The sequence below is a fragment of the Dermacentor variabilis genome, chromosome 6, assembly GCF_050947875.1.
Source record: "Dermacentor variabilis isolate Ectoservices chromosome 6, ASM5094787v1, whole genome shotgun sequence".
In the NCBI taxonomy this organism is placed as follows: domain Eukaryota; kingdom Metazoa; phylum Arthropoda; class Arachnida; order Ixodida; family Ixodidae; genus Dermacentor; species Dermacentor variabilis.
The window spans coordinates 125,980,167-126,085,450 of NC_134573.1; the positions used below are offsets into that span (position 1 = coordinate 125,980,167).

General features: G+C 45.9%; 1 protein-coding gene and 1 long non-coding RNA gene across 3 annotated transcripts; one reads left to right on the forward strand and one right to left on the reverse strand.

The window, feature by feature from the left end:
- Positions 1-33,523: 33,523 nt before the first annotated feature.
- Positions 33,524-72,207, reverse strand: LOC142584359 (uncharacterized). Of its 2 annotated transcripts, none has more exons than XM_075694514.1 (4): positions 72,032-72,207; positions 38,137-38,180; positions 34,611-35,660; positions 33,524-33,760 (listed from the first exon to the last, which is right to left on the reverse strand). In XM_075694514.1, exons 3-4 carry the CDS (start codon positions 35,649-35,651, stop codon positions 33,626-33,628), a joined length of 1,176 nt encoding a protein of 391 aa, XP_075550629.1. In that variant the 5' UTR covers positions 35,652-35,660; positions 38,137-38,180; positions 72,032-72,207; the 3' UTR covers positions 33,524-33,625. The 2 variants fall into 2 exon arrangements, with proteins under 2 accessions (XP_075550629.1, XP_075550627.1); XM_075694512.1 differs by lacking the exon at positions 72,032-72,207 and adding an exon at positions 63,385-64,175.
- On the forward strand, positions 48,789-54,124 carry LOC142585169 (uncharacterized). The gene is made up of 3 exons (XR_012829049.1): positions 48,789-49,164; positions 49,921-50,034; positions 52,410-54,124. It is a non-coding gene; the product is annotated as an uncharacterized LOC142585169 (long non-coding RNA).
- Positions 72,208-105,284: the final 33,077 nt, after the last annotated feature.

Consider the following 105,284-nt stretch of genomic DNA (forward strand, 5'->3'; position numbering starts at 1 on the left):
GATTTCGCCTGCACAATACGCACTGCCACTTCTCCTCAGAGACCATAGTTCTGCATACTGCAGTCGTCACTACTAGCTGTCAGTATAAGGGACACCTGTTTCCGTGAGTTTAATGCGTCGCAGAAGCAGAGTTCGTCGTGTTGCATAAAAATTTCGACATCAATGCTTTCACAGAGTTTACCGAGGAAGCTATACGAGGGAAAGGTACATTACACAATTGCAGAAGTTTCGTCATGATTCCACCTGCTCCATTACCGCGTTCTCAGTAATGATGACGGAATACACGTTAGTTGCGAATGAACTAATAACTGTAATGCAGCGACAACTGCATGTATGATAGCTCAGATCAAGAAAAAAGAAAAAGCAAGCACGTCTTATTGTCTAGTCTGTGGGCGATAGAGCCTCTGATACACATGACCGCGTATGCGTCAGAGTTGCGTGACAAAGCTCAGTATGTATAGCATTGTACGCGGGCGACTGGTTTCACACCATCATCCTGGACCGTGTGCAGTCCCCGCAGCGTGGCAAATTGAGTCATCTTGTAGGTGTTCATCTTTACCCTCAATGTTTAAACACGAGACAGGCCGACACCTTGATAAAGTCGCACATATATAATTACGAAGTCGACCTTGGCGGGCAGAGGGCTGCACCGCCCCTTCACACTAACGATGCCGCTGCGCTTAAATAACTATCCTCGATGAACCCAGCCCTATAATTTTAGTCAGACACTCCTAGCGCCTACAAGGTAGTGGAGGGGTATTTATCACGTCGCTCATCAGCTCGAGAATAGCCGTTAAACGTTGTAGCAACGTATATACTGTGTAATTCACATAATTCGGTCTCTGGGTGACGAAGACCTTCATTATGTGGCAGTCGGCTTAGTTCAAGAAGAGTGCCGGGTCGAGACAAGCTCGCGGATTCAGTGATAAGCAGTACCTGCCGGTGTGCGGGCTTCTTAGACTTTTATAGAAGAAAACGGTGTCTAAATCCCCATTAGTAATGTAACATAGTAGCTGTTAAGTCTTGCTTTCAAGAGTTTCAATTCACAGGTTCCGAAGACGACCTCGATGTTACAGTACTGTTCAGTAAGGCCCCTCCAGCGTACTCCCTGGGAGCACGCGAGAGCAGTGCACACGGAAGTGCACTAGGGCCATCTGACATGAGCGCTAGCGCTCGGAAATGCATCGTGCCACTGCCTCTAAACGAATCGTTGAATTCTGATGAAACGCAGCGGAACACTAAGATGTGGACACAAGAAGGAACGACAGACAGGCAGTGTCGATGTCCTCGTGTGGAGCTATAGACTTCACGTTCGTTCAGTATGACGGCCCAAGTCCCCATTGCCACCCTCGTCGACACTAGTAGCTTGGAGCATGCGCTTCCAAGTGAACTGTTTACAGCTGCTCGTGTACATTACTCTGGAGTAGGCTTTGACGGCTGTCATAGATCAACGACTCTGCCCAAGAAGAAGGCGAGAATTAGACCACGTCACAGCCACAAAGCGGTGCTGTCTTATCTCATCGCACAGGTTATGCAACGTCGGGACCAGTGAGGAGCGAACACTTTGCCTCTTCGTCCACGCTGCAAAAAGGCAAGTCAAAAGTTCGACATAGGGTGGCCTAAAACCTCGGTGACCACTGTGGTTACTTCATCGACCACTCAGAGATCTCGTGTGCGGTGATTCAATCATAGTCTTCTTGGGTAAAAACCAGAAAATAAGCTAGACTGTTTACAGTGACTCGAATTATATTCAGCAACCACAAGCCCTTATCCTTCAATCGCTCCGGTAAGGACGACACCACTTTTCCGCTGCCTTTATATGTTTCAGTGCAAAACAGCTTACCTGTTGAAACGGCTCAGTCCTTTATGAGTCTCGGCGCGAATCAATCAGCGCTGGCGAAAGTGTTTAGTCCCCCTAATCTTGGCGTTCAAATAAAAACAGCAGAAGATTTGGAAAGCGCTGTACTAATGGAACCTATAACCAATAGAATGAAGGAAGAATCGGGCTGTAGCTGGTGTTCCATGCTTTAGCACAAAAAAGTGCGCTGGAATTCCTGTAAACTACGGGATTCAAAACTCGTCCGTATGCTTATACTCCGTGTGCGTTGTGGCGGGTTGTGGTGTGCTTTTCTCTTCTTTCTCCCATTTTTTTAAAGTGAAGTTTTTTTTTTTTACCACGACACATCAACACTATGAACAATAAAGGGACCCGCAAACAGTATAAAGCTTGTTGCATTTTTCGTTAACATGCATGCACTTATATTGCAGCAGCAGTTTCGAGCTCGGAGATTTGATCATGCCCCCCGCATCATTCCACCGCATCTCTCCACTGCTCCACCGTGCCCAAGTCAAGGCTTCGCGACGACTGCTTTCTTTGGCAGTGTTTATATCCTCTCGTCCTTCTCCACTTCAATAGGGAAAGGAGAATAAGTGGTCGCGTAGAGCCAGGTGGCATTCCGCCGAGTTGCTTTTACGCAAGGTAACAATTTTCTTTTGTCGCAAGGGAGTAGTAACCTTTTGTTGCACAAGCCATGTCGTTGCACAGAGACCCACTCCAAACCTCGAGAGTGTGTAGCGGATTATAAACAGAGATTGATACCTATAGAACCGATGTTCCACCACTATTGGGCGTCACCACCGCACGCACGGTATGTTACACCAATACTACAGCCGTAGTATGCGTGCGTGCGTGTAGTATGCACGCGTGTGTGTGTTCGCGTACGTATGTCCCACATTAAAGTGCGGCTCTAGGATGCTATGGGGAAGTGTCGCCGGCCTGCGGACACTACACCGCGTATCATATGGTCTCTCTATAGACCTAATACCTGTGTCACACATGCATCCGTGAACTCCTTTTAAGAACTCATTTGTATCGAAATGCTTTAGCTAAATTGGGTGGCTTACTTTCAAGTAGCGCGTTTGGGAGAAGTAAAGATAACACCGAAACAACAATAACAACAAAAAAAACAGCTCCAGAATTCATAAAGTGCCTTATACGCAAAAACGGTGCATAAGAACAAGCTCCGGAGAGTAGTCGTAGCAAGCAGTATTACAACGATAGCTCCGGTCAGTGCCAAGTGTTTCTTACCAATGAGAAACGACAGTTACGTTAATTCAACTCCGTAATATGCACGGCTCCCTTTCAACTGGACTTCACCAGCCTCGCGTTACCATCGCCAGGATCAGCGAAATGGAAGCCTAAAGAAGTGAATATCCTCCATCGCCATAGGCATGAACTTGCAGGCTGGTATGTGTGACCAAAGCCAAGCGCTGCTGGAGGTTACAAAAGCCAGGAACCTTTCGAATGTGCGTGTTACGTTAGAGCGATTGTACGGAACTACTGACCAATGTGGCTGATGCGCGCTGTGTGACTACCATTCGTGATCGCCACACAACAAGATACTTGTGCATATATCGACAAGGGGGTGCGAAATTTACGCTCACCGTGGTCTCCTGGGACAAAAGCGGCCTTGTTTCATCTGTACAACAACAACAACAACAACAACAACAACAACAACAACAACAACAACAACAAAACTAGAGAGATTTCCAAGGATATGCGATGTTCTTGGACGTGAAAAGCGCATGCGACAATGTAACTCATGAAGCTATACTGGAAGACATTGGGTGTGCTGCATTAAGAGGCTTCGCTTTCCGATTGTTACGTCTAAACACCACGAAGGCAACAAGGCGTATATATCGAACCATCATGTTCTAAATTACGCTGACCGTTGGCGTATTCCTAATTCCAGTAATGCTTTACGAGGTGGCACGTCAATAATTAATATGAGAAAGCATACCTCATACACCCGCTCAATTACGATTCTTGATTTGGTAAATAATTCTGGAAGAAAGCGGCATTTCACCGTATTTACCGGCCAGTGGCAGAGCGTCCCACAGTAATAAAGAAAGTTGAGTTTCGACGTTGTCCTATATAGCCTTGCCAGCGTTCATTTGCCACATATGCTCCAAGAGCGGCCATTATACACAGCAGTGCACCCTTATACTATATTTGCGCAAGACTTTTGTAGATAAGCAAGAACGGCAGTATCTTAGTAACGGCGTTCGAACGTTTTCCATCGATCAGTACTTCCTCGGGCCAATGGCGACCCAGGCACAAAGGGGCTCAGCATACTGTCGCATTTTCGTTAATACTAATAGGAATCGATCTACTGCTGGCGAGCAGCCTGGAGATTCGCCACGTGCCGAGGCCTTGCTTGACCCGGGAAGCAGCAGTAACACTAGCGCGTTGTTCTTAAAGCGTAAGCCTATGTAAAACTATATATATATATATATATATATATATATATATATATATATATATATATATATATATATATATATATATATATATATATATATATATATATATATATATATATATATATATATATATATATATATATAATACATATTTCTGCATGTGACCATGAATTCGAGAAATCCGTGCACATGTAGAAGTGATATGCAGTACTTTACATTAAATGAGCGTTCGATATCTATGATGTACCTAAGGCACCGGCGCTGGCCTGGAAAGCCCACTCATTGGTGTAACGTCTTGCCCACCTGAAGTAACCCTCATGGTAGCAAAGCAGCACTAGACTCCCGTTCGTAGTACCAGAGTCCTTTAAGGTGATGAGCAAAACGAGAACAAGGTAAAAGCGGGAGCCAACGTTTCGACAAGTGGACTTGTCTTTTTCAACTCCACTTGGCTCCCGCTTTTACCTTGCTCTCATTTTGATCATCGCCTTGAATTACCATCTCCCGCATTCCCCTTTTTTTCCCCAGAGTCCTTTAACACGTTTATTAAAAGGCTCTGGTAATAGGCAGGACAGGCATGAAAAACGAAACAACGCAAGATCACTTCATAAACATTATAGCTCATCGCTGCCAAAAAAAAAAAAAAAAAATGCCTGACCAACCGACCGCAGACGAAACGTGAGAAAATTTTTTTTGAGTACTTACGTGTCATAAGTGAGTCTGACACGCCATGTTCATGTACCATTGTAGACCTCACATATCTATACCACATAACAATTAATCTCAGAAAGAGCCAAACCGTTATTAGTGGCCTATATAGCCTGGATTTAAAACTACCATATTACATACTCGTCAGCAGGTTACGTTGGGGTGCGCAGTGAACTCTAAACATATCTCGATCATCGGACTAATTAAAGAAGACAGAAGACGATATTTCTCTTCTTTCGGATACTAGAGGTTTGAATAATCCAACTTCGAATACTTTGTGCTCTAAGGCCAAGTTGGAAAGAAGTGTTACTTAATATTGTCACGTGGTCGTGACGTCAAAGAACACAGTAGCAATACTGTGAACGACAAAACTAACTTTTATTGGGCGAACCTGTGCCCACAAAACAGGCTACACTTATAGCACAACGATAGCGGCGAACACGCTCGGCGATCGTCGAAAATCTGATCAGCGGGTCAAGCGCGTCGGCTTTTATACAGTAGTCATCGAATTTTCCAGATTAATCGTCGGGACCCGCATGCCTTCTACAAAGTTCTACACCATTCGCGTCAAGCGATGAAATCAGATAACCCAAGGTTCGGCGACAACAGACTGCGGATAGAAGCATCGATAACTTTCCAGAAACTTCGGATACATGCAGGCGCGTACCGCGCTGTGCGATAACATTTGTTAGGCGGCAAAACGTGTCGCCCGATAAAGACAAGTACACGTGTCAATATTTGTATATCCATGGCAAGAAATAAAGCAAATAATTAGGCTTTCTTTCATAATATTTCGAATAATATCATCAAGTGATGAATCCTTAGCAGTGCACTGTACTACATCCCACCTGATTGATTCTAGTCTGTCTATGACAGCCTGTTTCCGTAGACTACGCAAACAGCCTTGCATCGTGTCACCCACATCCTCGAAACTTGTTACTCTATTTCATGAAATTATATTGCACTGTAGTAGGTGGCATAGTGATGAAGGCTCGTTATGTTATACCGAGATACTGAGCAGTGCTTAAGAGTCAAGGATGGCTAAGAGAATGAAAACACATTAGCGCACTTTGTTGTAATTCCTATGTCCGTTCTTGTCTCTTTAGCACTATGCAGTTTTCCAGCGTGGAAAACCAACAAGCCCGAATTACTTCATCGCATTGTGTCCTGGCTAAGTGCTTATACAGCCGTCGCTTATAGATTGCCCCCTTCAAAGCCCCCTTCGAGCTTAACTTTCATTCACAGTCATATTCAGAATGATCGATATTCAGTGGATCTTCATCTACGCCCTGCTACGGGTGGTTCTACTGCCGGTGCTGTTGCTTTTCTTGAAAACACGCAAGAATAGCATTCAGAAAAACTGCCTTTTAGATTGCGCGCGTTGCAATTAATTCAAGATACACAACGAAAGCTCTCTCTCTCTCTCTCTCTCTCTCTCTCTCTCTCTCTCTCTCTCTCTCTCTCTCTCTCTCTCTCTCTCTCTTTCTCTATCTCTCTAATTGATGAATCGGAGGTGTCAACATGCCCAACCTTAGTAACTGTTATAATTAGCGTAGCCCGTACGGCGTGAGCCATCGGAGACGTCTAGGTATATTCGGTGACCCCAAGAATGTAGTGGCAAATACACTTCTGAAAGACTCGTAAAGATATAGATGTGCCAACCGATTACGTTTGCTCTTTTTTCGTGACGTCCCGGCAAAGACGCAATTTTTTTCAATATAGGCGTTTCTTAGGAACTAGGTTTTAGAGTGAGAAGGCCCTGAAGCAATGAGCAGTGCGAGGTTCTGAGTCGGGGCTTGTGCTGAATTCCTCGAAAGTCATGCTAAGACACAACCTTATGAAGCGCCATGACTGCGTCTATCAAGGAGCAATGGTGCCTTTCGCCCCTACGGAGCCAGAAAGGAGCGTTTAGGTAACAACTGGCTCGCGCAATAGGAGGCGTGATGTCTGTTTGCGTGATGCTCTTGTCTGTTCTTGTCTGTTCGCGTGATGACGCAAACAGGCAAGCAGGCCGGCAGGCAATGCCTGTGTTGCATTGTTTCTGGCCTCTCGAAGAAAAAAAAATCAAGTTTGTGATGGCGGGATAGAACCTCGGCCACGCGGCACAATAGCCCGATTCTCTAACCATTAGACTGCAGCCGAATTTTTTTTTTCTATTCCATGGCATTCATTACAGTAACATGCCCAACAACTGATTACTGAACCGAAATTGATTTGCCAACCAGTGACGCGAGTGACTAACACAGTAACGCAATAAAATAATCACTGTATGTTCATACATGTGAATGACGGGCAGAGCGACTGTCACACACACAGAAGCAGCACAGAATATTGAAAATCAGTTCTGCAGAAGCCCGCAAAAAGAAGGAATGTTGATTGAAAGGAGAATTACAATCCACCTGAGTGTTGCACGACGTTACAATGGAAACTCAATGCGAATTGCTCAGAAAGAAAGCTTGGCGATTGAAGAAAAATTCACCCAAGTCTGGGGACAATCATACGCACTCTTCATACTTGCAGAGGAAATTATTTTATTAAAAATGCACACTTCACTCTATAAGCGTGGCATAAGGATAAGCACTTCCGATCAAGCTCGGATACTATAGTCCGGTAGAAAGTCACCTTCATCGTAAATATGATTTAGGTGTGCAACTTGTTACGTTTCGCCTACGACGCGCGGTTTAGCCGGCGCGGCTGCAACAAAGCGGCAGACATTTTGGCCCGTTCGGCGCCGCCGCTACGCCTCCCCGCCAAGCGCGTCCAGGCATGTTCCGATGCCACGTGTCTTCATGTGCGTGTGTGAGTGTATGTGCATATTGGTGCCCACGCTTGTCGAAGCGCGGCAGCCGGGGAGAGGAGCTCCCAACAACTGTGAAGCGAGGGGGTCTGACAGGCGCCGACACGACAGTGTGAGCCACCTTCTCCTCCCCATTGTGCCCGACTGGCGCCGACACGACAGTATGAGCCACCTTCTCCTCCCCATTGTGCCCGAACGGCGCCGGCACGACGGCTGCGTCACCTTATCCCATTGTGCCCGAGCGACACAGTCACGTGCTCGTCTATGGAGGGGTTCCTTCTTGCCCTCAACTGCGAGAGTATAAAAGCAGCTGCCCCCGGACGCCAAAGGAGGGCTCCGATTTCTTCTGTTGAGTAAAGTGCACTCCCGTCTCTCTACTTCGGTCAACCTGACTGCCAACTCTTTGCGATGTTAGAATAAACAAGTTGTTTTGTTGTTACCAGTCGACTCATGCTTTGCCGGGACCTTCGGATGCTTCCAGTTGTACCCCAGGCCGCCAGGCCAACGCTACCCTTGGGGCTTGCGACCCAGGTGCAACAACGGGCGTCAGCGCCGAGTTCCCAACAACTCGTGCCAGCGGCGCGATTACAACAAACTGTAAAGCCGGCCTTCCTGTTTTCGGATGTCTTGCCCAATGAACTTTGAATAAAAAAATAATTTTGCAGAAGCCATCGACGAAGATTGTAAACTCTAAGCTAATAGAAGAACGCTCCTTATTCACTTTATTAAAAAGAATGATACGCTCGAAGGCGTGCAATTGTTACAGCGAGTTTATTCTGGCAGCGTTCGTTGCTTCATTGTGCAATTCCATGGTGACCAGAGTCGTTAACCAGCGCGTTCGCAGCGGTATAGTATAGGTGGGTATGACATATATATAAGCCGGTTCTTCACACGTGTGAGCGCCGCAGTGGAAGGCTACGGCCGTTGCCCTTTCCCGCCGCCGGAGCCTTCTGCCCCAGTCGCCACATGGACAGAGAGATAGAGTGGCCAGAGGGCTGTTCTTTCCAGGGTGCTCAATCACAGCACCTAAACCTTCAGGCGCCCCAGAGCTCTCGTGCGACACCACGTATACGCCTCAAATAGTTGTAATAGTTGGCGTTCGGCGACGTATGCGCTACACAACGCGGTTGCGCAGTATCACGTGCCGTGTGCGTCGGCGGTAAAACTCCGACCTCCAGCCACGAAGACGGGTGAAGGAGCCAACGATAGAAATTCAGTTTAAAAACTTCAACGTCACATCTTCATGCTGCGCGACGTCTGCTGCAAACCTATGATGATAATGTGCCGTCCCACGTTTTTTCTTTTTTTTTCCTGGTAGGAATGCGCGGTTTGTGGAAAACGTGAACGATGGACTGCAACGCCGAACCCGGATCGTTTCATCGTGGTTGCATTTCATTAAATTTAGGGCTACGACCCCGCGCATACTTCTCTCGTGCCAACGGTAAATATAGATCTTTGATACAACTGGAGCGTGCGGCACCGCTTCTCACTAGGTTACTAACGAAAAAAAGAAAAAGAAAATAACAGTCCAACCTTACCACTGTCTTTCACCGGCGTCGCCACGCCATCGCCGTCATAAATAGCTCGCCGTCTATAGCATCGTCATTGTCATCTCGCTGTTACCCGCTATACATTTTTTTGTCTTTACTCGTCCAAAAAGCCGTACCACTACTGTATCATGCTCTGTAATCGAAACATTATCAAAGTCTGAAGCGTGCCATCTTCAGTGTTTTGCCGGTATGTCCTGCGCATTTCAGTGAGTCACAAAGCTGAACGGATAATTCAGAAGCTCCAGAAAGTTATTCGCTTACTTAAATGATTATCTTCGTCGGCACTGGCATATTCTTTTTCCAAGCGCGGTTTGCATTTGGAGCGTTAGAATGTCAAAGTTAAGACACCCTGCATGCCTTTGTTGTCTGGTAGGTGCTGGTTGAGTCGAGGTGTGCTCGTGTCATTTGTCCCGGTAGCTTAGCGACTGGGCCGTTGTTCTGCTAAGCACGGCGCAGCGGTTTCAATTCCCGGCCACAGTGGCCTCATTTCCATGAAGTCGAAATGTAGTAACGCTCGTGAAATGTGCATTGCGTGCACTTTACGAAACCCCACGTGGTCAAAATTGACCTGGAGCCTCCCCAATACGGAGGTGGTTCATAATCAGATCGTGATTTTGGCAGGCAAAACCACAGGATCTCATTAAAAAAAATGTTAGGTGCGTTTGTGGGCCCGACATTGCGTGTGTAAGATCTTTCCCCAAGGGGGAAGCTCTTCGGTTTTCATGGACTAAGACAGTGGTAGAGGGAAAACAAAGTAAGATATGGATGCTAACCAAGGCTTTCTTGCGTCGTTCTGCTTGTGTGTACACACTTGTAACTGACAAGAGCTCGGTGTATATAGGTTGTCTATAAACAAACGGAAATAGCGTGGTGCAATAGTGCCACTGTTTTCTTTACCTTATTTGATATACTTGTGATGCTCTCAAAATACACTCAAGCGAATTACAGAGCAGAGCGGCTGATTCAAACATAGAATATTTGGCACATATCTTTTTTTCTATACAAATATATGCAGAAACCATCTACGATGGTTGTCAATGTAAGCGACTAGAACGAACGAACGAACGAACGAACGAACGAACGAACGAACGAACGAACGAACGAACGAACGAACGAACGAACGAACGAACGAACGAACGAACGAACGAACGAACGAACGAACGAACGAACGAACGAGCGAGCGAACGAACGAACGTCCTTGCCGAGCGCTCCCCTACCGCATCTAAATCTCCAGACACATCAAAGCTCACGCGCAGTAGCACGCGCGCATCAAAAATCTATAAAGTTGGCGTTCAAAGGCGAACGTTCGCCGCCAGAAAGCACGCGACCTTCGCACTTGCCCGTTGTCACCATTCCGACCACCGATCATTGGCCACCGACCAACAACGGCTGACCACCGCCAGCCACGAAAAGTGGGCTAGAGATGCAAATAAAGTTATTTACTTTAAAAACAGGGCGTAATTACGACTGCATGGCCGGACGATTTCACCTTCTCGACATAGACCACAGCGCGCTCGGTGAGGACGACCAAGGACGCGCTGTAGTTTCACATGGACTAGCGACTGCGTGCCCCGCTCACTGTGTGCATAATAGCACCACGTCGAGATGAAAAAAAATTTAAATAAAGTGGCGAGCACGCCCTATTGCCGCATCTGTTGGCGATAAATCCCATATGTCAGGCGAACACGTGTACGGCAGCAATTTCACAAGACAGTGTTGAATAGGTATTGTAACCGTGTGCACCGTCTCTCGCACCGGCCGCCGTCCCGCACAGGCATTGTGCAAAAAGAATGCGTGACTTGCCACCTTATATGTCTCAGTCTCTGTAGCCTCCACGTGTAGACACGTCGCTGGACGACGTCTTAATTGAGATTCCGCATTAACTTGTAATTAAGCAACTCGAGCTTTCCGTCATTACAGCGCCTCTCTATTGACGATGCCACAGCACCTAAATGAATGTTCCTCAGCGACCCCGGAGCTACATTTGCAATCAGACACTCCCAACGCCTACCTGAAGGCCATGAACCGGACAGGTGTTTATCATGGCCATTTCTCGACTCGGAAAACGCCGGTGGGCGATGTTGAAGCTCTATCACTATAGCTCAGTGTATGGTGGCGTGGCCCTTCATTCTAAGTAACCGGCTCAATTCAAGGCGAATAGCTTTGAGCATGCGCTGTAAAGGGAACTGGCTACATAGGATACATTGAAGGCTGCTGTAAATAAACAGCTCAGCCCACGACTAAGCGCATGTAACCATTGTCAAAGCTACGAAGCACCCGCTGTGGTAGGTTAGGGGCTATGGCGTTGTGCTTATGAGCTCGGCGGCCGCATTTCGGTGATGGCGACATGCAAAACACGCTAGATGTGATAAGATTGAGGTGGACGTTAACGGGTAACTCCGTTGTTTTTTGACCATATTAGGATGTCATATTCGAATGGCATTGACAGTCCTATCACCGTAGGGTGGTTCAATTTGCTTAGAAATTCACCAATAATTTTAAATAACGAATAAACAAGATATCGAAACCGAAACGGGTAGCTGCTTCGTGTGACGTTACGATGAGTCGATGACGTCAGATTCTACACCATCATCATCAGCAGCAGCCTAGTTACGCCCACTGCAGGGCAAATGCCTCTCCCATACTTCTCCAACTACCCCGGTCATGTACTAATTGTGGCCATGTTGTCCCTGCAAACGTCTTAATGTCATCCGCCCATCTAACTTTCTGCCGCCCCCTGCTACGCTTCCCTTCCCTTGGAATCCAGTCCGTAACCCTTAATGACCATCGGTTATCTTCCCTCCTCATTACATGTCCGGCCCATGCCCATTTCTTTTTCTTGATTTCAACTAAGATGTCATTTACCCGCGTTTGTTGCCTCACCCAATCTGCTCTTTTCTTATCCCTTAACGTTACACCCATCATTCTTCTTTCCATAGCTCGTTGCGTCGTCCTCAATTTCAGCAGAACCCTTTTCGTAAGCCTCCAGGTTTCTGCCCCATATGTGAATACTGGTAACACACAGCTGTTATACACTTTCCTTTTGAGGGATAATGGCAACCTGCTGTTCATGATTTGAGAATGCCTGCCAAACGCACCCCACCCCATTCTTCTGGTTATTTCAGTCTCATGATCCGGATCCGTGGTCACTACCTGCCCTAAGTAGATCCCTTACCACTTCCAGTGCCTCGCTACCTATCGTAAACTGCTGTTCTCTTCCGAGACTGTTAAACATTACTTTAGTTTTCTGCAGATTAATTTTCAGACCCACCCTTCTGCTTTGCCTCTCCAGGTCAGTGAGCATGCATTGCAATTGGTCCCCTGAGTTACTAAGCAAGGCAATATCATCAGCGAATCGCAAGTTGCTAAGGTATTCTCCATGAACTTTTATCCCCAATTCTTCCCACTCCAGGTCTCTGAACACCTCCTGTAAACATGCTGTGAATAGCATTGGAGAGATCGTATCTCCCTGTCTGACACCTTTCTTTATTGTGATTTTGTTGCTTTCTTTGTGGAGGACTAATGTGGCTGTGGAGCCGCTATAGATATCTTCAGTATTTTTACATATCGCTCATCTACACCCTGATTCCGTAATGCCTCCATGACTGCTGAGGTTTCGACTGAATCAAACGCTTTCTCGTAATCAATGAAAGCTATATATAGGGGTTGGTTATATTCTGCACATTTCTCTATCACTTGTTTGATAGTGTGAATATGGTCTATTGTTGAATAGCCTTTACGGAATCCTGCCTGGTCCTTTGGTTGACAGAAGTCTAAGGTGTTCCTGATTCTATTTGCGATTACCTTAGTAAATACTTTGTAGGCAACGGACAGTAAGCTGATCGGTCTATAATTTTTCAAGTCTTTGGCGTCCCCTTTCTTATGGATTAGGATTATGTTAGCGTTCTTCCAAGATTCCGGTACGCTCGAGGTTATGAGGCATTGCGTATACAGGGTGGCCAGTTTCTCTAGAACAATCTGACCACCATCCTTCAACAAATCTGCTGTTACCTGATCCTCCCCAGCTGCCTTCCCCCTTTGCATAGCTCCTAAGGCTTTCTTTACTTCTTCTGGCGTTACCTGCGAGATTTCGAATTCCTCTAGGCTATTCTCTCTTCCACTATCGTCGTGGGTGCCACTGGTACTGTATAAATCTCTATAGAACTCCTCAGCCACTTGAACTATCTCATCCATATTAGTAACGATATTGCCGGCTTTGTCTCTTAACGCACACATCTGATTCTTGCCTATTCCTAGTTTCTTCTTCACTGTTTTTAGGCTTCCTCCGTTCCTGAGAGCCTGTTCAATTCTATCCATATTATACTTCCTGATGTCCGCTGTCTTACGCTTGTTGATTAACTTAGAAAGTTCTGCCATTTCTATTCTAGCTGTAGGGTTAGAGGCTTTCATACATTGGCGTTTCTTGATCAGATCTTTCGTCTCCTGCGATAGCTTACTGGTTTCCTGTCTAACGGCGTTACGACGGACTTCTATTGCGCACTCCTTAATGATGCCCATGAGATTGTCGTTCATTGCTTCAACACTAAGGTCATCTTCCTGAGTTAAAGCCGAATACCTGTTCTGTAGCTTGATGCGGAATTCCTCTATTTTCCCTCTTACCGCTAACTCACTGATCGGCTTCTTATGTACTAGTTTGTTCCGTTCCCTCCTCAAGTCTAGGCTCATTTGAGATCTTACCATCCTATTGTCACTGCAGCGTACCTTGCCGAGCACGTCTACATATTGTATGATGCCAGGGCTCGCGCAGAGTATGAAGTCGATTTCATTTCTAGTCTCACCATTCGGGCTCCTCCACGTCCACTTTCGGCTAACCCGCTTGCGGAAAAAGGTATTCATTATCCGCATACTATTCTGTTCTGCAAACTCTACTAATAACTCTCCACTGCTATTCCTAGAGCCTATGCCATATTCCCCCACTGACTTGTCTCCAGCCTGCTTCTTGCCTACCCTGGCATTGAAGTCGCCCATCAGTATAGTGTATTTTGTTTTGACTTTACCCATGGCCGATTCCACGTCTTCATAAAAGCTTTCGACTTCCTGGTCATCATGACTGCATGTAGGGGCATAGAATTGTACCACCTTCAATTTGTACCTCTTATTAAGTTTCACAACAAGACCTGCCACCCTCTCGTTAATGCTATAGAATTTCTGTATGTTACCAGCTATTTCCTTATTAATCAGGAATCCGACTCCTAGTTCTCGTCTCTCCGCTAAGCCCCGGTAGCACAGTACGTGCCCGCTTTTTAGCACTGTATATGCTTCTTTTTTCCTCCTAACCTCACTGAGCCCTATTACATCCCATTTACTACCCTCTAATTCCTCCAATAACACTGCTAGACTCGCCTCACTAGATAACGTTCTAACGTTAAACGTTGCCAGGTTCAGATTCCAATGGCGGCCTGTCCGGAGCCAGGTATTCTTAGCACCCTCTGCTGCGTCACAGATCTGACCGCCGCCGTGGTCAGTTGCTTCGCAGCTACTGGGGACTGAGGGCCGCGGTTTGATTGTTGTATTCATATAGGAACACGCAGAACACGTGCAAAACACGCAGTACACGCGACGCTAACACCAATGAAGCGAAGATGATGTCTCCTGAAAACACATGGACCTTTTACACATATTTACAACTAGATAGTGGCGATTTCAGCGACAGTAGCGGTGCAGTCTCTAACGTCACAAACACAAGGTGGCCAGTAAAAAGTCATGAGTCGGGAACATGCAATCAACCTTTAAAATTCAATTTCAGGAAAACTAAACGACTCGCAGCCATATTATTTGGCCCACATAATCCGAGTGCAAGCGAACATGCGGTGGGCGAACGAACACGCAGCGCGCGCTGCACACAGACAGACACTGTATTATACAGCACTGACACGGTAGCCGATAGCCAAATGCCGCAGTTAACAGTAAAACAAAAGGGTGTGGGTGGGGAGGGTGGCTCACATCATTGAGTGCGCCACTACAACGGAAGAGCAATGACGTGAAACCAAAGCCGTACGCGCTCGTTTAGCACTGATGGCTAGCAGACGATGGATACCTTACACTAAGCTAATAAGAAAGCGTGACAACATGTCCTTGCGTCCAGATGGCTTTTCCTTTGAGTTTCCAAGTTTCCTGCACAACCACCATCTTGTTTAGACAGAAAAGCAGCCTGCGTCGTTTTTGACTTCGATGCTGTCTTCGCGAATGATTCTTTGACGGCTTCTGGAACGAGACTTTAGATGACCGCTGTCCTCTCAAGCCGTCTACATTGCCCTTTACGCCGAGTATTGGAGTACAAATATTTTCGTGCCCACGTAAGTAGCACAATGACATTTCATCTTGAATAGAGTCGAGGCCTTGCTAGTGGCTCCACAGCCTGAAGTTAATAACTGCAATACCCCAGGCACTCGTCAGGAGCATCTTTGCGGTTCGCCGCGCATTCTCAACGCACCTCCAGGCCTGCGTCTCAGCTCTCAGATCACATTCTAGTTCTTGCCTCTCAGAACTCGGAAACCGAGATCTGAGAGGCGCCATATAGAAGGTTTGAATACAGCCGAGTGCCTCTGCAATGAACGCACCTACAATGAAGTGGCCTGTATAAAAAGAAGGAATAATTCTGTCCCGGTTCTATTGTGAGTTGTGCGGGGCGCGACCTTTATAACGAGGTTACCTGTTTAACGAATTATTTCAGTGGCTCTTAAGCAGCCCGTTATAAAGGCTTTCGACTGCATAATCCCAATTCGAATAGGTTGGGCTTTGAGACTAAATCGCAAATGAGATTTTAGTAATATAGAGAGGCCAGTGAACATAGCCGGTTATCTAGTTTACTTGAAGATAACTTTCAGTAAAATCACGAAGGGGCCAGGCATTCAATATCATCGTACTCTACTTCATATTCGATTTAACTTCGTCTATGGCAGCCTGTTTCTGCAAACCATATGGATAGCCTGCTACGTATACTCCCCATCTCCATTCTTCCCCTCCTTTTCTAGAAATACTTGATATCATAAAACCCAAAGAGAGGAGAGATTGCACTGGATTCGATGGTATATTGAAGAGGGTTAGGAATGTTGCATATTGTGCTGTGTTCCGTCCCCTTTCTCGCCATCAAAGCGCTCAATCTTCAGACCAAGTCGTTTGCATACTGCCCAGCAACCTGTTCATTGCTGGATAAACAGCCATTGCTGATGTTGGGCGGTACTTAGTGATACAGGCTTTCGCAAAGACGTTAAAAATGTCGTTTTAACAAGAAAGAAACTGTTAACTAGGGCTCTTTCAAAATGCCTTCAAGGCACATGTAGCAAGTCAACCACAGTCCTGCTTCATTTTTAGTTTTTAATAAAGCGACAGCGCACATTTATCGAGATTTAACTACCATTAGGGGAGGGAGGTGGCGAGAGTAGCTAACACGACAAGAAAAGGGCGGGAGATGAAACTGCTTCTTCTTTTTTTTTTCTAAGAAACGTCAAGGATTAATAAAACGTCCGTCCCGCCTGCACAACATCGTGGAGTACGCTCAGCCTCAGGAAGACATGTGGAGATGATGGTTCTTATTACACTTAGGCAAAATTTGTCGAAGCCTCTGCCTGAGAAGATTTCAACGCAAAAGCACCAAAATCAGACAACCCAAGCTCCTCTTCGAGAGAGTTACGCCCTTTCCCAGCAGCAATAAATTATCGCCGCGTTGCTCTCGAACCATATGGAGCGGGCAGGAACACTTCCCCGGGACAACAGTGACATAAGCTTTATCGTTCATAGTAATCTGTGCCGCTGGCGCCTCTCTCGGCCAGCCAAAGTGCATCGCGCGCACTTAATAGTCGTGTAACGTCGCCTCGTTCTCGTTACACGTTATGGTTAGCAATGTTGTTCAAGCAGCGGCGCAGCATGATATGGTTGTTGCTTTTCTTTTTCTTTCTTTCTTTTTTTAAGGACGCCTGCGGAAATGAAGCAGCGCCTGCAACGCTGACAACGGCACGGTATATACCGCAGGGGTCACGACCCCGTACTCACTCGCGGGCACTGGAACGCTGCGATGGCCAATCTCATCTTCTTCGAGGGAGAGGGAGGAAGCGCGGACGGTGGAGATTATAGAGACCCGTCGCTTCGTTCCGTGCCGGAAGCAGGGGTCACGTGGCCCGCTGCGGCACTTCCGAGAGGCGGCCGCCTAATCCGCTTCTGTCAAGCCGGGACTGGTCAGAGCCGGGCGCCGTCAGAGGCCGGGCCGCGTAAACGAAAAGAGAACAAAAGGATAAAAAACAATGGAGGGTGGCTTTAAAGTTGCCTGCAGCAGCGCCTTCGAGTCAGTGTGTCCGCAGTGCCAGCCGAGAATAGATGAACCCGGAAAGAACGCGAGAGGCTCTTAGCGTATAGAGCGAGAGTGTGTGCGTGTGTGTGTGTTTGGCGTCCTCGCGTGCGAGATTGCGAAGGGCGCTGTTTAGAGAGAGTGGGCATTTCACTTCCGCGAATCTAGATTGTAGTGCAGCGCCTATGGCAATCTTAACGAGGAAATACTGGTTTGCGCTTCGATCCGACGCCGGCGGTCCGTGGCAGGCGCGCCAGCGGGGAAAGGGTTTTGTTCTCAGCATCACTTCTGAGAGAAGGAAAAGAAAAAGAAAATAACGCGCCCAACTTCAAGCGTCGCCAGCGTTGCAGTTACGCAGGTCGTTGCACCCTCTATGCGTGCACTAAGAGCGTAGGGATTCATCTTACGTTGCCTTTGTACTAATGGTTTCGTTTCCTCGATGCGGCGGTAATCTGCATAAACGAAGCCGCTTATAAATAGTTTGCGAGGGGAAAAAACCGACTGACTAATTGCCCTGTCTACTGGTTACTGCAGTCAAGCGTTACGTATCTCGAGCGCGATGTGAAGCGAGCGTGGATTCGAAACGGCAGGCGCTGTTTTCTTCGATTGAAAAGTTATAAGCCTGCATTTGAAAGGAGCTCGAAAAAAAAAAAATCGCCAGACGCGGAGTCCTTGTATGTGGGGCGTTTGCAAGGGTTCCTATAGTAGCCGATCACGCGCCGGCAAATGAGGAAACCTTGCCTGACATACCTTCTATACTGCCTTCGAAGTGCGAAAATAATCACACACGTGGCGCGCCAGTGTTGAACGACGAGGAAAACGTGTGGTGGAACGTAGCAAGCGAGACGAGGTGTAGCTTAATAAAAGACATACAATAAAGAAAGTTCGCGATTGGTGAGCTCTTTTTATAATCTTGATGTTTTCGAACTGAAAAAATAGCTGCAAATATTATTGCTGCTCAAGCTGTCTTCAAATGCTAACCTAGTGTGATGTCCTCATATGGTTCATTTTGAACGGAACTTTACTTAATTGCAATAAAAGAAACAATGAACCGCTTACGGCGTTCACTGTACAGGAGAAGGACGGAGGGGATTATAGACATAGGAAAATAAAGGAGGTAAACATGACGTGGCATGGGTTTACATATGTAACTATTTAGAGCGTACTCAATTATATGCGCACACTGAACGCACGCACATACGTCACCCGATAAGAGGAGAAACGCAAACAAGATTTACACATTCAGCACAAGTTGATTAAGAAACACAGCGTAAGCCAAGTGTAAAAAAGATGTAAAGGAAAGAAAGAACTACGGTTTCAGTGTTACAAATTGTGACGTCAAATGAAACTGGTGTGTTATACAGAGATGAGAAAGAAAAAGTAGAACAAAAAAAATTGGGCTCCAATCTGCGCTGTGAAGGTGGTTGGCCAGCGAAGCTGTGGTATCACCTGATCGGATAGACCACTGTGACGTAGCCTTGAATGATTGCACAATGCACTACATGAAGTGGTTGACAGCAAGACAATTAAATGCACTGTACCAAAACTCCCTGTTCCCTTCGTCGCTCATCGTATTCGCGCTGCTCTTCATGCGCGTCCTAATTTTGCGTGGCTTGCTTTGGGCAGGAGCTGCTGCGTCCTGCCAAGCCTGAGCCCGACGCCGTTGTGCATACTGACGTTGCTGTTCCCATCGCCGCTCATCGTGTTCACGCTGCTATTCGGGAGTCCCAACAATACGTGGCCTTCCCATGGCAGTATCACAACACAAATGAAATCAGTTGCTAGGTGGGTTCTTTTACATATGAAAGTGGGTAGTGACGTCGCCCCATGCTTTGTGTGCTACAGTTACCGCTTTCCGGCAACTGCAGCTTATGCAACCGTAATCTTCAACGAGAAACGCCTGCGGTGAACCCTACGTGCTTCGCATTGTTCGAACGCGCCTTTTCTATAATGTGGGTCTGACACTTTTTTTGTGCTTTTCTTCATTGCATGCGTAATTCCAATGGAGATGGGCCCTTGCCCCTTTTTCGCTTCAAATTGTGGAATGGTTTTCTGTCGACTGTTCTGTCGACGCAGACGAATAAATCCCGGGATCCGAGTCATATGCAGCTTGCTATAAAACGAGATAATGACACAAGTGGGAAGCGGCTAAGATTTCGCGCGCTTAGTATCGTGTCACGGGAGAGCATGGATGGAGTTCAAAGAAATAAAAAGAAATGGCAGTTTCACCCGCAATGCAAAGCACTGACTGCGATAGTAAGATTCTGGTATTTATACAGGCGACACTTGCACATTGCCTGTAAAGAGCGGAACCAGTAAAATTGCATCACTTTCAGGTTTGGGCATTGAACAGTGTTTGGAACTTTTCATATTTAATAATCTGAGAATAGCTAGGATAAAAGGCATGCGCTGTGAACGTTATGTTTCACGTCATTTGTTTGTGAGCTGCCATTCTCACAATTCCGAGGAATAAATTAGTCAAGAACGTAATATCAGGAGATGGGGAGGTTGGTGGGGGTGGAGTGTTTTTTGTAAGTGTCAGTGTCGTGGACATGCCTGTTTCGTCTGCTGCTGAAGTCCTGATCGGTTGGGATGGGGCACGCGTCAAAAGGAGGCAGGAGCCCCTAGCCAATCAGCTCTTCATCAGCAGACTAAATGGATATATCCACTTGGTGGAGGCTTACAAAATTCTCCCCCAACTCCCTGGTACATGAGCAACTTAAGAGATTTAACAGTGTAGCAATATAACAATGATATATGGCAAGGATAAGCGTATAGCATACATATATCTAAATATATGCGAAGCCCCATGGCGACGTTGACGGCGAAAAATCGTTTGGAGCGCCCATATAAATTTTATAACAGTAAAGCGATTTTTCAGAAGAAGTCATAACCAATTATGAAGGTAATTTATCTTACTGCAGTATTGCTCACGGAAAAAATGAGTTAGCAAAAGTGGTTGTCCAACATTTGAACTCTCGGATTTCATGTTGATGATCAAATCATAAGAAGCCAAGGAACAGTGACACCAAGGACAACATAAGGGAAATTACTTGTGCTTGATAAATGAAATAAAGAAATGATAAATTCATGGAAATTAAAGCGGATGAAAAAACTTGTGGGACCATTCCCCACCTGCGGCAAGCTGTTTTTTTCATCGACTTTCATTTCCATTAATTCATTGTTTCTTTATTTCATTTATTAAGCACAAGTGATTTTCCCTATGTTGTCATTGGTGTCAATGTTCATTGACTTCTTATGATATGACTAATAAAAGTCGGGCCCCTCGGTTAACCCCCTTTCTTCATGTTGGTGATCAAGTCGTTCAGGAGAATAAAAAGGAGGAGCACTGTATTGTGCTCGTTTGGATACCGGTTTGTGATGCATAAATAATATTTAGACGTAGATTAGCGCTTTGATGTTCGAGTTGTTCCCCATTATAATATTTTCCTTTAAATATTACGTGCTCACCTCCTATCCACTAATTTTCTTACGAAGGACGTGCCGGACCTCCATGTTTTGCGCAGGGTCCCATACTGTGGAGGCATATTCCAATATCAGTCGTACGTGTGATTTGTAAAAGAGTTCACGAGTGTGCTGCGGAAAGTTGTGTGTGTTTCGGCGCAAGAATCTTAGTGATCTGGGAGCCCTTGATATGATATAATCAACGTGCCTTGTGCTGAGTACTTATACTCAGTTGCTCTAGTAATGCCGTACTAGACACTGTATAACATGAATTAGTTTCGATTATTTTCCTGGAATACATGCTGTTTTTTTGTGAAACACACTGTCTTTGTGTGAAGATTTCGTTTAATACCACGTTTTATAAACCTTCACTCTATGGCATCCAGGTCGTTCTGAAGATTACGACAGTGATAATCATTGCATATTTGTCTATATAAAATACAATCATCCGCAATCATTCTTACGCATGACGTTACCTGAGTACTGATGTCGTTGATGTACGTAAGGAATAATAATGTCCCGAGGTTCGATCCTTGTGGTACTCCTGATGTACTCATCATGGTACTCCATAAACACTACCTGATTGAGCCCCCTCATCAACAACAACATACTGCTGTCTCTGATGCAGGTACGCGGAAATTCAAGAGACAACCAGAGGCTGAACATTGTAATTAGACATCTTTTGCTACTAATAAAGTGTGAGGCACTACATCGAAATATATCTTAAAATCAAGACAAATACAATCAATAGAGGTACGACTGCCTAATGCAAAAACCAAATCATGATCGGATTCTGTTAGCTGTGTAACGCAGGAAAATTTTCGCCGACAGCCTCGTTGACTTGAGCAGAACAGGGAATGGAGAGCGATATGCTGCATAAGTGATGTGTATAAAACATACTCTAGGATCTTCCAACAAACACATATTAGAGATACAGGACGATAGATGCTATGTTCCACGGACCTAATTTATGAATAGGCATGATGGAAAGCTTTTTTTTTTTTTGCCATCATATGTAAGAGGCCCACCATTTAATAACTTCTCGAATTTAATCCTTAGATATGGTGATGCCAACGTTGAACAAGATTTCAGGAGTGCATTCGGTAAACCGCCAGGACCGGTAGCTTTTGACCTACCTGATCAAGCCATTGGCCATCAACAAAAATTTCCGGCATGACTGGAACTTCACGCAGAGTAGGCTTGTCCGGTATGGTGTTGAATAGTGGCGGTGAAAATAATAATTCAAAGCATGCATTAAAACAGTCAGCTTTTTGCGCTGGCTCAGTAATGGTAACATTATGTGTAACCATAGCCTGAATGCGCAGTTTCCTTTTTTATTCTCCTCAGCAATTTTCCAAAGCTCTTCTGAATTTTGTCGCACCCTGGAAGGAAATAACTAAAGAAAAAGAAATTTAGAATTTGCAGCTGTAAGTTTTACTTCACCAGTTACTGTTTTTAGTTTATTAAGCCTTGCTATGAACGAGTTAGTTTTGAACGCTTGATATAGTCTGTTTTTCCGCTGCGTCAGCCTACACAGCTCATTCTTTTGTAAACCCTGGCATACTCCGACTGCGTTTTCTCGTCATTAAACAGGATGGGACAAAATGACTTCCGAGATCAACTACTTTATACCTAAACAATGTCAAAAGCTCGTCAACATTACAAGATTCTGCGTGAGTTTCAAATGTTACAAAATGTGCATCCAAAGCCGCATTTATCTCCTATATATTGCCTTTGCTATAACTATAAGTCTGTCGCATTGCACTTCTATTAACTTTTGCATACCCAAAGTTAATTTCAGTATTTACACAATTTCGATCACTAATTCCCATAATGGCTTAAGTTGAGAGCACGAGAACCGGTTTATCCGTCAGAGAGAGATCGACAATACGGTTTTCTAGGGTGGGTTTAGAAACAGTAGGTGACAGCCAAACCAAATTCATAAAAAAAATGTTGTTTGAGCATTCAAGACACTGACTGAAACGGAAAAGGGAGGCTTCCAGTTGAAATGAGGGACGTTCACAAAGCCTCCAAGAACGATGCAATTGGTATCAATTGCTTCCGTTGCACTTATAAGCTCTGAAAAAAACGTAACTGAAACTTGATGGTGGTCGATAAAAGAGAGCATACTGACTGCTTTTTTTCCATTGCGAAGTTTCAGCTGGAATCATGCCGCCTCACGTGAACTGTGCGATATCTCAATTTCATCTGAAGCTATGCCATGGTCAACAAGAATACCCCCCCCCCCCCCCGCCCTGCGTACTTATTTCGATCCCTTCTATAACAGATAAAGGTGCCGGGAAACACTTCGTTATTTGCGACATCATTTTTTAACCATGACTCTGTACCGCGGTAACGACAGACGGTTTAAACATGCCAATAAGACTGTCAGAGTGACCTATTTTGTTTTTATACTTCGGCAATTAACAATAAGAAGAAAGAGAGTATCCTGCGACGGTATCATTCTGTCACTTCACCTGCACTGCTTGACTACAACGGAATCGCCATACATATATTTGACATAGTTTACGTACGAGACATTAATTCGAAGACGAACTCAGGTGCTGTCGTCTTTCCGACCCGTGGCGAAATTTTACATATGCTTTCTTTTTCGTTCAATGCTTTCTGAAATATCTTCTGACAAACTGATGCCTGATCCGCTCAGTTTTATTGCATTGTTCAAGACAGCCAGCCTTTCTTTAAATGAAGCAAATTTTACTATTAAAGGTCTGCTTCTACATGGCTGAAATTCGTCAATTTGGTGTGCTCTATAAATTGATTTGGGACAGACGCCAAGTTTTGTTGTACAAAGGTCAGACGCCAGCTTTTCAGATACAGACCATGGTTTATGCGCGTCAGAATATGTTACTCCGTAAAAAACAAAACTGGAGCGTCGGCTACGGTTTGCTAGGTCTTCACGCCTCGACTGTACGGAATAAATGACTTTGTGCTGCCTATCGCTAACTCCGCTACACTCGTTCACTGCTTCCTCTAACCTTAATAACGCCGTAAATATACATTATAGAATGGACAAGCGCGTTCTTAGATTAACAGTGGCAAAGCTTCGTGTGGCTCGATTGCTCTCTATAATATCACGTTTCTTTCAAGTAACATTTTCAAGTAGCATTCTGCCGATGCAAAATCATCTGAAGCACCTTGTAATCAAGACCCGCGCTCATCTCCACGTCCCCGCGTTACAAGAGCAGTATAAGAAATAGAACGAAATCTGTCGTAATAGAACAAAGCGGCCTCGCGTACGACGCTGACCTGTTGAATTCAGTCGAACGCAGTTATACAGTAGTCGGGATGGAGCCGGCAAAATGAACGCACTAAGCATCTCACGGGTAAGGTTACTGACCTGCGTAAGTAGCAAATAATGCCTGAGCGGTGCGTCCATCGCCGCGCCGTCTGCACGCCCAAAAACACGTGACGGCCGCATTTTGTGGCTCGAAGACTGACGCAGAAACAGAACCAATGTTCGTAGATTGGCACCTTGGCATTGTCCAAATTCAGTCGCGTCATTTTTCTCGAAGTTGTCGGTGCTTTTCAGTGGTCCACGGTGGTCGAGCGTATGTAGCTTCTGTAGGTGCAATCAGTGTAGCTGTCGATGTGCCCCTCCAAACGTCGCGTCGACGAAAAACGGTGGCCCAGGCAGTGAAAGAACCATACGAGTAGTAGTTTGGAATATGAAGCAAATAGCTCTGCCTGTTAGATTCGTATAAAATTCAAGTGTCTGTTACTCGGTCGTTCTCGACTATTCAATTCTTCCGAATATGAGCGCAGTAAATTTACTTACAAATGACGAATGCCATAGTGGCATGCTCAACTTCTATCTATTTGCTGTTAAGACAAATGAGAAAGAAATAACGATTCCTATACCTCCTAGAGAAAGAGCAAGCTGTTTGTCGAAATACAGAAAAATCTGTATATCTGCTGCTGCCTCTCCTCTACATGAAATCTTATGCTCCTAATGAAAGAGCTGTCATTGGACAAAGTCAAAGGTTACCAACAGAGCACGCGCAGAAGTTCGTTTCTGGCACGATCATTTAGTACTGATCTACCGAAAGATGTCATTATATTCAAGCGTCTGCAAATTTCTTACGTAAAAGAAATAAAGGCGAAGCTCACTGGGGTTTTCTCACTGAAATTCGTAATTGTTGCATGACAAACGTGATCCTGCAGTGTTGCGAAGCAGCGATTATTTGTTTTCTTTTAAGATAATACTAGTATACGTAGCTGGTGTATTCTATCATTTTTCATTGCCGCGGTCATAAAAATTGCGGCCGATATTTCGCTTATCTCCCATTCACACACAGCACAGTTTAGCCTACGTTGATTCACATAAGCCTAGAAGCTGCATTATATGTTCTGACGGATCCTCTTTTCCTCTTTGCCAATTTCATGATTCGGGGTCCACATGGAAAAGATAATTGAGGCTGATTCAATATTCAAAGCAAATTTTGTTTAAAGAAATAAAAAATAAATTATGAGGTTTTACGTTCCAAAACCACGATCTGATTATGAGGTACACTGTAATGGGGGACTACAGATTAATTTCGACCACCTGGGGTTCTTTAACGTGCGCCTAAATCTAAGTACCCACGGCTGTTCTTGCATTTCACCCCTATCTAGATGCGGCCGCTGTGGCCGGAATTTGATCCCGCGACCTCGTGCTTAGGAGCTCCACACCAAAGCCACTAAGCAACTACGGCGCGTCGACAGGTTCAGACAGGTGCACCATGTCATGTGCGGTATTCCACTCAGCTAACGAGAGTTTGCGTGCTAGAATGCGGAGTTGTCTTGCAGCGACTGTCCTTGAGAGAGGAATAGAGATGCAGCGGTCTTCTTGTTTTGACGTCCGAGCTGCCTTACCTGCGTCATCATTTCCAATGATACCGCAATGTCCTGGTATCCATTTAAAATAGATATTGTTACGGGAACGTTGCGAGTATATAAAAACTATATTTACAATATATATACAGGAGGAGTCAGAATAGCTGACCACCAACAACACGCAGCAGCCAGCGTCTCCGATCTTCTTCTTTCTCTCTCTTTTTCATCTTTCCGCAACAATATCATGGCCCTTTTTCTCTAAAGTGATGGATAAGTTCCACAATTTCGCACGTCAGTTGATCGTGAGTTCCATGTTGGAGAAACGACTGCAAACATCGTAAGGCCAGCCTTGAATCACAGAAGACTACCCATATTCCAGGACTCTGTAACAATCGCATGAAGCGCACCACGGAAAGCCGCGAGCTCTGCAGCTGTAGACATAGTGATATGGGAAGTATTGAACAGTTGGGGTATTACCTTTGTTGGTACAACTACAGTGCCAGAACGTTTGGTTTGTAGATTATGGTAGCCTACCATAAGCTGAGGGAAGGGAGAAGGGGAATAGAAAGAACGGAGAGAAAGAGAGGGAAAGAGACGTGCTAGGACAGCACGGCGAAATCAAAGGCACTCGCACAAACCCGACGTTCTGGCACCAACAAAGGTAATATCCCAACCTTTATATAGATATATAAAGAACTCGGTTAAGCCGTATTTTTGCATGTAACGAACATGGGATTCCTTGTTTGGTTTTAAATAGACTCAATGCAAAAAAATACGCTTAGACGAACCGCCTCAGACGTGCTCTATGGTAAAGACGAACATTCGGAGTGGCCGCCGCCGCTACCGCCCATGGATGCTACATGGTGCCCTGATGCGCCGCGCCTGAGGGCGCGCATCAAGGCACCCTAGCCTCCAGAGACGGTAGCGGTAGCGGTCACTCCGAATGTTCGTCTTGCGCGCATCAAGGCACCCTACTGGAGACCTGCGGCGCACGTCCCCCGTGGACGGAGGTGATAGCAAGAGGAGGAAACAAAAAGAGACAGTGACGTTTCACTTCGCGAACGCAGGTGAAGTGCAAGTGTATGGGTGCTATAGCGCATACGAAACTATCGGCCCTTGGTGTGCCTAGACTGTCCGCATCGCAGATCGTATTCATGACAGGGCTCGCGCAGCCGCGCCATACGCAGTAGCTGCCGGAGTTGAACGCCTCCTTGTAAACATTCGCTTACTAATTAAATTAACAAGCATGGTGTCAGCGCGCACAAGCAAACGTGAACACATCACACTCGATGATCGCGAACACTCGGTGTCAAAACGCTGGAGTGAGGAATTGCGGCAGCAGCAGCGAGCGAAGTGGCCTTCGCAATGTCTATCACTTCAACGCAAACTGAGCGGTGAGAACACAGCGCACGCAAAGCTACGAGCCATCAGCCTACCAAGACTGTGCCCCCAAAGCAGATCGCATTCATGAGAACGCCCGCGCGACCGTTCGCGGCCGAAGTACAACGCCTTCCTCCCTCCTCTCACCGGTGCCATGCGCACGGCGTAATACGACGGCGCGCCTTCTCGCTCCTCCCCTCCCCCCCCTGCTTGCCTCCTTTTCGCACGCGAGATTGAGCCGACGCGCGCTTTCACTCACACACACAGCGCACGGCGCCCGAGGGTGTATCATGAGACGAACCCGGTACGTCCTTATCGCAAACGAAACCTGCAGCAACTGCCAGAGGAGGTCAACCCAGCGCGCCTCCACCTACCTTCCTCCTCCGCGACGCTTCCCCTCGTTTCTTCTTCCGCGCTTCGCTCAACGTCACCTAGATTTTCCTCAAGGTTACGTTACTTTGCCGCGCGCTCAACGTGCTCCTTCTTACTTTCGCTAGCTCGGAGCCTGCACCGATGACCTGTGAGGCGGTAAATGCCTGCATTACCTCCCTGGTGGACTTTTTCCAGCAGCACGAAGGCATAGAAGGATTTTTAAGGTCATTAGGTGAGATGACATCGTTTGTGGCTGCTCCCCGATTCACACATAAGCACCAAACATCCATCACGGACTGAATGAAACCGAGCAAGAGAACCACATGAAAACAGTTTTCTATCAAGTTCAGCTAAATAAATGTTTTTATGTTATTTTTCCCTGAAATGAAGTCTATTTCATTTACTGTTTCGAGCAAGATATTTGGATGTACCTGGTCATGTGGCCAATTATTCTTCTGATAATACGAACAAATTTTCAAGGTCCCTTCGAGTTCGTCTTAAAGAGAGTCTACTGTATATATCACTGAAGCATAGAATCACAGGATCCGGTAAAGAAATTGTTCGAAGAATAGAAACACGTAGGGAAAATAACAGTATTTTACTGAGGTTTCGGCCGGGGTCCGGCCTTCATCAAGAGTGCGATATATATATATATATATATATGGAGACCCATATAACATGTTCTCATATATGGTATGAAATTATTGTATGTTGTAGTTATGGTGCACATGCGCTTTTTTTTTCTTCGATAGATAAGGTAAACAAAGGTCTGTCTTACGGCGGTTTCCTTTACGGTGAATTCCTTCCATCTGCAAGAATTCTACCGGTATTTTTTAAAGGAAAACTTTGCTAAGGGTGTCAACCAGCCCATGTTCTCTGCATATAGGTGTGAGATTGCAATGTGCGGGAGATGACCACGCCGCCTATCGCATAATGACTGCCGCCAGGAAATTTCGGCGTGCACTTGCTAAGCCAGACCTGGCTCCAATATAACTGGCAATAAGACAACTATAACGCCGAACGCTTTTTGATGACAATAGGAAGGCTCACGTCACGAGTTGCGCTTTCAAGTAAAGGGCTTTCTACTATAAGCGCTGACGAATATTCATTATTGCACGTGAGAATGCGCATTCGGCATCATCGGTGGGAGTTCAGACGTTCTGCACATTGGCGACACCCAAGGCCCCCTACTTTCATTACAGGTGGACGAGTTGCCTCACCCCATTTGTTGAATTCCGTTTCGGTGTTAGGAAACACTTCAATTCAAACACCGTCTGTTCGCCATCCCATAGAAACGTTTTCTACGCTACGAGATTTTCATGCGTGTGTAGGAGAAATGTCAAAATGTCTCGTAAATGTGGAACGTAGGGCAGAATTCTGTAGCCTAGTCTGCAAATGTCGTCTGCTTCTTCGCAGACTAGGGCGACGCATTGTCGTGGAGCGAAGGAGAGCGCTTTCCGCGATCTTCCCTCTGCTTTCTTTCTGCATTGGCAGCAATTTCATTCAGAGTTCGCGGTGGCGTTATTTTCCTCTGACACGTTGGCCTTTGCGGCCAAAATATGTCAGCAGAACAATGCGGCAGAACCAGAACGCGTCGAGCGCGACCTTTCGCGACGCCGGCGCCGACATGCATGAACTATTTTTGGTGCTGGTCGGAGCTCGCGTGCTGCCACCAGCGCTTGCTCGGTGATTTCGTCTGGATCACAATGGTGGAGCCAGGACCTGTTCGTGGCGATAAAGTGGTCGAAAAAGTCATCACTGTCATCGTCCCGCACAAATGCAACAATTCCGCGACAGACTGCTTCCGCGAGTACTTTTTTACAAGCGTATGTTTCCGCTAAACGAAGTACTGTCTATAACTTCGTCATATGCGCCGTTCACTGTGTTGTAAACTAACGTAGCGCGTTCAACATTCTTGCGCTCGCGCTTAGGGCAAGCTGCACTATCACTTCGATAGCTGCGGTGATCTCCGGGAATGAGCTTGACTTGTAGTCGCGCAGTTTAATTTGAAGCTGCACGGATATGACTGTAAATGGTCCCCGAAAACTGCCTGTATCTAGACTGTAGACCGCGGCAGTGCTGGCGTTCCTGACAGTGAAGGCAACTCGCACGAGAAATGATCCAAGTGTGTTCGCTTCGGAAAAAAACGTGACTGGAACACACGAGCTAAAGCGGAGAACCTTCCCGGCATCAGGCGCGAAAACTACGACGACACAAAGACGACACACCGACAAGCCGTCACTTTCAAGCAACATGCCCAAGTTTCCGTCCGAATGCAGAGGAGGGGTTGGCTTGGATCTCCGCTCACTTGAGCCATTGTCACATGTACAGTTGACTGGATGAGACTTAGCGTCACAAAGCTACGCATGGGCTACAGACATACGAAGGTTTATCGGCCTTTGATGCATGTTGCAGGGATTCGCGAAGTACTGCATAACGAATGTCCCGAGTAACCACACAGAAGTCGGGCTCCTTCTTGTTAGTTGCATGGACCACGTCACGTAACCAAGATTCAAGCAAACGACGGGCAACTGTAGCGAGAATCGGACGAAAAGTCGGTCAGGTAATTGTGCTGCGCAAAGCATGTTCACTATTTTGGATGTGTCTACGAATACAGTTTCTGAAGAATGACAAAGACGACAGGGTTTTATTATCCGCAGGCGTTGAGTTCCACATCTTTCTTCCACGAGAGGCGATGTAATAGGAAAGGGCGAGGAAAGGAGAAGGGAAGGCACATGATAAATTTGGTGCCTATAAATTTCTTTATTATGCGCTAATTGTAGAACAACAGCTCCATAAACCCTTATTGTTCGACAAGAGTTGATGATTTCAAGTCTCCATATTCTTGTGAACCTCTGTCTTGTTCGAACTTATTGTGTTTTAATCTTAGCTCAAAGGAATTTCTTAATTTGCATTCTGCCTTCATCGGAGTGAAATAAAAAAAAGAAGTAAGACCTCACGCTTTATCAGCCGCTGATTCGAGCGACCGGCTTGCACATATTGTCCTCACTAAACCCTGCCGTGTCTATACGGCTAACTAGCTTTTAGCCATCAGCCAAAAAATAAAATAAATAAAAGAGGTCATGATTCACGAAGCTCTTGAAACATAAAGGCGGCTCACAATTTGCCGGCTCCCGATCACTCGACACTCGAGGAGCTTGCTATACGATAGTCAAATAATCGGCTATTCTTACACGCGAGCAGCTTTGTGAATGCGCTCCTCTGATTGGCTGACGACAGCGCTATCTCCCACAGTGCTGCACACATTTAGAGACGTGCCGCACAGGCGGGTTGCCTATTCCTGTGAGGAACAAATTAATGTTCTCCAAGTTCGACTACTAAGGTTGTGTATATATAGCACGATAGGTGCGACATTGCAAAATAAGCCTGCAGCAGTCTCTGGAATACGTGAATACATTTTATCACCAATTTTGCTAAAGCTCTTTAATGTAGGTATTGAACTGAAGGGGGTTGCGTGTTCCATTGCGCAATCTCTGCGCTAGCATGCTGCGCTTGAAACTCCCAGAGGATAAAGCCCACCGGCGAAACGTACCCACTATGGCGCGTGAGACAATATAGGTTATTTTGTGCGAATATGTCAGTTCGTATGCTTGTGCACCGAGAGTACTGAGAACCTCGTTTCCTAATTTCTTGAAGTATACCTTACACTGCATTGTGAGGACATTGAACTCAGCGTCCTTTCGTGGCTGTTAGTTCTACTAAGCACGTTACAGGATGATTGAATTCATGGTGCTCCGTTACTATATTCGCGAGAATGAGAATGTATCGAGCATTACTTTAAAAGGTGTGAGACCCTGTATACAAAAGCTCTGGACGTTGTCAAAACTGCTGAGGATATACTGTCATTAGAAGCTGGGCAAATTGCAGTCATTCGGCTGTCTACGTGCATCCAAGTTACAGGATGATTGAATTCATGGTGCTCCGTTACTATATTCGCGAGAAGGAGAATGTATCGAGCATTACTTTAAAAGGTGTGAGACCCTGTATACAAAAGCTCCGGACGTTGTCAAAACTGCTGAGGATATACTGTCATTAGAATCTTGGCAAATTGCAGTCATTCGGCTGTCTACGCGCATGCAAGTGCTTTAAATATTTAACGTATATGCGTGTGTCGCCCAGATATTGATCGCTCTGTTCTGGGTGGGCTATAACAATGCTGGTCTTCGACTCGGAGCGAACAAACGAATGAGCACTCACACAGACGGTAGCCCTTATCTGACCTTGCAATCCGATACGCTCTGTGACGCGCGTGGGTTTTGTGCGCGAGGTCGTGGTGGCTTCTATATGGTTTCGAAGAGATCTGCGGCGTGCTCTGTCACTTAGACCATTGCGGCCTTGCTTTCACTGGTTGGCATCGGGGCTTACTGCATTGACACCGTAATTCCTACAAAGAGTTCCTTTGTGTGTGAACTGCCATGTGCTTCCGTTTCGTTGCGACGACGTATACGTCGTTGCAACGGCTGTCTGCTTACTGGCTGCTTACTGTCTGCTTACTGGCTGTCTGCCGACAGCCAGTAAGCATGTCGTATAGTTTTGTAATGAAAGAGGGTTGTGAGCAGGCTTAGTAAAGTGTTAGGGAGAATACACCGCCTGCTCAGCGAGAACCATGCTAGCGATTAGACTGTTGTCGCTGACTGAAATACCATGTCTCACTGTTCCTATTTGTGGATAAGCCGGTCACTTACGAGCGTCCTACGCGTTCTTTCTTCAATGTCACCCTAGTGGAGGTACTTGAAGATGCCAGACACCCATGGGCACTTAACGGACGTGTTGTTTACGAGACAGTTAGAATGGCGTCCAAAAGGATGCAGGACGCCTGCAGACATACGACGCCGTTTTGTTTCTAAATGCCTCGTGAACGACGCATCGGACACGGAAACTCCAACTTGTACTCCCTTCTGGTCTGCGGCACGATTTTAATTGCGAACAAACGCCATGGTACTCGAGTGTTCTGTGCATAACAATAGCGGGAAGTTTATCCACTGAACGCGGTCTAGAAGCCCAGGCGACGGTGCCATAGGAAGTCAAACTCATGACTCTGTCACCGCGTAGGGAATGCATCAGGCTGAAATATTTATCCACCTGCAGAAAAGGGGACACTAAAGTGAACAGCTAAGTCAAGTTGTGTCGTCAATTATTGTGGTTGTCACTCTTAACGTGAGAAGGCTCGAAGAGTGGTGACCGCGGGCATTGTCGCATCCGCTTTCCGTGAGGTCATGGATTTCGGAAGTTCTTACTCAGGTCTAAATAATTCCTGTTTCTTTTAAAGAAGGACTGCACTTCATTCTAAAGGAAGGTGGATTTCGGAAGTGCTTACTCAGGTCCAATTAATTTGTGTTTCTGGTGAAGAAGGACTACAGTTCATTCTAAAGGAACAGAAGACTCAACCTAGCTATTGTGTCTCTATTGTTGTATCTAGCCAAGCATCCAAAGCCAGCTGGCAACTATGTAGCGTGAATGATGTCGCATACCTGCTCTGGATAACAGAATCTGTGTGCGCATTTGGCGACTATGTACGCACAAAAAATGTCGAATTAAAGCAGTGTCTGTTCCAATCGTGTCCGACATTATCCAGTCAATCGTTACATTTCAAGACAGAACACTAGCCATCTTTGAAAACACGAGAAAGTACTTCGAAATCCACGACGCCACACCTACTTACCAACGCCTATAGGTTTCAGCGCGAAAGTTGGCCTCCCTCCCTCTGTTAAATTATCGAAAGTACAGTTCGAAACACAGTTCAACACTCTAAACTGATTCAGCGTTGCTCTTTAGTGCATGTGTACGTGTCCACTGGGGTAAGTCGAAGGACGGTCAAACACACACACGAAGTGAATAATAAAAAAGAAAAGAGGAATGATTTATTGCTCTGGCTGTACATTAGGTGCAAAGGACGGGAGGGTGGGATGGGTGGGATGTATCACAGGAACACAGCTAGCTGCTCATGAGCATGCGCAAAACGGTGTTGGCTGCCCGAATGGTCGCCATTGGGCTCAGGTCATCGTCGTCTTCTTCGTCCGGCGCGTAGTTGACGCCGAGGCGCTCCATAGTCGTAATTCGCCGGGTTGCCTGCGCAGGAAACGAATAGGAGTAAGGTAGCGGCCAAGCTAGAATGGTCATATCTCATGAGAATTGCGGCTAGTGAAGCCATTGCAGGCATAACTAACTGACGTGTATACCGCAACAGACGGTTGTCATTATCTCCCCGCGAAGCCAGAAGACAAGGCTAGCAGCGTATGTTGAAATAACGGTTAACGCTAAACACTTTGAACAATTGGTGAGTCATGGAGCCAAAGTGGACACGACAGCAGTCGCAAATTGGCGCTCTATAGATTACTTGTAGAATCGCACCAAGTTTCAACGACCGGCCTGTTTTAAGTAAGGGGTTAAAAGAAATATTAAAAGACAGAAGATGAAATGCAGTCTCCGAGGAAGTGCCTTGCTCAACTAACCTTCCGAGAATGACTGGAGATGCTCATCAAAGATAGCTTTTCCATTCGCACCACTCATCATTGCCACGGCCTTACAACGCGCCCGCATTTCGATCAACACCATGGTACGCCTATCCTGCAGAAGCTTATTTTATAATGTCGTGATATTTTACCGTTATCATAAGGGGAATAGATTTCTTCCTTATCTAAGCAAGGCCACATAGCTCAATTATGCAATTTAGTCATTGGTTCGCGTATCTTCGCACTCTCAATCACACTGTTTATGGCCACCATGAACGCACGAGCTTACCATAGCCACTATTCTTCTTTTCCTGTCCGCGTAAGCAGCATCAGTAAACCAAAACTATCCATCCCAGTTTGCTTGTACTTACAGCTTTCATTGTCATATCAACGCTACCCGTACTAAAAATGCGCCAGAGGCAACAAAGCAAACGTGTGTCAATGCTGCCGACCAAGGTGAGACTCACTGCAGGTGGTGGCGTTGGAGGAGTCGGCTGAGGAGGTTGAGCGGGTTTCTCGCGCGGACTCTCACGCTGTGGTTCGGGTCGTTCGGCGAACAGTACCGCGACCGGCACCACGACCACCGGTCCAACCCGCGGCCTGGCCATATGACCGTACATCATCGCGGCGGGAGACGGCATCATGTGAGGACCGTGCATCATCGGAGCGCCGGGCATCATCTGGGGACCGTGCATCATAAACGGAGGACCGTGCATCATCGGTGGAGCGGGCATGAATGCGTGGAATGGCACCATCATGGAAGGACTGTGCATCATCTGGGGGCCGTGCGACATCGGCGGACCGCGCATCATCATCGGAGAGTCGGGGTGCATCATGTGGGGCGGGGGCATCATGGAGTGGCTACCGTGCATCATCGGATGATGGGGAGGCGGAGGGGGAGGAGGTCCGGAGAACAGAGCGGGACCGGGCAGGAACGCGGGCCGCATCATGGGTCCGAAATCCCCTCGGTTCATGGAAGGCGCGGGCATCACAGTGTTGACGATGTACGGCTCCTGCACGATGGCGAAGTGCACGCCCTGCCCGTTGTCGCGCGGCGGGCCGTTGGCTCGGTTGGCGGCGACAAGTGGAGCGTGGGTTCGGGGAGGGTGCGACGATGGCGGAGCGGGCATCTGGACCTGAGCGGGGGCGACTGGTGGGGCGGGAACCATGCCGTACGGGCTCATGCCGGGGTGAGGACCGGCGGGTGGCCCCTGCAGGAAGCCGGGCGGTGGGCCGGACATGGGAGGGCCCGCGCGGAACGGCGCAGGCACGGCGGGTCTCGGAGCATGCACCACGAGGAGCAGCAGCGGGGGCTTCTGGTCGGGTGGTGGCATGCGTTGCATCGGAGGCGGCAGAGGCTGCGGAGGCTGCTGCTGGCGCTGCCTCATTCTGGTGGCCGCTTTGTAGGCACCCAGCACCTGGCGGAGGTCCTCGGCCTTGGACGACTCGACGACCACGGTTTCGACGCGGCCGCCGGACGGCTTGGGCTCTTCCATGGGGAAGGCCATCACGTAGCCCTGCGGAAAGTGCATTCACGTAAATGTGCGCGCGCTCTTGATGTCGCAGGCCCTGCTGATCGATGTGAAAACAACGATGAAAGCGAAGGAGATCACAAGGCTGAAGGACCTGAAAGACCATTCCCTTCCCAGTGTACTTGCTCCCTGGTCTAGCAGTATTGTTGCTACAAAAAAGGAACACGCCATTTTGTCATCACTCTGGCATATTGTAAGCGTGGAGCAAGTATTCACCATCCGTTCATACCTCCTGTGTTTTCTTTTTCGCGGGCATTTTCTACATCAATATTTTCCGAAGTAGTCGTAATAAAAGAAAGTTCTTTCTTGGCTTGCCAAAGTAGAGTATAGCTTTGTTCTTCCTCATAACTGTACAAAATATTACATTACTTTCAGCATTTTCATTCGTGTTAAATACGATCTGTGACTCTCCTTCCCATACTTTCATCGCACGCAACTACAGAATGTCTCGAAGAGATATAAATTGGCGAGACGGTAAAGCTACATGCATTCCAGTGAGAAAAGGACAATATGCCCAGAATAAAAGAACTCTTCAGCTGCAATCGTATTATGTCTGCGTCTAAGCGGCAGCCTTATGAAACCACGTATCATATTCGGAGACAAATAAATGTAATTGTAATGTTCTGCACCATAAAAGAAAGTAGACATTTGAGATTCGTACATGACTAATATGAGCTTAGCCTGGGTCCTTAATTCTGAAAAAAACTGACGAAGGAGCCCCTTTATTCTCGGAGCGCTGTCGAAAAACTGAATATTCTAGTAGTCGAGCGAAGTGATCACAGATGCACCAGCATCTGTTATCTGCAAACCCAATCTCTCCCTCTATCATGGATGTTGACGTCTACAACAAGATACATTTCAAACAAAGAGTTTACTCCCATTACCTACTAATGTTCCGGTCACCAGCAATAGATCAGGTTTAGCAAAGGGGCAGAGCGAACCGGTTTATCAGCTGCGGGCCTAACCCTTTCCTAATATGGGCCACACTGGTGTCTCTATAGATTCATCGAGTTGCCACGAAAGTCATCTTGATTTCCGCCGAGAAACATTTTGACAGAGATCAAGGAACTCAAGCGATTCCTGTTTTCGAGCGCATTAAAGCGCACGACCGCAAGAAGAAAATGCAAGCGCACCAGGTGCTTGTGTTCGGTGCCGCGTGTGCAGGAACCATTCTAAAGCAATGTGATGATGCCTTAATGAAGCTCCCATTTATACGAAATTCATTAGGATGGCTTCACTGAATGATGCAGCGCTGGTCATATTGTTGATGATTAAGCCATAGAAACCTCGTACGTTTTCCAGGACATTCTTTCCCCCTCGGAAAGCGGCAACCTTTCTTCATACGGCTTCCAGTAGACTGAGGTGACCCCTGGTGACACGGGCGCGTACATTTAAGCACTCTCTATTGCGCATCACCCACAATGCGCCTTCGCAAAACGAAGAGGGCAGCGCAGTAACTGTGCAGTTGAAGCGCTGAAACCATGGGGCTGAATGCGGTCACGCACAAATTGCGCCAGGCAGTCCGCGCATCTGGCCGGAGGCGCAGTAGCTTAATGGACGTATGCACCGATGTTGCATCACGGCACGCGACGTATACAGAAACGAAACGAGCCACTGAAAGCGAAGTGGTGCAATCGCTTCGGCCGCGAAGAAAGCACGACGCGGCATCTCGTCTCGCGATCGGGCCGTGCCATCCCCACGTACAAAGGAACCTGTTCCACCACGTTACAGGTCATGGAGATCCCGTCGCCAGACACTCTGTTCTGAGCTTTATTTTGCCACGTTCCCTTTTACTCGGACGTAGCCTTATGACTACGACTCTTTCGCCAGCTGTTCACTCTGCAACCTCCTTAGCCGCAGTATAGTGTAAGGTGAATTATTCCTCATTTTATTTTCCTATTTCTATGGCTCGACGTACGCCCTTGAAGTAATTTTGTTGTTGTTGTTGTTTTTGTTTCAGGTAACGCTGCTAAATTCTTTTCGCCCGCTATATTATCCCTTGAGTTTCATTGATTATAAGCTTGCTTGTTTTCTTTCTCTCTCTTCTTCTTTACATTATATCTCACTTTAAGCCCTTCGCTAGAACGGGCCTCTTCTCCTTCTTCATTTTGTGTACCTTTCATCTTCTCTTACTTTGAGAAGGTCAATACCGCCAAGTCAAAAAAGCACATCGTCCTGGCATTGGCACCGTCTGTTGATGCGCATGCGCGGCGCCTTGTTATTATACAGACCTTCTTATATGAGGAGTGTTTAACAGCGAAAGCAGACACTTCATTCGCTAATGCAAATGAGTTTAGCTTGCTCGATTTTTATATACACAACGATGAAGGCTCTTCGGGTTTGCTTCTCGCGTTTGGATACTTCCTTCAAAGGTAACCGTTTGGTATTGCTCACGCGTTCATAAATTTCCGCGCACTTCAGCATGTCTTTACAGGTATAGAAAGTGTTGAAGTGAACTCACCAGTCCTTCCTTGTCTTTCTCATCCTCTGCCCAGGCGGTAGCACCTGAAACGAGTCCAAAATTTTCCCATCCATTGTAATGAGGCCTCAGCTACGAATTTCTGTATGCTGACCAGTCCGAAGTTGTGGGCTGGAGTTTCGGTAGTATCGTTATCGAGTCCTTTAAACGCGGGCACTGATGCGACGATGACACCTCGAGGTAGCACTGGTTATTATAAGGTTTCCTACAAAAATTAAGAGAGAATACTCTGGCTGTCTGATCTCACAGCTATCACGGGAATGATAAGAAGTACATGCGTTTGTTTAATCTTCGTGACTGTGGCTTCAGACCTTCTTTTTTTTTTTTTTTTGTTCTGGCGTTATTAGAGTTACGCTTTATCTTACTGAATTTCCAAGCAATCCTTTCTTTTTTCTAAAGGAAATACCGCAATATATATTTCTGCGTACACCCACAATGATTACAAGTCTTAGCGACTCAAAACACGGTATTTTTCTCAAAATGATGGGCATGCAACGTCACATATTCAGTTGAAGCTAAAGGACAAAGTTTCGTCATATCCACGCGCTACCAAACACGCACGCTGGCTTGAGTCATCGTATTTGCAGCCCCCGTATATAGACACTAGCATCAGAGCTCCCTCTGGTGATGTTTTGTAGGAAACTCCATGCCGGCTACAACTCGCACCCTAATAAGCGCTACAGCGCAAGTTATATCACCGTGAACTGAGACGCGAGCACGATGACGTGAACCAGAACAAGACTTGTGCCTGGCTGCTTATAACAGATGCTGTATCACTGTCTAGATTCGATCGACGGACATGCTACCGAATGTCAGCGTAGGAGTATCAATCACGTCGGTATTCCAATATTACGAACACGCACTTGGCTTCGTTCGTGTCAGAGCATAAATCACGCCGATATCCGAGGATCACGCACACTGCGCAAGAAGAAAGTGTAATTAAAAGAGAACAGACCAAAAAATGTATAGTGTATTTGACGACGTTTCGGTTTCCGCACCTTATCCACAATTTCGAGTCGCATGTTGAAGGCGTTGCGTCAGGAAATCGATAGTGCGATGCCTTTCCTGATCGACGTTTCTTTCCGCGTTTCTGCTCAACATTTATCTTCCCTCCAGACAGGTGCCTTCACTTCATTGTGTTGTCGTCTTCATTTTTTTTTTTTTCGTCTGTCACAATCACTGGAGAACACAGATACGTAACGACACATTCTTGTCAGTCTCCGACTTTCTCGCGTCTTTATTTGTGCCGGCAGTGAATATGAACAAAGAGACATCAGAAAAAAAATATGCGTTCAGTAATAAGCAGTTGCAGCGACGAATTTAAGTCCATGAACATTGTGGATAACAGAAACGTCCTGTACGCCGAGGCGGAACAAGTAATAAAATATAATGTGGCTAGCATAGTGCGTCCAGTAACAACAGAGAATTATAGGAGCATGGTAGGAACTTACAACTACTGTAATGATTCGCTTGAGACGGGTGGCGTCCGTAAAACATCCTTACGTTGCAGATATACTGGCCTTATTCTTAAGCTGGGAGCGGCAGCGACCATGGTTCAGAGGTATGCTTTGGTACGCTGGATAACCACGTTTTTCAGATGATGGCGCAGCTCGAGCCCCGTTCACTGTGGTTATACGTATTCAACCACATTTGACTCAAAATCATTGTCGACAAAAAATATTTTAAAAATTGTGTTTCAGGTGGCTTTGTTCTGGTTTTACGCCGCGAACAAAGTAGTGAGCATCGACCATGGTCTCTTGTGCTGGTGTTCTTTTTTTTTTTCTGCATCACACTTATAAATTCCATCAGCTGCTGTGCAACTACATTTTAAAGCAACATTTCTATTCGTGCTTAATTTATACAAAGGTACCGGTTATTTCGTTCTACAGTTATGAAATTTATACTCTATGCAGCGAAATGTGAGAACCACTGTCATAATATTCGTACATTGTTTAAGTGAATTCAAATTTAATGAAAGCATTTATACTTTCTTTAAAAAAAGACGGGGGAATCACTTAGAACGACAGAAAGCTGAGCTAGTTGGTAAGGATTCATTATGCAAAAATGAAGTGAGGCGTTCGTGTTGTCCACTTCTCTACTCTTTCCAGGCCGCCATCCGGATCAAGAGATCGGAGTCAACAGGCTGCATCGAAACCCGGGGAAGGAAGCAACGGATACACGTGGGCCGACAAAGTCAAGGGAACAGCCATAGCGGACAAGACGCCTCCTCACCGGGACATCAATAAGACAAGACTTATCTGGGCCGACGACGCGCGTACCGATCCGGTAAGTGCCATGCTTTGTGACCCACCCCCAGAGCAAAGTAAGGATCGTGAAATAGAAAGACTCAAGAAAGAGAATGCAGAACTAAAGGAAATGAATCAGAACATGATTAGAGCACAAGCAGTTACACTTAGGCAATTACAAACAGAGTCTTATTATTCACCTGCACAAATAAAGGAATGGTATGACATTGCAGACATGAATATTATATGCAAAGCATGCAAAAAGGAGATATGCACGCTTGAACATATGCTCTGGGAGTGTGGGTCGCTCGGCCCTGGCATTTCCCGGAATCGGTTTTTAGGAATGATAAGATCTCCAGATCATATCCCTCAAGTCCTGGCTGTCCAGTACGCCCGTGATAGGGCTAGGAGGCTTGACCTCCCGGTCCCAACATGGGACTAGCCAGGCGGGTGGCAACACCTTGTACAGGACAAGAATAAAGTTTTTTCCTCCTCCTCCTCCTCCTCCTACTCTTGAGTCTTGTCTGCACGCCTGACTTCCTTTTTGCATAATGAATCACTTAAAAGGCACTTTGACAAGCAGCTTGGTGAGGCGTCTGTCTCTATATATTAGCAACAACAAGAGGCCTATCAAGAAATCAATGCGCATGCACATACGAGGTCAATCACCTAACTTTTTTCATTCAAATCTTGAAATTGGATTCTGGGGTTCTTACGTACCAAAACCACGATTTCATTTGAAAACCACGAACCGTGACATAAAGGACGCCAGTAGTATGTAGCATCTATCCATTATTTAAGCATGCGTAATATTCGTCAGAGGCTTTCACGAACATGATTATTCAAATTTTTATTTAAGTGATGGACAGGGTCGCCAACATTTAGGGGAATTAAGCAAGCTAACTCATTATGGTATGCTCGCCTAAATTTGTCGTTGAACCCAGCAGATTAATGTCTTATTAACAGATATGCGCATTACTCTTTGTATGAGGCACACTATTTTTGCCCGCGAAGTATAGAAAAAAATGCTGAAGTTATTATTTTTTTTAGACGCTTGAATATTATTGGGGCTTTCCCCTAAAAGTGAAGCGACACTGTACATTGTATACCGGATAGTCGCATTCATTTAGAAATGAAGGTGCTAACCAAACGACTAGGGATATTCTTTATGTGCGGCGAGGGATGCGGCACGCGCATTAGCTCAATACAAGGAGCCGACCGCCGCAGCCCAAATCAGCCTTGAAAGGCGGTAACCCCCATTGTCGATAGCCATTCGCCACCTGACATGTTCCCCCCGAAAATCGGCACAAACAACACACTCCTGACCCACTGTTCGAAATACACTGAGTGCCACATGGACGTTTTTTTTTTTTTTACAACGCAAACCGTCGCCAGTCGCCTCACGCCCATGAATCCCTAACACAGCGCAGCCGATTTTAAATGCCCCGTTTGCTTGTATTTTCCGCGCCCAGGCCGTTCCTTTAACGCTCCGCATTCGACCGCTCCGCTCTCGCTCGCCGGCCCACCGCCGCTTTCGGGTTTGTTTGCTTGTTTGTTTTTTTGTTTCTTTCCTCCTCCGATACGGATCATTCGTCGCAAACTAGTAAAACGGGACACGCCGAGGAACGCGAGCGTTCGTACCGTCGGCTCGGACGGGTCGGGAAAAGTACCGCGCGGCCGGCGTCGTCGCCGCCGCCGCCGTACTTTCGGCCGCCGTCTCCTCTCGGCCGCGTAGCGAAACGTCCCGCGCCATTGAGAACGGGGCCGGCGACCTTATTTTTTTTTTTCGCTCAGCGCACCCAAACGCCGCCGCATGCACGACGAAAGACTGCGGCGGAGACGTCAGGGCGGCCGCGCATCTTCGCCGGCCGGCCAGCCGGATCGGGCCGAGGCCGCGGAGGCGCTCTCGCCGAAGCGGTTTCGAGAAAAGTGCACCAATCATCCGGCGACGCGCCGCGGAACCATCATGGCCGCCGGCTGCTCCTGGAGCGAAGTGAAAGCGCCGCTGACGTGGCCGTGCGCGCTTTTCCTTCTGCGGGACCGTGCACCCTAGGACCACGCAGGGGGGGGGGGGGGGGGGGGGGTCCCGAACGCCGTCGAAATTCCGCCACGTTGTCGAATTCGTCGTCCTTGTCCAACTCGGTGATTAGCATCGCAGGATCTAAATTTAGACGGAGGATGCCGCTGCCTGGCGTATAGGAGGTTCCACAGACAGGCACTTGCGCGAACCTACGCATGTTTGCATCGCATGCACCCCACAGCCTACAGGGACGAGTGCCCGTGGTGCGGGGCCACGCCAACCCTGTACCACATTACGTGGGAGTGCACGCTACACAACATAGAACGCCACGCGGGAGCAGTCGGAGGCACTGCTGTCCAGCTCGGCCCTCGTCGACAACCAGCTCGAGTTGATCCAGAGAGCTGAGAAGATGGCAGGAGCCAGCGGAGCCCTGGACTAGGGGTCCCGACCATTAGCGATTCTTCTGATTATTCTTTTAATAAAGTTTATCTATCTATCTATCTATCTATCTATCTATCTATCTATCTATCTATCTATCTATCTATCTATCTATCTATCTATCTATCTATCTATCTATCTATCTATCTATCTAATAGAAACGTTTAAACGGCCTCCCTGGTTTGCTCGAAGAACGCCGACATGTCGGGATTTGGGGTGGATTCAAGGTGCTATCCTTGGACTTTGTCAGATTCCGCCATGCATTGTAATCTCACGTGATGGCGGCATTTTTAACCCGTCAGAGAGGCCCAGAGGGCTGCTGTGGCATTCTGATTGGCTCAAGAAGCTGACTTTAAAAAAGATAGCGATATGGTAGAATTTGACAACTTCCTGACCAACACCGCAGTAACTCGCCCCCCCCCCCTTACTCCTATCGTCGTCGTCGTCGTCTCTGTTGTTGCCGCTGCCGCTATTGACGTGAAGCAAAAATGTGGCTCATATCCACTATGGGAGATTTGCTAAAAATGACGTCTGTTATGTCTATAGTTAATATCAGAAATAAATTTTTAAGACTGTTATAGACCGAATGCTGTTGAAAGGCGCAATCCCGTGTTAAAATTAGTGTCCACCGTCGCAGAGATTGGCCTTCATTCTTCTTCAGAAATTAAGATAGGAACGCTATCTTAAATATCGCTTATGAAAATGACTGGCATACGCGCTATTATATGTTAAGCGTTTAATACTCATTTTGTCGGCCACCAGTTTTAGAGAAATGTTGTGTTTGAGACGTACTACTGCTTCATCAGTGACGAGGAAAAAAGAATGAACGCGTAGTACATTTCAAGTGCCACCAGAGGACGCAGCGATCTCTAATGAAAAGTGAAGGCAATGAGCCGCATTGTGACAAATGTAGCTATGCGCTTTCTATGTGTTTAGGCGGAACAAAAAACACGTTTTTGTCTGAACAAACTGGATAAATGCACTCTTTGTTCACATACGTGAAGGAGCTCATTTGAATAGGCACCAGCGTGCCATTTAGCAATGCAATGATTTCGGGAGGTTCTTAAAGCACGATTTGTTCATATATAAGCACTTACCATAAAAGGTATTGCTTCACTATGATTTGGTTGGGGCATGGTAACTTTTATTTAAAGGTGCACATTTTCACGTTTCCGTCGGTTAGCAGAGCTCTTTATCTTGAATAACTGAAGGAGCCGAGCAGGGTTGGCTGTTTCGGCTATCGTTCGGTAGGCCTGAAGGTTGTACCGATTTTATCAAAACTACATCAGTTTGAATTAAAATTCACCGCCGGTCACCCTGTTAAACATACTGTAACGTGACTCATGCCACGGCGATTACATTGTGCTGGCTTCTGCAACTCTTACTCAAGATTAGTCAGCTTTAGGCGTCGCTTTGCTTTAGACGTCGCATTAGCACTATATGCGGCAAATTACTCTAGTTTAACACATTACTATTATTTAGAGCAGACAGTGGCGTTTACCTATGAAAACGTGAGAACGTGTATATTTTGTAAGAGTTATAAAGGTAACAGTTATAAAATTTACAAATGTTTTAGCAAAGTTTCCGTGCATATAGTGCGTAGAGGGTTGAACAGCACACAGAAAATGGCTCTGCAAGGGGCCGCCATTTTGTAACGACTTCCTTAATCGTCCTCTTTGGAAGAGATTTGGATATAACGACAAACCAATTTGAAACGTGCGTCTTGTGAAGCGGTGACTCATTTATTGCCCATTCGTTAATGGAAGAAGCATGTCGGCGTAAAAACCCCGAGTAAGAGCACCCTACTGCGCTGTCATCTCAATAAATCAGTAACACGACATACCAAACGAGTAAAACAGTGGCTAAGTAAACAGTAACGATATCTCAAAGCTCTACAGGTCTCTCTTGTGGACGATGGCTTGATCTTTTCTGAAGTGCAGTGCAAGTGTTCTACTGTCTCGTTCTCTCTCTCGATGCATTTGGCAAGATAGGCGTCTTTGGCGTGTTTGTGTATGCGTTTTTTTTTTCTTCCTTATTTTATGAGATATGAGACTTGCCTACACGCAGGAAATGGTTTCCAGCAGGAAACACAGACATGAACAGCGGGGAAGAACACACATGACGCATGCCGTGCTGTCCTGGTCAGTGTTTTCTGCAGGAAGCCTTTTCTTGCAATGTGCGACCAACGAACTCTGGCAAATACTTTTCCCAAGTTTGCTGACACATGTTTTTGTGCTCGTGTACACTTTTCACCGCACCCTTATGAAAATGGATTTAGAGTTCCTTTAGAACTCCTAATGAGTTCCTATGGAGTCAAAAGGGACTCTATAGGAACTCGCGATCTATAGAGTCGTCTGCATAGAATCTCTATAAGAAGTCTATAGAAACCTTTCTATAGAAACAAGTCATTTCACACACAATAGATGTGCAATAGAGGGTGTATTGACGTCCTATGTACTGAATTCTATAAAGTAATTTTTATAGAATGTCTTTAAAACTTCTAACGCGACCTGTCTATAGAATGGCTCTCCATTCGTTCTCTATAAATGTTCTATAGAGAGTGTATTGATATCATATGTACTAAATTCTATAAAATAATGTCTATAGAAAGTTTTTAACACTTCTAATGCGGCTTTTCTATAGACTGACTCTCCATTCACGCTCTATAAGCAGTCTATAGAGGGTTTATTGTCATCATATGTACAATATTCTATAAAATAATGTCTATAGAAAGTTTTTAACACTTCTAATGCGGCTTGTCTATAGACTGACTCTCCATTCACCCTCCATAAATGTTCTATAGAGGTCGTATTGACATTTTATGTACCAAATTCTATAGAAAAATGTTTATTGAACGTTTTCAGAAATGTTCTATAGAGGTCGTATTAACATCTTATGTGCCAAATTCTACAGAAAAAATGTTTATAGAACCTTTTCAGAACTTCTAATGCGGCCTGTCTATAGAATGGCTCTACATCCCCCATAATAATTCTATAGAGGTCGTGTTGACATCTTATGCACCAAATTCTATAGAAAAATTTATAGAACGTTTTCGGAACTTCTAATGCGGCCTGTCTCTAGACTGGCTCTCCATTCCCGTTCTAAAAATGTGCCATCATATGGCATGTGTACTGAGTTCTATAAATGAACGTTTATAGGACATTAAAGAAGCTAAAGTGCGGCCTGTCTAAGAACGGCTCTATATTTTCACTCTATAAACAGTACCCAGTATCCAGTGCATCGCCGGATTATGGGTCCAGTGCCGCGCGCTGGATGCATGGGGCGCTGGGCAAGCGCGGCGTACTGGGAGGCGCTGGTTACTGGTGCGAAAAACAGCTCTAGCGCGTTAAATACGCGGTGCCTAGACACCGTATGTATTTTTTGAATAGAGAAAGCAACAGAGAGCGTTTTAGTGAAATGAAAAACGAAAAAAAGAACATGTAAAAACAGAAGTGCTCTAACCAGAATTCGATCGTCGCACCTGCAGATCCCCAGCCCGGATCACTACCGCTACGCCACGCCAGCATACGAACACAGGCGGATAATTTAGCATACCAAAATCGAGAAGCACTTTTAGTTTCACAGAGAGAAGTCTTGCACAGACGTGGTAGATGCGTTATCGCCCAGCAACTAAAACTCACGCCTGTACCACAAAGAAAAATTTGCTTTCCGTATTCAGTAGTGTGCTCGGAAGTGCCATAACATCGACTTTCACTTGCGATTGGTATTTTAACTTCGAAAAAAGTCCTAAATGAACCACCGACCCGGGACGCTGCATGAATGGACTGTTACTGCCGATTTCGATAGCCGTTTCTTGTTCTTCACGCGAGGGGTATGCTATGTTTTCTTAGTTCAGTGATGTCTTTCAGTCTACACGTCTGTCTAGTCATATATATTTGTCAGAGAAGCGCAGGCTAGTGCTGGGAGCCTTCGGCGACAGCACATATACCTGCGTTTATGACGCGTCACATCGGCGCTCCTCACTTCTTGTGCTGGCACTGTAGACATGAAAAAATTGTTTATTTAAAAGCACAGATGCGAAATCTGAAATATGAAGTAATTTATCCTTGTTAGACTCCTTGATTCTTGAGGTTAGACGCGCCGATAGCGTGCAGACGGACTCGGCGGATACGCTATGCCTAAGCTTCGGTGGGGACTGATCTCGGCGCGGGTAGCTGGCGAAAGCTAAAATGTGTGCATTTGAGCCTCAGAACTCTTTTTAGTACAATAGGGAAAGTGGAAGCGCACGAATCGCCTCAGCCTTGTTATCGGTGCGATAATATCAAGCAGCGGTAGGCTTCGAACTCGGGGTCTGTTCGAGCGCGTCTGAACGACTTCTGGATTTCATGTCCACTCCACAACACTGCGACAATGGCGATAACTCCCAATCATATGTTACGTGCGAACTACTAAAAAAGCGGCGTCCTCTGCGTTTGCATGGTTTCGTTCAAGAATTTAGCTATCCGCCTTGTCAAAAGGCAAAATGCAAAAAAAAACGAAAGTGATTTTCATTGTCACATGTGCAGGAATAAACAAGGCAGCTCACGCACCTTTATTCCATGCTGCGACACGAAATAGTTCTATGACCCTAAGATATAGCGTTATTTAGGACAAGAGACTAGTATGAAGTGATGAAATTGTATAAAGCATTTAATATTCAGCAGCGCTCGTCCTTGCGTACTGGAGCCAGCGCGGCACAAACACAACCAGCGCAGTTTCCAATGCGACTGTCTCTTCCAGTGTGACCCAGCATTGCCCAGCTCTTATCCAGCGTTCTCACTGGTCTCGAGTGAGTTCCAGCGAGCGCCAGCGTACCCAGTGCGATCCAGTGCTTAAAAAAAAAAATAACAACGCGCTGATTTCACACTGGAAGGCACTGGAAGACGCTGGTTCTTGCAATCGGCATTTCCGAGGTTTTTTACTATGAAGTAAGAGCATCGTTAAAAAGACACTCATTGACGAAGGCAAACATCACACTAATCGAAATTAGGAAAACCAAAGAAATATAACGGAAGCGCGCATTGTGGTTTATATCGCATATGCAGGTAAATCACAAAGATGTATACCAAGAAACACTAAGCAAAACTGCGCCTTAGCAATCGCGTCATATCTATTTGCTGGCATGCAGTGACTGCAGCACTTGGGGCGGAAACACATCGAACGCCGCCGCACATTTCTGGCACACACCACTCAAATGCGACAAATGCACGCTGCAGAAACGATTTTTTTTTCAAGGAATCTTGAAAGTCACGGACCACATGAGCGCGATCCGCGCATGATAAGCACATCGCCACGAAAGCAAGATAGGGAACACATAAGCGTAACCTGTGCCTCACGGGTAAAATTAAAAATCATCGTATATAAATTATGTTGCTGTGCGACGGACACAAGCGCACGGAAACATCACACACTGCACATGTGTACCTCCGAGGTTGTGTGGACAATTTCTGGGCTACATTTAAACGACAGCAGGAAGTTACTTCAATGAGAAACGAAGTGAGGGCGCATGTAGTGCAGGTAACGGCTGCGCATAAAGTCAGTTAGGGTTTTAAGGCCAGTGACCGAGGTTGAAATCGTTAAAATCACACCCCAGCAATAGCTTACGCAGGGTAAATTGTCCGGATCTTGAAGGCCATGCTTTTTGCTGACTACATGTGGCATAAGCGATTCAAAAGCAAGAATACTGCATGTAATTTATTTCTGCCCTAAACTATAGCACACAATATGAGCATGTCAATGTTTCTTCTTGTCTAGTAACATATGTATGTAGTTCGGCCCAAAACGGCACAAAACCTGCTGTAGTGGGTATTATTGTAGGAATCACGGAGGCCACAACACCCGCACTATTATACAGGCGGCGCTGGCAGCGCCGGTATTTTCGTATTCAACGCGACATGTAGAATACGAAGATACGGCGTGTTGTGATTGCTCCGTCTTCAACGGTTGTTGTGCGAGCTGCATCGATGTGTTTGTTTGATCGTGTGTTATTAGGTTTGCTGTAATGAAATGAGACGTAGTTCGCGAGCACGAAAGTGCCAGAAGATGGCTTGAGTCTCGCTGTAAGCACGCCGTATGCGTGGCGCGCCAGCTAAATGTGGACCAACGATTTTCATGCCGTGGAGTGCGTTCCCTTTGTCTCCGCTGGTTGTCGTGGAAAGCTTGGTGGACGGCGCAAAGAAGTAATGCGTATTATTAGCGTACCTCAGCTCGTCCACTACCCAGCGGCTTGTTTGCTGCAAGTAACATCGCAGACGCATCACTGGAAACTTGGAGAGCGCCTTTCGACCTCGCCGTACTGTTGAAACGGTAAGCAATTGTGCTCGCCAACTACACGTGCGTTCATCCGTGTTGTGTGTGCTTCCCGTGTGTGTATAGAGTGCCTTACGAACGTAGCAAGTGGAACACCCACGTCAAAAGTGAACCCTGTGCTGATACTTGCTACGCGCTGGTTGTAAAAATTGTGTACGCAACTCTATTGCCACAGTGCGGAATTGATAATCCTGATAAGCGTTTGCTTCCGCTGAGAAAAGTTTCGGAAATCGTGTTCACCTTGTGCAGCTGTGCGTGAGCTCCCCCCTGTCTGCTAAAGTTGCATAGTAACGACCCGTCTACCTCTTCATCGATTCTTTCTTCAATGACGTTTCCTCACTTATAAATGCTTCGACGTTGTGCACAATCTCTGCTTACGAGGTTTTTGCCTAACGAACAGTTCTAGAGAAAAAATGTAAGCCAATCACAGCTTGCTACTAGTACAGCTTTATTTCCAAGACGATGTGTTGACATAACTGACTTAACTAAACATGACAGGGGAACGTTGCCTATACTAAGTAATGGAAAAAACATTAAGATTAGATTGTAATCTGCTGCTGCGGCGCGTCCAAAACTTTATTTGATGTAGAGGTCCCTATTGTCATGACATTCGATAATTTCAAGCATTTGCTCTCTTTCCACATTAGTGCAGACATTGTTTTCATGACCCTTTTAGGTGCTGATTGCATGTTTTCACGATATCACAGCTTTATTGTGCCACTGCTATAAGCTAACATAGACCTCATTTTGTAGTGGCGAGGCCGTGACCCACAACATAAACTACAAGATCGAGGAGCCCCCAGAAATGCAGACCCTGTGGATATATGGCTGCAGCAGCATGGCGTGTGATCTGGATGGTCATGTCAGGTGTGTATGAAATGTATGTGTTCCAAAAAGGGGGCTTGGTGTCATTCATGGTGAATTTTGTCAACACATTCCATACTGCAGCTTACTAAAGAGACTTGATATTTATGCAACCTTATTGAACTTGCTACCTATTTGTGTGCATAGCCATTATGCCCACATTATTGTGTTCTGTATAAAACTATACCTAACCTTTCCTGATGTTTAGTATTTCTTTTGCGTAAGTTGCTTACCTGCAAGTTAAATATAATTTTTGCTTTGTACGTAGTGTATTTATGACTTTTTATTGTGGTTTTATTCTTTGAAAACTATTTCCTATGCTATACCCCTTATTTGCATAATTTTTTTTCTGTTTGTGCTACAATCTCGTGCAGCTTTCTGTGCATGTAAGAATTCGAAGTGTAGTGGACTAAATATGTCACAGGTCTAAGCACGTAGTGTGCACACTTTTGTTTATCATTGATATCTTTACAGTTACTTCTCTGTTCCCTTAGTAACAGCCACTGCGAAATACACATTTGGTGAGCTTTAATTTCTTGAAAATTAATATGATGGTCAGTATTTCCTATGCTGCATTTACTTCAGTAGTACATAGGCACAGACTGATATGGATACCTTGTGACCTACACAGGATGCCTTTTTTGTTTGTTGCATTAAAAATGGCGGCTCACCCACATGTCTTACTATATATGTGGTATGCCTCATTGATTTCACTTGTCAATTTTTACAGTGGATGAAAACAGATGAATGATTGTAATCCAACATGAAGCCCCGTTGTGGAAATGTACGGCCAAGTTGGATGACCATACTGGTCTTTTGAATGAAATATGGTGGTCTCTTATACACATACGATACCGGCCAGTTTGCCCTATGTACACTTAACCACATGTGAAAGGGATACAGTACGCTGCCTGTGACACACACGCCAATTTTGGTGGTATCTTTCACCGAGCAAGCCTCCCTTGCCTGCTTGCCTTTCTCAATTCTCTTGCACACTGCTGTGCATATAGGCACCCCGACAAGAAAGGCTTGCTTAGATACCACTAAATTTGTCTTGTGTCTGTCAGAGGTAGTGTAGTCTATTCTTGTGATCATGTGTATATTTGGTCAAATGTACATGCAGCAGATTGGCCGGTGCCTCAACACGTGCCTAAGACAGCACCATAATTCACTCCCCGGATCAGTATGTTCGTCCCACTTGACCATGCACCGATGGGACTGGGGCTGCACGCCAGATTTAGACTGTTCATCTGTTTTGTTCAGCTGCGGCAACCAATTGACCAACAAATTCGCTGAGGAATGCCACATAAAAAGACTGGGTCACAATCTGTTTACTGAATTGTCTGCAACCTTCGTAGGAACAAATTTGTTTGTTGCAACTAGCTTTAGGCACGTTATTTCTTGTTAAATTTTCTGCTTGACCTACAGAGCAGTTATGCAATCAATTTTCAAAGAGACATGATTAGTATAATTTTTGTTTTCTGTTTTTCACATGCCATGTTGCAAGAAGGACCCTTTTTAATTAAAACTGAATTAACTTTTCAATTGCAATTGGGAAGTCTTATCATTGCGTTTAGGATGCATATCAGTGTACATACCTGTACTAGATTAGAAACTAATTGTTTCAATAACTGAAAAAGCACGAATATACTGTGTCCATTGTATCTGACAGTGACACTGCGACTGTGTTCCAAATACCACTAATTGGCAGTTATCCATCATAATTTGCAAAAACAACTTAAAACATTATTGTTCCCCATACAATGGATACTTACATGCATCATCATGATTGCTCAAGCTCCATGTGAGAAATTTATTATTGGCATATTAAGCATAGTACATACCAACTATGGCTAACAGCGGATGGAATATTAATTTTGTCTACCGTCAGCAATAGAAGCCAGTAGGTCATTCCCTTCTTTTCAAAAAATTTGTTTCCTATGCACAGTGTGACATCTGTATAGGACTCTTAGCTCATGGGTGTTCCTGCTTGCTTATCTTATAAATGGGGAATGTGTTGTCATTGCAAGATGAGATTAAGGTGTGACTAGGCTGTTGTCGTTTGGAGATGCTTTTTGTCATCAGCAATGATATTCTACTGCCAGGCACATTGGCCCAGTGCTGATGTCACAGTATCTTGGGAAAGTAAAGATATTGTCAAAAATGATTCTCAAAAGAACTGCCGCTGTTTGGCAGAGTGGTGGGGAGGTGGGGTGTTCTGCCACTTTTCTGTTATAATTTTTTTCTGAAATACTGAAATGAAACTTAGCATAATGCTACAACTATATAGATATTTGTGGCATGTTTGTGCCTGCTAATACATTATGGCTGAATGTTCATTACACCTTTTGAAAATTAATTTCAATTGTATTTTCCAGGCTCCAGCGTCGCCGTTACTAGACGGACCAAATGAGGCCAAAAACTAGCCTTTCCTCGCTCCTTTCCTGGGAAGTGAAATAGCAGGTGATCATGTAAGAATGAACTTGCAACATGTGAGCAGTAGCCAAAGCTCCATACAGGTCATGCTGGTGGTGGAATGATAAGACAAACCGCAATATTTATTTGTTTACTTATTCACTTAATATTTATTTATTCATATCTCGTGAATACTGTGCAGTTTTTCAGCAAGGAATCAGATAAAATAAAGAAATATTATTGCATCAAAGTAAACATGTTATTTCAAAAAGCATAATTCACGTAGCACAGTACCATGATAAAACATTTTCAGGCAACTAGTCTGCTTTTGATACGAATTCATGAAAACTGCAAATTTTGAAGAAACAGAGCAGTAAGGTTAACAAATCTTACTCATAACTAAAAAATTAGATAACATTTCTGTTGGACCTAATTCCATAATTTAATCTGGCAAATTAGAGATACCATATGCTGCTCTAATATACAATCACTAATTTATGAGTAGATGTGCGAAACTCTCAAACATTGCAACAATTTCATGTAAGCTGTAAATTCATATATAAAGTTTGTTGACTTTAGACATAGCAGATGGAGTCTGCAGAACTGTGATATCTCTTTCTGGCACAGAGACGGGGATTAGTAAGCTTCGTGGTGTTATTTTTCTTAAACCTGCCAAATAGTTCTTACTGCAACAAGTTGAATTCTCAAATGCCACAAACTTCAAATTAGTGCTGTGGTTGTCTCAAAAGTATTTTTGTATTTTGGATGTATTTGAGTAGGAAAATTTACAGAATTAACGAACTTGTGCTAGTTCTTTATTTTTTTACAGTTGCAAACTAAGTCCTTTTCCTTCAAGTTTTGCTATTTGCAGCAAATTTTAATAAATATTGATGGTTTTAATGTAAAACTATGATTTAAACATTTTTAAATGTATCAAACCTCATCAAATTTGATTCCATAGTTGCCCAGAAAAGCTATTTTACTGTTTATGTGCATTACATAGGAGCTCCTGAGCTAAATCTCTTTTTTAGTCATTGCGTGTGTCGGTCTGGTTTGTATTTCTCACCCTAATTAGAATATTGGCTCTGATCTCAAAATTGTTTCCCTTACAACGAAATACAAGCTTTTAAACTTTGTACGATATATGCTGTACTGCTCTATGAAAACCACTGTTTGCCACATTTTTGCAGGGCCTGCCAGTGCTAATTTTACACATAAACATAGACTAATATGCTGTGTGGTTTCGGTATATGGTGTACTTATCTGTGAAAGCCATTATTTGCCACATTTTCGCAGCCACTGCCAGTGTTATTTTTGCACTTAAACAAACTAAAATGCTGTGTCGTTTCGTCAGGCTGACACAACATTGCAGTGCACATTCATATCAGTCTATTTTCAGGCTTTAGTATCCAACCGTTCAATGTGCACTGCTGGAACAGGCACTCCTTTTGCAGTTTTAATGGTATGGTTTCTTGTCCTAGTCAAGCTTGTTATTGCCAGGTGTCAACTGTAATCAAGTCTGCCACTGATTCTTTTACCTCATGTTTGGCGTGTTTGCACCACCAGCTTGACCTGAGAAGCATGTTGGCAGCTACAGTTTGTGTGTTGCAAGTTCTAGTCTGAAGCATGTATGTCACATATATGAAGTATGTATCTAGTCTGAAGCGCAATAAACATTTCAAACTGAATACGTTGTGGTTGTAGCACCAATTATTTTGCCACTGCATTTACTGTAGTCCTTATTGCCTACAGTAGAACTTTGGTAAATTGCAAGTTCTTTACACATATCGGCCTAGCTTTTATAGGCATTTGCTTGTAGGTACTCGAAAGCAACTGCATAGAAATATTCTATAGAATTTTGTCTTTAGCATCTCTAAAGCAACTCGATAGAAATATTCTATAGAAATTTGCCTTTAGCATCTCTAAAGCAACTCGATAGAAATATTCTATAGAAATTTGCCTTTAGCATCTCTAAAAAAACTCTATAGAAATATTCTATAGAAATTTGTCTTTAGCATCTCTAAAGAAACTCGATAGAAATATTCTATAGAAATTTGTCTTTAGCATCTCTAAAGAAACTCGATAGAAATATTCTATAGAAATTTGTCTTTAGCATCTTTAAAGCAACTCGATAGAAATGTTCTATAGAAATGCGTCTTTAGAGTTCCTATAAGAATGCGGTGGCCAAATAACTTTTGAAACTCTATAGGAAAATTCTATAGGCAATCAAAATAAACACAATAGAGTTCTATAGAGAACATTCAAAAGACTTTCTAAAAAAACACATTAAAAATTTTTGTAAGGGCATGCGCAGAACATTATCTATATTTACATTTTGAGTCGTGTTTGAGTGTTTGCATTTTATATATTAGCGCATGCATAATTTTTCTCACTATTTTTCTTCATTTCGGCTTTTATTGCTCTATACAGACTAGTTTAGGTAGTGTCGCCTTGCCACCTAATCCACAAAGAGGTATCCGTCTTTCTTATGTCGTTATCCTATCCTGGCTAGAAATTTCAAATTTGCGGCTGTTTAGTGACCCTGACTTTCCGTTATTTGCGGCTAATAAACAACAAGAATATACTGGATGAAAACACGGGACAAAAACTCAAAGCTTCGCGACATGCAACAATGCCGCCCTCTGGCGATCGATAGGGTCGCCTCCTTGTGTCACTTTATTTCGTCTGGATTTCTGCTGCGAAGACAAAAAGGCACGATGCTCCCGGAGGGATGAGTCAGCAAATCGTTTATTAAGAGGATGGCACTTCGGCCTGATTCGATCAAAGGGGAGACGGAAGCGCAAGTTCAAGCCTAATGGGGAACCCCACCGTTAGCGGACTGACAGCGCTGGTAAGCCCTGCGTCATCAGCTATTACTCGTCACTCAGTCGAGGCTTCCAAGCAGCGGGGAAGTAACGGTGCCGTGATAACGGACCGCTGCGCTTCGTCGTCTGTTCTATCACATCGCGTTCTGGAGAAAAGTATGGCAGCGGTCGTTGCCTGCAAGAGAGGTTGACTGTTGAACAGAATGTTCGGAAACAGCAAACATCCAGCATCTCTCTCTCTCTCTCTCTCTCTCTCTCTCTCTCTCTCTCTCTCTCTCTCTCTTTAATTCTGGGATTTTACGTGCCAAAACGACGACAAGATTGAAGCACACTGCCGCTGGGGAACGCGGATTAATTTTGACTAAGTGAGGCTTCTTTAACGTGCACCCAATGTACGGTTCACGGGCGATTGATTCTGTTTGATATGATTCTGTGGTTCCTGACAGAATACTTGTGCCGCAGTTTCGAAACGCGCACAGTATTTGTAACACTGGCAAAGCTATTCTTTGTCGGCGTACGCCTTTTAACTTACGTCGGCCGCGTACAATACTTGTACAAGAACTACAAGAGAGACTCGTACATAAAATTTTTTTACAAAGAATTTTTGTGAGTTAAGTACTTGTGGCCGGTTGCTGTTTCAGCCTCTGAATATAAGTACTGTAAAAATAAATGTGCATGAACCTTTCCGCTGAAGCCCACCCTGTTTCTTGAGCGTGATATTACGAGCAGCTTTACGACAAAAAAAAAACAAGAAAAAAGTGAGTAACAGCCTTGAAATCGAGTGGTACTTGGCCCAATATTTGATCACGGTTGTTTGCTTCTGTTTGCTCGTATTTACGAACAATATGAATTCAACAAACGCGCGCAGTGTAGTCGTGCAAAAGCCATTAACACTATCAGTGTTTCTTCTTTCTGCAAACCTTCTAACGAACAACACGCTCCAGGTGGGTTGTATACATTGTGATATGACCCGCGTGCGGCGCGTGTATTACATGCAGCCGGGTTACATCTACACGCGTGGCCGGTAAGAAGTTTACGTGCAGGGTAGCGAGTCTTTGTCGGCGGGAGGCTCGCGGGCACGACGACTCCGACTGGATGGCGGTTACTGGCTTTATTTCCTTTCTTTTAAACAGGCTACACTCGAGAATGGTTACCACTAACCTGCATATATCACGCAGGACCCTGTTGTTGTTGTTGTTGTTGTTGTTTTTTCACACCCACTGCAGCGTGCGTGAGACGACGTGGAATAAGAGCGGGGCGCTCAGCCGGTGAGCCAAATGAAGACAAATTCGAACGGGTCGTCTCCGCCCGCAGCAGCATTCAGACGCCCACCTAACGCACGCCATACACGCACACATGCAACGCGTGCGCAAACCACGTGCGCTCGCACAATCGTGCAAATGGCGAAATGAAAAAAAAAAAAAACAACGACGCGTTTCTTGGGAAGCACTTTCAGCGCCGGCAGACAAGGACAAGAGGAAGACGTGTAACCACCCACAGTGCGCTAACTTCGGCACGTTTATTCTCGGGAAATCGAAGCGCTTTATGATACCACGTATTCCTACGCCCACCGCTTCTGCGCCAGTTGAATTTAGCGCATCGTGCTTGTCTATATATGCCTTCCTCCTTGTCCCTGTCTTCCGGCGCTGAAGTACTTTCCAAGTGTGCACTTTACCAACACGGCCAACAAGCACAACTATTCTGCTTATACGAAGACGTTTCGCCGAAAGAAGGGAACTCGCAGTTCTCACGCTGAACTGGTTTCTTTAAACGGACGCGTAGACAGGCGGGATAAACGTCTGTTCCCGTGTCCGCCGACGAACCTCAACTCCAAACTCTCGATTGACTCCTCTGAGTGGAAAAACAACTGATACAAAACTAAGCAAGATGAAAGTCAACGAACGAGAAGGAATAGACCGGACAGGGCGCTTGTTTCCTTTCTTTCTTTTTCTGTCTGTATCCTTTTACTGCCCTTATTCCTCTTTCGAAAATACACCACTTAGCCCTAACGTATTCATCAACTATGAGACACAGCGCCGCCTCTCGAATGAATGAGACACGGAGCTTCAATTCCTTACTCCTGGCAGTTGCTGTCTCCGTGGAGCGTCAATGAAACGCAGCGACCGCTCCAGTCGTTGTTAAGTACGGGGGCTATGGTCACGGCGGTACAATGTCAGTCAGAGCTTCTGCCTCGCCAGCTGTGGTGCATGTCCACATCAGTCACGTAGTATGCTAGACTACTGAGGTATGCGTCGAAGTTCCGCCGTTTTATTCCAAGACATTGCAGACTCTCCATCAAGTAATGGGTGTAGGATGATGTTTTGCGTGTTTTCTAGAGAGTGCTCGAAACTATAGATTAATCAAATATCGTTGCGCAATACCGCTTAGCCGAAGGCCAATTGGTGGTGTGCAAGCAGCACTCAGCGCATTAAAGTCAAATCAAGCCACGTCGAACGGGCAAGGAGCTGCAGCTTAGCCGACGCTCAATTTGCGTGGTTTTCAATTTGCCTAGTGACCATGGAGGCGATTCAAGCGAGTTGCCTTGCACTACGTTCACGTGGTATAACATGGAAGAACTGCCGAGGGTGGCTTCGTACTCAAGTACGTGTTTTTTTTTTTAACGAATAAACGAAGCACGGGAAAGTTGCTTGCTATCGCGAACAAAGTTCCTCACAGTGGTTGTCACGAACAACGACTGCAGGTAACTGTTTCAAACGAAGACTCTCGAGAATCAGACCCCCGGGTCGAGCGCAGTACACTCTCTACTTTAAGGAAGTTACACGTTAGTATTTCTTTTCTGTCAGTTCTCCCAAAACGTTAGATTAAAAGTAAGTTCCATTTGTTAGCCTCCACCGAGCAAATAAAAGGACAAGTACAATGTTACGCGGACATTCGCGGCGTTACTTGTATTTTCGTCGTTGAAGTTTAAGTCTTATACCGCGGCGTCACACGGCCACTTTCGAACGCGATCAAGCTCGATTTGGATCGAAATCCTCGACCGTTATTGGCTTCCTACCGCAGCCTTGAGCAAATGAGCTAATCGCGACCGAGAAATTCGATCCGGATCTGGCTAGATCGCGATCAAAAGCGTGTCGTATGACACCCTTATATACACAGAACAGGAATGTGGGGTTTTGTTGTACTAATAAATTATTCCTCTGAAATAGCGAAGAAAAAGAACAGCTGCTTTTGGCGTCATTGGAGGATCGGCAATCCTGGAAGGACTCCAGAACGAAAGACGGATAGCGTCGTGGTCCTAAAATACCCGCACCAGCTCTCCCAATGACGTCATGAATTCATACAGTGTCTGTACACTCTGGTGCAGTTAGTTGTTTGTGGGTGCAGAAGCACTGCATTCCCTTCCAGATGAACCAAACAGTGAAACTACCAAGTTTATAGAACACTCCCTGCACCAAAACAACCCAAATACGACAAGAAAAAAAAAAGAAAGACTTCAAAATTCGTGACGTCATAGTGACTTACCGGCAATGAGGTTCAAGAAAATTCAAGAAATTCAAGAAAAGGACGTTTGGTCTTCGTTTGTAAAAAAAAAAATTTCCGCTAATTGAATATTACGTTTGAAAGAAAATTATTTTGCCAATCTAAAGTGATTTGCTGTTTATCTACAGCGTCTCTTTTATGGACCCGCATGTTGTAACACGAATGTCGCCCTACGCTGGGCATACAATGTACGTGGTGCAACCTCGCCAACGCTTAAATCAGAAGAGTCCGAGTCACGGAAGCGAACGCTTTGCCAGGCTGCCTAGTAGAATATGACTGGGATAGTTGGGTGAACAAACTAAAGAAAAGGGCAGTATATAGTATTGTGCTGCGTTTGTCTCAATATATGTCACCAGTTGCAATGGGGCCCTAGATAGCGCGTTCCTGTTAATATCAGCGCATGTTAATGTCTCTCAGCACGTTAGCAACGTTAGTCACGTTTGCTGCAAACTATGAGTACAATCGTACGAGGTCGGGCAGCGTTATCAGCGCGACGCGACTACCGGCCTGGCACTGCTGGCTTCGAGTTCTATTATAGTCAATGCGCGCAAGGACCCGGTTGGCTAGTAAAGAAGAAAAAAAAAACATCAGTATGTATACGGTTTCCTGCGGTCTGACGCCCGCATTCAGTACAGACGTTCGCATTACCAGGGCAGCCATACAAGAACGGTCGTGCGCACATACATTCGGTGTCACAGATACTCACAACCAGCCCAACAAGTCTGCCGCGGCCTATGAGCACGGGAGAGCGCGGCCGCGTTTTGTGGCGTGGAATTGCGGCGACACGCAGGTAGTCCGGTTTGGTAAGATTAAGTTGGAAGATGCGCCCGTTAGACCGATCCGGCGACGCCTTTGAGAATGGCAGGTGTCGCGAAAACCCCTCGTGTAATGCAGGTTTTATCTTTACCCATATCTCGACGTGCCGGCTTCGCCTATCTCTCTCTCGACATAAGGATGAGAATGATTAGAAATATTTATTGACGCGCATACTGAGGATGCATTCTGGCTCCATGTACTCTTTCTCTATTTGGCACAAGATCAGCTCTCGTATTAAATTCTGGTCTTGCATAACGCGCTGTTTTTTTCCAGCACGCATGCAGCCACATGCGACCTTTTTTTTCAATATGTTTCTTTTTTAACTTCTTTCTGGTCAGTGTAACATATGCTGAAGCTGTGAGATGAATGCACTAATATCCGCTAATAAGTGTCTTTAAGCGGTTACCAAGAAATATATATTTAAAAAAACGAACACCGCGCAAAGCGGCACAGATTTTGGCCCATCGCAACCGCGTTCCATCGCGGAATGGAAACGTACGCGTCGACGTCTGCAGACGCCTCCAATACGTCAGAAATACGCTCCGTGTGGTTGTCGCTTTACTGCATTATCGGATCGCCCCCCCCCCTTCCCCAACCCCCCCCCCCCCCTCGATACTACAGCCTGGCCGCACGTGCCGGCACAGGCCACAGAGAGCGGCCAAGCCTGAGTGCCGTCATCTGCGACGTGAACGCCCCTGCCGTGCGCGTCTGAGCGCGTCCAGCCGCAGCGGGGTATTAGCTGTGATGGCGGTCGCCCTCTAACGGTGACGTCGCAGCTATAGCGGCTCTCAGGCGTTCCCTCTTTTACGCGCCGCTTTGTACAGAGCCCTTTTTACTGCGCGCCCGCGCCGCGCCCAGTGCGAGTGGTGTTCCGCGGAGTGTGAAATGCACGCGAAGCAAGTCACGCATCTTCGACAATGTTTCTGTTGTTGCTGCTGCTGTCGTTGTTGTGTCGCGGTTAGTTCAGGCGGATCTCAGCTGGCACCGACTGTGAGCCCCCCTCTCCCCCTTCACTCCCTCTGACGTCCCATTCACGGGCCAATGAACTCCTCTGTGTAGGTCTACGCTGTCATGCCGCTGAGAGTGGAGGATGTCGGAGGAAACTAAGCCGTACGCGAAGCGGCGCGTAACTGAAAGCCTCCGACTATAATATCGGCGGCCCTAATGTGCGAGGTCGTCTTCAAGGCTTCCGCGAGCTGAGCGAATATTACGATGGGTAGAAACGGCGGGTTTCGTTGTGGAGCAGCTTATGGCTGTATGGCATAAAGTGTGGCTTTTGTTTGTTCTTATGCGTAAACGTCATTTCGTTTTCCGACGCGCGGATTCTATCAATACACGTTTTAGCTGCGAACGTGTTTGCGTTCGCGGTGTTTCGTTTTAATAGTCCGATGCGGGCTACGTGTACCATTTCAGATTTTGCGTTACGCAGAAAATAGCCTTTTCAAGTCCAAGTTTTTGCTATGAGACGAGAGTAGGGCGTGACCACGCAAGTCGCGTGGTATATAGCCGTAGCTGAATTCGAACGCTGTGCTGGAGACTAGAAATAATTTAGCAAGAGGCACCAAGTAGTGAAATGTATTATAAACGCTCGACTCTTTCATTACGTTTGTTGAGTTCCGCGAAATGGTAATCAATCCGCGGCAAACTAAGAACATACGCATGCATATCGCGTAATCCAGAACGTGCGAAACTCGTATATCAATAAAAAGAACTCCCAGAATCAACCATAACTGTAGTGTGTTCGTTTTACACGTACGCTTACCGCGTTCTACTTCGAGACCCGTCGTATGTTCACAGCAGCGTATATGCTATCCACGGAATAAATGTTTATTCTACTTAGCTCCAGGAGTGGTTCAGGACCCCTTTAACGTGCACGTCACATTTGAGTGAATATGCTAGTTTGTTCGTTTTACACTTAATTATGCACATCGAGTTTTGCTTTGAGGCCCGTCGCTAACTCGTTTTACGTTTTCATCACGCTTCAATTTAAAAAAAACAGGGAAGTATGTACAGGTTGTATTCCAACATTAATTCACCCACTTATGCCTTCCAAAACGCATAGGTCCAAGTGAGATGCTCGCTGAAATCTTTGTCAGAGTTAAAGCTAAGAGTGCACGAAACAAGTACCCAAAGAAACATCGAGCCTTAAACATCTAGGGTGGCCTGTCTGCCATACAGCTATAAACGCCTTGAGAGTAAAACAGGCCCGCCCTAAACATTTTGCTGCAGATGGGCGTGCACAAAGGTGGTACGTTAGTCTGCGGCATTACGCCCGCTTAAGGCCTCCGGCGCTTCCTCCTGTGGCAAAATGACAGACAACGAGGTCACATACAGATTAGAGACGCGCACGGCGAGTTTGGCCGTATTAAGCGCCTAAAACCGCCGCGCAGGTGTCCTCTTCCCGCGCAAGTGAACGCCACCCCTGTAGACTTTCCTTCAAACCAGGAGGTTGTTCTTTCACGCTCCTGTGCGCTTGAGAACAGAATACTATACAGTGGCGGCCCTACCAGTGCATGCCTATGGTCTTAACTAGGCTAACTCACTCCAATAACCGAGGTATGACAAAAAGATGGTCGAAAGGTTTTTGACAGGAACGCTGCAAAGTAACCGGTTCACTCGAGCGGAATGTGCGCTGGGAGTGTTACGTTACGAGACGGACGGTTGCCGCATGTTCGAAATACCGCTAAAGCTGTAAGCAGCTGGCACTTGCATAGATTCAAATTAGTTTATTTGTTCTGCTGCAGTCTCTGCTCGCGCGTAGTTTCGTAACTCTTTCGGGCACTTATCCGTCAAAACTACCAAGAAAGAAACTCTTCTAGTTTATATTCGCAAGACATCTCGGAGCTTCGGGGCTTATACGAAAATTGCAAAGCGTCGTCGTAGCAAGTGCCGGAAACTAAGGATATAGCGGAGCCTTTGAATAACAACATTACTTTGTCTAGTCTACGTGAACGAGAAAGGATGCATCTACCTGTAAGTCGTGCTGTCGGGTTTATCTATGCAGGCCGCTTATATTATAGCATTATATATGCATACCATGTCAACGGGCTACATACCCCAAGGATTTGTCGTACATGAATATGCGACTATGTGAACGACCCCCCCCCCCTCCCCTAGCCACCTCCCCGAAATTATGGCGACACACGCATGACAGTGATTATGCTGACAATGTAATCTAATTCGCTTGTCCGCGTGAAAAGGGAGAAAGAAAGGAAATATAGAACGCGGTTGGCCGCACGTTTCGAGAACGACCGCTGACAGATCGACCCCGCCCTTGAATTGCCAACAGTTGTGCGCCGCTCTCTTTGTCGATGTTATCTCACCCGTCCTTGCCTCGCCTGCCAAAGCCTCCCGAGAAAACTAAACTGCGCGGTGCTGCTGAAAGCGCTCCCGGACCAACTGGAGAAAAGAAAATAAAAGTAGACAAACTTAAAATATCACAGGGAAGAAACCGCGTTAGGCCCGCTTCTATACACTCCTCATCTCGCAAGTCTCATTTCGGCAGTGAAAGCTGGGAGCGTCTCGCAGCGCCGGCAACAAGCGTCGTTATAACTTCGTCATCGAATAAAAGGACGGTCCTTCCAACTAACTCGCACCGCGCGCGGTCCTGGCACTGGACGTCTAACACGCGGGGGGCGCGGGACTCGAGAAGAGGCCTCGGGGGTGGGTGTGGACCACGGCGGGGTAAGCGCGGAAGACGAAAATCATTTGCATAGGGCACCGGAGCCGCACCGCTTGTAAAAGCCGGGGCTGGCCCCGCGGCGGTGTAGCGTCGGCGGCATCCCCCGGGACTCACCGAGCAGCAGGAGTAGCGCGAACGTGGCGACGGAGGTGCGCATGGTCGCTACTGCAGCCCAACGCCGGTGCTGCTTGCCGGACGACAGTGCACGGTGCGTCTGCCGACGCTGGCCCCGTTCGTTGGCGTCGTCGTCGGCGCTGTCGGGCCGCTGCGCCCCACTGACCCACTTGGCGCGGGCGCCTCTTCTTCTTCCTCGTGGACGACGACTCGGTCGTCGGCCCGCTACTGACGCTCCCGCCGCTGCGCAGAGAGCAAAGGTCGTCGCCGAGGGTCCGAGCCTGGCACTCTGGTCGCGGACGTCTACCGGTCTCTCGGCGGTCCGAGGGGTCCGGGCGCCTTTTAAGAGGACCGTGCCTCCTCGCCTCGCGACGGTGTTCTCCTGTATTTTCGAGGGGGATTGCACAGTACACACCGTGGCATCCCTCCGCCGCCAGTCTGGGTCAACCCGCTTTCTCCGCCGCTTGCCGAGCAGTCGAGGGAGGGAGGCCAATGGACTCTTCTTCTTCTTCCCGCGCACCTGACGTCGCTCGTGCGCCTTGACGGTTTTCGCTCGGCACCGAGCGCGCGCCTCGCGGAAGCGTTTCGCCAAATTTTTCTCGCGCGCGACGCGCACCGTGATGCCGTGTGTGTGCGTGCGGTCCCGTCATTCGTCCCGTGCCCGTATTGTGTTCGCGTGGCTCCCAGTGAATCCCTGGGAGAGGCGACACCGCGCGCGGGCAGCAGCAGCAGCAGCAGCGGGAGTATACATAGAGAAGCGCGGCAACAACAGACGCGCGCGCACCGTTTGTCGTTGTTTGCCGTCGTCGACGGCACGCTTCTGTGCTCGTCGTCGTGTCTCTGGTGAAACACACCCGTGGCGCGTGCAAAATGCAACGCGCTGCGCGCGCTGTATACGCATATGCAGTGTGTGTGTGTGTGTGTTTGTAGCGTGCAGAAAATTTGCGCTTGACGTGCGTTTCAGGGAGCGCGCGTCTGCCACAAAGGGGCGAAGGAGGGAGGGAGGGGGAGATGAGGTATAATCGGCTTTGCGCGGTGGCGAAATGACCGCGGTTTCTCGGTTACGAGTCGACGACAAAAGGTCCTCTCTTCTTCGTCTTCTTCTCTTTTTTTCATTGTCTTTCTCTCTACCTCTTTCTTTTCTTCCTTTTTTTTTTTTGCAAACAAATATCGTTGCCTCTCGCCGTCTGTATACGATATCTGGGGGAGACCGACAAGCGCGTCGAAACGTGCGCGCAGCCAGCCCATCAGACCTACTCTCCCGATGATTGCGTTCGTGCGAGTTCGTTGGTATACACGTGATGGTTAAGGCAGAACGGACGCGTACGCGAGACACGGGTACAAAAAAAAAAAAATATGGGAGAACGCACATTAAGGACTGCTCCTATGTCAACGACAGGCGCGTTCGATGCACGTCTCTCTTTCATATCTGTGTTCTTAGACTGCACGCTACTTTGCCTTGTAGCTATATACTTTCGATTGCGCTCGCAGGAACGACGTAGTCTGTAATGACCATCGCACTTACGCCGATGGCGAGGAGGAGACGACAGCAGCAGCGGAGGCGGAGCGCGCGAACGTGCGTGACAGCGGAGGTAAAACATAAAACTTTGACGTAGAGCATAATGCCGGAGGTTTCGCCGCCTAAGCCGCGAGTAAATGGCAATGTCTTGTTCCTGTTCTTGTTCCCTAGTGAAATTTCGCAACCCAGTATCGGCCATGAATCGGGCGGTGATGGAACTGTTAGCATTTTATTTTTATTTTTGAATAATTTAGGGTGAAATGAAATAAGTATCTTGCAAGTGGGATTTAAAGTGTCGACTGTTACACGTATGAATAATCAATGATGTAGATAATTTTGTGGATTTCGTGAACATTATAAGAATTTTGAAGAATTTTAACATGCAATTCGTTTTGTCTCCCGCTGAAAGATGCAGAGGGTTTCACAACCGTTCCTGTGGCTGTAACCCAGTACGGTAGCCCGAGGAAAGACTTATAGGAAGAGTCAAATTCAAGCCAAGCTTTTGGAAGGGTTCTTCTAAAAATATTTTACGTTGAATAATGAAACGGTGGCATGTCAAATAGAAGTGTTCCAGAGATTTACTCTCATTGCATAAAGGGCACAAGGGCCATATAGCCAGACCAGACCTGTGGAGGTAAAAGTTCAGTGTGGGGACTCGGCACCGTACTCTTGTAATCGTTACTTCGCTTTTTCTAGAGGAGTGTCATTTGTTATTCCAAGGAAAATTGAGATGCGGGAAATCGGATGCTGCCAATGTTGATTGCGCAAACTTATTTGTAGTAGTATATTTTCCGAATCGCACTGCAGTGATGAAAGCTGACGAAGGTAAAATGGGGATTGTAGGACCATAGTGGGATGCTATTGCGAGTGTATCTGCATATTCATTTAAGGCTAAGCCTTTGTGACCTGGCACATTCACTAAACGAACGAGACGTGAGTGTCCTGGAAAAAGAGAGTAGAACGTTTTTAATGAATCTGGCAATGGGGGGATGGCTAGTGAAGAACAGACAGAAAGGTAACCAGTTAAGATTATGGCTGATGACAGAGATGGTGGTAATTTGCGTAAAGCTAAGACGATTGCCAATAATTCCGCCTGAAAGATGGGCATGAAGTAAGGTAGCCGAATCGAAAAAGACCAATTTAGATGTGTTGATACAATGCCCACACCTGCCTTTTCTTCACACACGGAAGCATAAGTTGTTATAACGGTCTTTATATTCAGGTGTGCAAGGTGGTCTTCCAGAATACTGTTCAGATATTGATAGGGAAGATGTTTAGCATTATTGGGAAAAATATCATCAAATTCAATTTTAGCATTTGGAACCGAGGAATTTAGTAAGACCACCTCTGCATAGGTAAACGTTTAATGGGTCCAATAGTTTTTGTATGGAAGCCACTTGATGGCAACGTTAGCGATACCACGGACAGCTAAAAAATGCGGCCGGCTCAAAGAAAACATATTGTGATCTCCTCTGTGGTGATGCATATATCTTTAGAAAAGTTTGTACTGTTAGGATATGAAATCGCATGAGAAGAGGCTTGCTTCTTGATATAAGATATCGTTAGCGACAAATTTAGGAAGCCCAAGAGATAAACGTAACGCCTCTCGTTCAAATAGAATCAGAGGTCGAATATTGTATGCAGGTCCGCCAGAAAACAAAACGCAGCCGAACTCTATTATCGTGCGAACATACATGCAATAGATCATAATGAGGGTATGCCGACGCAACCCTGATCGATTGCTGCTGAGTCTATGCAGTATTCTTACTGCGCGTGCTCCCTTTGATGTAATAAGCTCTATATATAGGGGGGCTCCAATTAAGCTTCTCAGTGTACATTACACCCAAATATTTATGTGTATTCACCTCTGGGATACTTTCTTGTCGATAAAGAATCGAAATTTGCAAAGGAACGCTTTGTGGGAAAACTAGGACGGCGCTTTTTGTGACATTAAGAGAAAAGTCAACTCCATCAAGCCACATTTCTAGATGGTTCATATAAAACTGTAGAGTTTAATACAAAGCATGTAAGTCTACCGGTGCAGCAAAAGAAATGCAATGTCGTCGGCGTATAACTAACTACACATGCACATCCTGTTGTTCTTGTTGTTCCCCTTCTTCGCTGAAAAGCACGTCTTACCTACAGTATACAGGTTAAGTAGAAGGTATAGACTGTATGAACTAAATAAAATTATAAATGAAACCTCGTCAATAAAAAAAGAAAGAAAAAAAACACATGGATTCGGATTTATGCGATAAACTCAGATTTCCAGGACTTAAATATGGACGCTCGTCCCGAGCAGCCCTTCAATAAGATTTTTTTTTTCAACCTGAAGTTATGAAGCAACTTACTTTTCTTTTTCCTTTTTTCCCCAGAAGATGGTAAGCGGCAACTCTCGTAACTCCAGAAACATAGCCTTTGCAATAACAAACAAGCAACAAATGGTTTTTCAGCTTATTGCTCTTCTGTTGCCTCGCACACGGCTTTAAAAACACACCTGCGCAAAACCATCGCAGCTGCGCCCGAGGCATTTATTCTGAGGCGATCGATGCATGGGCCCAGCTCGAGGGCTCTCGAGGGACAGGGGTATAGTTAAGATAGTAGAGACAAGCGCTTGACGTAGTAGTTCTGCGGAAACCCGCAAGGTGAAGAGAAGTAATTATTGAAGGGAAAATGAAGGGGAAAGTGTCCCGGACCAGGACGAATTTTTCTTCAACTGCGAGGCCTTTCTTTCGAGGAATCCGTATGGGTTTCCTTTGTAGCAATTGCTACTGGATGTCTCATTTTTCCTTTAAAAGAAACAAGCGTGAAGGTAAGTCAACAAGACAAAGTAGTAGTAAGCTATAACTGTGAAAATGCGAGAGGTTTAGATTCTAAAGAGTTGGCTGCCATGATATCTTCACCCAGAAAGTACCAGTGAAAACAAAAGGAACGGGTAATATAGGGCAAGAAATGAGAAAGGGATATCACGATGTTTATATGACAGAGAATTGCGATCGCACGCTTTTCCTTTTGGAAAAGGAAGATACTTTTCCTTTTGCACGGGCGCATGCAGAACACAAGTGCGTAGCGCACTTGTGTTCTGAACACGTAGAATTGGCACGCACTCGTGGTCAAAGGATCAAAAGATGAAAACAAAAACAAGAAAGCGATCCGAGTGCATGTCTCTGACCAGTGGCAGAGAATGCCGCTCTCGAAAGAGAACGAGAAGGAAATGAGGAAGGGCACGAAGGTTAAGCAGGTATGCATTTGGCCACGCTGCGCATACGGAGGAGGTGGACACGCGAAACAAAGGACAGCGCGGAGAGAGGCGAGTTGCGTGCACGGACAATTCGGACGCGCGGGAGACGGCATGACGCGTCTATAAGCGGCCACTCAGGTCCATTAACTTTAGGTGGCTCAGCGCGTACTGTGCTGTCCATTCACCTCCCGCCGCCCTCGTCGGGCCCTCCGTACCGTCTGTTAAGTCTGTACCGCGCTCTTCCTATAAGAACGAAGTCGCACCGACCGGCGCGGACCGCTTTCTCGTCCTCGCCGTATAGCTTCCCGGGTCGCATCCACTGTCTTGGCTTCCGTAAAAGGTCGGGCCTCCGATCGGCTGCCGGGAGACACTATAGCGTTGGCGTTCGAAGGCGGGAGCAGGGGCAAAGGAAGTGGTCTCGTGTAGGAGCCTCAAGGTATTGCGAGTCGTCAGTATACGGCTGCGGGTGGCTTTCTTTTTCTTTTTTTTTTCAATGTGAGTACAAGGTTGGCGGCAGGTCTCTAAACCGCGGTCGTATATTCGTTCGGATCATGCCAACTCCTGGCCAGTTAAACGGCCAACAGGCGAAGAGTTGGCGCCGAACTTCAAAACACGCACTTATCAAAACCTACGTAGACAATTAGCCGCGTTCACCACGCACGATATACTGGCGAATGCCCGTGGCGCGGTGAGACGCCAACGTTAGCGGACATCACGTGGATGTGCCCAAACATACCGGCACACGTAAATTCCACACAACTAGAAACACAAGACTTAACAGGCAGTGGCAGGCGCGGCTTGCGGAGGAGGATCAGGATAGCCAACTGTCTCCTGGACCGAGCCCAGAGAGCCGCTCACGCCAGCGGAGCCGTCGACTAGGGGCCCCAACTGTGAGACCTCAAATTTGGTTTTATTCTATAAAGTTTCTCTCTCTCTCTCTCACGGCTCCTGTGCTACGAACTGCCATATAGCAGCGGCCAAATGGGAACTTAACTATCACAAGACAGCCACACCAGCAAGAGGCACAAAGAATGTTATGTGTTGAGAAATCGGTGATGAAGCGCGGCCGACAGAAGCATCAGAAATACGGCAAGGACGCGCATTTGTAGACTTTATCGAGGAAACGAGAATCGCGAAGAATTGATATACCTTTTTAAATGATTTGTGAAGAGGTTGGACTTCTTGTAGTTTTTATTTACACTTATTCACACATATTCATCGACATATGCGACAGTATTAGCAAACATAGAGTCCATTATATACGCAGATACGTTCCTCTATAGTCATTGTATTCTCCCGACAGACTTGTACACGTTACCGAAATAAAAAAAAAAACTATTAGAATTACAATTGCTTAATAAAATATGTACTTCTTTGCAGTTACTAATTACTGCCTCGCAAGGGTAATTGAGCGATTATACTAAACAATAATCGATTACATTTAACACCCCTTTCCCTCCTACTTTGCTAAACATTTCACAAATACTGAGAACAGAACGAGCTGGACTGGCTCTTTTAGCCCATCCTCTGCAGCCCTTAACACGTTATTTATCTTCCCTAAGAATTGCTTTGCAAAAGTCTCTTCGGTAATCTTATCTCGTCTTTTTTTTTTTTTTAATGAAGGTATATGCAGCGACACGGAAATCTCGCTCAATGTGCGTTCTGGAGGGAAGGGCTGTCTTGGTAACGTAACACCTTGCTCACATGACGTGGGGTTTACTCAAAATGCCGCGATGCTCGGGTCCGGGTTCTCTATGAAGCTTAGCGCTTCATTGTTGCTGGGGCTAGGGGAACAAATATGTCACTCTAACGGCCAAGTATTTCCGTCTATATCAGAGAAGTCATAGGCGGCACTAAGCGAAGAATTGAGCAGCACTTTTTATACCGCCCATGAAGGCCGCCTAAAAGCGCTTCCAGCAGAAAGAGAGAGAGATAGAAATTTATTGTAAGAGAAAATGTCAGAGGTCGGACTTCGAAGAAAGCTGTGCAAATTTGAAAGCGTGTCATGCTCAGGTGAACGAGGCGTAGAGACAGGACGCTGATTTTTGGAACGAGGTAACCCGCGCGCACGTTTTCATCCCATTGGACACTTTTTGTTCCCGCGAAACTCAAGTGCACGTAGCTGCGTCACCTGTTATAGCTTGTTTCGTCAAAAATATATGTAACTGCATGGTTAGGTGAAATTGGTTACCGAAATAGGTAACTGAATTACAGCGAGCGTTGCCGAGCTAACAAAGTAATCGTTAACTTACAAAATTAACAAGAAACGTAACTGATTACAAGTAATTAATTAGATCAATATCGTTACGTACAAATCTGCTCTCGACTGTAGCCTATACCATTTTGCCCTAATTATTGTGTTAATTTGTGGACCACCCACCGCGGTGACGCAGAGGCTTCGGCACTTGCTTGGACTTGACTGATTTCAAGGCGCTTTGCTGCGTGAACACAGTGTTCCCTCTATCCCGCTTTCCTCTTTCTGTTCCCCTTTACCCGTCCCTCAGTGTAGGGTAGCAAACCGCACGCTCGTCTGGTCGACCTCCCTGCCTTTCCCCTCCTTGCTCTCTCTCTCTCTCTCTCTCTCTCTCTCTCTCTCTCTCTCTCTCTCTCTCTCTCTCTCTGCATTGCGCTGTTAAGCCCGAAGTACCCGGGATCGAATCCCGGCCGCGACGGCCGCATTTCGATCAGGGTGAAATGCAAAAAAAAGGAAAATAAAAACGCCCGTGTACTGTGCATTGGGTGCACGTTTAAGAACCCCAAGAGCGTCAAACTTAAACCAGAGTCCCCCACTACGGCGGGCCTCATAATCATATCATGGTCTTAGCGCGTAAAACCCCCGAATTTAATTTTAAACTTAGTTAACTTGTGGCTCATTTGCCTGACGTTAACTTGTGGCTCATTTGCCTGACGTTAAGTGCGTGATGCACACGCATGTTTTATTTTTGTGTTGTTCTTCACGCAGCCAGAGAGAAGGCTCGAGAGAAAGCTCGAAGCTCGGAACAAAAAGAAGGCAACACGTTTTGAAAGGTATCAAGATCGAGAAAATGACAGCTGTAGAGATTTTGCATTCCGTAAAGAAGCAAGTGCCTCTTAAAGAGGCAAGTGTCTCTAAATGATGCAGGAACGTGGGAGGGCCCTAAACTTCCTGGAAATCTTCTGCGGCACCCGTAGTGCAAAAGAAGCTAGTAGATCCAAAGATGCAATAATTCCATGAATGATTTTGTAGAATAAGAGCACGTCGGTACGACTACGTCTGCAGCTAGGTGACGGAAGTATAGGATGGTTATTCAGACTTGAAAAGTTGTTGGTGCGTGAAAACGATGTTTATACAGGGTATCCCAACTATTATGCAACAAGATTTTAACATATGCAAATGTGACGATGCTGGACCGAACCAAGGTAATGTTGTTTGCCGTCGCTCGGAGATACTCAGAGTTTTTTTTTTTCATTCCGCCCAATTATATAGTTAGTCTTAATTAATTCATCAGCTTCTCAGATATTATTATTAGACTGCAACTGTCAATGAGAAAATTGTAGATCAGCATGAAAAACTCCCGATACATCTTTCTGCTGCTCAATGCGTGCTACGTAAATGTTTTTGCGAGCGTGAAAAAAACCCGCGAATACACGCAAAGTGCCTCGAGCGGCTAGTCACGCGGCAATTTTTGCGTGTATTCGCGGGCTTCTTTTTTTATGGTATCGATAGTACAAATGCTATGAAATCCTCGCATAAATTAGTCAGATTAGCAAAAATATTCGCACGATTATTATCAATTTTAAAATAATTTCGGACGGGACATTCCCTAAGACTCTTTCTTTTTTTCGGATGTATCGACGGGTGCAAACGGCAGAGCTGACACACTACAGAAAGGAACACTCCCACTCACATTTCTTCTTATTCGAAGCTCTATTTCATCGGCGCGGCGAGCGGCATCCGTAAATCCGTAAACGCGTACTTAAAAAGTCCCCTTCATCCCCCGACAAGCACAGCATGCCATCGAATACGTTCTCGTTTGGTTAACCTCCCTGCCTTCCTTCTCGTTGCTTTCTCTGTGTACGAGTCATGTCGTTAGCCTACATCTGCTTAAAGCTGTTTCTGCTCGTAAAAACGCTCGTAAAACGAGGCGAGCGCCAGGCGCGGTTCTGCACGTCATTGTTGTCTGGTTATGTCTAGCCGTTATGTGCCGTTGCTTCACCAGCCTCGACGCACTATAACAAATATGTGTGTACACATCTCGCACAGATTCCGAGACGACATATACTGCCCGCGGGTATTTAGTCCGCATTTAAAAAGCCCGACTCTCACGTGTGTGGCGTACATCGCGCTTTTTCGATCTGTAGCACAAAGCATGTTTGGTCGGTCCCCGAAGTCACCGCCTGCATGATGGTAGCAGGCAATCGGGCACGTTCCAAAAACCCGATCGGAAAGTGTGCCGCTTTCCCCGAGTCCAGCGGCTCACACGCCCGACGTCTCCTGTCACACTCGAGGTGGGTAATCGGCGAAGTGAATCCGGCGCAGGAAGCGACACGCGCGTGTGCCACATTCGCGCGGAGTCGTCGATTCATCCCGCCTGGCTTACGGTCAATGCGGAACGCCGACGAACAAAAAAAAAAGTGAAAGGAAAAAGAAACCAAATTGGAAGGTGATTGAACCTCTAGTTGACGTCGTTGAAAGACAAATGTCTTCCTGAGCGAGTTGGAGGTGAGAATGGGGAGGGGGGAGGGAGGGTAGCCACTGCGCATGCGCGTGGACCTCTATCACGCCACCCCTCGCGTGAGGGTAGCAGGAGAAACGTCGGAATGCTTAAATTTTTTTTTTAGTGGGGAATCTTCGGAATTGGCCCGCATATTTTTTTTTTTTTAACTGCGCTATCTCGTTGATCGGCCCGCACAAACACATAAAAAAAAAAGGGTTAGAAACCGGCATACCTGATACGGAAGAGTAGAAGTAACTCCCCAAGGAGGACATTGTCTTAAAAAGAGCAGGCTTCAGCGATTCCCCCGACATGCATGAACTCATTTACTTCGACAGCAGCCGATCAACGCACCAGACAAGCCCCCTCAAGAACAACGTCCTTGAGATACGCGTAACGTGGGTCTTCGCCCACGCTGTACACTCATACCCCGGTTCCACATATGTGTTCTACTAAGGAGTAAGCGAAACATATTTGCAATAATGTTCATTGTACTAAGTATAACTTATGCAGAACGAATGTCATCGAGTGTCAGCTCTGTATTCGGTTGAGGTTCTTGCCGCTGTCTATGGTGTTCCATGCTTACTATCGCTCCACGTAGATTTCACTAAGTGCAAAGTCTTATTCTCGGTCCACATACGTTGCACCAACTAAGCGGAACCTATGCGAAGCGACGTTAATGGTGAAAAGTGCAGTGCCTTGCAGGGAATTGATCTAACAGCATTATAACCAAAATGTGAGTGTCTAAAGAGAGTTCCTTAATTTGCTTTAGAGGAAGTATTGCTTTATGTAACTCACGCGTTTCAGTAATTGTCGCTTGCGGACACTGTGCAATACTTCGCGCTGTCGCAAAATGCTGACAGCTCACTTAGCTTGCTACAACATTTTCAGTACACTTTGCCATGCTGTGTCATGCAATTATATGCGTGTTTCATTTGTTTGTTTGTTTCTAATCGTTCCGTGAATTGCATGTCTTCACGAAAAAAAGAAGCATTTATGCTCTGGAATATGTCAATTGTAGACTTTGCAACCAACCTATAGGACTATAGAACGCTGAATACGTGACGCATTTCACGTCTGGAACATTTTAAATCACACTATCGAAAATCGCACCACCGAAAATCGCACCATCATGTCGTGCACTATCCGGTTTCTCCGACTGAAAAAATTCAGCGGCGATTTAGCGGTAAACGCGAGCGAAATGCATCCCAATTACGTCCCACCTCCCCTCTGCCTCTACCGCGTGATCGGCTTCCCACGTTTCCCACATGCACTTTTTTCCCACTTCGACACTCCTAATACTAACGCCATTCAAAGAACTTCAAGAGCACTCCTTATGATTTCTTCATGTCACATGGACAATGTGCAGGATCCGCATGATCGACAGATACGCTAAGCCTCCTTGCTCGACGAGATCTGCCTTCCTAGAAGAGCCTCCGGAGAAAAAAAAAATCGCATATGAGACATGTGCCGCACATCCAATTATCTTATAAAAGCGCACATGTTTTATAGACCCTTTTCGCTGCGATCCCGTGGGCGCCGCCATGTTTGATCACGTGGTGATGCGTCCATTGCTTGCCTCAGCGTCCTCAGTGGCTTCCGTATTTGCAACGACGCCCCGGTGCATCTCAGCAAAACTCTATTCTGGCGGATATCGTAGACGGTGACTGGTTGAACGTCACGAAGCTTTGTCCACAGCTTCATGAGACATGGAAGCGTTTTCGGTGGCCTCCTTGTCCAAACGGCGCGAATAGCGTATACGGTGCTCGTACTAAAGGCGGCGCTAGAAACGTATTTCAAGCTGTCCAAACTTTCTGTTTATGAATTACTCAAGGTCAGTGCGCCTTTTTCGTTCTTTATTTGGCAAACACTTTGAAGCAGCGGCTTGTCATGTTTGTGGCTCAGAAAGGCTCCTTGGTTGTGGTCATTATCTGATTCTTTATTTTCTGCGTAATCGCTTGCAGGTGTGCCTAGGTGCGATAAACTTGTTTTTGCTGCGCAGAAGGCTTGGAACGTAGATGTTCTGTACTTTGTAATGGCTTGCAGCAACGACGTATTACCGCTAGTCACTCGCTTACTACTGCGGGCCATCACGAAACGTTCAGCTTCGAACATTCGTGTGGCGTCAGTAGTCGCCGTCACCCATGCTTCGGCGCATTGATTCCAGTGTGGTCCCATTCAGTCACTTGTGATACGCGGGCGATAAAGTGGGCGTAAGTTCGCGTGTGAGTTTGGGTAGATGCGTATAGATAACGTGCGAGAAACTTACCATGCCAGGAAGTGGCGCTACTCCCTTTCTAGAGAGAGAGAGAGCAAATGATAAAGGAAAGATAGGGAGGTTAACCAGGACTGAGCCCGGTTGGCTACCCTACACTGGGGAAAGGGAAAATGGGACTGAAAGATTAAAAGAAGAAAAGAAAGTCTACTGGATATATCGTTCGGTCACTCAGTCCAGGTCAAAGACGCGGATTCAATCCAGTAGCCTTCAAATATCGCATCAGAGCTTTTGTGGCCTTTCGTAGCTGTGATATGCGAGGCCATGGTCCCAAGATCTTCAAGGTGAACGGTGTTCTATCTAGCTGATTGAGAGCTGTGCAGAGGTCATGTCTTTCGTTTTGAAAAGATGGGCAGTAGCACAGTAGATGTTCTATAGTTTCCTCGGCACCGCAGGCATTACAGTCGGCGCTATCAGTCATTCCAATCAAAAACGTATATGCATTAGTGAATGCGACGCCCAAGCGTAAGCGGCACAGCATTGTTTCCTCATTTCGCAGAAGCCCTGGTAACAGCCGCAGTTGCATAGAGGGGTCGAGGGAATGCAATCGTTCTTGGGTGAATTCAGGTGTGTGCCACTTCTCTAATGTCATACGGTGTGCTACCTTGCTTAGGTGTTGGGCTGCGTCGGTCCGCGATAAAGGTACAGAAACGAGGGTTGCTCCTTCGTGTGCTTTCCTAGCAGCTTCGTCAGCGAGGTCGTTGCCGGAGATACCGCAATGGGCCAGGCAGCCACTGAAACACGACGTCGTGTCCTTTCGCTATCATACGATGGTGCATTTCTCGTATCTCCGACACTAATTGTTCACACGACCCGCGACGAAGAGAGGACAGAAGACATTGTAAGGCCGCCTTCGAATCGCAGAATATTGCCCACCGATTAGCGGGTTGGTTGTTAATGTAATCAACGGCACCTCGGAGGGCTACAAGCTCCGATCCGGTCGATGTTGTCATGTGAGAAATCTTGTATCGGACGCTAATTGATCGTGATGGTATAACCACTGCGCCGGTGGAGCTGGTCTGAGTGGAAGAGCTATCCGTATATATGTGGACTCGGTCAAAGTAGAAAGTGTTCAAACAATGCAGAGCTGCTTGCTTCAGGGCCAAGGTAGACAGGTCGGTCTTCTTTCTTATCCCTGGAACCGTGAGACGCACTTGAGATTGTTTTAAACACCACAAAGCTGAGGTTGAACGTGCTGAGGGTGTGAAGCCCGATGGTAGACAGGCACGATGGATGCTGACCTTGTTGGAGAAGGACGCCTGTGGTCGTCGTTCTGGCAGGCACGCAAGAGAGCTTGACTGCATCAGTGAAACATGATGAACATGGGCCCTAAGCGTGTAGGTGCTAATGTAAGTCGTGATCGGATGGTCATGAGCCATTATAATGGTTCCTGCTGTTGAGGCGCTCTGCGGAAGTCCTAGGCAAACACGTAGTGCCTGTGCTTGCACGCTCTGTAGTTCTCGAAGATTTGACTTGCATGTTTTAGCAAGCACGGGAGAACTATAACGTAGCAATCCGATAAAAAGTGCTCGATATAACTGTAGCATGGAGCCCACTGACGATCCCCATGTTTTCCCGGCGATAAACTTGAAGACATGAACAATAGATGTGAGCTTCTTCTTCAAGTGGGCAACATGAGGGCTCCAAGAGAGGTCCCGGTCCACAATGACACCCAAAAAACCGATGGTTTCTCTTGTAGGAGATAGGCTGGCCATTAATGCATACTGGATAACGAGACATTGGTTTTCGTGTAAAGGCGACTAACGCACATTTTTCTGTTGAGATGGTAAGGCCTTGTGTGTGAAGATAGTGAGATGCCTGTGTTGCTGCTTTCTGCAGCCTTGCGCGAACCTGCAGACGAGTGACCGCTGATGACCAGATGCAGATGTTGTCGGCATAGATTGATACACTCACTGTTTCCGGTAGGGATTCGGCCAGCCCAAGAAGTGCGAGGTTGAAAAGAATAGGGCTTAGAACCCCACCTTGGGGAACTCCTCGGCATATGTAGTGGTCGGTAGTCAGACCATCTTCCGTACGTACGAACAAGGACCTTTGTGCCAAGTAATTTCTGATCCATCGATATACTCGCCCTCCTAGTTCAATTGTCAATAGTGCGTCTAGAATGGGTTGATGGGAAACGTTGTCGTGAGCGCCTTTCACGTCCAGAAAGAGCGCTACTGATAATCGTTTCCAAGATTTTTGCTGTTCTACGGATGACACTAAATCGATGACACTGTCAATCGACGAACGGCCTCGTCGAAATCCCGCCATGCAATCAGGGTAAATCTTGTGGTGTTCTAGGTACCATTCGAGACGCATGAGGATCATGTGTTCCATGAGTTTCCCGACGCAGCTGGCAAGAGCTATAGGCCGATACGATGCCAGTTCGAGCGGCGACTTTCCTGCTTTTAGTAGCGGTACCAGGCGGCTGCGTTTCCACTCCTGTGGGACGACACCATCTTGCCATGAACTATTAAAAAGGCTGAGGAGTTCTCTTCGTGCTTCTTGGCCTAGGTGGCGCAAAGCAGTATATGTTATGCCATCGGGCCCTGGTGAAGACGAACACCTACAGAGCGCCATAGCAGCTTCTAACTCTTCCATAGAGAATGGAGCCTCCATACTGGTATCTCGTGGACCGGGGATGTCGCTTAAAGCCATATCGGGGACTAAAACTGTGCCGCCGGCGATTTGCGCGCAAAATTCCTCTGCAACGTCTATCTCACGGCGGTTTTGATAGAGAGCGAGGGCGTTAAAAGGGTGTCGTCGCTGGGGTCTTGAGCAAAGACCTCGTAGGGTACGCCACACACGGGACAAGGGCTTGCGGGGGTCTAGTGACTCGCAAAAGCATTTACATCTTTGATCCGCTAGCTTATCCATTCGGCGTCTTATCTTCTTTTGCATGCGCCGAGCTTCTCTGAGGTCAAGAATCGACTTTGTGCGCCTGTAGCTCCTTTTAGCACGGCGACGTATTGTACGAAGCCTTTCCAATTCAATGTCGTTCTCTGTACGCTTTTTCGAATGTGTGAAGCAACGCGTGCAATCTTGCATTGCGTCTGCAATTATGTCTTCTAATCTGCGTGCGATATGTTTCTTACAGGTGTCTTCTACTCGATCTTGAAAGACTGACCAATCGATTTGGCGAGATACATCCGGTAATGCGGCGTCTAGACCATTGATTCTCACATAGGTCGGAATGTGATCACTTCCATGGGTTTCAATATCAGTGAACCACTGCACGCTCGAAGTCAGGCAACGTGACACCTAAGTCAAGTCAAGGCAGCTACTGTACGTTGTACTCCCTTTCTAACTGTGCAAAGAGCGGTATATACTCACTCTTGCGACGTTCCAGGGTTGAAGACCTTTCCTTGGAGGGTCGTGATAGTACTCCCGTTGATGAGTGAATTCTTTTATCCTCGAGGAAATTCGTGCATGGCAAGGGCCGGCAACACAGGCAGTCCTTATGTAGCAGCGCTCCATGAACTTATTCGCAATGATTAACTTATTTTCGTGATATCCCAGTCAGTATTTTTGCAGCCAGATATACTGCAGACGTCTTCCCTCTACCATTCCACATTTTGCAGCATGAATAGAGCACAGTGCGTTAGTGATCACCAAGTTAGACTTCCGACAGCTGATTGCACAGTATCAGGGCGGGAGCGGTGATGGTCGCGTATTCGTGCGCTTTCGCTGAGGCAACGTGCGGGGTGCCGTCGAAAGCGCCATCTCGTTGCTCTAGAGCGAACTGCTCCGCGAAATGGGTCTATATGTGTTGCCGTATTGTTATACGAGATTATAGGATACGTAGAATGATATGATACGATTTTTTTAAAGGCGGTTTAAATAAAGTGGCTTGGTTAACACCTTTGATCCCGTTCATGAACGGCTTTCGCTTGCTTTCCTTTCTTTAAGTTTCTTTTCTTTAGTACGCGTTCCTTTGATTACAACACATGCAAACAGGCAAGCAGCGGTTAGACCCATAGGCATGGGCTAGTAGGGCTTCTAAACTAAAATGCGTAAGTGCAGGCAACAAATTGTGGCTGCAAGGCCAACAATACGTGAGAAGCCAATTTTACTTCCCCCTGAAAAAGGAAATGAAGCTCATAAACATGAAGTGTGAATCAGCATAATATAATACATAAAAGGAAAACAATAAACGCATGACAAGAAATTAAATAGACGTAACCTAGAACATAATGCTACACACTGCAACTACAATGTAATGAAATAAAATGCATGATAATAAATGATGAAATAAAATACATGATAATCGTCATCCTAATCCTCGCCTTCATTTAGTAACCCTTTGCTGTTTTACATAACGTAAGGAGCGAGCATACATAAGAAAAGGAAACGCAGAAACATAGTCATGCCACGTGCAGTAATCAGGAAGAACACGACATTCAAGTGGACACATTTTGTACGATGCCGTGAACTACAGCAGCAAGGAACTACAATCAATGCAAATAACTCGAAGAAATTGTGCGAAAGTGGAAGTGAATTGAATCACGTTAAACAGCAAGACTAAAATTGTTTGTTTGTAAAGTTCGAAACATAGAAAGGTTATGTTTCGTTACTATATCATCAGGTAAGCTATTACATTTCACGATAGCTATCGGCAAAAGAAATTAGTTAACTCTTTCGTTAACCCGCCTCTAGAGATCGATCTATTGGACTTAGCCTTTCTACGGGTTGTTAAACATTTCCGTTGATATTCTTACACTAGCAAACTAGCAACATCCTGCACCACATAAACTGACGACTGAACTTTAACTATTTGCCATATTTGGCGATCTCTGGCAGATTGGGGAGTGCGGAAAAATAAAGCTTCGACTAGAGGCATTGTGGATCAACTAGCCTCCAGAGCTCTGATCGCTTCTTCAATAAAAAAGACGCGAAATTTGCGCTTGAAAACAGGCCAGCTTCTCTCAGGTTGTCAATTTTCCGATCCGATGCCCGTACAGGCTATTTTAACGATGTCTCAAACAACGCTAGAGCCTTACTTGTTCGTGTTATTTTGATAATGGCGTTAGAGTAATATCAAGTGCAACTTTATTTCGCCCACCGTGGATTACTATTGTCCATCAGCGCTTTGACAGCGTATGCACAAATTATCACGAGCAATCCTCCCCCTCATGTGAGGTTTTCACTTGTGCAAGAGCACGCAGTCAATTTCAGACTGACCTTCGACCGGAGCTTGACTAGCAGTCCAGTCTCTTACGTTTGAAACACGGCCTGTGCAAGTGTCCCTACTCATTACTGTACAATACTGTGCAACCCTCTACATTACTGTACAGCACTGTGCAGGAACTTACCAATAAATCTAGAGGCTCCAGCGCCAGTTGAACGCGAACTAGACCACCTTGCTTGCACAGAAAAGCTGATCGAACGCAATAATCAAGTACGAGGAGGCTTCTGCATGCTTCCTGACCTGACAGCCACTGTTTCGCGAGCCTAAAGAATGCAGTAAAATAAACAAACTAGGTGCCTGCTGCAATGAGTAAATACAAATGCTTCCTGTACAATAGGAACTTGCTCGTAATCGAATTTTCGAAGCCACTGCTTTCCCGCATAGCATGGACCTCATTATGGCTGGTATTGACGCCGAAAAATCTTCTTAGCAATTTGTCCCCGTTATCTGAATTGCAAAAGTTGGGAACTAGGAAGCAGCTTCATATATTGTATATTTGTTCTTTTTTTTTACTCTCAGTATTTTCACTAAAAATAGCAAATTATTACCGTCATTCGTGTTCCTTGAGGCGCTTCTTCGTAGCTTCACATAAGAATTCTAAAAAATTGCCTGAGTAATTATTACCATTATTATTGCAGTATACACTGCGACTGCTATGTCTTGAAATAAAATGTTAAAACATGAAAGTGCCGGAAATGAGCACATTTCTAGCGATGCCGAAAGAGTTAAAGGCTTTCGGAGCGAAGTACGTCTATAGGTGGCAGAAGAAGCGCGCCGCGTAAACATAGAAAGTTGTAGTACAGCTTTTGAAACAAACATAAAAGGGAGATTTTGCGAAGATACTCGATGAATGAATGTCGATTGATGATTTAATGGCGATTTCCCTGGAAACTTATTTCACATCACTTGAAGTTCACGATTCGCCCCTATGTGCTGCTTTCTCTGCATTGTGCAGGTGCCTTGCTCTTCAGTGGCAAGCTTGTGCTTTGATCGGAGTTCAAAGTGCTTTTTTGTTATTAGCTTCAAAACTCTTCTTTAATGACTGGGTTTTATACATGAAGGGCATGACAGCACCATCCACAGTGTAACAATCTCAATTTTTTACGGTAAATTGCTTCCGTGATTTGTATCTCACTTGTGCTTAGATATATCTCCAAGTGATCTAGCTTAGGACCCTGTTCACCATAATTCTTAACCTCTGGGGATCAATGAAGGGGAGCGGGGGGGGGGGGGGGTTGAAGGCACGGTTCATTTAGTCATTGTTCCTGGACTTACACACGAAAACTCGGTGTTGTGCTTATAAACCGAAGTGCAAGTTGGAGTAGAATTTAATCGAACGGCTGTTGCAAGGCGAGCTTCAGGTCCGCGACGGAAAAACTACAAATGAGGCCGTAGAGGAAGACATTGGCTGGGCGTCCTTCGAAGCACGGGAGGCCCCGTCCAAATCTGCTTTCCAAAAATGACTGAAAAATATGAAGAAAAGTACATGAGCGAAAAAGGTAATTACATAACTGTAAAGGAAAAGAATCAACTGACACTGGACAAAAACGAATTAGGAAACGAACCAGTACGATGAGAAAATGAGAAGGAAAGCAAGGTTAAACGTAAAGAAAATAACAATAATAATAATTGAATTCACAACCTGTTCCCTTAAACTCTGCCCTTTCCTTTAAGTATTATTATGTTTGGTTCTTCATATTTCTCGTTTAGCCAAGGCCGACAGCGTTGTTACACATTATTTTACTGTCGACTTCCGTAATTCGACCTCGGTTAATTCAACACTTCGTTTAATTCGAACACACTGTGAATTCTCGGCGAAAAACCACACATTGCTATAGACAGGAAAACTCGCTTGATTCTACCCCAATATCATGCCGCTTAGGTTAATCTGACTGCGACTGGTGCCCTCTCGCGAGCTTAGCGGTTGCAAAAAGCTTGAAAACACAAGAAATTCGGCATGCAGTGCTACTGCTTCCCTAGCCGCGCAGCTGCCTTAGTTTAAAATATTTTTTAAAATATTTTACTGGCCGACGCTCCTACCGCCCGTAAAGGCAATTCGTTCCCGCACATCTCTTCGCTTCACGCTGACTGAGTCGCCCGCCTAAAGAATAATAAACAAATATACGTTACTGAGTTCTTCAAGCTTTAATGAAAAAAATTGAATTCATTCATTTTGTCACCGTTTGTTCATTCGACCTTTCGGATGATTCGACAAAATCTTGCGGTCTCGCAAGGGCCGAATTAACAGGAGTACCGCAGTTTATGATTTATTTCGTGCGCATCTTTATTTATATGTTTATTATCATAAAAATTTGGAGGGCCCTTAAGCTTCGCCGTTAAGAATGGAACGCGATAGCATTCAAAGATCCCTGACTGCTTCTCACGCTTCCCGGCAACTGGAGCGTATGTAACCGTAATATATAAACGCTTGCCACGAACGCTATGCACGATGGCGAGCTTTGTGGTAGAAGCGTGGCCTCTTGCGTGGAAGCCTACGTAGCTTAGCCTCCCTTATCCCTTACCCCTTCTAATAATGAAGTTGACACTCACTCACTCACTCACTTGCGTGGGCCGCGATGCGGCGGAGGCGAGCGCCAGCTGGAGTTAATGCACGGAACCGGGCGCGCCGCTCCGTGGCCCCCAAAACACACATCGCGACGGCGTGGGCGAAATGGCGGACGCCGCGGCCGGTTTGTGTGTGTGTGTGAAGGCGTTCCTATGAGTTTTCGTGTGACAAAGTTATGTTTTCTCGTACGGTCAAATTACAATCCAAGAGCTATCATGCCTGTAGGTTGTGGGCAATCGTATTTTGTGATTTTTCTGCGTATTTTAGCTCGAGAAATTCAATCAGTTCAGTCAATTCCTTACATCATATGGAAGGCCTGTGTATAAGTGGTACGAAAATCTTTTCGTCAATGCGACGCCTGACGCTGCACGCCGGATTTTCTGCGACGCGGGGTGCGTATAACATGCATTCATTAATTCATCACCCCGTTAATCCGTCCATCCATCCATTGAAATATCAACTCATCTAACTCATTCTTCCGTCAAGCAAACAGGATGATAATAAGCATAATGATGGGGCGACATACCTGGAGCTCTATCACCTTAAAAATCGGCGTGCTGCTCAACAGGAATAACAGTAAGTAATCAATTAGCAAGTCTCATCGGTTAGTCGTATATGGAACGTGAGCCACTGTGGTCCGCACAGTGCTCACAAAAAAAAAAAAAAAGAAGGAAGAAGAAAAATCCCAGAGGACCGTTGCTGAACTGACGCTCGAAAAGGCGAGCCCGTATGTGGTCTATATGAAGAGCTTCCGAAAACTGCAGCTTATCGAAGATCTCGCAGGCCGTGGAGAAATACACGCCAAGCACCTCGGTGCTCGCGTGGTTGAGAGTTGCGTTAAATCTTGCCTCGGCGCGCCCCCTGCAGGCCCGTTTCGCCCCTCTTTCCGCCACTCGGACGATGCCCAACGGCTTCTCACTCGCGGCGTGCTACTTCTCTTGCTGCTCCCGCATGTTGCCGAGCGGCTTTGCGCTCGCTCTTCGCGCTACGGGCAAACGTCTGCGCGAGATTATACCGCAAGAGCTTCGGCAGCACGATCCGGCGCGACCAGGTGCCGTTACGCAGGCGCCGAGCCAGGCGTCTACGTGCAGGCGCATCTGCCAGCTGCCAGAAGGCAACCGCGTATCTGGCCAACGCTCTCGAAGCGCGCAGGCCGTGGACGCCACGTGCAATTCGTTTTAGAGGAATTTCCGGCGCTGATCTGATAAGGCGTGCACGCTTTATGTCGTGACGTCCCATCCGGAGTCGACCCCTTCACTTTTCTCGTAATGACGATTATAACAATAAGTATACCGTTTGTTGCGCGTGGTGAACGTGCACTTTTCAGCGAAAAGCAACTTGCAAAAGTAATGCCTACACCGCAACATGTCCAACAGCGAAAACAATCTAGAAGGGAAGCCAAGAACACGCCATCACTTAAAAAAAAAGTGTCTAGAAAATTATGGACACATATCAGATAACTTCACGAGAGCTACGTCGACCCGCATTATGGGCCTGACTTTTCTGCAAGCATTATGGTACGGTTTGACCGGTTTCTCTGAGTCGACGTTACATTTGCTTACATTACGTTAAGGACCTTGCTTACTTATATGTACCCACACTACCTCAATCCTTAGTCGAGCTCAAAGAACGCATCAGTGCTGCAGTGCAGGCAATTGACAGTACTATGCTACGAAATGTATGCAATGAGCTCGACTATTGTCCTGACGTGTGTCGTGTCACCAAAGGGGCTCATATTCAACATTTGTAGAGGTTGTATAAACTTGGTGAGTTTGTGGTTCTTTTCGTATATCTTTAATGTGTGTACGTGTAATACTTTTGAAGATATAGCCTTTTGAAAACGAATGAATCATTTATGCCTGCCCTGTATATTTTTTTTTCCTTTCTTCCATTGTGTTTATTACAATAGCATTCAACGCGACATTCACCAGTTGTTCATAGTCAGGACCGGTACCCCATTTTGGTGAGGCGCCTATCCTTACCACCCTTCTAAAGTGAAACCAATATTTCCGCCCACAGTATGAACGCTGCCTTTTCTGTGTGTGACCTTCATTGTGCCGTACATTCTCTGGCTATCCCTGTATATTAGATCCGTAAACAGCACTGGCGCAGGTGTCAGTGAAACTGGATCACTTTGAGACTAATCTCAAATATTGTTTTGCATATTTTTCAATGGTTTAGGACAGCTAAAGGTATATACACTGCGAATGAAACGTTTTGTGGACTGTTCCTTGCGCACTCTGCAATTGCCCCAATTCCGACGAATAAATCAGTCGAGACCACAAAGCCTGCATGGTCAGATCAACTTTGGCGATTCAATAATATAGCATCTATCTAGCATATCGAAGAATTCATACGGACCACCACACCGAAGCCGACACCCGCAGGCGAAACTTTGCCACAAGTGCGCAGACAATTGTCCGGATAATTGCTCTCGCAATCAAGGTGTCACTCTTATCACTTCGGAGTATCTTACGTTGTAACGCCTCTCAGCGACAGTTGCATCGAATGCATTTCGGAACAACTTTCGGTGCAATGACACGTGGCTCGGCGTCGGCGTGGAATGTGCTCGGTTGCACGTCGCATGGTACTTGGCACCTCACCAAGCGGAACTCCCATATGGCAGGCGGCAAATGCCCGTCGCCCCCACACCTGCGAACCGTACGCAGCGGGTGCTACACCTCATACTTATTGGCTACAGCGCCGAGGCGTCCGACGATTGCAAGGTGAGTGGCGATAGAGACATCGCTTCCACTCGGCACAAAGTAATTAGCGCTGTACATTCTTAGAAGAAAGAGAAATTATTCCCGCCCCACGCGCAGCGGGAGTCGATGGACGCGAAGCTTTCTCGGCGGCTCCTATCGCACTCCCAAACACCGAGACCTTGTCGGCATCGCCGGTGGAGGTAGAATTGCAAATGTTCTCGGAAGTGTGCGAAACGTAACGCTTGACCTTTAAACGCGTCTACAACCCTTACAAAGACGTGGCCAATGGCACCTACCAGTCGAGACGTTGGTAAACGTCATTTAGTAGCGCACCGAACTATGCGAACGCCATTTGCGCCGCGTATAAGCCATGAAAACTGTGCAAGCACTTCATAACAACAGTCCTTCATAAGACAGGTCAATATGGCGGCCGAGGTCAGCGGGGCCCTGGACGAAAAGGGCTCCGACCATTGCACGAAAATCCTTTTAAGCAATAAAAGTTTCTCTCGCTCTCTCGGCAAACTTCTCGCTTTCGTCAAAGGTGTTCTGCCTGATTTCGCTCTCTGCACCTCAGCTGTTGAGAACAATAACAGTCAACTGAAATATGAATTGTTGGAGCGAAGGAAGGGAGAACTTGCGATGATGCGAACTCTTCGAGTTTCGAATAATGTAGATCTTAGTGTATGAAGTGCTTAAAGGTTAAGGTACAGCATAAATGTATCATATACATCATCATCATCATCGTCATCATCATCATCATCTCACTGCCCTTCCCTAAATAAATTCCCCCTCGTCACAGTGAGAAAGAAGCAAACGTTGTTGTTGAAAGGCAGAGTGTTTAGCCGGTGTATGTTCGCCTGCACGATACTTATCCTCTCCTTCTCCCAGCCCCAGTGCACTGTAGCCAACCGGGTTCATTCATGGCTAACCTGCCTGTCTTCCATTTATCTCTCTCCCTCTCTCTCTTATGTGAGGGATAATAAGAAATAATAGACGAATTAGGTAAAAAAGAAATAAGCAGCAGATTTTGTGATGTTTTGTCGTTACCATAAGTTTTCTACACGATGAGGGCAGGTTTTTAGTGCAGAGAATGCGTTAAATGAAGAAAAAAGAAGGTTAAACAAGCGTCTTGATTAGTAAAAAATGGTGAGACGGAGCTTAGCAAGCAAGTTTATATCATCGAGGTGTGAAAACAAGAAGTTCCGGGTTTCGCACCTTTTTTATGGACAAGACGAAGGGTCCCACAATCGTTTTAAGATCAATGAGGCTCTATAGTTTTTCCATATTCGTGTGATCATCATGTTCGTCCACCATTTTCACTAAAACAACCGTGTTCATCAGATCGCCGAAGCAAAACAAGCAGTATATTGCACCTCGTCAGTATTTATTTATTTATTTATTTATTTATTTATTTATTTATTTCGAATGCTCGCAAGGCCCCAAGCATTAGAGAGAGGAGTAGTCAAATGAAATACAACATGTGTAGAAAAAGTTAACAAAAAGCGTAGTACACGGCCAGCTTGCAGTTAATGGTTACAGGTAGTGTCAACGGCGACGACGAATAAAGGATTCACACAGGACAAACGCTGAACTCCAACAACATCTTATTCACGAGAAAAGCGGGCTACAATCCACGCTGTGAAGGTGGTTGGCCAGTGAAGCTGTGATATCAGCTGATCCGATAGACCAATGTGACGTAGCCTTGAACTGGGTCCTGCACGACGCCGTTGTGCATATTGACGTTGCTGTTCGCGTCGCCGCTCGTCGTGTTCACGTTGCTCGTCGGGAGTCCTAACTATGCGTGGACTTTCCATAGGGCTATCAGAACACAAGTGAAATCAGTTGCTAGGCGGGTTCTTCTTTTACATATGAAAGTGTAGTGACGTCACTCCCTGCTTCGTATGCTACAGTTGCCGCTTCCCGGCAACTGCAGCTTATGCAACCACAATCTTCACCGGGAACGCTACGCGCGAAGGCGAGCTTTCTGATTCTTTTTTTACGTTACCCCCCGTGTGGCCGGCGCCGCGGATGCGCGGCGGCGAACGCCATCTGGTGGGACCGCAAGGAACCCAGTGGCGCACGCGACGCACGTAGACGCACGCGGCGTGCGCCTCCCGCTGTGATTGGTTGAGTTTGTGCCCACAGACATGACAAATGCATTGGGGGAGGGGGGTAAGTATACAGCTTTGATGTAAAACATTTGTTTAAATACAAACTGAGAGCACTCAAGTCCTGCGATCACGCCATGAGGACCGCAGATACAGCAAAAAAGAAAATCAAAGCGCGAGGATACCAATGATACCACAGGAGAAGAAGATACTTTAAAAAAGAAAGACATGAAACGTTACATTCGGACGTCCGAGACACCAGACCGCGACCCAATCTGTTAAAAATACACAATATCAGAAAATGTATGCACTTTCTGCTCGCAGAGACATCGACGACCACCATGACAACGACACGTGAAATCGCAGAGTGGTTGGCAAAGAAAGACAAAAAAAGAGCGCATGACTAGTCTGTTTGAAACAAAGTTATTTCGCTTTCTATTAGCGAAATTGATGACTGGTTGAAGCGCGCGGACCCTCCTTTTTTTCATACGATACGCCTCAACCAGACCGCGCGCTCTTTGATCTTCGTGGTGGAAACGCGCCGAAGCACCCTTGAAGTTGTTGGAACGATAGGGGATGTGAGCAGCCCATTGTAACAGAGGACTCCCGGTCAGGCCATGTGGCGTTGGCCCCACTTCTTCCTCGAAACGAAAATTCTCCAGTCTCCGGCAGGAAATTGATCCGCCACCCCACTCCTACCGCCCACCAGGCCCACCCCAGACCGCCGCGCGGCTTGTCGCGTCCGTCGAGCATGCGAGGTGCTTCACGCGTACAGGCAAGCCGGGTCACCGCGCGGACTCCGCTGTTCTCCCGCGGGCCCGCTTGTGCGTGAGACCGCGCCCACATATGGCGTCTCACGAACTTCCTGGAAGAGAGCTGGCGTTGCAGCGCGCCTCTCCGCGTTTGTGCGCAAGCCGCCGCTGGACCTGTCGCCTCGAGCGCCCGGTCCGCCTCCCTCACTCACGCGTCGCCTTCTCCTTTTCCTTCTCGCTTTCCTATGCGCTTTTTATTTTAATCACCTGTCCGTGTTTCGCCTTTCCCCGTTGCCGCGGAGTGGTACAAGGTGCTTGCTGCATGCCCACCTATGTAGGCTTCTCTCATGACTCAAAAGCCATCGCTTCCTCATCATCCACAACGGTCTGCCATCGAGAGGACTGTGCCGTGCAGCGACGGCGCGGTGCCGCCGGCAATGAGCGAAGGATGCCAAAGCGCTCGACTGCTGCTGCTGCTGCTGCTGCTGCCGCACGCAATTGGTCTTTCTGCTAGTTGAGGTTTAGTTCAGCCCATGTTCTGTCCGGGAATACAAAGAAAAAAAATAAGGCAGTGATGCTGTTGATGACGACGACAACTGCGACGCAATTGGTCTTTCTGCTAGTTGAGGTTCGGTTCAGCCCATGTGCTGTACGTGAATACAGAGAAAATAAATAAGGCAGTGATGATGTTGATGACGACGTCAACTGCGACGAAGACTGTCAACGACTGATGACGATGATAACAGTGATGACCTCATCTATCGTTTATTTGCCTATGTCGTCTGTTCGCGCCTAACGTCCAACTTAGTTATGCCGGACGCAGTGCACTCCGTGAAGGTGTATCGACGTGCACGGTTACCGTCGGCATGATGATGAAGAATCCCGACTTTGAAGCTTGCCCATTATGGGGTACAACCATATAGGCCTTGAATCGGGTGCAGATGGGAAAAAAGGGCCAACTAGTAGTAGAAAAAAAAATAAAAGAAAGTGCATACGGGAATAATTGAATGTCATAAGTATATAACGGACAAGTAAGACTAACTCAATCTAAACTATCAGATATGTATTACGTAAATGAGCGATAAATTGTTACTGTAACAAACGTTTCGGAGTATAAAAAAAAATTGTGTGAACTGTATAGCGGATAGAGAATAAAAATGATGCGGATATAGAAATTGCCAAGGTAAACCGGTTTGTTGGCTTGCAGGAAATTAAGTACGCAGCTCTACAAAGACCCTTGCAGTTAAAACCCGTAGGACCAAACAAGCGTCCTCATAATGTACCGTGCATACAGGGTCACCATTACTGTAGGCCTAAACTAGCAACAAGAGAGCGAGAGAGAGCGAGAGCGCGCGCGCGAGAGAGAGAGAGAGAGAGACGCTATTTTCTGTAGCTCTTCAGAGAGCACGGCTCAGTGTTTTGGGGAAGGGGGCGTAGTAAACTTGTGTATGCTACCCCTGACAACAGGCAAAGGACACCAATCCTCCCTTGCGCCTTTCGGTTCTACCTTACGTCCATTATTTTTCCCATGGGCTAAATAATGTTGCCAGCCGATACGGCGTTGAAGTGGTTTTCAGCGCTCCTAACAAGGTGCAAAAACTGTGCCAAGCTATTTCCAATAAGTTTCACAAAAGGGTAAAAAAATGCAGCTGCGGTCTAAAAGAAGATCAAAAATTCACGAAATGCAGAATAGGTGTTGTGTACCGGCTTCCGTTAACCTGTGGCAACATGTACATAGGACAAACCGGTCGGTGCATAAACACCCGTCTAAAGAACATGGACGTTCCCTCGGTGAAGAAAACTATTCGCACTTGTCGAACCACTGTAATCTATGTCATTGTGATCCTGTATTTTTTGACACTGACCTTTTGTTTTCAGATAAAAACAAACTAACACGCGAAATTACAGAAGCGTTTCATATCAGAAAGTGCGCTGAAATGTGCATAAGCCAACCAATCGGTTGCAATCACTTAAAAGGAATTTGCGTTTTTAAATACTGGTTGAACCTTCTTAATCTGCTTCTAATCTGTTTCTGTTTTACTGACGACTCTTGTTGCACATGCATGCTCAGCGCTGATAGCTGGGGTTTATATGTTCTGTACCTTTCCGAAAATAAAATAGTTGTGAGTAAGCGCTCGTGTGTACCCCTTCACTGTGTCCTTGTCGATTGTGTGCGCTAAATATTTTACTATAAATAACCATAGAATCTGAGTCTATACCCTTTCGCATGATGCGTATACCGCCCTCTCGCCGTTCGTTGGCATGATCCGTTCATTGACTCGACGGAATAGCGCAGCTGCGACAACTTTCACACAGAAGGTATAGCTACACAGGCCTTGTAGGTATGGCATACTATACTTTGCTGTAGCGCAGGCAGAACGACAGGGACACAGAGAGGCACATTAGACAAACACACACACGCGCTGTGTGTGTCTGTTTAATGCGCCTTTACGTGGACCCTGTCGTTCTGCCCGCGCTGAAACAAAGTGCAGAATTCACGCAGACGTCGACCGCATGCTTGGCATAGTAAACGAGGAGAAGCGTTCTGCAATCATTAACAGCTTCCGAGAGTATTGCGTTTCTGATGCAGAAGAGTGGAGCCGTGCCCGGTGCCGCGAAACATTCTCCACGACTTTGCAATACCACCGTCGAGTCATTCTGGTATACCGCCCTCGGACCGCGAACACAAACACGAAGGTGGAACTAACAGCATTACTAAGCAAGTATACATGAACAGTTTTCTGCCGTTTTACCACTGAAGCATGACACTATATAAACCTCGCTGGCAAGTGAGCTTTAAGAATATCATGCGTACAGGTACGTTGTCAAAGAAACCGTTGAGCCCCCAGTTTTCTCGATGGTATACATGTCCGAGACTGCGGCCCATCATTTCACGTACTGCGCTGGATCTACTGGCTTTCTTTCTTTATTGTTATTTGTTGTATACATGTTTATTGTCACAACGTTGGAATCGGTCATTGAGGCGAGTTCTCTGAGCCGCGAAAACGCGCTTTCAACGTTCGTAATGTTCAAGGGAGTTATCGGTACTTTGTTTCGTAAATCTGGAAGAACGCGTCTCAATGACCGATTCCAACGTTGCGGTAATAAATATATACAGAATACTGCAAGGACGATAAACCTTCCTGCCATGTTAATGTGTTGGCATGTAAATAAAAGGCTACTTTTTTACTTCCCCAACTAAAGCTGTTCCTGAGTTACGGGCGAAACTAAATGGCTAATAATGCCACGAAGGCCGAAAAACTTTCACTTTCGTTACCGTGTGTAAGAAATCTCCGATAAACTCCGATTTCTGTGAGAAAAAAAAATCTAGAAAATACTTTTCGAATTTACCCAAAATAAGCTCCAAAAATGGAGAACCCCGCTTATAATGCGTGCAATAACCCCGTGGAATACAATTCTTGATGATGTAGCTTCGTGCTTGGACCGAAAATATTTCGCGAAAAATTAACCAGCCACCTGGTATCTCAAGATCCTCTCCAACGCGCCATCTGTTCACGTTTTCTTTCCTTATTATCTTTTATTACAATGTTGAATCCCGTGTAAATACAAATTGTACCAGCATGTTCATTTTACTGTGTTAATTAATGCGTCTTCTATTTTCTCGCTAGCAATTGCAATGCTGATGCCCGGGTAAGCACAAATTATAACATCATTTTCGTTTTACTATGTTGATTACTGCGTGTTCTATTTTCTTGCTAGTACTTTCTAATGTTGCTTTCTTTTTTGCTTCGATTTTTGCCCTTGAATGTATGGCCCCCTTGTAGTGCCAAAATGAAAGAAGTGAAATCAAGGCTACAGAGGATTTCCATGTTTGCCCACTGTTGCTCAATTGATAAACGGACTCTAAGCGCGAGAAGAATTCGTACACAAAGGAGGGCAAACAAAAGGATCGTTCATTTTTGGCGATAATTTACGTAAATACAAACGGCCGCAAGAGTATACCTGAGTTCCACGACAAATGTGAATTTATACGCTGCTAGATGGCAGGGTGCTCCTATTTTAATGCATCATGCACTCTGTAGGTCGCAAATACTCGACAACGCCGTGAATTGGCTGTGTGCCTGCAGGCTTCCCGGGTATTCAGGTTTTTTTGTTTTTTTTTTTTTCGCATGTCCCGACCGTGTCCCGTAAGCTTTTGTGGCCGACAGCTATAGCACATGCGGTCTAATCGCGCGTAACTTCTAATGTATAGTAATGCTAGGCGCGGCTAGTTCCGTGTGGTGTATGTATATATATATATATATATATACCGACGTCGCATACACCGTGCGGTGTGGAATTGGTGCGCTGACATGGGCCCGCCCGCTGCCACGCGGGACGTGATACGTGCTATAGATATCGTTTGACCGCTTTAAACGGTATAGTCAAACTCTTCCGCCAGTTTCTTATTTATTATTACTATTTTATTTTATTTTTCTTTTATTTTTGACAGAGCTCGAGAATATATGGTTTCACGGAAAATGGCCACCTATACTTGTCGACGCGTTTACAACGAACGCAATAAAAGACACGCTCTGTGGTCCGAGCGCACGGCCACGTGCCATACTTTATATATATATATATATATATATATATATATATATATATATATATATATATATATATATATATATATATATAGTCGCGAGGAGAATAAATACGGAACAGCCGCGTTGAAAATGCGGTGCCTGCCCCATTTCTCCCGCAATTAGATCTCGTAATGTCCAGTCAGAACTGGAAATTATTCTTAGTGCGCAATCGCTGCTCTTTCTTTCTTTTTTTTTTTTTTTCGACGATTCTATTGTGAACAGTGCTAAAATTAGCTTGAATCCACCAAGTGTACATTTCGGAAACCAGCTGGACTTTCGCTGAGAAAATTCTAAAAATAAGTGAGGCTCAATGTGGTTAGCAGGTATCTCGAGTAGCGCAAGAATCGGTTCTTCCATTAGCGAACACGCAATAAAGAAAGACGCATCCGAGAGCTGTAATATTCTTTAATGCCGTCGCACGTGCTTATGTTTTCGACAAAGTGGTTATCAAGTGCTCGGCAAAAAAAAAATTCTTTTTCACATTTTACGGCGGTAAATGCATCAAAAGGGATTACGTATGAGGAAAATTTAATTGCACTCAACTATAGGTAGGGGGGAGGAAGGTTAGAGAGCGAGAAAGTTGTTGATCTTCAAGGCAGGGCAATGCATCAGCAATTTAACTGCGGAAGACTTAAATAACAAGGGTTTTAATAACGTACATCAGTTACAGCGGATACGGTGCCCAGAATTCCGCGTTTCAGACAGTATCAGCGCATGATTCTCCATACGTGTTCGCGTCCAAACTACCGTGGTGAAAAGGGCGCTCATTTTCAGAACGGATACAGAAGGAACGCCTTCCACATACGTGTCTGCTGCACCCTATGTTTTCAGAGGGGTCTCCTATAGCCCGCAATGAAGTTTCTCGCCTTCCCCTTATACTTTCCTCAGAGACACTGATTTGCTGAGCGCGCGGTAAATGCCCCAGTGACACTGCAATTAAGAGACGCTCAGGCGGAGAAGTTTCCGGCCTAGATCACCAAAGAGAATTATTGTACAACATTTGTCCAATTTTACCAATCAACCTTTGTCAGAAAAGGCTCTATTAGGACCTTGGGCGGACCCTTGTCGTCGGCGTGATGTTCTAAAGGCTCTCGCCAAATTCTTGCACGAGAGCGGTCTGGATTTGAGACTTTGAAGAGAATTTGCTGTTCAAGCCCACTTACAACTATTTTCGTCCTCTCTTTCATTTTTTACTCTAATTTATCTTACCCAATGCTGGGAGTAGCAGGTCACAACTTCGATTTAGGCTGACCTCCATACTTTTTCTATTATAATTAATCTACGTTCTCTAAATCGTCAGACTGTATTCGCCGCCACCGTACGCACAGTTTGAAGTATCTCTAAAGCAGGACTATGAGCGCAAGCGCATAAAAACCTTGGCAAACACGTTTTTCCCATTTTCCTTGCTCATACCTGACCTCGGGGGTTGGCTTTACCGCAGAGCAGTGCGCATCCACCAGCTAACCGTTCGGAGTTCACAAAATGCTCGACAACGTGTAAACGTCCGGCTTATCAATGAGTCGAACGACATCCCTGCTCAAAACACAGCCTGTCCAGCACAGGTGCCTCTGACGCAGTCAATGTCCTTGCGTCTCATTCCGTCACTGTGCAAAATCCTTACACAAGTATGCAGTCCGCATCCCTTCAAGCCTCCCCCCCCTCCCCCTCCCGCCTCTTATTTATTTTTCAGCTCGTTTCCGCCTGACATCGTTCAACGATTTCTTCGTCAGCGGTTTTCGTTATATGAGCACCTTGCTGTATTCCCATTAATTTCAGTATTTATTGCCTACATGTCTGTCTGTTTCTTTCTTCGATGTATTTTTCTGCTTAGCGTTCATCCGTGCGTTGATCGGCCTTGTGGCGGAGCGACTTCCAGGTGCTGTCCAGTGCACGAGGCATATTAGAGGTGCCTCATCCATAAAAGTTTTATGTGATCTTAGAATAACTATGAATAAAGCAACACGCAGAAGACATGTATTGGGTGTCCCTCAATGTGCGGGAGGCTCCGACCAAATTGGTTTCGAAACGAGACTACAAGGAACATGAACCAATATAGGCAGGCGGCTTCAGTAATTCGGTAAATCTGTATGGAAAGAACAACGACGCACCGTTGAGAACTGAACCACCCAGTATTAAGTAAAAAAAAAAATGTGTTAAACGTAAAGTCAAGGGATCAGAAACAGCTTACTGCACATGCCTGATAGATAAGAATCCAGTGGCGGAGCTGTGCCCTAGAACGAGAAATAAAATCGGCAAGGAATGAATGCGGTGTTATGAAAATTCACATGACAGTGTTCTGCTGTTAGTACTGAAGCACTAACGACATTTTCCTTACTCCATATTATGCTTTAAATTGAAGTACTAGACCTCGAAAGACTAAAGAAATGAATACTGGCGAGCCTCAAAGCCCCCTGCATAATTTACTGCGACATATTTTCTATTAACCTGCTTCGATTTCGTTTCCCAGGAAGTCTACATGCGTCTGCGTCATGACTCGGAACGTGGTCACGTGGGAGCAGATCATCGCGACGTTTTGGCTAGAGTGACCTAGTTTTGGCATTCGCTCCGGCTCGCTGGGCCAGCCGTTGCGCAGCGCGATGTTGCAGCCCATTAGCTTTAAAAGCAGGCTTCTCATCGGCCCTCAGCCGGCTGCAAATACAAAGCTCTCAAACTGACGAAAAAGAAAAGCAAAACACCAAGTTCACCTCCTCAAGTAATACCAAATGTCGCTGTTCTGTACAACGCATATGTTTACGAAAGGGATCCACTCAAGGTGTCATTTTGCAGCTACATTAAAAGGTGTTACTTCGTTTGTAAGAAATTTCTAAACATCCCGCTCGTGAAACAGCATTATATGCCCTACATCCACGTACGTATGTTAAATAGGGCTGCTTTGGTCGTTCCAGATGTTCGTTTGTGGTTTGCTTTATTTTGTCATAACCAAATTCCTAATAACCTTGAGGGACTAAATTTAAACCTGCCCCCATCAGCACCTAGATTTAAAAACGCAACAAATTACCTCGCCTAAAGAGGGCATTTGTATACTTGGCGTATACTTAAAAAGTATCGGATCCTTTTTCAAGGTTTCCTTCAAGCACTCGAAGAGACAGTAAAGGGGAATGTTAAAGGCACGCTAGAACAAAAAGGGCACAAAAGGGAACCTAGGCATTTCTTATGAGTTGTGAATGCGAAAACATTAATGTCCAATTGAACGAGTTTTGCGCTGCGAGTAATATTTTCGATACTCTGCCGTCCCGTATTAATACCGTTATGATACCGTTTCGTTACTGCCAAGGTTGCGGCCGCCAACGATGTAGATGCTTCAGACTCCGTAGCGGTACGTGCTGCCTGAGCAAGCAAGCAGCAGCAGCCTGCGACACCGCTGACGTCCTGCGCCACGAGAGACCGAGGAGCCAGCAGCGGCCACCAAGGCCGACAGGCGCGCGCAGCAGCTAAGCCCTGTGGGGGTGAGAAAGATACGGCGCGCTGATGACGTGGCGTCGCGGCGATGCCCTCTCCCTTCACGAAACACCTGGCGCGCTACCACAGAAGTAGGCGTTCCGTTTCGCCCGCTCTGCTCCATCGAGGCGTGCTCGTGGCGTGGCGTCGCAACCAATGGCAATTTTGTTGTCGTTTCGCTGCTACAAATGCTAGATTTTTCGCTCAAATAACAATTTGATGCTTTCGCATCAAATGTTGGACGACGACTCAACCTCCAGCTGAAGTCCATGAAAAACAGCCTTCCTGAACTAGTTAGGGGTGAAAATTGGGCGTATGAACCGAATAATTTCTTCAGAGAGGATCGCAGCGTCTTAGACCAGAGGCGGAACGTCACAACGCCAACGTCTCAAAGCGCTAGCTGTCACGAGGGAAGAATACGAACCCGCCGCGGTGGGTTAGCGGCTGTGGTGTTGCGCTGGTGAGCACGAGGTCGCGGGACCAAATCCTGGCTGCGGCGGCCGCATATCGATGGAGACCATATGCAAAAGCACCCGTGGCCCGTGCATTGGGGTCACGTTAAAGATCCAGAGATGTTCCAGAGAAAATCGATCCAGATCCAGAGAAAATCCAGATCCAGAGAAAACCGCGATTTTAGCTCCATGATCAACTTGGTCAGTGCAAGTCGGCTATTGTTTCAAATTTCCTTGCGGCATGTCCAATGTCGCGGACACAGCTTAATAAACTCGTCTGGTTGAGATTACATTTTGCTTGGCGTAGGATCACTCACTGCCGTTAGTATCGATCCTCCGTGCTAAAATTGTTACGTCGGGAACCGATTCTCGCTGAGTTCCTGCGTAGTTTCTTCACTGTCGAAGACTGCCTACTATTTAAGTTGGTGTTGTAACTATATAAACGCGACCTATACCGTTTATTCAGAAGGACCGTCTGTTGAACTAGTTGGGCTAACACTGTAAATTCCAAATACAGCGTAAACAGTACACATACACATAAAGAAGACACGAAAGACGCGGACGAGCGCTACACTACCAACTGTTTATTCCAATCGACACACCCTCCGATGTTATAAAGTGAGCCACGCAGAAGTGTCAGAAACATAACTAAAAACTAAAAATGTGAACAATACTGCTGTCTTTTTTAAAGAGCAGAATTCAAGAAGTCCAGTTTGGCACTGTGCAAAAGAATAGATGCTTCGCTTACACAGATTGGTGAATTTTTGCGGATATGGAATGCTTCTAAAGCCACTCGAGCCGTGTGGTTTGCAGACTTGCCTAGAGTAGTAGTCTCAGAAAAGAGTGCCTCGCAATCACACACGATGCTATGGTATATGATATATGACAGTGCTTGTCCGCGTCTTTCGTGTCTTCTTTATACGTATGTGTATTTTTTGCACTGCATTTGGAATTTACAATACCGTTTATTGACATATATTCGTTGACGGTCTGAAAACTGCATCACGAGGCGAATAATACATCTGCGTCCCTCCGACTAATTACGTCGAGACGTAAGCACGTACATTCACGGTGTCCAGTGCGTTCGTTTTGTTAAGGAGAACAAGAAGCAACGTGGCTCACAACAAAATGAGACTTCGTGCGAGCGCTGTTGCTGCCCGTTGTATAAAATAGGCTTTGATACCAATACAGAACAGTCGCCACAGTGTGGCTACACTGAAGAGGAGGAAGACGATGCGTTCCCGATTGCTATAGGGTCGCCGTCTTGGCCACCATTGTCTTACGTGTAAATATAGCGTAAATAGCCTTGTGCATCAGCTACACGTAACATTATCGGGGGAATAGTGCTGGGTATCGATCCACGTGCTTCTCGCACAAAAGAAATAATACTCTTTTGTAGCACTCATGGTCTCGGAACAGCAATGGTATACCCTGTCCAATGCAAGCGCTCCTCTGGATCAATGCTGCCCGGTGCAGTAAGGCAAGCGTTTCAGCGAAGAATACAAACCACTGTGACATAATTTCTAGCCAGGTTACACTCCAAATGGGGAATGATGACACTAGTTCCCAAGAGCTTGGACGGTACTTCGATCCTGCTCCACTCGTTTTAAGAACTATAAGATGAGCAGCTATATAGGAGCGTACGCATAGTTATGCATGCTTGAAGGTGCAGCATGCGGCAGGTTATTAGTTACCGTCCAAGCAGTCAAAATGTTCATGACTCCTGTTCATTTTTTAAAGTGATTTCAGACAATTGCGTACTAATTAAAGACATGGGAAAAATATAATACATCAGGATGAAAGACTCCTAGCAGCTTTCAGTGTTCCCAATAAAACTGGCAGAATGCCAGTCGCTGATTGCAAGATCCCGTTGGAGAACTAGGAAAATGTGACCACATTAGAATCCAGGCTGAGCTCCGATCCTGCTTTTCGATGTCACCTTGTAAGCAAAACCGTTATGAATTTACAATATGAGCACATTTTTATAACACGCGTCAGGTGTAACTAAAAAGTTACACCTGGCACGACTTATAAAAATGTGATATGCATGTTAATGTGACATCATTATTTTATTGACGTTTTGTGGCTTCATGTTTTTCAGTTTCTGTATACACAGATGGCTCAGTTATAACTTTTTGTGTACTATGGCGGTTTACATCTTGCAGTTCTTGTGCATACATACTGCTGCAATAATAATTTATCTGAAATGCGTAATCATCCAGTGTCATCCAGTGTCCCGGACCAGGACGAATTTTTCTTCAACTCTGAGGCTTTTCTTTCGAGGAATCCCTATGGGTTTCCTTTGTAGCAATTGCTACGAACGGGTGTATGTCTGATTTTCCCTTTATTCATTACTTCTCTCCACCTTGCGGGTTTCCGCAGAATTATTACGTCATCCAGTGTCATTTGTTGTTCTGCCTTACCTTTTCTGGGGCTTTAAGTCCTGCCTTAATGCAGCCATTGTAATAGCCACATAATGTATGTTAGTGTTTTTAGCTTTGAATTCTTTTTGCTATCATGCTTTTTTTTTTTCAGATACAATGCGCCTCTCTTAAGAGGGCTCGGACTCAAGATCCTTCACTGCGGGCATCCTACCCAGTATTTTCAGACAGATTACAGTGTCATTGAAGGTTACTTTAGAGGGGTCCTGTTTGAGTGGGCATAAGTGAAGTGACTCTTACTCCCAAAATTCGGGGTGCTCGGAATGAAAAAAAAAATGGTGGACGCATTTTAAAGGGAAAATTGCCATCCACCCAGCGTAGCTATACAGTTGAGCGGATGGCAATGTTTCTTTATATAAAATTACCGCTCCCCCTTGCTGTCCCACAGAACTGAGTTTCCACAAATTTTATTAATTAATTGCAGAACTGTTCGTATGTGACAATGATTCGGATGTCGGCCAGAACTACTGATGTGTGTTACTTGCATTGTTTGACTAGATGGTTTGGTATTCCAGAAGCTATTCGAAGCAATTCCACGCGGGAAGCCGCCTGGTCTAAGAACTGCAGTTTGCGATTAAGAAGTTGGCATATTACGTTAAGCTTATTGTCTCGTTAGTTTTTTTTTTCAGAAATTTAAACTATACTAATGTTATTGACTAAGTCAGCAGCATCGTGTAGCATGTTTACATATTAATAAAATTGACTGTTGGTTCTACATAAGAATTACGTGCATAGTATATGAATAATATGGTTCTAAACTCTACGTATATCAACTGTCGCATGATCTTCACATACTTATTGACAATTGCCAGATAACATGCTTTAATATAATCATATGGAAACTTGTATACATTATGATACATTGTACTTTAGACACAATAAATTTTGGGAACACCAAGACATGCAGTTCTTGCACTTCTAATTGGTTATCAGGGTCGCTTGCAAACCAAATGCAAAGTAAAAGAAAGCTATAATAACTGTTAATTTCCAAGCAACAAAATAACATGGGAGATGCTTTGCGTGAATTTGAATAGGCATTTTAAATTATGGAGTGAATTATATCGGTCTTCTGGCGTTATGCTTATGCCTGCACTTCTAATCTTTGACCCCTGAATTATAGTGCTTGTTAGTGTTGTATCTGTTTTTTATGCCATTGTTGAGTCTTGCGAGTACAGCCACTGAAAAACGAGGCTTGAAACAAGCAACTATGCATTGTGAGTGTTAATTCAGGTCCTAAAATATTGTAATTTCATAACTAGCATGGAATCAGTCCTACATCACTTGAAAGTTGTGTGCGCATTACAAAAAATATACAGTACGTTATATGCCCTTGACAGCTGTCAATGGTGAACAGCATCTTTTTATATAGCGACTTTACTATATTTATATGCAGATATTATTCCTTAATCATGTTTATGCTAAGCATTCAACTCTTATTTGCTAGTTTTGCTCGAAATGAGTCTGCTCTTTTTTTACTGGTGCAGATACTTCAAAAGCCACTGGGCCTGCCACCAGCTGACATGCCTTTCTTCGTCCTTCTTAGTCATGTACCTTAGTCTTTTTGGATGCGGATGCAGGGTCAGTTTTTCTAGACATGCCATTCATAATATATCTATTCTAGTCAGTCGATGCAAAGCATGACATGACATTCATTACCTATATATAAATTTAGTCACAATCAATGCAAGGCAAACAGATGTACTTAATTTGCAAGAATAAAATTCTTTATTATGCCGATTTTCCTGCCTCTTAAACATTGTTATGAAACGCTGGCTATAGAAAAGGCATTTTACAGTATTTTCACAAGATGTCTTTTCAGTTTGCCTCATTCAACACCCTTGTGTGTTGCATATGTTTTTTCTTGTGTTAGCAGTATACCCGAATTTGTAAAGTGCTGTTAACTTGCAAAATGTTCTGCTGTTGCGATGCTATTCGTGAACAGTTTCATTTTGTTGCAGAAGTGACATAGCTGCCATATGGGCACATGTTTGCGTGTCATACAAAGGCTCTCAATGTTATACCTTCACGGGTTTTATTCCAAACTGAGGGCGCATGCTAAAGTGACTGCTTTTAATAATGTATGCCTTTGCAAGAGCACGCACTTAGCCCATAACGCTGAATGTTTTTCAGATTAGTAGATGTTGGAATGCTTTGATTTTGAAGTTAAAACCGGTCATATTCAATACATGTACCCTGATTAGAAACCGTGACCATGACAGTGTTTCCAAGAATAGCACACCAGTACCTGTGATCTGCATCAGAGCACGATTAACATGTGAATTATTTAACCTTTCTTTTGCAGTGCAGATTGCACATTTTCTCGGTAAAGCAAAACAAGTTTTCACACGTGAGTTCTACGCATAGTCTAACAAAGAGCTTGCCAAGACTTCCCCAAGACGAATGCGGAGCGAGCATTAGCTTGACTTCAGGAGCGCTTGTGGAGCTCTAGAGCTATTACTCAGCTTGTACAAGCCGGATTGTAGACAACCTTTTGACTTGAACAAGGCCAGATATAAACGTCTTCTAGATGGGTTTGTGCTACCTGGGCGGAGCCAGAGTTGCGAAGATTCTGGAGTTGCAATGATTCCTTCATCCTTCCACATTTTCGAACACCCGGAATGGGAGGTAATGATTGCTGATGGCACCAGTCGGGCAGATGGAATGGGAGCCCAAGATTCTGGAATGGAGTTGAAATGGAATGGGCACATTCCTGCCCATTCTGCCAAATGCTGAATTTTGAAGCAGATTATCCTGATACTCAAACCGTCTAGTACACGCGAATTTTGGTAATGGTGCCTGTAGATTTTTGATTAGTAGTAGAAAACACATGTATTCTGTAATAGCGAGTTCAAATTTCCCAAAAGCAACCATATACATGTTGTGTAAATACATTTTTCTTTAATAGCTCGACAGTGTGGGTGAAGCGCCTGGGAAGGCGCTGTTAGGAATGGCCTGCCGAGGTGGCAACATGCAAGTTTTCGCAGCCAGCTGCAGCTGCGAGCGTGGCGAGCTTCCCCGAAGATACCATGGAAGCCTTCAACACCTGCCGCGGTGACTGGTTTCGTAGGGACCGCGAGGTACCGCGTCAACAACCCCTCGGCGCCGCATGACTAAACGCGATCAGCTATTGTTAGTGAAATCGCCAATGCCTTCACGGTTAGACTACAGCAGGGGGATTTCCTGGAAGGAGATGCCTTGCGGTGCCTTTTCACGGGCCTTTGAAGACGCCAGAAAATGGGCAGCGGCGGAGGCCACTGTGCGAGGTTTGCTCTGGAATTTAGAGGCGCCGGCTGGGGTCGGGTGTGACCACCTGGCTAAGGGGACGCAAGACAATGGACACCACGACGACCGCTCTGCGAATGTCAGCTCCGAGTGCTGCAAAGGTCGTCGGCCCTCGGAGGGGGCACTGAAACATGTGTGTGTGTAAAACGTCCCGCAGAGAGGTGGCTTGTTTACGATAACGTCGAACATTTTGCCTCACCTAGGGATCTAGGGAACACGAAGTGTTTAAAAATGGCTGTTTGTCGGCTGCTAGGTGTGCTCGTCGTCGTACTCTGTGCTCGTCAATGTACTCGTGAGCTGTGTGCTCGTAAGCTGTGTGCTGTATATGTTCGTCTAGCGGGCTCCACGCTAGACTGTGTAAATGTATCCCATGTTTAAAATGTAAATACTGTAAAGAAACCCTGCTCGCCTAGTCCTGTCGCCCCTAGTTCCTCGTCAAGGTCCTCCCTACGACTACGACTGCCAACTCTTACAGCGCTTCACCAACAGACCGTACGTAGAAGCCAGAGTTATGAACTACTGTGGCTTACTGAAAGCCATTTCTACATAATCGAAATAGTTTCGCCCTGCCGCAAGCCAATCAGAACGCGGGGCAGTGGAAGCGCGCTTTTTAGCTATGACGTACTAGAATAAGGTCGAGCTGCGGCACCGGCGCATGCTTTCCTGTAAAACCGAAAACCTCGGCGGCACTAAGATCGACTAGTTCGGGAAGAATACATCATTCCCGCGCCGACGCTCATGATGATACCGGAAAATGTCCTCAAATTATGCAGTCTAGTCGACGCGGTAACACCATCTATGGACCTCCAGATGTCACCGCAGACCTAGAAAGCCGCAATTAATAGACTCTGGGCTGGTATGACGTAAAACTATTCCAACCTGTTTTTATTCCAAATGCCCCGTTAGCCTTCCGTGATAGGTCAAAATGGCGCACGCCCCTCCCACATGGGCCGAAAGACAGAGTGGAATAGCTTTACATATACCGACCCTGAGGGCAGAGACCCCCGCCCGCTGAACACGCTGCAACGCGCGCTTCCCCAATGCAGGATTCTTTCGCATTTCATGAAACCGAAGTTTTGGCGAACACGTCATTTCCATAATGTAATTAATGCTACACCTTTGTATGCAAGCAGACGTACCATCACGAACAAATGAAATGTGAATAATAAATCACAAAGTAGAACACCTTTCTCAAGTAATAAGTCATTAGCATAGCATGATCTCACGCCGCCAACTATCCGGTTGACAAAGGTTGCGTAGGCCTCACACTAAGCTCGAAGCCAAATTTATGTCATTACATATTGGCGAAAACAGATAGGAAAGAATGCGTTCTAGTTAGCCCCAACTTCTTTAACTACCATATAGCCACACATTTTATCACACTTTTTTTGGGTACGTGTTTATGAGGTTTTTTCACTCTACGCAAGAAACAATAACATGAAGGCACAATCAGCTTAAATTCAAACGCAAACTATTCAGACCTACAATGCGTTAGTTCATTTCCAGTTGAGGTGAAACTGAGAACACGTGCAACAGTGGCTTAATTCAGACTTTGGAACGTACACATGGCACACATCCATGCTTAGAAACTAGCTACCAGTCAACGTCCTACCTTTCGGACTCCTTAGTGGCCGCGAAAACCTACGAAAATATTAACGCATGCGCTTTACTGCACCATAAGCTCAAATCATCACAGGCACGATTGAAATAGCTCTCAAGGCCAGTCAATATACTTAGGCGTATCGTAGCTTCAACTTCGACAGGATATGGCGGTTGTATGCGTGTATAATTAAATACGTACGCTGTCCCGTCACAGTTGCTCCATTACGCTCTTGGTATGCTTCACCGCAATACAATGCATGTGCTTCACCGCGCAACACTTCTATTTTGCGGCGAAGCTGGCTTTCAAAAATCGGCATTATGCAACGTGGCACGTTCTCTGCGCTTTGCAGCCACCAGTTAGGATTACAAAGGTGGATTCGACTCCATTGCTGACAGCGGCAAATTATTTCAATGAAAATAACAGCATCAAACAGCGAGAAGCTTGGCAGCGAATGTAGCAGCTAAGCCTAGCGTTCCCGGGAGGGGAGTTCGCGGCTGTGATACAATGAAAATGGCAGTGACTTTCGGAGCTGCAGTCACGGCGAAAAGGTCGGGAAAATCAGACGGCGAAAAGTTTTACGTCCGAAATTCCAGACGTTCTTAAACGTTCACCCTACGGGGTACGTGGTAGTTCCGCGAAGGCGTCCGAATTATCGGGCAAACCCAAAAATTAGTCGTTTACTGTATTAGACATCAAAGGCGTTCGTTACGGCACGTGTTTATTCCTGCCAACGGTACTAGAGCAAAACCAGAGGCCACAGCGGCAACAAGATAATGAAGCACGACGTGAGGAGAAAAGCTAAAGGTTCGTTCGCCCGCAGCGCCCTGTCTACTCTTCGTTGTTTTTTCCCTCAGCTAAGTAGCACCGCACCACTTGGCATAGAGTTACTATACTGCCGCTTGGCCTACCAACCGTATTCTTGTACTCTAAATACAGCTGCCCTTTCCGTACAGACAGCAGCTCCAACTGCCGGGAGCGGCCACGCGCGCGTCGACCACTTGCCGGAGGAGCCGAACATACTGTTTA

What these genes read in the sequence shown, in the direction of transcription:
- LOC142584359 (XM_075694512.1), bottom strand. Translation starts at nt 63,427, where the DNA reads ATGCGCACCTCCGTCGCCACGTTCGCGCTACTCCTGCTGCTCG. An exon ending in AGAAAGACAAGGAAGGACTG is followed by an intron (nt 35,661 to 38,136) that starts GTGAGTTCACTT and finishes CACTTTCCGCAG; the next exon opens with GGCTACGTGATGGCCTTCCC. An exon ending in CTCCAACGCCACCACCTGCA is followed by an intron (nt 33,761 to 34,610) that starts GTGAGTCTCACC and finishes TTTCCTGCGCAG; the next exon opens with GCAACCCGGCGAATTACGAC.